The sequence below is a fragment of the Staurois parvus genome, unplaced genomic scaffold (assembly GCF_062004578.1).
Source record: "Staurois parvus isolate SC_StPar_1 unplaced genomic scaffold, SC_StPar_1.0 ptg000578l, whole genome shotgun sequence".
NCBI lineage: Eukaryota > Metazoa > Chordata > Amphibia > Anura > Ranidae > Staurois > Staurois parvus.
In genome coordinates this window covers 2,367,385-2,511,563 of record NW_028318374.1, presented here as the reverse complement: position 1 = coordinate 2,511,563, position 144,179 = coordinate 2,367,385, and positions in this window count along the sequence as shown.

The window sequence follows — 144,179 nt, the reverse complement described above, 5'->3', positions numbered from 1 at the left end:
CATACTGCCACGGTGCGTCTGGGTCCTCTGTCTCCTCCTCTACCAGATGCTCCTGCTCCTCCACTCCTGTCCGCTGAGTGGAAAAACCACCCATTTCACTCAATAATTCCTGAGCACAAATGTCCTCCTCTACCTCCTCCTCTTCTTCCTGTCCTGCCCCCACAGGGGTCATGTGGCGTTGAGATCTGTGCGCCACGTCTACCGCACCCTGACCAGCCATTGTTAACAGCATTTGTTCCAGGACGTGCAACAGAGGAATGACGTCGTTCATCCCATAGTCCTGCCGACTCACGAATAGCGTGGCCTCCTCAAAGGGCCTGAGCAAGCGGCAGGTGTCACGCATGAGCTGCCAATGGCTGACATCGAAGTTACACAGGGGAGTACCTTTATCCGCTTGTAACATCAGGAAATCGGTGATGGCCTTTCGCTGTTCGTAAAGGCGGTCTAACATGTGTAGGGTTGAATTCCACCTTGTTGCAACGTCGCAGATCAGGCGATGCTGTGGAATTCCGTTCTGCCGCTGCAGCTCAAGGAGGGTGTGCTTTGCGGTGTAGGAATGGCTGAAATGCATGCAAAGTTTACGTGACATTTTAAGGATGTCTTGCAGTGGGATGGTGGATTTTAGGAACCGCTTGACAACCAGATTGAACACGTGAGCCATGCATGGCGCATAGCACAACCTTCCTTGACGCAGAGCAGACACCATGTTCTTTCCGTTGTCGGTCAACATGGTTCCGATTTTGAGTTTGCGCGGAGACAGCCATCTGTCGATTTCTCTGTTCATTACACTGAGAAGTTCCTCCCCTGTGTGACTACGTTCGCCAAGGCATACCAGGTGCAGCACAGCGTGACACCGTTGCGCCCTGCACATGTGATATGCCGGTCGGGTAATGGGACTTGGCACGGGGGTGGCGGCTGAGGACACGGCGGAAAAAGAGGTGGTAGAGGCGGACATCTTTTGTGGACCAAGGACGTGCAAACGTGGAGGCAAAAGCGGCGTGACCTGTCCAAGTTGCTGGTGCGGCTGTGACGGCACCACGTTCACCCAGTGGGCCGTAAATGACATGTACTGTCCCTGACCGTAGTTACAGCTCCACACGTCGGCGCTGCCGTGCACTTTGGCAGAGACCGACATGCTCAAAGACTGGCCCACCATGTCTTCTACATGTGAATGCAGGGCTGGCAGTGCCTTTTTGGCGAAGAAATGACGGCTTGGCACTCTCCACCGCGGCGCGGCACAAGCCATCATTTCTCGGAAAGGTGCTGAGTCCACCACTTGGAAAGGGAGGGACTGCAGCACCAGCAACTTGGACAAGAGGACGTTCAGCTTCTGCACCGTCGGGTGCGTGCTCGCAAACTGTTGTCTCTTGGAAACGGATTCCAAGAAAGACTGCTGACGGAATCCGTGAAGAGGAGTAGCAGGAGAAGGAGCATCTGAACGAGCGGAAGATGCCAACGAGCGACAACTCCCCTCAGCAGAGGTGTTGGAGCCTTGACTGGCTGATGAAGGGCGATTGACGTCGGGTGACGGAGCAAGTAACGAAGCGGGTGATGGAGCGGGGGCTGGGGCGGGCAGAACCGCCGTATCTTTATCACGGTTTTCCCAGGCCACCAAATGGCGACGCTGCATATGCTGCCGCAACGCTGTAGTCCCAACATGGGCCCCCTGGCCACGCTTGACTTTCTGGCCACATAGTCGACATACGGCTACGTTTACTTCCTCGGGCGGCTTGACGAAAAATTGCCACACCGCCGAGTAGGAAACTTTGCCCCCGATACTCCTCACTGGCTGACTGCTGCTTCCTCCGTGCACACCGGCACCACTACTGGCCGTGGTGGTAGGCTGCAGTGGAGCTGGTGCTCTACTCCGTGGCCGTTTGGCTCCACTGACACTGCTGCGACCCTGCTGCCTCCTGGGCAACCCACCGACTGTTTCGCTCGCTGCCAAGCTGCCACCCTCTTCTCCTGATGATGCGGAAGAAATTGCCTGATGACGACGAGGCTGCCAAGTGCGATCAACCTCCTCATCATCAAGAAGGGTCTCCGCCTCACTACTAGCCCCCTCGGCTGCGTCTGGGTCAGGAGACAGACCTGTCTCTAGACCGGCTACCGAGCCACTCTCCTCGCCAGTACTTCTTCGCCTGGCTGCTGAAAAGGCGGATGTCTCCCCCCGTTCCTGACCGCCCTCTGTTAGCTCTTCCTCACTGTACAGTGGGGCTGAGCCCACAGCATGCGATACTTCGCTTGGTGAGGGAACACCAAAGGACAGGGGCAGGTAGAGGACACGTGATTTCAGTGGGCTTGGTCCCGGGCCATGCCAACTAACGGTTGTGTCTGACGTACCCACCGACCGTTGGCTGTAGGTGTCAGAGGTGACCTGGGAAGAGGAAGACGACCGAGCCAACCAATCAATGACGGCAGGGTTGTCGGTGGAGACACGACCGCTGGATGACACCGGGAGCACTGGCCTCAGGCTGCGAATAGTGCTGCCTCGACCCCTTCCTCTGCTGCCACGTCTGCTCGCTCCTAAAACATTGCCTCCTCTGCCACTCCTCTGCATGTTGTCTGACATACTCTTTAATTCAACTATTCTGTGTCCCTGAGTAACAATTCTGTGTCCCTGAGTAACAATTCTGTGTCTGTCCCTGAGTAACAATTCTGTGGCCCTGAGTAACAATTCTGTGTCCCTCAGTAACAATTCTGTGTCCCTCAGTAACAATTCTGTGTCCCTGAGTAACAATTCTGTGTCTGTCCCTGAGTAACAATTCTGTGGCCCTGAGTAACAATTCTGTGTCCCTGAGTAACAATTCTGTGTCTGTCCCTGAGTAACAATTCTGTGGCCCTGAGTAACAATTCTGTGTCCCTCAGTAACAATTCTGTGTCTGTCCCTGAGTAACAATTTTGTGGCCCTAAGTAACGGTTCTGTGGCCCTCAGTAACAATTCTGTGTCCCTGAGTAACAATTCTGTGGCCCTAAGTAACGGTTCTGTGGCCCTCAGTAACAATTCTGTGTCCCTCAGTAACAATTCTGTGTCTGTCCCTGAGTAACAATTCTGTGGCCCTAACTAACGTTTCTGTGGCCCTAAGTAACAGTTCTGTGGCCCTCAGTAACAATTCTGTGTCCCTGAGTAACGTTTCTGTGGCCCTAAGTAACGGTTCTGTGGCCCTCAGTAACAATTCTGTGTCTGTCCCTGAGTAACAATTCTGTGGCCCTAAGTAACGGTTCTGTGGCCCTCAGTAACAATTCTGTGTCTGTCCCTGAGTAACAATTCTGTGGCCCTAAGTAACGGTTCTGTGGCCCTCAGTAACAATTCTGTGTCCCTGAGTAACAATTCTGTGGCCCTAAGTAACGGTTCTGTGGCCCTCAGTAACAATTCTGTGTCCCTCAGTAACAATTCTGTGTCTGTCCCTGAGTAACAATTCTGTGGCCCTAAGTAACAGTTCTGTGGCCCTCAGTAACAATTCTGTGTCCCTGAGTAACGTTTCTGTGGCCCTAAGTAACGGTTCTGTGGCCCTCAGTAACAATTCTGTGGCCCTCAGTAACAATTCTGTGTCTGTCCCTGAGTAACAATTCTGTGGCCCTAAGTAACAGTTCTGTGACCCTCAGTAACAATTCTGTGTCCCTGAGTAAAGTTTCTGTGGCCCTAAGTAACGGTTCTGTGGCCCTCAGTAACAATTCTGTGGCCCTCAGTAACAATTCTGTGTCTGTCCCTGAGTAACAATTCTGTGGCCCTAACTAACGTTTCTGTGGCCCTAAGTAACAGTTCTGTGGCCCTCAGTAACAATTCTGTGTCCCTGAGTAACGTTTCTGTGGCCCTAAGTAACGGTTCTGTGGCCCTCAGTAACAATTCTGTGGCCCTCAGTAACAATTCTGTGTCTGTCCCTGAGTAACAATTCTGTGGCCCTAAGTAACGGTTCTGTGTCTGTCCCTGAGTAACAATTCTGTGGCCCTAAGTAACGGTTCTGTGGCCCTCAGTAACAATTCTGTGTCCCTGAGTAACGTTTCTGTGGCCCTAAGTAACGGTTCTATGGCCCTCAGTAACAATTCTGTGGCCCTCAGTAACAATTCTGTGTCTGTCCCTGAGTAACAATTCTGTGGCCCTAACTAACGTTTCTGTGGCCCTAAGTAACAGTTCTGTGGCCCTGAGTAACAATTCTGTGTCCCTCAGTAACAATTCTGTGTCCCTCAGTAACAATTCTGTGTCCCTGAGTAACAATTCTGTGTCTGTCCCTGAGTAACAATTCTGTGGCCCTGAGTAACAATTCTGTGTCCCTGAGTAACAATTCTGTGTCTGTCCCTGAGTAACAATTCTGTGGCCCTGAGTAACAATTCTGTGTCCCTCAGTAACAATTCTGTGTCTGTCCCTGAGTAACAATTTTGTGGCCCTAAGTAACGGTTCTGTGGCCCTCAGTAACAATTCTGTGTCCCTGAGTAACAATTCTGTGGCCCTAAGTAACGGTTCTGTGGCCCTCAGTAACAATTCTGTGTCCCTCAGTAACAATTCTGTGTCTGTCCCTGAGTAACAATTCTGTGGCCCTAACTAACGTTTCTGTGGCCCTAAGTAACAGTTCTGTGGCCCTCAGTAACAATTCTGTGTCCCTGAGTAACGTTTCTGTGGCCCTAAGTAACGGTTCTGTGGCCCTCAGTAACAATTCTGTGTCTGTCCCTGAGTAACAATTCTGTGGCCCTAAGTAACGGTTCTGTGGCCCTCAGTAACAATTCTGTGTCTGTCCCTGAGTAACAATTCTGTGGCCCTAAGTAACGGTTCTGTGGCCCTCAGTAACAATTCTGTGTCCCTGAGTAACAATTCTGTGGCCCTAAGTAACGGTTCTGTGGCCCTCAGTAACAATTCTGTGTCCCTCAGTAACAATTCTGTGTCTGTCCCTGAGTAACAATTCTGTGGCCCTAAGTAACAGTTCTGTGGCCCTCAGTAACAATTCTGTGTCCCTGAGTAACGTTTCTGTGGCCCTAAGTAACGGTTCTGTGGCCCTCAGTAACAATTCTGTGGCCCTCAGTAACAATTCTGTGTCTGTCCCTGAGTAACAATTCTGTGGCCCTAAGTAACAGTTCTGTGACCCTCAGTAACAATTCTGTGTCCCTGAGTAAAGTTTCTGTGGCCCTAAGTAACGGTTCTGTGGCCCTCAGTAACAATTCTGTGGCCCTCAGTAACAATTCTGTGTCTGTCCCTGAGTAACAATTCTGTGGCCCTAACTAACGTTTCTGTGGCCCTAAGTAACAGTTCTGTGGCCCTCAGTAACAATTCTGTGTCCCTGAGTAACGTTTCTGTGGCCCTAAGTAACGGTTCTGTGGCCCTCAGTAACAATTCTGTGGCCCTCAGTAACAATTCTGTGTCTGTCCCTGAGTAACAATTCTGTGGCCCTAAGTAACGGTTCTGTGTCTGTCCCTGAGTAACAATTCTGTGGCCCTAAGTAACGGTTCTGTGGCCCTCAGTAACAATTCTGTGTCCCTGAGTAACGTTTCTGTGGCCCTAAGTAACGGTTCTATGGCCCTCAGTAACAATTCTGTGGCCCTCAGTAACAATTCTGTGTCTGTCCCTGAGTAACAATTCTGTGGCCCTAAGTAACGGTTCTGTGGCCCTCAGTAACAATTCTGTGTCCCTGAGTAACAATTCTGTGGCCCTAAGTAACGGTTCTGTGGCCCTCAGTAACAATTCTGTGGCCCTCAGTAACAATTCTGTGTCTGTCCCTGAGTAACAATTCTGTGGCCCTAACTAACATTTCTGTGGCCCTAAGTAACAGTTCTGTGGCCCTCAGTAACAATTCTGTGTCCCTAAGTAACGTTTCTGTGGCCCTAAGTAACCGTTCTGTGGCCCTCAGTAACAATTCTGTGGCCCTCAGTAACAATTCTGTGTCTGTCCCTGAGTAACAATTCTGTGGCCCTAAGTAACGGTTCTGTGGCCCTAAGTAACAGTTCTGTGGCCCTCAGTAACAATTCTGTGTCCCTAAGTAACGTTTCTGTGGCCCTAAGTAACGGTTCTGTGGCCCTCAGTAACAATTCTGTGGCCCTCAGTAACAGTTCTGTGTCTGTCCCTGAGTAACAATTCTGTGGCCCTAAGTAACGGTTCTGTGGCCCTCAGTAACAATTCTGTGTCCCTGAGTAACGTTTCTGTGGCCCTAAGTAACGGTTCTATGGCCCTCAGTAACAATTCTGTGGCCCTCAGTAACAATTCTGTGTCTGTCCCTGAGTAACAATTCTGTGGCCCTAAGTAACGGTTCTGTGGCCCTCAGTAACAATTCTGTGTCCCTGAGTAACAATTCTGTGGCCCTAAGTAACGGTTCTGTGGCCCTCAGTAACAATTCTGTGGCCCTCAGTAACAATTCTGTGTCTGTCCCTGAGTAACAATTCTGTGGCCCTAACTAACGTTTCTGTGGCCCTAAGTAACAGTTCTGTGGCCCTCAGTAACAATTCTGTGTCCCTGAGTAACGTTTCTGTGGCCCTAAGTACCGTTTCTGTGGCCCTCAGTAACAATTCTGTGTCTGTCCCTGAGTAACAATTCTGTGGCCCTAACTAACGTTTCTGTGTCCCTAAGTAACGATTCTGTGGCCCTCAGTAACAATTCTGTGTCCCTGAGTAATGTTTCTCTGTCCCTAAGTAACGTTTCTCTGTCCCTAAGTAAAGTTTCTGTGGCCCTAACTCTGTCCCTAATACAGAGCGGTCTGCCTCTCTTGAATGACTGGAGGCAAATGGAGAATTCTAAAATGGCCGCCATTTATAGCTCGACCATTACACAGTGCTGGCTGGCTGGCTGCTGATTGGCTAATGCGATCACATGTCATTAACCTCCTTGGCGGTATTCCCGAGTGTAGCTCGGGGTAACATTTCAGTACCAAAAGCGGTAACCCCGAGCTACACTCGGGCTTACCCTGCGGCACTGCTCCGGCAAGTGTTCTTCACTTACCTTACCCTGCGCTCCCACGATGTGTCCCCTGCAGCGTCCCCGGCCATCTCCTTCGGCCGATGCCAGCATCCGGCTTCTGTGTCCTGTCCCTGTGACGTCGGGACGTACGGGCGCCGCCGCCACCGCCGGCGGCGGGAAATTTAAAAATTTTAAAAAATGTCATTTTTTTTTTTTTACATTTTACATAGTAAAACATTGCTGTCTCAACCAATTTCACATACATATTGTCCCTAGTGCTTTGTCCGGCGCCCTGCCTGCATCTTGTCTGTTCTTTCTGCCTGGAAACTGAGAAATGTCCACGGCGTCCAAAAAGTGTCCCTTTAGGTCAAAAGCGGTTTAGATCAGCTAGAGAACAGCGATAGTAAATCAGAACCACTTGCAGAATTGAGTGATAATGATTCGTGGGGGAAATTTGTCATCAGACACTGAAAACGATTTTGCGACTGAGCTCAGCAATGTGCGAACTTGGCGCTCTATTTCACATTTCAGTGTTTTTGGTTTGATTATATTATTGAATTAAATTTTTTATTATTTTTATATTATTTTTATGATTATTTATTAAATTATAATTTATGATTTTGTGTTTCAAATTTTATCATACCCGGGATGCTTACTAGACTCTTGTTCGGACAGATTTCAGTGAGTTTTTCCTAAAAATTACAGCCTACAATAAAAAAAATACATATTTCCATGCAAAAAAATGGTACCGCTTTCAGCACCAAAAATCTGAAATAATCATACCGCCAGGGAGGTTAATGAATGCATTATGGGTCAGCGCGCCTTGTCTGCGCGCCTTCCCAGACATCCCCGCTCCGTCGCCGCACATGTCGCCGCCATTTTAGGAAAAATTTTGATTTGCGCATCCGAAGTATGATATTTTTCGGATTCGGCGCGAATCGAAAATTTTCCAATATTCGAAACGAATTCCACTTCGCCTACTTCGATTCGCTCATCTCTATTCAACACATCTCAAAATATAAAAAAAAGGTTAATTCAACTGAACCCAAAGTCCTTCCACACATCTCAGAATGAGATTCAACTCAACCCATAGTGTGTCTACACATCTCAAAATTTTAAAAAGATTCATCCAACTCAATCCAAAGTCCTTCCACGCATCTTAAAATTAATAAAAAGTTCATTCAACGCAAGCTAAAGTCTGTGCACACATGTCAGAATTTTAAAAGTTCATCCAACTCAACCCAAACTTCTTCCACACATCTCAAAATAAAAATAAAAAAAGTTTATCTAACTCAATCCAAAGTCTTTCCATAGATCTCACAATTAAAAAAATATTCAACTCAACCCAAAGTCCTTCTATACATCCTAAAATAAAAAAAAGTTCATCCAACTCAATCCAAAATTCTTCAACACATCTCAAAATATAAAAAAAAGTTAATTCAACTCAAAGTTCTTCCACACATCTCAGAATGAAAAAAGTTCATCCAACTCAACCCATAGTGTGTCTACACATCTCAAAATTTAAAAAAGTTCATCCAACTCAATCCAAAGTCCTTCCACACATCTCAAAATTAATAAAAACTTCATTCAACGCAAGCTAAAGTCTGTGCACACATGTCAGAATTTTAAAAGTTCATCCAACTCAACCCAAACTCCTTCCACACATCTCAAAATAAAAATAAAAAAAAGTTTATCTAACTCAATCCAAAGTCTTTCCATAGATCTCACAATTAAAAAAAATATTTAACTCAACCCAAAGTCCTTCCACACATCCTAAAATAAAAAAAAGTTCATCCAACTCAACCCATAGCTCTTTCACACATCTCAAAATAAAAAAAAAACCTTATACAACCTAATCCTAAACTAAAGAACTTCTACATATTTCAAAATTAAAAAGAAAAAAGTTTATCCAACTCAACACAAATTCATTCCACTCATCTCAACATTATAAAGATGTATCAAACTCCATCCAAAAGTGATCTTTTTAAGCTCCATAAGCTATGAGAGCATGCCTAGTATTTCTCCTGCTCACTTATCTAACTATTTAAAAGTCAAATATTGTTTATGAAGTGCCGTGAGTCTGGCATTTGACTAGTTTCCTGTTTTTAAAACAGAGACTTCAGAGTTGGGAAAAGGATTTCACAAACTGTCAGTTCTTTGACAACATCGGGACTGTGTGGACTCCCCTCAACGGCACGTCTTCATAGCAGTCCAAAGTGAAACTGTCACATATAATCAATGCTGTGACTAACCGGAGAGACAAAGCTGTTTTTTATTTTTTTTTTACATCATCAAGAACACAATCATTATTCACTTCCCACTCTGCACTAAGACACAGAAAAGGCAGCTCTGGGATAAAAAAAGGATTAATTAGATCCCACTCACTTTAAATGAAGAACAAGTGCAAGTCACGGAGCTGTCAACATACAAATGCTGGCCAGTGTTAATCTTCAGCAACCTTCAACAAATAGTGAGACACAATTAGGCCCAAGCTGAAAATATCTGATGTGTAATGAGAATAGACGATAATTAGGCATCCTAGGTAAATTGGTGTCGGATTAGATCTGTAGATATCATAATTTCTTTGATTTAAAGGATGTAGAGTGTTAGCTCCCCTTTTCATTTTTTTGAAAAGGTGAACTAACATGCTACACCCTCCCCACAGCCCTGGTCCCTGCTGCACTTACCTCATTCCTTAGAATATCTTCTGCTGCCCACATGTAGCCATCTGTAATCTGAAAGCTGGTGTGGTCAGCTAGCGTAGATAATCATAATCATCCAAGAGCAGCGAGGGCCGAGGGTGTGGGGGGGTGCTGTGATTCAGCTCTTCTTGTCATGTTTTGAGAAAGGTGAACGATTAAGATTAATTAAGATAATTAAGATAACTGGGTAAGTTTGAAGGATATGTGTCCTACGTCTTTCCACCTTGAGGAAAAACATACCACCGTATTTACCCATTTACTCTCTTTAAAGCCCAACTCCAGAAACTAGATAAAACTTACTTATGCAGTGGGACTGCCTGCAAGGGGCAACTGCTTGTTCCATCTAGGGGTCCCAGAATATGAAGTAATAATTACTTTACTCCTGCTCCAGCATTGTCCCTTTAGCAGTGTGGCTGGTCCTGTGATGACTCCTCTCTTAAGTGCTCTCATTCCTGCCTCCTGTATGTACAATGCAGGGTTACTAGCCCTTCATTGTATGTGATACCTCTGAGGCATCTCCCTGTAGACATGGGCATTTTGTTTCATTAACCTCCCTGGCGGTAATACCGAGTGTAGCTTGGGGTTAACTTTCAGTACCAGAAGCGGTAACCCTGAGCTACACTCGGGAATACACTGCAGCATTGCTCAAGGATCCCTCCAGCACATACCTTATCCTGCGCTCCCCCCGCAGCATCCCTGGCCATGTCCTCCGGCCGATGCCAGCATCCGTCTTCTGGGTTCCGTTCCCTGCGAGCGTCAGGAAGTACGGAGCGTACGGGGGACGGAACTGGCAGGAAATTCAGAAATGTAAAAATGTGACATTCCCTCAATACACTAAAATCTGATAGTATTACATTACTGTATCAAACCATTTCACATACATTTTGTCCCGAGTGCTTTGTCCTGTGCCCTGCCTGCATTTGACTGTTCTTTCTGCCTGGAGACAGAGAAACGTCCATGGCGTCCAAAAAGCGTCCCTTTAGGTCAAAAGCGGTTTAGACCGGCTAGAGAACAGCGATAGTAAATCAGAACCACTTGCAGAATTGAGTGATAATGATTCGTGGGGGAAATTCATCATCAGACACTGAAAACGATTCTGCGACTGAGCTCAGCAATGTGCAAACTTGGCGCTCTATTTCAAATTTCAGTGTTTTCGGTTTGATTACATTATTGAATTAAATTTATTATTATTATATTATTATTTTTATGATTATGTATTATATTATAATTCATGACTTCGTGTTTCAAATTTTAACCTACCCGGGATGTTTACTAGACTCTTGTTCGGACAGATTTCAGTGAGTTATTCCTAAAAATTACAGGTCTACAATAAAAAAAACAAAATTTTTCCATGCAAAAAATGTACCGCTTTCAGCACAAAAATACTGACATAATCAGACCGCTAGGGAGCTTAAGATATGTTTTTCAGATGAAAATTCAATTTTTGGAGATTCAGATGTATTTTAATCTGCAAACGGACATAAGTACAAATATCAATGAATCCGCAAAGAAATGTCTTTGTTTCATTTGTTTCAGTTGGATGATGCCACATGATGTGATAGTAGTTTTGGGCCATGGGGAAATGAAATACATTTTCAAATTTGTTGGATAATTCAAATTTCAGATAACAAATGGATACGAATTTCGTTCCATTCATTAATTCAGATGCACCAGTCGATATTATCCAGTTAGCTCATGTCATTTCTCTTGGTGGGTTGTGTCTGAAAATATCAAATCCCTCCAATTTAAACCTTTTTTGATTCAATAGTGTATCGAATATAAAGCATTCTTCTGGAAAAACTGCAAAATGTTTTGAAACCATCCAGGCCAACAAATATACAAAACGAATGCTGGAGATACAAAATGAATTCCGATAACGAATCGGTTCAACATAACAAATGTGAGGAAATGAAAAGCTACAATTAATGAATGCATCTGCAACTAAACAAAATGAAAATTTCCAGCAAGTACATGTCTACCTCCCATAGACTGTAGTGCCAGAGAAGAGGAGAGCGTTGTAGATAGCTGGAGTGAGGGAAAGGGAAGAAATGCAGCCTTTTTAGCTCCCCCTTGATCTAACAAGCATTTATTATTATTATTATTATTATTATTATACAGTATTTATAAAGCGCCAATAGTTCGCTCAGCGCTGTACATTACAAAGGGGGACAGAACATGTGACAGAACAATTCCAATACAATGCAAAACATGAGGGGATTGAGGGCCCTGCTCTTTCGAGCTTACAATCTAGGAGGGAGCATTTCACCATTTATGCTTGGCAATGGGCCACTGCAAGGGTACATTTGGTCTAATTTCTAGAGTTGGGCTTTAAAGTAGAACTAAAGAAAAAAACTTTTTTTTTCATTTTGGATAGAGTAGGGCAAGGTTAACCCTAAGCCATGTCAGGATTTTTTGCCACCTGTGTCCCATTGGGTAGATTTCCCTTCATCTCCTCTCTCATAGCTACAACTGGAAGTGGGAGGAAATCTCTCCAAAGTGAGGGAATCCCTGGTAGTCACTAGGATATCCAGAAGTAGTGTCCCCATTGGAATACTTCACCTCTATTCCTGTTCTGGTGATCATTCAAAATTTGGGATTTTCTTTCACTTTTCTTTCACTCTTGGGGGCTAACGGTCACTGGGGCTAATAGAGAGGGTGATTCTCCCTATTGGGCACAGAGAGTAGCAAAAACCTAGCAGCTTTTCTAATCTATCTCCATTCAATTTAAAACAAAAAAAAGTTGCATTCAGTTATTATCTAAGTAAACCAATCATTAATCCAGTGATCTTCCACAGCACCAGTTCTGGTGAAGGCAACTGGGCAGCTGAAGCCGCTGTGTATGCAGCTGACCCCTATCATCGTGAGGGACCTTTGTAATTAAAATTCACTCATAGCTGAAAGGGGCGGACTGACAACTCATGGGGCCCCTGGGCAATAGGGGATCATGGGGCCCCTGTGTCCTTGCCCAAACTCAAAAAAGCCTATGAAAAAGGTACCTGGGGCATCTCATGGGGCCCCCTACTGACCCCGGGCCCTCGGGCAGTGCCCGAGCTTCCAAATGGTCAGTCCGCCCCTGGTCAGAAGAGAAATAAAGAAAGTATTTAAACACAGAAGTATAAAAAAAAAAAAATTCCATTGCGAAAAGGGGTTAGTTGAAAGAAACAAAAAATACAGAAATCCCCCTGCGCTCCACAGAACCTAGTGAGTTAGCTGCTATCACCTATTCTATATACCACAAAATAAGTGAAACAAAATAATATACACCCTGAGTATCTGTGGTCCTAACTCTACAAGTCTAAAGACACAGTTTAAGAGATATTAGTTATCACTATATCACCAGGGATATATATTATATATGAGGATATTGCACTAGTTTTCTATTCATTATTATTTATTAGTATTATTTGTATATCTGCATAGCCTAAGAGGTATCATTTGTGTATTATTATATCACTAGGGATTTAATATTTATATATGGGGATATTGCACTAGTTTTTGAGTATTTAAGTTGAGCGCTTCACCACTTATATTATATAGTTGAAAGAAACAAACTGCGTATTCGAGTTAAGTTCTGCTTTAAGGAATTCCCATAGATGTATTGAAAACATGAGAGTGCCATCTTGGTAACTTCAGTCCACCATGAGTTTACTTATTAAATCTAATGCAAAGATAAAAAGCAAACACATTTTGGGGGCTCCCAGTCTTTCTTCATCAGGGATATATAACGAAATATCACAAGGAAGTATGTGTAAGTCTAAATTGCTTTCTAGAAAATGGATGTCTTTGGATCTGAATCAGAATTGCAGAATATTAAAATTTTAAAAAGATGTGCATTCATGCAAAGAAACAGGATGGTAAAAGCAATGGTATTCAGTATAAAGCATATTACTGAATTATCAAACATTATTAAAAAAAAAAAGCGTGACTAGTTTTTCTAGATATTTGATTCTTGCATATAATTTCTTGGGTTGTTTTGTTTTACAGCTCTGATGAAGGGGGATTGAGAGCCCCAAAACACTTTGGTTTTTGCAGAGTTGGCTCCATGCATACTAGGAGCTTAAAAGAACATCAGAAAAACATTGGATAAAAAATGGTCATATTTAGCGTTTTGTGCCGGTGTTTAGTAGCGTAGATTTTAAGGAGAACTCCACACCAATTAAAAAAAAGAAAAAAAAGAGAGTTGTGTTCCCTCCAAAATCCCTACCAGACCCTTATACAGACATGCAGTCTGGCAGGCCAGGAAATGGGGAAGGGGAAGTGAGTGGGCTTTGTCATCTGATGGCTGCTGATAACGAGGACATTGAGCACCAAGGAAGGAGGGAGGGAGGGTGAAGCGATCATTGCAGCACCTACTGATCTACCTGGATGGGGTCAGGGGGTTCTAAAAGAGGGGGGACATTGCTTCATCTAATCCACACCGATGCTCACCCAGACCCTTAGAATTAAATGTTTGTGGTATACCATGATGAAAGGTGACCCTGCTTCTCAAGATGCATTTAATTCACAATCAAGCACCACAGACCCTATAGAATAAAATGGTGCAGGGTTTGCAGTATACGTGTGATTAAACAGGGAGGGGGGCTGGGGCACCAATTTTATAGTGCGCAAAATATCCTAGCTACGCCACTGGGGGGCAGAGCCAAGGACAGGGCTGAGCTGCACTCTGTGTGTCAATGGATACACACCGCACACCTCGGGATCAAACCTGCACGAGTGCGACTTGCTATGAGGGTATTCAACAGGGAGGAAGAGCCAGGAGCTCCAGCGGGTAATTCAAGAAGAGAAGGATCTGCGCTGCTCTGTGCAAAACCAGAGCAGGTAAGCATAACACAGGGGCGGACTGACCATTTGGAAACTCGGGCACTGCCCGAGGGCCCGGGGTCAGTAAGGGGCCCCATGAGATGCCCCTGGTACCTTTTTCATAGGCTTTTTTGAGTTTGGGCAAGGACACAGGGGCCCCATGATCCCCTATTGCCCGGGGGCCCCATGAGTTGTCAGTCCGCCCCTGGTATAACATGTTTATTATTTAAAAGAAAATAGGTTTACAATCGCTGCACCTGCTTATAAGCATTTTTTCCTTTCAATATATAAAGTTCATTTGGAAGGATTTTTTTTTTTTTACCAACAATACTAAAGTTTCTTTATAAATGACTGATAATGTTTTTTTATTATTGGATAGTTTGCAGAAGTTCAGTAGTCACCCCAGGGGACAACACCGTTGATCTGGGCAAATTCTTAGATTTTTTTCTTTCTCATCTGAGACACTCTTGAACTCCAAATAGGAAGCTGCAGCAGTGACTTGACATAAATATGGGAAGATTAAGTTACACAACTCGGAGGTCTCGCAGACATGCTGATTTCAATTGAGTTCAGAAGGTAACACTTCCTCCTTTGCATACTTATGCTTTATATCCTTACAATAATGCGCTTTGAGGAAAAACAAAGGAGGTTATGACCGTTATTTGTGTTTAGCATTCAAAATTCCCTGCTTGTCAACACTATTTAATCTCTCCTGCAGTCTGTTCCGGCATTAATGCAATTTAAACTTTTAACTGTATTTGCTGACTGTAAAAATAAATGGTAGATTAATAGCGCCGTCCGTTAATTGACGTCGCTAAAATGCAATATGGTCTCCCAAGAAAAATAAAACGTTGCTGACACATCTGGGCCGCGGAGTTGGGAAATTGATTCCGATGGCTGTTAAAATGGTTTTTAGGAATCGAGAGAACTCCAAAAGCCTACAAAAACTCTGATGTTTAAAGACCTCTTGGTTGCTTATTGCAGTGTTTCTTAACTAGGGTGCCGCGGCACCCTGGGGTGCTGTCTGGGGTTGTCAGGGGTGTCATAGTGAGTCTGTAATTTTATCACAGCTTCATGCGTTTCCACGATGTAGTGTGCAATTGTATGGCCCAGGGGCGGACTGACAACTCATGGGGCCCCGGGCAATAGGGGATCATGGGGCCCCTGTGTCCTTGCCCAAACTCAAAAAAGCCTATGAAAAAGGTACCAGTGGCATCTCAATGGGCCCCCTACTGACCCCAGGCCCTCGGGCAGTGCCCGAGTTTCCAAATGGTCAGTCCACCCCTGGTATGGCCCTAACCCAGGGATGGCAGCATTCAGGGCAGCCCCAGCATTCAGAAGGGGATGAAAGTCTGCCTCCATTTAGACAGGTTCCCCTCTCACCCACTGTCATGCTGATCTGTAGGGAAAATCAGAACGAAGGACTCCCATGTGAAAGGAGGGGGGGGGGAGAATGAGGACTTTAATGTGAAAGGGAGTTGTAGTTAAGGACTCTGACTTGGAAGAAAGATGGGTTCAAGGACTCTGATGTGAAAAATGGGGATGGGGGGGGGGTTGCTGAGGACTCTGATGTGAAGGGAAGGAGCTAAGGACTCTGGCTGGAAAGGGTAGATTACTGAGGACACTGATGTGGGAAAGAGTGGGGTGTTTGAGAATTCCGATGTAAAATATGGGGGGCGGAGGTCTGATGTGAAGAGGGGGCTGAGGACTCTGATGGCTTCTCATGTTACATAGAACTATAGGAATGTTTTCCCATTTTGGTTAGAGCAAGGGAGGGTTATTACCCCTGTCAGATTTTTTTCTCACCATCTGCGTCCTATTGCGGAGATTTCCCTTCACTTCCTGTCCCGTAGCCAAACAGGAAGTGAGAGGAAATCCCTGCAAATTAAGGGAATTCCTTGGGTACCCCCAGGTCACCAGAACTAGTGTCCCCATTGGAAGATTTCCCCTCTATCACTTTCCTGGGGACAAACCAAAAATTGGGATTTTTTTTACTTTCACAAATAGAAAGGGTACACACGAGGACACAGACAGCAATACAAACGACAGGTGTTCTAATCCCTCGCCACTCTATCCAAATCTAAAAAAAAGTTTTGCCCTGAGCTACACTTTAAAGGGGGCATTCTGATGTGACAGGTACCCCATTTTAAAAAGATTTGCAGTCTTTCCAAGGGTGCCATGACTGAAAAAAGGTTGAGAAACACCTTCTTAACTCCTTCTCATCATACTTCATGGTGGTCCTTTTAGTGGCTGTCATGTCCAGGAGGCCTATGTTTGCTGTGATTGGTTCACATAGCAGTCACGTGATCAACAGCTCGTACTGGTAGTTCCAGATCAGAAGCCGAGACCAGGAGCTACCAGTGACAGCACGGTCCGTGTACTGGGAGTGCTCACTGAACACACTGCCAGTACACAACCTCAGACTCCATTGGCTGTGCACTCATTTGCTGGTGGCTGGGTGATAAAGTCCACCCACTTTGCTGCTACATACTGTATAGGCATAAAACAGTCAGCAAGAGGTTAACAAAGACAAAGTTTAATTGCTGACTTGGTTTCAGAAAGCCTTTTTCATTCCAATTGAAGCATTGTACACCATTTCATCAAGACAGGTGCTCACCTGAAGAACATATAATTCAAAGAGAAGCTGTCACTTTACTCACATAGGACATGTTATGGCATCTGTGCGAAGGTCCACCAACTGCCTCATCTCCCCAGCGCTCCTTCGCACATCTTTCTTCTATCACAGTCAGTTCCAAAATACCTATTGTTGGGGCCAAGAGGGAACAGCGACCTCATGTGTTGTGCAATTGACTACTAAGCCCCATCTCTGCATCATGGGAGTAGGTCACAGGGATAGGGATGAGCGAATCTGACTGGGTTCAATTCATGAACAATTTTATATACTTTGTGGCCAACTCCACTGAAGTCTATGGATGGTGAATTTTGATATTCACTTCTGGCCATTTGCAAGCCATTGTATCCTCTGGATCAACTGTGGGTATAGGATTATAACTTTTTTTTTTTTCTATGGTTGAACTGGATGGACACTTGTCTTTTTTCAGCCAGACTAACTATGTAACTGTGCATTGTCTATTAACCTCCCTGGCGGTATTCCCGAGTGTAGCTCGGGGTAAAGATTCAGTACCACAAGCGGTAACCCCGAGCTACACTCTGGCTTACCATGCGGCGCTGTTCCGGGATCTGTTCTTCACTTACCTTGTCCTGCGCTCCCGCGTCGTCCCCCCTGCAGTGTCCCCGGTAATGTCCTCCGGCGGATGCCGGCATCTGACATCTGGGTTCCGTTCCCTGCGAGCGTCAGGACGTACGGGGACGGAACGGAGGGAAATTTGAAAATGACAAAAACTGACATTCTCTAAATTCACTAAAATCACATAGTAAAACATTACTGTATCAAACCATTTCACATATATTTTGTCCCGAGTGCTTTGTCCTGTCCCCTGCCTGCATTTTTACTGTTCTTTCTGCCTGGAAACTGAGAAACGTTCATGGCGTCCAAAAAGCGTCCCTTTAGGTCAAAAGAAGTTTTAGACCGGCTAGAGAACAGCGATAGTAAATCAGAACCACTTGCAGAATTGAGTGATAATGATTCGTGGGGAAATTCGTCATCAGACACTGAAAACGATTTTGCGACTTTGCTCAGTAATGTGCGAACTTGGCGCTATATTTCACATTTCAGTGTTTTTGGTTTGATTATATTCTTGAAATAAATTTATTATTATTATAAAAAAATTTTAATGATTATTTATTAAATTATAAGTTATGATTTCATGTTTCAAATTGTAACATACCCGGGATGTTTATTAGATTCTTGTTCGGACAGATTTCAGTGAGTTATTCCTAAAAATTACAGGCCTACAATAAAAAAAATACATATGTCCATGCAAAAAAATGTACCGCTTTGAGCACAGAAATATGGACATAATCAGACCGCTCAGGAGGTTAAAAGGCATTGGAAGTAAGGCACTGGTAGAAAGGTTTATGTGACAAGTACAAACTTAAAAAAATTTAAATTGTATCTCTTTGCATTAGTCAACTCTACCTAATAGCTCCAACACACGCTAACAATATGGCTGTTGAAAGCCCAATTTTCCTTCAAATCATTTACTTTTGCGATCTAAAGGCTATGCATTGCATTATAGGTTGTTCCCTTATTTCTGGTGCAAATATTTTGTCCAAAAGTTTGTGATTTGCAAATTTTGCAATTCCATGAGGTTCGCCACAAACCCATGGTGGCAGGAAACCCAAAACTCATCCCTAATCAGCTGCTCTCCTTACCGCAACCATAGCACTCTAAAAAAATAAAATAAAAGAGCAACAAAGAGGTCTCAAAGAAAATAATGTGCAAATAAAATGAAGATTAAAAAAAATGATGAGCCTGTAAGCTTGCGATTGGCTAGATTCTGGCTCTAAGAGTACCTGCCCCGCTCCTTTCCTGTCAGAGCAGTGACTCTCCTGCTGAGGCTTTAACCCTTCACTATTTTGTACCCTAGACATGTGCAATTCGTTTAATTTCTAATCAAAATTTGGACAAAATTTTCCTTATTCAGAGTTTCAGATGTATCCACATCTCCAAAACACGATTAAAAAAAAGTGAAAAAAGAAAATGATTCCTACTTATAGTGTTTGGGTTGGATGGAGGTGGATCCATGAGAATTTCAGAATCATAACATAACAAATGAATCCAAAATTAATTTTGTTCCATTCGTTCTTTCGGATGCACATGATTGCAGTTGCTGGAATCAATTCATTCCACTTCTCTTTGTGGGGATGACTCAGAGTGCATAAGTAGAAATAAATAATGAATTAACAGGTTATAGAATATAGACAATCTTCCAAATTAACTTCCTAAAATACAAATCAATTTGAAACAATGAATATATTAAACAAATCTAAATACACAAAACGAAACCTGAAAACGAATCATTCATCATGAAAAAAAAATATGACTATGACTATCGAATAAATCTAAAACTAAACCAAACAAGTTTTTTCATTGTGCACATCTCTATTGTGCCCCACTCCATGCTAAAGGATTCCTCCTAACATTCCTGGCCGTTGACCTTTATATCCCCAAAGGAAGGAATGTCCACACATACTGTAAATAGGGTTGCTGCACTTTACTGATGGCACTTGGAAAATGGCATAACAGTCACATAACACCAACATATTATCCGGGATCACTTAACAGTACATAGTAAATCACATTTAGTGGATGGTCTGCAGTAGTCACATGTGAAAGCATTGTACAGCCATTAAAGTAAGCCATCTTTCCTTAACAGTCAGTCTCCACCCTGGGTCATTAATACTTACTGGGATAGGATCTCTGCTGTCACCTTCTCCATAGGCACACCTCTCCTGGGACCCTCCAGGGGAATAGCCTCACTCAGGGACCTCTTGGCCTGGCCTAAAAGAACTTTGCAACCTGCCCTAGCCCTCATCTCCATAAGGTTCAGAAAGTCTACAGCTGGCTCTTCTGAGTTCAGAAATCTCCCAGTCTTCAGCCCTGTCCAGGGCCTCCACTTAGCAGATTATATCTGCATGCTGGTGTAGGCTCTCATGCCCCAACTGCACTAGGGCTCCTTATAACTGGGCCCTGGCTCACCTATGACATCACTACAGGAGGGCTCTAAGTAGGGGCGGACTGATCATTTGGAAACTCGGGCACTGCCCGAGGGCCCGGGGTCAGTAGGGGGCCCCATGAGATGCCCTTGGTACCTTTTTCATAGGTTTTTATGAGTTTGGGCAAGGACACAGGGGGCCCATGATCCCCTATTGCCCGGGGACCCCATGAGTTGTCAGTCCACCCCTGGCTCTAAGTAAAAGGGGCCTAGCACCTGATGACACTGCTCTCTGTAACCAGGCACTATTCTGGAACAGAGTTGCCTGGTGGCATCCTAGCTAACTGCACCAGTCTACAAGCCTCTCCTCCATTCACAAAGTTCTTTCTGGAGGCTGCACACAGTACATCCTGTATTTTATGAATGGGCTAAAAAATACAGACCATGGCACTGAGTACTATACAGGGGAGCAGATGGCACTATCCTCTCTCCACTATAAATACTCATTCCTTGTTAACAGAAAAACAAGCGAATTAGAGCGACTATTTTCCCAGAGGATCAAATCCTAGCCTATGCTTTACCAAGCTGGTGCCAGAGTGGATTTTCTGAGATTCTCTTTTTTCTACTGATCAGCACCAAATAGATCATTATAAACAGGAACACCATTCAGTTTTCTGGATGTTAATGCAACAAGCCCATTGCATCAAATGCCATTATTTTTTTGTTCCCAGCAGGCATTCCATGTTTGATACATAATAATCTCCCATTCAGACAAGATAATCTTGGAGCCCTCTCTGTATCATAGATCAGGGTGCTTGGCCCCAGCCGTATAAAGCGTGTATCCATTTGGTAGCAGATAATCATCACTGTACGATGAGAGCAAAGAGAATTAATCATTTCGCAAAATGTCATTGTGACTTTTTTTCACTTTCATGTGCTGTTTATTACATGTAAAAATAACAACCAACACTGGGGAGATTTATGTGAAGTGACCGCCGTACAGATGGTTTATTTATATCAACGTGTTACTTTTTTAATAGTGTGAAGAAGAGCTAATTATAATGTAGTGAGCTTTGTTTTCACGGAATGCAAATGATACTGAGAAAGCTAAAGGCTTAGTTATGTCTTATTGCTGTTTTTTTTGTTCGGGTAAAATCTGTAAACTTGTACAATCATTATGATCGGCAATGGGTGTTTTACTCATTATTGCTAGTTTTCCACTTCTCTCACTATCTACATTGTATCTAAAGCCAATCCGTTTTATTATTATTATTATTATTATTATTATTATTATTATTATTTTTAAAGCGCCAGTGGTTCGCTCAGCGCTGTACATTACAAAGGGGGACAGAACATGTGACAGAACAATACCAATACAATGCAAAACATGAGGGGATCGAGGGCCCTGCTCCTTGGAGCTTACAATCTAGGAGGGAGGGGATAGTGGTACAGGAGGAGATAGCTGTGGGGGATGGAGTGGTAGGAAGAGTGGAGGAGTGGAGGAGGTCGGCAGGTTAGCAGGGGGTGGGGTAGGCTTCCCTGAAGAGATGGGTTTTCAGGGTGCGCCTAAAGGAGAGGAGAGTAGGTGATAATCTGATGGGTTGGGGCAGGGAGTTCCAGAGGATGGGTGACACCCTGGAGAAGTCCTGTAGGCGGGCATGGGAGGAGGAGACCAGGGAACTAGAGAGTAGGAGGTCTTGTGAGGAGCGGAGTGTGTGTGCTGGGTGGTACTTGGATATTAGGTCGGTGATGTAGTACGGGGCAGTATGGTGGACAGCTTTGTACGTCAGTGTTAGGATTTTGAATTTGATCCGTTGCGCAATCGGAAGCCAGTGGAGGGATTGGCAGAGGGGGGTGGCGGAGATGGAGCGGTTGGAAAGGTGAATGAGTCTGGCAGCCGTATTCAGAATGGACTGAAGCGGGGATAGCCAGCGGCGAGGCAGGCCAGTGAGGGGGGAGTTGCAGTAGTCGAGTCGTGATATGATGAGGGAGTGGATGAGCTGTTTAGTGGTTTCTGGAGTTAGGAACGTGTGTATTTTGGCGATGTTACGGAGGTGGAGTCTGCACGAGTTTGTTAAAGATTGGACTTGGGGCTGGAAGGATAGGTTGGAGTCCAGAATGACACCAAGTACTCTGACCTGCAGGGCGGGTTTGATGGTGGCGTTGTTAGATGTGACGGAGAAGTCAATGGGGGTGGTGTCCGGGCTGGGGGGAAGACAAGAAACTCGGTTTTGGAGAGGTTCAGTTTAAGGAAGTGGAGTGACATCCAGTCTGATATGTCGCTCAGTAGGTGTGTGATTCGGGCGGAGACCGAGGGGGTGAGGTGGGGGGTTGAGAGATAGGTTTGTGTGTCGTTGGCATAGAGGTGGTAGTTGAAGCCGTGAGAGTGTATGAGTTGGCCAAGGGAGGAGGAGTAGATGGAGAAGAGAAGGGGCCCGAGGACAGAGCCTTGAGGGACCCGAACAGAGAGGGGGAGTGAGGGGGAGGTGGAGGTGGTAGCATTATAGGTAACGCTGAAAGAGCATTGTGACAGGTAGGATGAGAGCCAAGAGAGAGCAGAATCTCTGAGGCCGAGGGAGTGTAGTTTTTTGAGGAGGAGGGGGTGGTCGACTGTGTTGAAGGCCGCAGAGAGGTCAAGGAGTAGGAGCACTGAATAATGGCCATTAGCTTTGGCGGTTAGCAGGTCGTTGGAGAGTTTGAGTAAGGCAGTTTCGGTGGAGTGTTTTATATCAGTTTTGTTATTTTTAGTTTATGTATCAACCCTCTTTTTTTAGTTTGTCCTGCAGATTATTTCTGGTGCGGGAAAAGCCAAAATTTTGAGTTGTTATTGGAACAGGGATTGATGGGAAATCTTCCAATGGGGATGGCAATTGTCTAAGACAGCCTTCCCCAACCTTTTTTCCTTAGAGGAACCCTTGAAATAATTTTTAGGTCTCTGGGAACCCCTACTAAAACCAGTTCATTTGGGGCAAGTGAGGAAAATGCCCTATACATTGGTGGGCAGTAGTAAGAATGCTATCCTTACAGTGGTGGCCAGAAAGAGACACCTACAAAAAACTAAAAAAAAATAATTGGTGTCCTGCAGCAGGCTCTTACGCTTGGTGTTAGCTCTGGAACTATCCAGGTTCCATCATACTGGAGGTCAATTAGCCAGAGCTCAAGGAACCCCTAACAACCTCTGGAGGAACCGCAGGGATCCATGGCACCCTCTTTGGAAATGGTTGGTCTATGGCCTTGTTCACATGAGCAACGGTCTTTGAAGAGGTATCCACTTTCAGTTCACTTTTCCATAAGCATTTGACAGGGGGTCTATCACCTTTTTCACCACCCTCTTTAGCCCCTTGGATCCTGTACTTGTGCACCACAACCACGTGTTTTGCGCACAGTTACAGTGCTCTTGCAGAGCAGCTCCATTCCCTTGAATGAGTCTCGATTGGGAGTAGTATTGCCCTTTGAAAGCAACAGGGCATATAACTACTGCCACAGCCAGGAAGCAAAGCATTGTGGCTGCAGTTCATGTACACACCTGGTTGCTGTCTCTGCAGCTAAAGGGGATAGCGGTTGGGGTCGGTAAAACCAAAGCTCAATTGCAGGGCTTTACCGCCTAGATGATGGATCTCTCTTTTTAGGACTTGTGCACTTGGGTGCTTACAAGCAAGCCTGACTACCAAAGCACAGAATATGTAAACTGTCATTTAAAAAAAAAAAAGTTTTGGATAGAGTAGATAAACGTTAAAAGCACTGTTTAATTTTTTTTTTGTGTGTCCCATTGGGGAAATTCACTTTCCGTTCCATCCTGTAGACACACCATTCTCTCTAAGGGCTTGTGCACATGGGTGCTTTTTGGCATACAGTGTAATTTTGGGGGTGGTATTTCTATGCCTGGGATAGACAGCTGCTAAGTATAGTCAACCATAGGAAAAAATGACTGCATGCTGCTATATGTTATGCCACCGCTTGTGCAATCCCGTGCATGTATAAAGTCGCATGCCCCTGGATGCAGACTATCCATGTTCAGGGTTGTATGCCCATGTGCGTGTGTAGGTTTAAACAAGTGTAGCTTCCTCCTAGGATGCTGGAAAGTTTCATGTAAATTTAGTCTTTTTGGTTCCTTTGTAAACATTGGAGAAATGTGTGATTATTATTGGCTGTTCTGGGTCTTGCAGGCTGCAGGCGGCTCAACTACTTCTCCCTGTTTTCTAGTAGGTTCTAGAATGTAGTGGGCCTTGGGCCTCAATATTTATATGGTTTCAGCCAATCCCTGGAGGAGGGTGCCCAGAGGGTGGCTTGGAGGGAGGGGCATAAATAGTCAGAGGCCTGGAGCAGAAGGATTGCTGTCCAGTAAAAGAAGATCCACGCCTTAAGGGCTGCTGCCCTTTGAGCAGGTTAGCTGAAGCCTATTGCAGAGGATTGATCGAGGCCTCAATGGGATCTGGGGGGACTATTGCAGAAAGTTCATTGAGGTCCCAGGTTGATGGGAGCTGGGGGGACTATTGCAGAAAGTTCATTGAGGTCCCAGCTCAGTGGGAGCTGGGGGGACTATTGCAGAATGTTCATAGAAGTCCCAGCTCAGTGGGAGCTGGGGGCACTATTGCAGAAAGTTCATTGAGGTCCCAGGTTGATGGGAGCTGGGGGGACTATTGCAGAATGTTCATAGAAGTCCCAGCTCAGTGGGAGCTGGGGACACTATTGCAGAAAGTTCATTGAGGTGCCAGCTTGACGGGAGCTGGGGGGACTATTGCAAAAAGTTCATTGAGGTCCCAGCTCAGTGGGAGCTGGGGGGGACTATTGCAGAAAGCCCAGCTGGGAATCCCAGGAGTGCTTGTGTCTTTATTCTCTGCCAAGAGAGGGGATATCTCTATAGAGAGTAGACAGAGTAGAGTGTCTTCCAAAGACTTTGTGGACTAAATTTTGGAGTGTCCCAAAAGCTTTCCTCACCCCATCCACGTTCAACCAGCAGTAAAGCATACAAATATATCCATTGCCTGATTATTGTAAAGTTGTGTGCCTGGCTGCATGCGAACCCAACTGGGAAGAGAACCTGGGACAAATCAGTGGGACCTCTCCGGGATCTGCGTTACACAAGTACCCCATGTACAGCTGCATGCAGCCACTCATTACTATTGTTGTCCTATAGGCAGTAATTTATGTTATATGCCAAAAAGCACCCATGTGCACCCAAGTGCTGAACCCTTAGAGACTAATAAGTTTACAGGACAGGAAGTGATGGAAAATCTCCCCAATGGGACACACAAACAAACTGACAGTAGTTTTAACCCTTTCCTACTCTATCCAAAACTTTTAAAAGGTTTACTTTGGATATTCTGTAGTTTGGTCACTGGGCTTACATCCTGTTTGCCAATGATATTTTGTACCACAGTCACAAAGAGAGAAGGGGGAGACAATCCAGGATACAAAAGGAAATGAGTCATAAGCAGTGAAGGGAAGGTTTAATGTACTGGAATGCTCTAGGACCACATTTTATGCAGGCTGTTCATTCTGTGTTTGTAACACTTTGAGAGCACTTGTTTTGTTACATTCTTTATTTATTAAAGGTTTACATAACATACCTGTACATGAAATAGTATGTAAGTTCTTGTCGTCCATGGATCAACAATATTGACACTGCTAATACTACAAACAACATAGAAGTATAACAGAAGAGTTGTTGATATATCAGGTCAATCAATACATATTACCTTAGATTGTACACCCCTTGAGGGTTAGGGACTGATGTGAATGTACAATATATATGTAAAGCGCTGCGTAAATTGACGGCGCTATATAAGTACCTGTAATAAATAAATAAATAAATAAATTAGTGTAAACATGGTCCTCAAAGAAAAAGAAGATCATGGTCCAAGTACTGTAATGACACCCAAGTTTTATTTTATATATATATATATATATATATATATATATGGGAATCATACAGCATCTAGGGAAATTACCCAAGAGATGAAGCTAAGGGAGGCTAAATAGGGGGGGGGAATGGGGGGGAGGAAACAGAACAAAACCCGGTCTGCAGTTTAAGGGGTTCAGTTCATCAAGTGGACAGTAGGAGAAGGAGATGGAGAAAAAAGAAAAAGGGAGTAAGAAGAAATCACAGTCCAGTGCTAACTACACATATCCGGGCTGTCAGTATTAGCTGTAGTCTCCCCTAGGCATCCAGCCTTCCAATTTGGAGTAAGGAACGGACTTTGGAGCTTTGGTGATAGGTTAGCTGCTCATAGCCATTGGTTGTATCTGGAAGAGTATTTAAATTAATTCCAGTAAAACCACTTCTTATTATTGGTACTTATATAGCACTGTCAATTTATGCATCGCTTTACATATATATTTTGTACATTTACATCAGTCCTTTCTCTCAAGAAGCATACAATTTAAGGTCCCTAACTCACATTCATACATACACATACTAGGTCCAATTGAGACAGGAGCCAATTAACGTACCAGCAGTCTTTGGAGTGTAGGAGGAAACCCACACAATCACAGGGAGAACATGCAAACTCCAGGCAGGTAGTGCCATGGTTGGGATTTGAACCAACAAACCTAGTGCTGCCAGGTGGAAGTGCTAACCACTTAGGGACATGAGCTCAGTTGGGAAACACAGTAGCTAAGAGAACTACCACCTCTAGCATGGCACAGGAGCTTCACCTGCTGTGTTTTGTATCTATAATCATTTTTTTTATTGTTGTTTTTAATAGAGTAGGGAAATGTTGGAACCTCTGTTGGGTTTTAATTGCTCAGTCATCCTCCCTATTTGTCTTGGTGAGCATTGTCTTCAGAATGAAAGAGAGATGAAATCCAAAATTTTAAGCTGTCACTGGAACAGGAATGGGGTGGCACCTATTCTGGCAACAACTGTCAAAATAAGAATTTTCCCTGACTTTGATAGATATCTCTCACATCCTGTTTTGTCCCTGGTACAGAAAATTAAAGGAATATTAAACCAAAAACATCTGTAATATTTTGCGGCTTACCAATCCTTAGATGTGGTGCCTGCGTTTGTTTTCTTTTTTATGGGCTTTTTTTTTTCTTGTCCAGTAGCTCATTTTCAGTCTTAGGGTGGCTCCTCTCTAGATGGAGAAGCAATGGAAACACCTTTGGGCAGCAGCACTGTCAATCTGGGGAGAGGGCAGTGTTAAATGGATTAGTTGATTTAGATGGACTTTACATAAGTGGCTAACAAATTGAGGCTGAACTCAAACTCACACATTACAAGCAGTTATAGCAAACAGTTTAGGTTTTACAGAAATAAATAGAAGCTGATCATTTTAAGCCTGGTATTCCCCCCATCCTCGCCGCCATGTTAGAATACCAGGCCGGCCGCTTGGCTCTACTGTGCAGAAGAACCTGTTCCTCAGTCCTACCTTGTGCTCTGTCCAGCGGTGTTCTGCTTTCACCGGCCGTCTTCTCTCCCTGGCGCCAGCATCTTCAATGTGGGCACCTGGCTGTGACAGCTTTATAGCCGGGTGCCCGCTGCGCATGTGCGAGAAGCGCTGTGCTTTGTGAATGGCCCCGTAGTCTTCTGGGACGTGTCACATGTCCCACAAGACTTCAGGGAAGGAGGGGGTGAGGACAACTCTGCGGAAGTGGGAGCAGGTACTTGTCAAATTCGGATACCCACCCCCCGCTCCCCAAAGGTCCACAGTCTCTGGTCATCCCCTGTACAATGTCCGCAGTCTCTGGTCATCTCCTGTACTATGTCCGCAGTCTCTGGTCATCTCCGTTACTATGTCCGCAGTCTCTAGTCATCTCCTGTACTATGTCCGCAGTCTCTGGTCATCTCCGGTACTATGTCCGCAGTCTCTGGTCATCTTCTGTACTGTGTCCGCAGTCTCTGGTCATCTCCTGTAGTATGTCCACAGTCTCTGGTCACCTCCTGTACTGTGTCCACAGTCTCTGGTCATCTCCTGTACTATGTCCGCAGTCTCTGGTCATCTCCTGTACTATGTCCGCAGTCTCTGGTCATCTCCTGTACTGTGTCCGCAGTCTCTGGTCATCTCATGTACTATGTCTGCAGTCGCTGGTCATCTCCTGTACTGTGTACGCAGTCTCTGGTCATCTCCTGTACTATGTCCGCAGTTTCTGGTCATCTCCTGTACTGTGTCCGCAGTCTCTGGTCATCTCCTGTACTATGTCTGGAGTCTCTGGTCATCTCCTGTACTGTGTCCGCAGTCTCTGGTCATCTCCTGTACTGTGTCCGCAGTCTCTGGTCATCTCCTGTACTGTGTCTGCAGTCTCTGGTCATCTCCTGTACTGTGTCTGCAGTCTCTGGTCATCTCCTGTACTGTGTCCGCAGTCTCTGGTCATCTCCTGTACTATGTCCGCAGTCTCTGGTCATCTCCTGTACTATGTCCGCAGTCTCTGGTCATCTCCTGTACTATGTCCGCAGTCTCTGGTCATCTCCTGTACTATGTCCGCAGTCTCTGGTCATCTCCTGTACTATGTCCGCAGTCTCTGGTCATCTCCTGTACTATGTCCGCAGTCTCTGGTCATTTCCTGTACTATGTCCGCAGTCTCTGGTCATCTCCTGTACTGTGTCTGCAGTCTCTGGTCATCTCCTGTACTATGTCTGCAGTCTCTAGTCATTTCCTGTACTATGTCCTCAGTCCATTGGTTCAGAATATTTTTTTCTTGTTCTCCTCCTCTAAAATCTAGGTGCATCTTAAGGTCAGGTGCGTCTTATGGAGCAAAAAAATACAGTATTTCATTTTTGTTTTTGTGCTTAATACCGCTTTAAGTATACTTTACATATAATAGCTAATCGCACCGAGTAATTACAGTGTTACTAAACAATAATAATTGGTCTGCATCAGTTGCATGCTTCTTGAAAATTACAACACACATCAAAATGAATATTGTATTCAAACTAAAATAGAACGCCTAACAGAACCTGTCTATTATGTACTAACACCTACCGACTCTTTACAACCAACACGGAAAATAACAGGGGGAAGTATCTTGGTGGAAAAAAAAAAATTGATAAAATTTCTCTGTGTGCCATTTATAGCAAAGGAATTTCATCTCATCAGGAGCTAATAACATTCCATTTTTCTATTTTATTTTGCTTCATGGTCAACACATAGCACAGCTGAAGTATATTATAATCAACATCTTTGTCATGGCTCAATACACTTAATACTTTGCTTCATCACCAGATTGGATTAAAAGTCCCCTGACACATTTACTTTGATTGTTCAAGAAGACATTATATCAAAGCGCCAACCGTCAGAATTTCAGACACAACAGAATGTGGGGGGTCTCTCTGTTCTTATTTAGCGGTAACATGACATTACAATTGAACGGAATACGTTTCTTTGTGAAAAGTGACAATCAAATGAAGCCTTAATGCGGCATCATAAGCCAACAAACAAGGTCTAAAAAGCCGAGAGCTTTCTGGAGTGCCATTGTTAGTTTTCTGTTATATCTTTGTAAGTGCTTCCTACAATTCAGATTGATTTTAATTTACGGAATGTAGACACTGCGATATTTACATTTTGTCGATGAGAGTCAATTTGGTACAAAAAAATTATCTGATACAGTTCAAAGATGTTCCAGGTCTCATCTGTATATATAATGTGTATATATGTACTGTATAAATAAATAAATATATAAATATATATATATATATATAAAAATATATATATATATATATAAATAAACAAATACATTTAAATATACACTATATTGTCAAAACTATAGGGCCAACCCTCCAAATCATTGCATTCGGGTGTTCCAATCCCCTCCATGGCCACACATGTATAACATCAAGCCCCTAGGCATGCAGACTGCTTCTACAAACATTTGTGAAAGAATGGGTCGCTCTCAGGAGCTCAGTGACTCCAAGCGTGGTCCCGTGATAGGTTGCCACCTGTGCAATAAGTCCATCCGTGAAATTTCCTGGCTACTAAATATTCCACGCTCAACTGTTAGTGGGATTATAACAAAGTGGAAGCAACTGGGAACAACAGCCACTCAGCCACCAAGTGGTAGGCCATGTAAAATGACAGAGCTGGGTCAGAGCATGCTGAAGCGCACAGTGTGCAGAAGTCGCCAATTGTCTGCAGAGTCAATAGCTGAAGACCTCCCAACTTTTTGTGGCCTTCAGATTAGCACAACAAGAGTGCGTAGAGAACTTCATGGAATGGGTTTCCATGGCCGAGCAGCTGCATCCAAGCCTTACATCACTAAGTGCAATGCAAAGCATTGGATGCTGTGGCGTAAAGCACGCCACCACTGGACTCTAGAGCAGTGGAGATGTATTCTCTGGAGTGACGACTCACGCTACTCTGTCCGGCAATCTGATGGACATGTCTGGGTTTGGCAGTTGCCAGGAGAACAGTACTTGCCTGACTGTATTGTGCCAAGTGTAAAGTTTGGTGGAGGGACGATTATGGTGTGGGGTTGTTTTTCAGGGGCTGGGCTTGGCTTCCTTCAAGTGAAGGAAACTCTTAAGGCGTTAGCATACCAAGACATTTTGGACAATTTCATGCTCTCAACTTTGTGGGAACAATTTGGGGATGATCCCTTCCTGTTCCAACATGACTGCACACCAGTGCACAAAGCAAGGTCCATAAAGACATGGATGAGCAAGTTTGGAGCGAGTTTGAACTTGACTGGCCTGCACAGAGTCCTGACCTCAACCTGATAGAACACCTTTGGGATGAATTAAAGCGGAGACTGCGAGCCAGGCCTTCTCATCTGACATTAGTGTCTGACCTCACAAATGTTCTTCTGGAAGAATGGTCAAACCTTCCCATAGACACAATCCTAAACCTTGTGGACAACCTTCCCAGAAGAGTTGAAACTGTTATAGCTGCAAAGGGTGGGCCAACTCAATAATGAACCCTACAGACTAAGACCGGGATGCCATTAAAGTTCATGTGCACGTAAAGGCAGACATCTCAATACATTTGGCAATATAGTGTTTATGTATATGTGTGTAAGTGTGTGTGTATATATATATATATTTTATATATATATATATATATATATATATATATATATATATACACACACAGATGCATATACATACATGTACATGCATACAGTTGTGCATATCCTGGCAGAAATGGTGACATTCTGAAAATATGACTGATCATGCCAAAAAAACAGTCTTATATTTAAGGATAGTGATCATATGAAGCCATTTATTTTTGTTTGTCTCCCTTTTAAATCCTAATGACAACAGAAATCACCCAAATTGCCCTTATCAAAAGTTTCCATCCCCTGGAATGTTAGACCTTGGTACAGACACACAAGGTGACACACACACAGGTTAAAATGGCATTTAAAGTTTATTTGTCCACATCTGTGATGTTTAAATTGCAGTTAGTGTCTATGTATAATTAGCCAATGAGTTTGTTAGCACTCACATGGATGCACTGAGCAGGCTAGATACTGAGCTATGGGGAGCAGAAAAGAACTGTCAAAAGACCTGTGTAACAAGGTAATGGAACTTTATAAAGATGGAAAAGGATAGAAAAATGATCAGACAGGACATACACATAAAATGAGAATATTGATGAAAAAATAAAGTGAACCATATAACAGTGACCCCTAAATAGGGGATAAAGTGTATGAATAATTAGGTAAGTGACACAAAAGATACGAACCAAAATAAGTCCAAAAAAACATATATGAATGACCCAACATACAATGAATCACATAAACTCCTTGCAATCCAACCAAAACCATATATAAGGTATAAGGTAGAGTAGGATAGGATGAAGAAGGAGAGGAGGAGAAATCTACGATTTATTATGTATACAAAAAAAGGCAGAAATAGTTTAAAAATAGGTTTTTTGGTGTGACAATGAGCACTTTTCTAATTACCAGGTATCTACCCAGTGATTCAGGAAAGCATTTGCAGCCCAGGCTTTTAGTCACGGAGTTCTGATTAAGCGGAGTGTCATTCTTCTTGGTGATAAATGGACATTATCGAAGAAGAATTTACAGATGAAGTAGCTAAATTAATTTCCATCATGCCTTTTATTTCAGCAAGCTTCATGACTTCTTCCTCAAGAGTTCCTTCAACATTGGCAGCTAAAAGCATCCAAAATTCACTTTGCTTGTAAATTCTACCAGTCAGTCTGCAGCCAGATACTATTGTAATGAGCTTTCAAATAATCTTGGCTTTCAGAGTACATAAATCAACAATAAAGGAGTAAAAGCTATGTCATACCGCGTGAGCAAGTGACAAATCTTCTAACGCTCAATGCTTAGCTCCAATTTATAGGGTAAAGGGGGTGTTCTGTTTCAAATGCCGCATTATGCATTGACATACCTCCTTAGGCCCATTCTGCCTGGACAGTATGGTCACCTGCTTAACTGCACCTGCACCATCCACAAGCAGCTTAAGTCTTCAAAAAAAACCACATAGGTTGAGTTCAATACAATTTTATTTCAGCTAATTGCTGTACAGAGGAAGTTCATCTGGTATTTTGAGCTGTAAGAAGACGATTTTCCTAAGTCCTTTTTCTACAAAGTACTAATATTGACTGAGGGAACATGAAATAAATGGAGACTATCTAGCTAGGAAAGAACTAGCACTAAGCAGTATGGGGGGATGGGGAAGTAACCGTAATAACATAGTAAACAAGTTGTAGTTGCCAAAACCCTCCACTTGATGTTGTAGAAATATACGTTGGATGCGGTAAAACTTTATGTACACAAGGCCTACATCAAATTTATATGTCTACTTGATCTAAAGCCCATGACTATACAGTAGAACTAAACTCAAAAAATGAGGATTGCTTTCTTAAAGGTGTAGCACCCTCCTAGGTAGCTAGGGGCAGCTAGCTCAGGTGTAATGTGAAGTGAGAGGCTGGAGAGCACGAGCCTGGGAGGGGGCCCAGATGAGAAGAGGTTCACCTACAGGCAAAAGAGCTTGAAAGGAGAAAATCTCAGGACCTCATCAGCCCCCAGAGATAGGACCACCTGTGCAGCAGGGAAGGAGCGGCCCAGCGGAAGACCTGAGAGCAGCCATCGACCCATCAGCTTACAGACAAAGGACTGAGTGAGTAGACCTACACCCTCTGGGCCAGAAAGGGAAAGGAGCACTCTAGTCGGAAACTTGATTAGCTTGCTACCCAGGACTGTCTTACATTTAAAGTGACAGCCACTGGATCCCCTGTACAGGGATTCCTTCAGACAGCTGGATAGAAGAGTGTCTGGGGTGGTATACCAGGAGATACTGGCTAGCTCTCCAAGAATATAATTTTTACTGTTAAAGAGACTTGTACATAGTTCCAGGAAGATAGTCCCCTTCGGCATCCCATACACCCCTTACCCCATTCAAGTTGAAATTCCCCTAACAAAATCCAAAAAAACAAGCTCAAGGACTGGTTACTGTCTCCTGGATCCAAGTTGGTGTGAAAAATGCATGTTGCCTGGCTGTGCAGGACAATAAGGGACCTAAAACTCAGTAACTCCTAAGGGGGCAGTGCTACAAAAGGAATATCTAGATATGTTATTTGTGATTGGGAAGTTCCCTGAAAAAAATCTACTTTTTGTCTTGAATTCACCCTGAAAAATAGCAGTGTATCTGCAATGTGAAATTATCTAAGGTACTACTGTCTCATTAGATACAGAGTGAGATTTGGTGATGTCACTACAGTGCTGCTCACTGTCCTCTTTGCTGGAGAGGAAACTGTACTTGAGGTCTTGCCTTGCAAGGATCTCCCTGCTACTGCTTCATTCATTATGTGGGCCTGGGATATCTGCGCTTCTCTTGCTGCTGCTTTCTGAATGTTTCGCCTCCAGTCATCAGATTACCTGTCATCAGGGGACAGATCTGACCTGAGGAAGGAAAGTCTTGCTCCTCCATCAAGATGGCCACCTCCATTGTGTAGCACACACCCCTAAAAGGGCCTGCTGTTTTTGTCCCAGGCTCTCTTCCCAAATTAGTGTAATGGAAGCCGAGCGCACAATGACAGCCAAACTTTCTGGTGCTATGACCGTCTAGTCTTTTTGAGATTTATTGATGCATAAATTTGGATGGGAATCAAGGAGCTGTGGGATACTCCAGCAACACTTAATAACAATAGGAGGGCACTCTTCACTTAGGTTTCTTAGTACAGTCCCTTTAGTAACAGCCAAAGGGATGAGCAATGCTGAGACACCATAGGAAATGTCCCAGCTTGAGCAGGCTCTGGCACAGATGCACAAGAGATAGTAGCACCATGCAGTCACTAGGATCCTACACTCAGGTCTGTATTCACAATGTCCCTGGATACTTGATTGCCTCCTTCCAATATCAGCCAGACATTAATCCTGTGAACTCTCCAGACCAAATCCTCAGTGAAATCCCTTAATCAGCTCAGGCAAAATTCAGTAGAACAGGCCCTCCAGCTTTAGAATAGCTGGGACTTCGACCACATATAGAAATGCAACTGGGCCACTCAGAAAGGCACCAGAGTACTTGGTGTCATTCTGGACTCCAACCTATCCTTCCAGCCCCAAGTCCAATCTTTAACAAACTCGTGCAGACTCCACCTCCGCAACATCGCCAAAATCCGCCCGTTCCTAACCCCAGAAAACACTAAACAGCTCATCCACTCCCTCATCATATCACGACTCGACTACTACAACTCCCTCCTCACTGGCCTGCCTCGCCGCTGGCTATCCCCGCTTCAGTCGATCCTGAATACAGCTGCCAGACTCATTCACCTTTCCAACCGCTCCATCTCCGCCACCCCCCTCTGCTAATCCCTCCACTGGCTTCCGATTGCGCAACGGATCAAATTCAAAATCCTAACACTGACGTACAAAGCTGTCCACCATACTGCCCTGAACTACATCACTGACCTAATATCCAAGTACCGCCCAGCACGCACACTCCGCTGCTCACAAGACCTCCTTCTCTCTAGTTCCCTGGTCTCCTCCTCCCATGCCTGCCTCCAGGACTTCTCCAGGGTATCACCCATCCTCTGGAACTCCCTGCCCCAACCCATCAGATTATCACCTACTCTCTTCTCCTTTAGGCGCACCCTGAAAACCCATCTCTTCAGGGAAGCCTACCCCACCCCCTGCTAACTTGCCGACCTCCTCCACTCTTCCTACCACTCCATCCCCCACAGCTATCTCCTCCTGTACCACTATCCCTAGATTGTAAGCTCGAAAGAGCAGGGCCCTCAATCCCCTCATGTTTTGCATTGTATTGTTATTGTTCTGTCACATGTTCTGTCCCCCTTTGTAATGTACAGCGCTGAGCGAACTATTGGCGCTTTATAAATACTGTATAATAATAATAATAATAATCTTTTCAGGCTGGAAACGTCTGCTCCTGGACAAGAACAAGACTATTTATGCAAGCCCCAGCGACCTACTGGGCATCCTCCCCCAGGAATTGGACCACATACGTATTCAGGCTATGGGTATGTCTCTTCTAACCCACTACATTCTGGAATCCTCCAGATGGCACAGGAAAGTAGTTGAGCCTGCAGCCAGTGAAGCCTAAAACAACCAAAAGTAATCACATCCTGCACCACTGTTCACAGAATAGCCAAAAAGAACTAATATTACCTAGCCTATCTAGTAGCTTAACAAAGAGGGTGCTACAATTGTATAACAAGGCAAGGTAAACCAGTAATAGTGAAAAGATTAGCTTCAGCAGGACCAGAGGCAATACTAGGGATTAGTCCCTTGCTTTCTTGCCTTTTTGGGCTCAACTTCCAGAGTTAATTTTTTCTCATGATGCAACCTACAAATGTCTGTAAAAAACTGTATTGTCCACTGGTTCTGAACTATGCCATTATACATCTCGTTGTGTACAGGATGCATGCAGCTCCACCCAGAAGCACTGTGAAAAACTTGCTGAAAGGGACTATATAAACTTCCAATTAAAGGCAAATGATCTATCTGAATTCAGCACAGGACCAAGGATTCCTGGGTGGCATTAGCAACACAATTGTTGTTTTTGGTTGTTCTCTAGAGTTGTCCTTTAATATGCCCTTTAACTTGTAATTACTTAATACTGGTCCTTTAAAAGTATCTTCCTAACCTACAAATAAGTGAAAAAGAAAACAGATATATATTTGCCCCCTTGACAGGGATCAGATTTCTGTGACATGGAGGACAGCTTCCCTCTGGCTTCTGTCTAACTACTTCTCTAATGATTACCAAGCCGATGGATTGACAGGGGCTGGTCAACCGGAAGTCTCAGACCCCTGAGCCCGGAGCAGGTAATCTCCAGGCTCCGGACAAATTAGGACACTTTCATGGCTCAACGTTCTATGGGTTACCACGGCAACCGGCACCCCTTCTTATGGCGAACTCCGGAGCACATAGGACACTACATGTTTGCATGAGCGTGTTACCATGTGCATTAGAGATGGAAATACACACACGCCGCATTAAGTCAATGGCTGCATTATCTAAAACAGTTCGTGTTCAGAATACCAAGAGCTCCTAATTGAGTGATGTGCCGGTTATGCCTGGTGAATTATGAAAGGCTCATAAGTTTTCTTTGGAATAATGAGAGATTAGAACAGTTAATTCACTTTAACATATTTGTTTAACAGAATCATCCTCCGATCCGGAGAATGTAAATAAAACAGCTAATAAGACAGCTTGCGTGCACCGGGGGTAACCATGGCGGAAGGCTGGAAGCAACTAACAGAACAAGATGCTTGCCCTTGGAAAATATGTAGAGTAGTGACATAACTATAGCCATAGCAGCACACGTAGCTTCTATAGGGCTCGAGGGTGGGAAGGTTTGTGTAGATCGGTGTAACAGTGGTTGAAGGCAGAAAGCAACTAATAGAACAAGAAGCTTGTCCTCAAAAAATATTTAGAGCAGTGACATAACTATAGCCATAGCAGCCCTCATTGGGTGGGAAAGCTTTCATGCACTGGGGTAACCATGGTGGAAGGCTGGAAGTGACTAATAGGGCACAAAGCTTACACTCGGAAAATATGTAGAGTAGTAATGTAACTATATTCATAGCGGCCCCCAAAGCTGCTATGGGGTTTAAGGGTGGGAAGGCTTGTGTGCACCGGTGTAACAGTGGTGAAAGGCTGAAGCAACTAATAGATCAAGAAGCTTGCACTCGGAAAATATGTAGGACAATGGCATACCTATAACCATAGCAGACCACGAAATTACTATTTGGCCTGAGGGTAGAGAGGCTTGTGTGCACTGGGGCAACCATGGTGGAAGGCTGGAAGCAACTAAAAGAGCATGAAGCATGTCCTCTAAAAATATGTAGAGCAGTGACGTAACTGTAACCATAGCAACCCATATAGCTGCTATGGGGCCCGAGCATGGGAAAGCTTGTATGCACTGGTATAACCATGGTGGAAGGCTGGAAGCAACTAACAGAACATGAAGCATGCACTCACAAGTATGTAGAGCAGTGGCATAACTACAGCCATAGCAGCCCACCTAGCTTGTAGGCAGGTGCAGTCTACAATCCCCACTGCAGATGGCACTCGCCCGTAGTGGCAATGCAATTGAAGGAGAAAGTTGGGAGAAACTGGGTTTCTCTATGGTTTCCTTGGTTCCCTGGAGCAGTGGCCTAGTGGGATGCACTGGATCCAGGTGACCCTGACAGCCATCTTGGGTCATGTAGAGTCTTTTTAAGGTTTTGATGTGGTTTATACGAGTGGCTAGTGTAGGGACAGGATACTCATATGTCAGGACAGCATTAGCGGTAGTGAAATGTTCCGGTGGAAAAGGGAAAGAGTAGGTCCTACGTCTGCCTTTTCAAGAAGCTCCCCTTTGGGTTGGACCAGCCAGGCTACACTCTGCTCCTCCTGACAGATGCTGTTGGCAGCTCAGACCCACATACAACTGACTCTGCTCTGAACAGCTGTAAGTACCCTGGTCGGGCGAGCTTTCCCACCAGCCATGTTTGTACTGTTTGTACTGTTTACAAGTTATACATTGTTTTTGGCAGTCTGGGACTCTGTGTGCTTTCTGCTGCCACACTATATCCAACAAGTTCCATGGGGCCCGAGGGTGGGAATGCTTGCATGCACTGGTGTAGCAGTGGTGGAAGGCTGGAATCGACTTATAGAATAAGAAGCTTGCACTCAAAAAACATGTATAGCAGTGGGTTATCAATAGCCATAGCAACCCACATAGCTGCTATGGGGCTCGAGGGTGGAAAGGCTTGCATGCACTGGTGTAACAGTGGTGGAAGGCTGGAAGCGACTAATAGAGCAAGTACTCTGCTCTTGGAAAACATGTAGAGCAGTGGCGTAATAATAGCCATAGCAGCCCACAAAACTGCTATGGAGCCTGAGGGTGGGAAGGATTGCATGCACTGGTGTAACCATGGTGGCATCCATGTAACTAACAGAACAAGAAGCTTGCCCTTGGAAAACACGTAAAGCAGTCGCGTAATAGTAGCCATAGCACACCACTCAGCTGCTCTAGGGTCCGAGGTTGGGAAAGGGGCCTCGCTATGGAGGTTGCTTGATGTCTCCATTCAAGAAGAACTGATATCAGATGCACAGGATCATGCTGTTGTTAGTCACAGGTTTCCTTTGCACCTCCCCACCCCCCTTTTGTGAATAGATGTTCTTGCCTTTTTAGGCCAGCACTTTGATATTAAAGTAGAACTGGAGGCAAAACATAATATTTAATTTTGGAAAGGAGAGCCTGAGGAGAGGAGGAGAGTGCTGGCATCAGCCCAAGTGGGGATATGGTAGGGACATAAGCATTTAACCCTTCAATGTGGGGAACCCCAGTGCAAGGGTGGATCTTGCCTAATTTCTGGCGTTGGGCTTTACCCCAGAAAAGACCGTTTATAAAATTTTAGACTTTGGTAAGAAACCAGACCAAACTCAGAAACAGGCTGGATACCAGCAAACTCCATGTAAACTGTGATGTGTCCGACTTGGACTGGTGACCAATACTGCTATAGAGTCATTTCATAGCCATCTTGAAATATCCCTTTTGTACAGAAGAGACACTAGATTCTGCCAGATACTTGGGACCAGGGAAAGCCAAGTGGTGCACATGTGCACACACAAGGGCTTTTTTACGCATGCATGCAAACGGAAACCCAAGTTGCTAGCTGCGTTTGGCAGCATGTGCAGAAAACTGGGCCTTGTAGTACAAAAAACATCTAAAAGGTACAAATTAGTATATAGAGGGATGGGGAAGGACCAAAATGAAAAAATGTTGCTACAGGAAGTTACGTTCCACTTAAAGGGCTAATTCATGCGTGAGATGCTCTCTGAAGAGCAATCTGCGTTCGGATTGCCTCCTCACTGCTCTCTTTAATCCATTGATTTCCACACTAGGGCACACCATCTGTGCGCATTGCATGTGGTTGCAGGGTGCTTGCAGAGTGGCCCCATTCACTCGAACGGCTCATGGCCAGCTGATGTTACGCCCACCAAAAGCAACAGGAGATTTAATTTCTGCCACAGCATGTGTAAACCCTGGCTGCTACCTCTGCAGCTCAAGGGGATAGCAGCTGAGGGGCATTAAAACTGTGGGGTTCAGGGGCGAACTGACCATTTGGAAACTCAGGCACTGCCCAAGGGCCCGGGGTCAGTAGGGGCCCCCATGAGATGCCCCTGGTACCTTTTTCATAGGCTTTTTTGAGTTTGGGCAAGGACACGGGCCCCATGATCCCCTATTGCCCCGGGGCCCCATGAGTTGTCACTCCGCCCCTGGTGGGGTTTACCGCCTCTAATCACTAATGCGAACAAGGCCTAAACGTTTTAAAAGTTTAGTTCTAAATCTGTCTTATCTATATGAAACATACATCCTCTATATACTACATCAAATCCCTTCTACTATAGAAAACGATATTTTACATCTGAATTCAACTTTATCATTTTATTGTGTGCTGGTTTAACTGTGATCCAGTATTATTTTCAATTATTCGGCATTCTTAACAAGCAATTTTGTTTACTGAGATAAATAATGGTACAAGGCGATCAATTTTTTTTCCTCCTTATTCTGCATTTTATCAATTTTTACTGGCAACAGGAACATTGTGCTGTAACAGTGATATGAATATTAAACATTGTGCATTGTGATATAATAATGATATGAATTATATATCTTATGCATCATAACAATGATATCAATCATATATATGAAATATATCCTATTTCCATGTTAACACAGCAGGGTTGATTTACTAAGAAGATCATCTTAACTTTGTGAACTGAATTTTTATGTAGCTTAGTGAATGAGGGAAAGCTAAACTCACTTTACAAAAAATACCAAATCAGGTGCAAGGAAAATAAAAAAAAAACAGGATTTTTGCTTACAACAGTAACAATTGAGTACTGTCCGTGATACTTTATTTGCACTAACATACAATTTTGAGGACAAGCTTTCGGGGTATGTCCCCTTCTTCAAAGTCCAAGCAGTACTATTACAAATCACAAAGTTTAAGCAGAATGTTAGAAGGGATGAAAAAGAAAAAAAAAACAAAAAAAACGCTACAGATAAGATACAGCAAAAGCGAGGAAGGGAGGGGGGGCTACTACACTCACACAGAGGGAGTCAAGCTTCAGCTAATAGTCATAAAACTGTTGGATAATGATTGAGGAATCCCATGTCCAAATTAAGGCCGTTTTCTCTTGTGTCAAATAGAATTATCATTCTTAGTTCAAAAGTTTTTCTTTCCTGAATGGATTTGAATTTTCCTTTCAGAACTAAAACAGTTCTCCCATTGTGTGGCCTGGTTGTGCGAAATGGTGTCCTACAGGTGTGCAGAGGTCATCTTCATGTTCCTTGATGGTATGTCTGTGCAAATTCATTCCTGTTTGCTTACAACATAGTACTTTACCTAGTCTTGTTACAGGGTAACCCCACTTTAGCAGAAACAAATATAGCAAATAAAAAACTGAACACATAATTTGCTATTGCTACACAAGCCATATTGTAATTTAACCCCTTCACGCCTAAGGGTAAAACAAATCTTAATGCCTAAGCACAATTTAGCAACTTTAACATGTGCTAGCAAAACTGTGCATATCATCACAACTACTTTGCACATCCAGGTGGATTATACCTTGGTTTTTTTTAGGACAAATTGGGCTTTCATTTGGTAAAATGGTAATGGATATCGCCTGATTTCTTTTTATTATCAAAGGAAATCTGGCTCAAAATAGTAAAAAAAAAATATTTTTTTTAAATGTAGCTGTGTGTTACCAGAACCTATCACCAAAGAACAACCAAAAAAAAACTTTCCAACTCTTGACGATAGCAGCTATATCATATATGTGTATGTTATTTGTTGTTTTGTACCTGTACTTCAGCCCAGAAACAATAGTGCACATTTTTTTTTCCTACCTAAAACACACTGACACTGATACCAATTAAAAAAATAAATTCTGACCTTTGACCATGACCTTTGTCCTTTGACCCTGACTTTGACCCAAACACTAACCCTGGCACTGAACTAGATCAAACCTTGATCTAGGTATTTTTTTTTTATTTTTTTATATTTGTTTATTTATCTTTTTTTCTAAGAAACAGTTGTGTTTTTTTCTCTATGCAAGTAGAGAGAGATACAATGTATCTCTCTCCTCCATTCAGAGATAAAAAAAAAACAAGGGGGGCGGGCTGTACAGTGACTGAACACTGTGATAGCCAATCAGAGGCTATCACAGCAATCACGTGACCCAGAATCGGGAATCCCAGATTCTAATCATTAGAACTGGACCCAGAGCTCTCAGTTACACCCCATTCTTTGTGCTGGGAGCATGCTATGTGGCGTGGTTCCAGCACAAAGACAGGTACGCAAATATGCGGCCCCATAGAAAAAAACCCAGTTCTCAGAGGCCGCATATTTGTGTTATGTTGGTGTCAAGGGGTTAATATTATTAAAAATATCCTTTCCTTTTTAAATTGCAGCCGTGTTCATTTTCTATGGCATTCAGTGCAATATGACATCCTCTTGGTGTACAGAATGCCTCCAAATACAGTGCTCAAACATTTGCATCCCCTGGCAGAAATTGTGAAATTTTAGCATTGATATTGAAAATATGACTGATCATGCCAAAAAACTGAAGCCATTTATTATTACATAGTTGTTTGACTCCTTTTTAAATCATAATGATAATAGAAAATATCCAAATTGTCCTGATCAAAAATTTCCATCCCCTGGAATATTTGGTCTTGGTACAAACACACAAGGTGACACACACAGGTTAAAATGGCAATTATGGGTATTAAAATTCCTACTAATCTTTCTCACATATTCTCTGAAAATTATACTCCTCTACTTCAATGCACGTTACAGGATCTCTGGAATTATGACCATTACTTATATTCCTGGTTCAGCCGGATTAATATATTGAAAATAGACGTTGCACCCTGCTTTCTTTATTTGTTCCAGACTCTGCCTATTGCCATCTTTCGGCCCTTTTTCAGAAGGTTGCAAACTGCTTTTCCGAAGTTCATTTGTGGTTCTCGGAAGCCGAGATTACACAGAACGATATTGACACTTCCCAAACAGAGGGGCGGTGGCTCCTGACATGCATCTTTATCATGCGGTGGAGGTTCTTACTCATCTGTTAAACTGGTTCCCCCATGCTTCTACGAAACAGTGGGTTTCCTTGGAACAGGTCATGGTACCGTGTGATCTTCTGGCTCTTCCCTGGACAGTCGCTGCATTTCGGAGTCTGTCTTCCTCTTTACCGTTTCTGACTACTCATCTTTTGGGAACGTGGGATAATGTGGTCCTGTGGCTTGGGGTTTCTTCCCTGGTTGGTCCAATGACCCCCTCTGTTTAGAAACCCCCGGTTTCCTCCGGCTCAATCTCGTGACCATTTCCTTTGTTGGAGCAAGGCCACTCATAGGTGTTTGGTACAAATACTTCATTGAGGGCGTCTTCCATCCTTCCAACATTCCTGCACCCTGGATCGGGCCTCCTTTGCCCCACGGATGGAGTATAGGCAAATCTGCTCCTTTATGCGCACTTTTGCTGATTTTGATTTGCTGACCAGGGACTCCACGCCGCTTTAATCTTAGTGCCTTTGGAATCTCCCTCCCCTGCACCCTCTTTCTGTGATTTATCAGATCCTTCTCTCTAAGGTGCATCCGGATCTTCCACCATATGCCTCTAAGTGGGCTAGGGCCCTTGCTTCCCGGATATCGGATGAGGACTGGCTGAAGTCCCTTACTCTTACCCACCATTTGACCAGCAAAGTGCAGGAAACCAATTTCAAGTTGCTCACTTGGTGTTATAGATGTCCTACCCTACTCCACAGGATTTTCCCTTCCACCTCTGATCTCTGTTGGCACTGATGGGCTTCCCTCGGCTCTCTTCTCCCTATTCATGAGTTTTGGGATCTTGTTGTGCGAGTCTATTCTGCGGTTACAGACCAGATGGTCTCCAATACGCCTCAAGTTGTTCTGATGTCTGTCCTGCCTGGCTCTTTCAAACGTATCAAACGCGGAATTCTGCGCCATTGTTTGAAGGCCGCCAGGCTGGTTATACCTTGCCATTGGAGAACTAGCTGTGTCCCAACCCTTCTAGAGTGGTTTGAGGAGATGGGTCATATTGAATGTATGGAGTCACACTTGGCTCAGGAATTGGGCACTTCTGAATGCTGTCGTCAGATCTGGCTCTCCTGGAATATGTATAGAGAGTCCTCTACACTCCGTGCTCTCTTGGCTGCTTTAATGGGAGTTATCTTTTTGCTCCCCTTCTGATCCTTACCGGTTTGTTGTCCCTCTGGGCGCCTTTCCTCAGGCAGGTCTATTCTCTTCTCTTTCTTTTTCTTCCTCTACGCTTCCTCCCTCCCCCCTTTTTTTTCCTCTCTTTCTTCTTTTCTCCTTTCCTGGGCACTGGTTTGCTGGGGGGGGGGGGGTGGACAGCTGACTGGGGGTTCCATCTCTCCATTCCCTGGGCTGACATCTATTTCTCTTTCTGGTGCCTCCTCTCACAGGTTTTGGTTTTTTATTGCTCATTGTGTCTTTATTGTTTATACCCTTTGTGGGCCTGACCCTATTGTACAACCAGGCTACCTGCAATGTGACCATAGATTTTGTCATTGACGATACTTAACACCAGCATATTTCAGTTTTTGATTGCCCATCTTATTTTCTTCCCCTTCCCTTGCCCTTATTCTCTATTGGTTTTTCTTAGTTTTTTTGTTTGTGTGTTTCTGTTTGTTTAGTTTTATGTTCCTCCAATGTTATTGTTTGTGTGAATGCCCCCTTTTTTCTGTATTGTTTACAAAACTTTAATAAACTCAGATTGATCATAAAATGGCAATTAAATGGTTAATTTCCCATATTTGTGGGTTTTTTATATTGCAATTAGTGTCTGTGTATACATAGTCAGTGGGTTTGTTAGTGGTCACATGGATACTGAGCCATGGGGAGCAGAAAAGAACTGTTAAAAGACCTGCTTAACAAGGTAATGGAACTTTATAAAAATTGAAAAAGATATCAAAAGATATCCAAAGCCTTTAATATGCTAGTCAGTACTTTTCAATCACTTATGAAGAAGTGGAAAATTTGGGGATCTTTTGATACCAAGCCAAGGTCAGGTAGACCAAGAAAGATTGCAGCCACAACTGCCAGAAGAATTGTTCGGGAAACAAAGAAAAACCCAGAGGTTGATTCAAGAGAAATATAGTCTGCTCTGGAAAAAGGCGGTGTGGTTGTTTCAAGGAGCACAATATGACAATACTTGAACAAAAATGAGCTGCATGGTCAAGTTGCCAGAAGGGAGCCTTTACCACACCAATACCACAAAGAACCCCAGTCACAATAAGTCCGGCAACACCTTCACAGGCCTCACTGCTTCTGGCACACTGCAATCTGTAGTGACAAGACCAAATTAGAGCTTCATGGTCACAACCATAAGAGCAACGGGTCAATGGTGACAAGAATACCATCCCCACTGTGAAGCATGGTGGTGGCTCAATGAGGTTTTGGAGGTGTGTGAGCTCTAAAGGCACAGGGAATCTTGTGAAAATTGATGGCAAGATGAATGCAGCATGTTATGAGGAAATACTGGAAGACAATTTGCATTCTTCTTCACGAAAGCTGCGCATGGGATGCTCTTGGTCTTTCCAGCATGACAATGACCCTCAGCACAAGGCCAAGTTGACCCTCCAGTGGTTACAGAAGAAAAAGGTGAAGGTTCTGGAGTGGCCATCACCATCTTCTGACCTTAATATCATTGAACCACTATAGGGAGATCTCAAATGTGTGGTTCATGCAAGATGACTAAAGACTTTGCAAGAATTCAGGGCCTCATAGACAACTATTACAGAAGACTGCACACTGTCATTGATGCTAAAGGGGGGCAATACACAATATTACCAACTAAGGAGATGCAGACTTTCGAACAGGGGTCATTTCATTTGTTTACTTGTTGCAATATTTTGTTTTATGATTGTGCCATTTTGTTATGACCTACAGTTGAATATGAATCCCATAAGAAATAAAAGAATTGGGTTTTGCCTGCTCACTCATGTTTTTTTTTAATGGTGCATACTGTATATTACTAATTCTCCAAGGGGATGCAACATTTTAACACAACTGCATGTAATTTCCTGCTTGGGTGAAGAGCTCTACACTACAATACAAGGCAGGCTTTAGGCACTTGTTTTGGGTCATTCGTTAATGGGATGTTATGATATTGATAAAAATATACAGCTAAATTTAAATTATTATTTACATTTTTTTTTTTGGGGGGGGGGGCAGTTTTCCTTTGATAAAAAATAGCCATTAACATTTACCACCAAACAAAGGCCCAGTTTGTCTTGAAAAACACAATGAATCCAAGTCACCCTGATAAAGTAAAGTTTTACAAAGGCTAGGTTCACATTATACAGATGTGACAATACATGCACATGTTCCCGCGTGTTGTGTATAGGGCAACACCTTCATTTCAATGGGTTGTCCCATGCACAAGAAATGCAGAAAAGAAGTCCCTGACTCTGAATACTAACACACACAAGATGTGAACCTTACCTAGCACATGCCAAAGTTGAAAAACTGGTTTTAGACATTAAAATTTGTTTTATTCTTCATCATGATGGGGTTAAATGCACCCAAAAAAAAATCTCTATTTCTGTCTCTTTTATATATATACATACACTATATTGCCAAAAGTATTGGGACGTCTGCCTTTACACGCTCATGAACTTTAATGGCATCCCAGTCTTAGTCCATAGGGTTCAATATTGAGTTGGCCCGCCCTTTGCAGCTATAACAGCTTCAACTCTTCTGGGAAGGCCGTCCACAAGGTTTAGGAGGGTGTCTATGGGAAGGTTTGACCATTCTTCCAGAAGCACATTTGTGAGGTCAGGCACTGATGTCGGATGAGAAGGCCTGGCTCGCAGTCTCCGCTCTAATTCATCCCAAAAGTGTTCTATCTAGTTGAAGTCAGGACTCTGTGCAGGCCAGTCATGTTCCTCCACCCCAAACTCGCTCATCCATGTCTTTATGGACCTTGCTTTGTGCACTGGTGTGCAGTCATGTTGGAACAGGAAGGGGCCACCCCCAAACTCTTCCCACAAAGTTAAGAGCATGAAATTGTCCAATATGTCTTGGTTTGCTGATGCCTTAAGACTTCCCTTCACTGAAACTAGGGGGCCAATGTTTGGTTGAGGTTATTGCTGCCAAAGGAGGGTCAACCAGTTATTAAGTCCAAAGGTTCACATACTTTTTCCTCCCTGCACTGTGAATGTTTACATGTTATGTGCAATTAAACCATGGCAACATCTAATATTTGTGTAGTATTATGTTCAGCAGACTGTGTTCATCTATTGTTGTGACATAGATGATGTTCAGAGCACACTTTATGCCCAATTCATGCAAAACTCTACGTAATCCCAAGGGGTTCACATACTTTTTCTTGCAACTGTACATACACATATTAGGGCCAATTTAGACAGGATCCAATTAACCTACCAGCATGTCTTTGGAGTGTGGGAGTGTGATGGATTTGGTAAAATGCCTATTCTGTTTTCTGTTTAAAATATACATTTTATACATATTTACTTTTATACTTTTTTATATTTCTAAATATATGTGTTGTGAGTATATATATATATATATTTTGTCTGCTGGGCTTTGCAGTCCTCCTTAACTTGTTTTGCTCAGAGCGATGCTCTCAACCCCTCCCTTCGCACTGAGATGATTTCACTTAGACTTTGGGAATGTGAAGGGGAGTGAACAGAGATAACGGGATGAGAAGCAAGCATCAAGTTTCTACATTTCTCCTATATTTCAACCAAGCAAAATGTGCCTTTCAGAATGTGACTGTATATACGTAATAGTGACGTATACTCTATTGTTCTCTATGTATAAAAGGTTAAGCACCGCCCTGCAATAAACAGAGATGAGATGATGTGAAAGTGGTTGTACTGGACAGTTGTCCGTGTAATTATTTTCCGACGTGCACGCAATCCATATCTCAAAATTAGGAACAGCAGCAGAAATCCTACCCTGAGCCCGATTGTGGTTCTCCCAACCTTTTTAGCTGGCGCCCACGCGGGGCCCCAGGTTGTGACCGATGGAAGTCCGCACGTGAGACTGAGCGGCTGGCCAGGACAGACCAAAAGGGATTTGCGCACCCCTGAGAGTACGGTAGGTACTTTTTATACTTACCACTGTACGATTTGTTTCTGTCCAGCCTTGGCGCCAGTTTTGTCGGCTTCCAGAGGTCATCAAGAGCGGCAGGTAATTTTTATTTCTCGCCTGGGGCTGTTTAACGAACCTGCCATTGGATCTCTGCTGACTGTGTATTTGTTCAATGTCTGTCGTCCTGTGCGACTGTGATAACTCAGTAGACTGAAAGATAAGTTGCAATGAGTGTCCTGACCAGGTGAGCTGTTGGCCCCTGGAAGACGGAACCTTGCAATATGTTGCAATGAGATTTCTGACCAGGTGAGCTGTTGGCCCCTGGAAGACGGAACCTTGCAACAAGCGTCTACGGACGGTGACTCGGGGTTGACGGTGTGAGACCCCTGAGGGTTTAGCTCAGCTGCTGAGGCTTCACGGAGCGAGGGGCGGCAGGTGTAATGTCCTGTTCTGAGTGTATTTGTGAATCACTGTTTGTTCTGAGATAAGACAGAAAGCAGCGGAATAGGGATATTAATCTAATAGTTGCCCGCGCTGCCTCTGAAGCAGCGGAATAGGGATATTAATTTAATAGTTGCCCTCACTGCCTCTGAAACCGTTAGCTGAGACTAAGGTGAAAGAACAGAACAGAGTGAGAAGTTGGGTGACCCAGAGAGAGGGGGGAAGATGGGTCAGAAGACAGTCAAGCCACAGAAAGGATTATTAGTATGTGATAGTGTAAAGAGGAGAGAAGGAAGTGAAGCAGTTAAAAAGTTATCTAAAGTAGCGAAAGTTTGTAAGCTGAAGGTCAGAGGACTGGCATAAATCATTGTAGGAACAGAGAGGAATGTTATGTGATGAAGGTTTGCTGAACGTGACAGAAGTTTGGAACAGAACTGGAAAAGTGTTGCATAAAGAAGGATAGTTGGAAGAAATTCAAGAAAATGGCAATTGTATAATGTATTTGTATCACAAAATTGTAAATGGAAGTGTGTGCTAAAACCACCGCCCTATGTTGGAATGTGGGGTGGAAGAGGGGAGGGACAGCCCTGCCCTTCATCTAACGCCCACTTTATGCCCACCACCCCAGCCCTGCCCAGTGCACTTCCTGCTAGCAGCCATCTTGCTATACCTGTGTTGTCACTTCCTGCCCTGCCCAGTACACTTCCTGCTAGCAGCCATCTTGCTACATCTGTATGGTCATTTCCTGTCCAGCCCAGTGCACTTCTGCCTGGCAGCCATCTTGGTACACCCGGAAGGCCTAAATAAGGCATATACCAAGTTCTCCCTGTTCTAAACCAGGATGCTTCCTACCACACTCCCGTTTTCCCCAATATGGAAGCATCACCTTCACAAGCCGGATACATGAATGACAATGTATTCGAGCTGAATGATCAACAACCGCAAGCAGGAAGGATGCCAATAGGTATGACTCCCAAACCTATGTCAGATGTCCAATTGAATGACGATGCATCTGAATGGAGTGATCAACAGCTGCAAGCGACAAGGGCGCCAATAGATTTGACTCCCAAACCCACGCACAGTGGAGTACAACCTAAACAGGAACAGTACACAAGACAACACCGACATTCAAGATTACCGGAAGGGGCACCAGTAGTGTATGTCGCTTTTACCCCATCACAAGCAGCGGCCTTAGTGACGAGTCTGCCTGACCCAGAGAAACAGCCAATACCCTTTTATCGCAGGGTAGTGCAGATACAAGAAACTTACTCAGCTGCTTGGAAAGACCTGCTCAGTCTACGCCAAATTAAAGCAGGACATGTTTTCTGGCCAGTTATGCAGACGGCCTTCAATGATGCCTGCCTGACAAGTGTTATTTCCTATTCTTCAGGCGTGGAGTTTTGTGCCCAGCTCCATGACTGGGCAAAGGAAAATTGGCGGATCAGACTACCACGATTCAAGACATCACCCAAGATAAAGGGGAGTCTGTGGAGAAGTATTATGCCAGACTCATACAGGCCTTTGATGATCTGGGCTTCTCTCAATATGAAAAGGCACGCACACACATGCTCTCAACTGCTTTTGTCTCATGGCTCAAAGAGGATATTAGGAAAGGTCTGATGGTGGCCTGCCCTGAATACTGCTCTATGAAGATGTCTGACTTACTGTTGGCGGCTAGAGGCATAGAAAAAAAAAAAAAAACCAGTGCCCCTCATGGTGGTCAATGATGAAGATCCCACCTACACTCGTCCACCACCATTGCCAAATATCAGGGAAAGGATCACCTGTTATAACTGTGGGAAACGGGGACACTTTAGAAGAGAATGCAGAGCCCCAAGATATCCCAGACAAGACAGGGACCCCCGAGAAGGGCAGCGTGAATATCAACCACCACGCCCCAACTCTCGTTAGGAAATGGGCAAACCCGTGTCACTCCTTATGGCAGTATTTTCAAACAAGACTGGGGGACCGTGTAGCTGTAATCCAGGATATTCCTCAACTTAAAGCAGCTAAACAACTGCATGCCTTTCTTGGACTCATATCCTACTGCAGGACATGAATCCCTGATGCTCTCAAGTCTGTGCCATTTACTTTGTCAAGCGAGGCCCTGGACAATTTTATTCTGCTGAAGCAAGCAATATCCACCGCTCCTGCCTTGGGACTTCCAGATTATGAGAAACCTTTCAAACTGTGTCAGAAAAGCAAGGCCACGCCACGGAGGTCCTAGCTCAAGAACATGGAGGGCAAACCAGACCCATTGGGTACTATTCTTGCCATTTGGACCCCGTAGCTAGGGGTGGTCCTTCATGTCTAAAGAGCCATCTTCGCTGCTCAAGCACTGTTGGACAAAACTTCAGATCTCGTTTTAGCACACCTCCTGCTTCTTCTGGCACCGTATGACATTGCTGCCATCCTGAATCAAGTACAACCCCGACACCAGTTCACGGCCAGACATCTACGGTTGCAAATCTTCCTCCTCATTCCTGACAATGTGACCCTCCAAAGGTGTCTCACCCTCAACCCAGCCACCCTTCTTCCATTTTTCTAGGGGGGAGAAGAAGGCGAAGAAGGAGACCCCTGCACTACTCTACATGACTGCCTTGAAATGATGCGCATGGAAACCACACATCTCCCTACAGTGAGTGAAATTCCTCTGGAAAACCCTGATTACACACTTTTTGTGGATGGCTCCATATATGCAGATGAAAGAGGAAGGTACCACACAGGTTATGCTGTGACCTCGGAATTTGAAATTCTACAAGCAGGAGCATTATCACCAACTTTCTCTGCCCAGAAAGCAGAGCTTCAAGCCCTCATTACAGCGTGTAAGATGGCAGAAGGTAAAAGAGCTAATATTTACACAGACTCAAGGTACGCCTTTGGAGTAGCTTATGAATTTGGTATCATCTGGAAAGCCAGAGGCTGGAACACTGGTAAAACACGGCCCAGCCATCAAGGATTTAATGGATGCACTGCTCCTGCCTGACCAAGTGGCTGTCTTGAAGGTTAAAGCACATGGTAAACTGAATTCTCAAGAGGCCAGAGGGAACCACTTGGCGGATATAGCTGCCAAAGAAGCAGCGAAAAACCAATGAAAAACGTCTGAGGTGGCTGAAGAGGAGAGTGAGACCTCAGTACAGATACTTTTGGCAGTGCATGTGCCATCTGACAAGCAATACCTGATTTTTATGTAAATGGCCGCTTATACAGAAGAAAGGCTGGAATGGATTGATAAAGGAGCAGACTACGATGGAGAATTGTATTCGATGAAAGGAAAAAACTTGTTTACCAAAACATATGTATCCAGCAATTGTCCAATGGGCGCATGGACATGCACATCTCTCTAAGAACTTAATGAACTCACTGATCAGCAAGTATTACTGGGCTCCACGGATAACCATTTTAACCAGAAATTACTGCGCCTCGTGTGTAGTATGTGCAAAATGCAACCCGGGGAGGACAGAAAAGACACCGCAGAAACATCTGGCAAAACGTCTCTATCCATTCCAGAGGATACAGATTGATCATATACAGATGCCAAAAAGTGGCCGATATGAATATGCTCTAGTGGTGGTGGACATGTTCTCTGGTTGGCCGGAAGCCTATGCTGTTACAAACATGACAGCCAAGACCACGGCTAAGAAACTACTGAGTGAGGTAGTCTGTAGATTTAGGATCCCAGAGGTGATAGAGAGTGATCAGGGTCCAGCCTTCACAGCAACCCTTATAAAAGAGATTTGGACAGCACTGGGGGTCGAGTTGGCCTTACACACCCCATATCACCCTCAAAGCAGTGGGAAGGTAGAAAGGATGAATGGGACTCTAAAAAACAGGATGCTAAAAATGGCCCAAGAGACTGGCATGAGTTGGCCAGATAGTTTGCCCATTGCTCTGTTTAGTGTCAGACACACCCCCCGGGGGAAACATGCCCTGTCCCCTTAAGAAATTTTGTTTAGCTCAGCCCCCCAGACTTGGCTGTTACTTTCCGCAACAGTTGCAATTACAATCTGATGTGTTAACTGATTATGTGACTGTATTATCACGTGAATTAACCCATATCTATGTCCAAGTGTTTTCTCCATTCCAGATTCTGAGTCAGATACAGGAACTCACAGCCTATTACCCGGAGATTGGGTATTAGTAAAGACATTTATGAGGAAACATTCCCTTGAGCCAAGACATGATGGTCCATTCCAAGTTCTGCTGACCACAGCCACTTCTGTCAAGGTGGCCGGGAAGAACACTTGGATACACGCCTCCCACTGCAAGAATGTCCAACCCCTGAGGAAAAGGAGTCATCTACACCATGACAACTATGTTGTATATCCTTTTTCTTATAAGTCTGACAGAGGCTCAACAGGTGGCTATCACCGAAATAGGCGACACCACTATATTTTGGTACAACTCATCCAACACTCGTAGTTATTTTTACCTTTGATTTCTGTAGTATAGATCCCATGTGGTGCTATGACCATAATCTTAATACAACGAGCATGTTCCGATAGTAGTGACCAGGTATACATATGTGTCATGGATGATTACTGGGGACCAAAAGATTAGAATAAGATTGGAAGGGATCTGGACTGGTGAGTATGCCCTTGCAAAGGTCATTATGCCTCTCCACATCCTAGCAGAAAATACCCCTGACCCAACGCCTGGCCGTAGGAGGAAGCGAAAAGCTCCTTCTGGCAGTTTTGACCCACAAGTGTATATAGATGCCATTGGAGTCCCAAGGGGGGTGCCTAATAAATTCAAAGCAAGAGACCAAGTAAAAGCAGGCTTCGAATTTTTGATCCCCATAATAACTGTTAATAAAAATGTAGATTGGATAGATTACATATACTACAACCAACAGAGGTTTGTGAATTACACCAGAGATGCCCTCCAAGGAATCGTTGACCAGTTAGCCCCTACATCCTACATGACATTCCAGAATAGGATGCCTCTGGACATGATTTTAGCGGAAAAAGGAGGTGTCTGTAAAATGATAGAAGGAACTGGAACATGTTGTACATATATTCCTGACAATACTGGCCCGAATGGTAAGGTTACTCTGGCTATAAAAAAATTAGAAGATCTGTCAGTGGAGCTGAAGAAGAACTCAGGTATCTCAGACCTGTGGGATCAATATTTTAGCTGGATGAGTGGGTGGCAAAAAGTGCTCGCCCAAATAGGGGTAACGGTACTAATAATTCTAGTTCTTTTAGCTCTGATTGTATGTTGTATTCTATTATTTGTAAAGAAGTTAATAAGCAAGGTTGTAGACAACAGCACACCTACATTTCTCCATCAAGAAGAGGAAGACCCTTTTGTGATGGAAGAGGATAAACCTTTCACTCCTCTACAGTCCCTCCCCACCAACAGCAATCTCACAATTTTGTAGGGATAGCATCTGACTTCCTTATGTACAAAGTCTGTGGCAAGGGGGGTGATGAAATAGTCATCACCCGTCTAACGTACAGCATAAAAGAGTTCCAAGGTACATAAGGACAGATGAGCTAGGCTTTATAGGGGCAGAGTAAAATAGTCATTTTAAGGGGGGACTGTGATGGATTTGGTAAAATGCCTATTCTGTTTTCTGTTTAAAATATACATTTTATACATATTTACTTTTATACTTTTTTATATTTCTAAATATATGTGTTGTGAGTATATATATATATATATTTTGTCTGCTGGGCTTTGCAGTCCTCCTTAACTTGTTTTGCTCAGAGCGATGCTCTCAACCCCTCCCTTCGCACTGAGATGATTTCACTTAGACTTTGGGAATGTGAAGGGGAGTGAACAGAGATAACGGGATGAGAAGCAAGTTTCTACATTTCTCCTATATTTCAACCAAGCAAAATGTGCCTTTCAGAATGTGACTGTATATACGTAATAGTGACGTATACTCTATTGTTCTCTATGTATAAAAGGTTAAGCACCGCCCTGCAATAAACAGAGATGAGATGATGTGAAAGTGGTTGTACTGGACAGTTGTCCGTGTAATTATTTTCCGACGTGCACGCAATCCATATCTCAAAATTAGGAACAGCAGCAGAAATCCTACCCTGAGCTCCTTTTTAGGAGGAAACCAGATTACCCAGAGGAAACCCACGCAGGCACAGGGAGAACATGCAAACTCCAGGCAGGTGGTGCCGTGGCTGGGATTCGAACCAACGCCCCTAGTACTGCCAGGCGGAAGTGCTAACCATTTAGCCACTGTGCTGCCCTGCTGTTGTTCCCAGTTACCTCCACTTAATACCACTAACAGTTGACCATGGAATATTTAGTAGCAAAGCAACTTCATGGATGGATTTATTGCACAGGTGACAAACTATCACGGTACCACGTTTGGAGTCACTGAGCTCCTGAGAGCGACCCATTCTGTCACAGATGTTTGTAGAAGCAGTCTGCATGTCTAGGTGATGATTTTATACACCTGTGGCCATGGAGGTGATTGGAACACCTGAATCCAATGATTTAAAGGGCTGGCCCAATACTTTTGACAATATAATATATATATATATCTATATATATATATATATTGTATAAACATGTAGTGAGGGAGATTTACTAAAGCAGGTTCACTTAGAATCTAGTGCAGCTGTGAATGTTAACCAATCAACCTCTAGCTTCAGCTTGTTCAATTAAGCTTTGATAATAAAACCTGGAAGCTGATTGGTTTCTCTGCAGAGCTGAACCTGATTTTGCACTCCAGTTTTAGTAAATCTCACCCAGTGTCTGTTTAATAGATTTGACCTAAAAAAAATGGAAAACACTTTAAATCTGAAAACACTTTTTTTCTTTAGCATTATTATTTGTTTTTGCAAGTTTTTGCACCAGAGAATAAAATTCAATTTTAGCTTTATTTATGAAATGATATCTCAGCAGGCTCTGGTTTCACCTGATACTAATTATTTTACAGCCAGCTGAACTTTTACTCAAATTTGAAAATGACAAGCAAACTGTAATGTGTTATTAGCTGGTCTGTATGAGATTCATAATTAGCATTGATCAGCAGCAGAAATAACATTGTCTGGTATGGAGATAATGACCCTTTTACTGATCAGAGAGAGGGAATCAGTAGCGTACATGGATTGAATTCTCAAAACTGTATCCAATCAACCATGGGGTATATTCATACGTATGAATAGTCTCAGAGTTAAAAATTTAAAGGATAACTATCAGGATAGAAATACGAAAGATGACCTTGCTTTTAAAGAACTGTCACCTTCATTCCTGCTTCACTACCCACTAAATCTCTGACTTGGGACAAAATTGATGGTTAGGAGTTCCTACTTTACTTGTTTCAGGTTAGTGGCTTAATAAATTGTGCCACCAGGATTAGAGTGATTGAGCCAACAATGTAAGCCTAAATGTAATTAATGTTATATATATATAATTTTTTTAATCAGCACAAGGGACTGTGCTTTCATTTAATGAAATGTGTTCCTTGTGCTGGTGCCAGCTGTCCTAGTCAGAATCTTCTGTCCTCTGCTCCCTCCATGCCTATACTGGGAGAGTTAATACAGCCACCAGACCTGTCACTGGTGCTTGCCTATGCATCCCCTCGCTGCCCCCCTCCTCCAATCATAGAAGCTTTACCACAGCATTGCCAGCACACAGATCTGCTACCCTCAGACACAACCAATGACAGATCTGTGTACCAGCCCGTTGCCAGTACCATGTGACCAATCTTGGGTCTTGCTAAATGCTTTTACGTTTTTAAATCACATTTTCTGTTACTTTTTAAATAGCATTTTTTTTTCTTTCTTTCCTTGTCTTCCTTCAGTCTGCTAATTAAGGGGAGGGGTTAATCAGTCACAGGTGATACAGGTCCTATATAACTTGCTGTAGAGCTCACTCTGAGCTTGCCCATTTTTCAGCTTGCCTGTATTTTGCTTTGACTAATGGGACATTTGATAAGTGGAATTAAAAAACCGGAATTGGAAACAGGAGATTATAACAGAAGTCTACTAACCTGTAAGTGACAACTGGTAATTCCTATTAATATTGTAACTGGGATAATGAGTGCAAGCAGGGTGGAAGGTTTTGTTCATTGCACAGTGTGCCGCATGTATGCAGCAATGGAGCAGCAGCTCCGGGATGGATACCCCAGTGTGGCAGGCGCAGCACCCTTTGGTGCCTTGTGCGCTGTGGCATTAGAAAAATTATGCAATTGCTGTTTCTTTGTTTGATTAGACTGACTTTACTCTGTAATTCCTCCAATGCCGCTCTATGGATGCAGTAGGTTTAAAGAGCACACCGAATACTTTAGTTAACTTCTTTAATAACTTCAATCTTCTTCATATAACTGCTTACAATGGCTTGTTTCTTTCATATTACAATAGTTTAATTCATATTACATTGGGTTGATTCGATAGCTTGATAAATTCACTTGGATTTATAAATTCGTTAGATTACTCTACAGTGACTTGATTCGTAAGTTCGATAAGTTCGGTGGAACTACAAGTAAACACATACAACAGTTTTTACATACAGATCTACCTGCATTACTAAACAACAGAGGAACACACAAGTGCATTAAATACCTATTTGGCCTTCTCTGCTTCCATAAAGCTTTTCTGATTGGAACCTTGTCTGTTTCCTCCTCTGTCTGGTGAGCATGTGTCTCTAGAAAATCCTAGCAGGGAGTTTTACACAGGCATAAATGTGAAACTGGCTGGGATTGGTTAAGGCTCTGTACAGTGTGAGGCTGTCTGTGATTGGCTCACCTTATACTAACTCTTAAAGGCATATTTTCCTTTTCTGCTTCTGCTGACACAATTAATATAAAAATGTCATATAACAATCAAAGACATAAATCACAGCAATGATTCTGCTTTTGGCTTTAACATATGCACATATATATTGTACTGAGGTTATTGGCAGGTTTGGTATACACATATATGTGAATCATATTAGCAACCTAGGACTGGTCTTAGCTGGCCAGCTACACCCAGCAACAGATGTGAGCGGGTTTCCCTTCTGGCAACTCGCATTAGAGATCTGGAGGAGCAAACTGCAACACTGGGCAGAACCGACAAGGTTGAAAGGTGAGCAGGTAGCTGATGGGATTGGAGGGGCTTATCAGGATTGTCAGGTAGGAAGACAGGTTACTGTAACGAGAGGGAGTGGTAGGGGCTCACAGAAAAGGAAGGCTGGCCTTGGGTTTGTGTACCCAAACAGATTTGCCAAGTTGGGTGAAGATGTGGGGGTGGCAAGCTCAGGGGTGGCAGCCCTGGATGTCACTACTATCCCTAACAGCCAGGAGGGCAGAACATCTGGGAGGGGTGGTGAGGGTTGTGCAGGAAGGCCTAGACAGCTGGTGGTAGTAGGGGATTATATAATCAGAAGGACTGAGAATAATTTCTCACCAGGATCGCCTCAACTGAATGGTTTGCGGTCTCCCTGGTGCCAGGGTTCGGCATGTGGTGGACCAGGTTGATAAATTACTGAGAGGGGCTCGGCATGACCCAGCTGTCTTGGTCCATGTTGGAACCAATGACAGAATACATGGAAGATGGAGTCTCCTTAAGAATCAATTTAAAGAGCTAGGCTGTAAGTTGAAGGGAAGAACCTCCAAGGTGATATCCTCTTAAATATTACCTGTGTCATGCACAACTCAGGAAAGACAGAGGGAGATTAGAGAACTCAATGCATGTCTGAAGACCTGGTGTTAGAGGGAAGGATTTGGGTTTCTAGAGCACTGGGCTGACTTTTCATTGGGGTGCAACTTATATGCTAGAGATGGTTTGCACCTAAATGGAAGGGGGTCTGCTGTGCTAGGGGAGAGGTTTATGAGAAGGCTGGAGGAGTATTTAAACTAGGATTGAGGGAGGAGGGAGAATTAGATTATAATGTGGTAGACAGATCAGACAGAGGTCAGTACTTGGTGGGTGGAATGGGGAAAGATGGGGGGAGAGCTATGTCAAATGATAAGCTTCCCATGTTACAAACAACCAGTGGAATTGGTACCATTCGTATGAAAATAAAAAATATGCAAAATACATGTGCACAAGGCCGCAATGGATTAAAGTGTTCACCAATGCCAGAAGTCTTCCAAGTAAAATAGGTGAGTTGGAAGCTCTGGTGTATGAACAGAACTATAATTGAATTGGTATTGCTGAATCTTGGCTTCATTCTTCACATGACTGGTCCATTAACATTCCTGGCTATGTTCTCTTTCGGAGAGACAGCGTAAATAGGAAAGGTGGTGGTGTCTGTCTCTGTGAGAAGTGATCTCAGAGTGTGAAAGAGGACCTAGTTGATGGAGAGTGTGATGAGGCTGAAGTATTATGGGTTGAACTGCACATGGGGGTGCGTACTACAAAGGTAATCATTGGAGTTTGTTATAGGCCTCCCAGTGTTAATGAGAAGGTGTAGACTCGACTCCTTGCACAGATCGAAAGGACTGCAAGGGCTGGGACAGTGATAATAATGGGGGATTTTAACTACCTGGAAATTGATTGGAGTAATGGTAGTGCAGGAACAGTTAAAGGGAAACATTTTTAAACCTACTACAGGACAATTTTATGGTACAGTTCATAGAGGCCCCAACTAGGAATGATGTTGTGCTGGACCTAGTAACCTCAAACCAAGCAGAGCTTATTACGAATGTCCATATAAAAGAACATCTGGGTAGCAGTGGCCATAACATGATTTCATATATAGTTAGCTGTAACAGCAAGCACATACGGGAAAAATAAAAACGCTAAATTTTAAGAGAGCTAATTTTCCAAAATAATCTAGAGTAGGTGACTGGGGGTAAAGAGAAGGCGAATTTATTTAATACCTTCTTCAGTTCTGTGTATACAAAGGAGCATGGGGGAGCTCTTGTCCATAATGGGCATGGTATTGACACAGCCCCAGATGATCCACATTGGCTCAACTGATAATATCCAAAAATATTTAGACAGAATAAAGGTGAATAAAGCACCTGGACCAGATGGCATACACCCACAGGTCCTTAAATAATTGAGCTCTGTCATTTCAAAGCATATGATCTCCATGTATAATACATAAGAGGGGATATGATCACCATGTATAGTACATAAGGGGGGATATTGTCTCCATGTATAACACATAAGGGGGATATGATCTCCATGTATAACACATGAGGGGGGATATGATCTCCATGTATAACACATGAGGGGGGATATGATCTCCATGTATAACACATGAGGGGGGATATGATCTCCATGTATAACACATGAGGGGGGATATGATCTCCATGTATAACACATGAGGGGGGATATGATCACCATGTATAATACATGAGGGGGGATATGATCACCATGTATAATACATGAGGGGGGATATGATCACCATGTATAATACATGAGGGGGGATATGATCACCATGTATAATACATAAGGGGGGATATGATCACCATGTATAATACATAAGGGGGGATATGATCTCCATGTATAACACATAAGGGGGATATGATCTCCATGTATAACACATAAGGGGGATATGATCTCCATGTATAACACATAAGGGGGATATGATCGCCATGTATAATAATGTATAATACATGAGGGGGGGTGTGATTTCCATGTATAATATATAAGGGGGGATATGATCTCCATGTATAACACATGAGGGGGGATATGATCTCCATGTATAACACATGAGGGGGGATATGATCTCCATGTATAACACATAAGGGGGGATATGATCTCCATGTATAACACATAAGGGGGATATGATCGCCATGTATAATAATGTATAATACATGAGGGGGGGGGGTGTGATTTCCATGTATAATATATAAGGGGGGATATGATCTCCATGTATAATACATAAGGGGGGAAGGAATTGTTTTCCCTGCGGGAACAAATTGCATCATGCTTTGCTGGGTTTTTTTGCCTTCCTCTGGATCAACTGTGGGTGTAGGATTATAACTGTTTTTTTTTTTAATGGTTGAACTGGATGGACTTTTGTCTTTTTTTTTCAGCCAGACTAACTATGTAACTATGTAACAGAAGTTCACATAACAATTGTAAACAATGGATGGCTTTCTTTCATGCCATCCATTGTATACAATTATGTCACTAGCTATAATTGGACACAGTAATTACATGGTACATACTGGGCCAATCACAGCCCATCTGTGTCATGTGATTAGCTGTGGCCAGTCAAAAAAAAAAACCTGAATGAATTAATTTCATTAAGTTAAATGCTTCCTTTAGCAATGAAATTCTTTGCTATAAGCAATCATAATGTGTAGCTTCCCCAGAGTAGTACAATGTTACTATAGTAATATTAGACTACTCTGGTCATAGTGTGTTATGAAAAACAAATTGTAAAAAAAGAAAACAATATAATAAAAAATAATTTAAAAAATGTAAACAAATATTTTTTTTCTACTTTCACCAGTCACTGTCCTTGATTACCACCACACCAGTTATATGATAGTGCTGTACTGCACTAGTCACAGTATGTAAAAAAAAAAACATTAGAATTTTTTTTTAATTTTCCAAAACATTATGGCACAAAATGACTGTCTACTTTCCAAAAAGAGATCATGTGAGCCCTTAGGGATCACATGATCTCTGGACTGCTCAAAGCGCCCGGGTACCAGGAGCCGCAATCCGCTGTGTCTGGCCTGCCCATGATCCAGCCTGCCTGTTCCACCCGCAGTAAATGTACTGTGGGTGGGTGGCAACTGGTCAAATAATCTATTAAGTGTATAATGAGCATTTCTGATGCTTGTATATACTTTTCATTGCTCTCAGGGGTCTCCGGACCCTAGCAGGTTATCTTGAGCACCCTTCAGTCACATTATTTGGGAAACTGTCTAGGTGCGTGGGCATCATACTTTATCTAAATAAATGTAAAATATAGGCTTCCAAATCCCCTTAGGCTACTTGAATAGGCACAAATATGTGTGCAGCCAAAACATCTTGCTTTCTGTGATCCTCTTTCCGGAACCCATTCATGTGTTGTAGAAGCCATAGCTGTGTGACTGTCTGGCGTGCCGAGCCTTATTTACAATTTACCTTGTAAAGACTCCCTCGCGTTCTATAAAATTAATGGGAAACCTTTTAACTGTGGCTGTCCAATTTGTTCTTAAATTACAAAGAGAAAGAGCAAGTCAGTCAGTCTTCACTGTATAATGTCAATGTGACAAAGAGAAGAAACGCAATATTTGTTCACCAGACAGTTACGGAAACCAATCAGATGTCAAGTATTTGCAAGTGACCCGTATTTGCAAGTGACCCTATTTCTTAAACCAAAATTCTTCAAAAAAGCTCCACCTGTAAAAGAAGAATGTAAATAGTTACTTTTCTTGCCACTGATGCCACTGAACAGTCCTAGATAACCAAATAGGCAGAGTAGGCACCAGCCTATGGGCCCCACGCCGTTTAGGGATCTATGACAACAGATCAAAATAATATTGATTTGATCTTGAAAGAAAATTACAATGAAGCTTTCTTAAATTTTTTTTTTTTTAATCCGAACAACTTTTATTGTCAAGATAATAAAGAAAATGGAACAGTACTTACAGAATCCACAATGACATTACTGCATCAAAATGATTACACATAAATAGAACAACGTGGATACGCAGATCCCGTAAAGGACAGAATAACAGAAATAGTAATCAAATAAAACCGAGACCACAAGGATCCAAAGCCTTCTTGACAATACCTTACTTTTTACTTTTTTACCTTTTATTCCATCCGGTCCAGATGTAAACAAATGGGGGAAAGGAACAAAGCCCAAAACATGCCTTCAAACAATAAAAATAACCACATTAACAACAACATCTGGTTCACCCGAGACATCTCATCAGAAAAAATGGGGGATGCACATGAACTCCCCTAAGGGGAGGAGTGGAGCCACACACCTGATATAAAGAGTCACACCTGCAAAAGTCGGTCCGCTATCAACTGATGGGCGAGCCCAGGTGTATCCAGAAGATAGTTCAAGCCGTGATTTGTCATAATTGTGATGATTATGGCTTACAGCTCATGAAAACCCCAAATCCACAATCTCAGAAAATGAGAATATTACATGCAATCAATAAAACAAGGATTGTACATAGAACAATATTGGACCTCTGAAAAGTATAAGCATGCATATGTACTCAGTACTTGGTTTGGGCCCCTTTTGCAGCAATTACTGCCTCAATGCGGCGTGGCATGGAAGCTATCAGCCTGTGGCACTGCTGAGGTGTTATGGAAGACCAGGATGCTTCAATAGCGGCCTTCAGCTCTTCTGCATTGTTCGGTCTCATGTCATCTTTATCTTGGCAATGCCCCATAGATTCTCTATGGGGTTCAGGTCAGGCAAGTTTGCTGGCCAATCAAGCACAGTAATCCCACAGTCATTGAACCAGGTTTTGGTGCTTTTGGCAGTGTGGGCAGGTGCCAAGTCCTGCTGGAAAATGAAGTCAGCATCCCCATAAAGCTCGTCTGCGGAAGGAAGCATGAAGTGCTCCAAAATCTCCTACTAGACGGCTGCGTTGACCCTGGACTTAATGAAGCACAGTGGACCAACACCAGCAGATGACATGGCTCCCCAAATCAACACAGACTGTGGAAACTTCACACTGGACTTCAAGCATCTTGCAGTGTGTGCCTCTCCATTCTTCCTCCATACTCGGGGTCCTTGGTTTCCAAATGAGATGCAAAAGTTTGCTCTCATCAGAAAAGAGGACTTTGAACCACTGAGCAACAGACCAGGTCTGTTTTTCTTTAGCCCAGGTAAGACGCTTCTGAAGTTGTTTGTTGTTCAGGAGCGGCTTGACAACAGGAATACGACATTTGAAGCCCATGTCCAGGATCCGTCTGTGTGAGGTGGCTCTTGATGCACTGACTCCAGTCTCAGTCCACTCCTTGTGAAAGTCCCCAACACTTTTGAATGGCCTTTTCCTGACAATCCTCTCCAGGCTGCGGTCATCCCTGCTGCTTGTGCACCTTTTTCTTCCACACTTTTCCCTTCCACATAACTTTCTATTAATGTGCTTTGATACAGCACTTTGGGAACATCCAACTTCTCTTGCAATTACCTTTTGAGGCTTTCCCTCCTTATGGAGGGTGTCAATGATGGTTTTCTGCACAACTGTCAGGTCAGCAGTCTTTCCCATGATTGTGATTCCTACTGAACCAGACTGAGAGACCATTTCAAGGATCAGAAACCCTTTGCAGGTGTTATGGCTTAATTAGCTGACTGATTAGAGTTGGACACTTTGAGCCGAGAATATTGCACCTTTTCACATTATTCTAATTTTCTGAGTTTGTGGATTTGGGGTTTTCATGAGCTGTAAGCCATAATCATCACAATTATGACAAATCATGGCTTGAACTATCTTGCTTTGCATGTAATGAGTCTATCTCCTAAGGTTTCACCTTTTACTGAAATAAATTAACTTTTGCACGATATTCTAATTTTTGGAGTTTCACCTGTGTGTGTACGTGTATGTATGTGTGTATATATATATATGTTACCCAGAGTGCATCAGGGCCATGCTCCCTGGCATTGGCCAGAGCTATATAAATATTCATACTACCATTTACATAACTCCACACCTATGTTCCAGAAAGTTCTCACAGTTCCTCAAATGCTATGAAACTGGCAACCACCGAAAACATTGAACAGACCTAACTAGTCGATTTCAGCCACATTGATTACAGCAAGGCAAGCTAAATTTACCTAACAAAAATACACACAGCTCCACTGAACACAGTGAGCCAGAACTAAATCTAACTAATCCTAGCACCTATCTAGGAGGGTGCTACACACACAAATACCCCCATTTCTTTCAAGAGGCTGCCTTTCAAGAAGAATCTAGCTGGGGGACTGCAGGGGCATGTGCCATAATGAATACTTGTACATTATGGCAAACATACCTCTGAGTTTTGCTTCCTCTAGCTATGATATCTAGGTGCTTTCCCTCACCCATCCACAGCTACCAATGCCATTCTTGCCAAGGCCTCTCCTATTGCATTCATATTCCTTCTTTGGCCATTGGGAAGCCGGTAATGATGAACATCCTGCACATGAATCATCAAGGCACTCAGCTAAACTCTTCAACATTTTAGCGACCGTGCACGTTATACTGTCCCACAGGTAAAGGAGATTTTTGGTGGAAGAGATATACTTTTGTTAAAAAAACTCTACTTGTTGGTGAAATGTTATTTAACCTGAAGAAATAGCAAATGACCTACACATGGCATAGTGGATTATGTTGAGATCCACATACTTGGTTGTATTTTGCAGGCACATCCACCACAGGGGAAGAATCTTTCTCTATGGTTTTATTTTGTACAACACTCTTGAAAAGGATTTTATGACAGTCAATGGGAAGGAGGCTGAGAAGCAATAAATTTGCCCCAAACACACAGTCTCAAAACTCAGTTCAACTTCTAATTCTTTTCAGAATACTCTCTGTGTTCCTGCATGTTGTTTTGGTTCATAGAAAACTCATGGACCATTGTTCTTCCAGGCTATGCTGGTCATTAACAAAGTCATGGGTCTTATGATACCCCCCAGAAGAAGAGACTCTGTCAACATGTAGTCAGGTGCAGTATGCTCTCCCCCATGTAGGTGGCACTGGGTTGAGCTGCAATACAGAAGGAGAAGAAAGTAGTGAGGAACCAACTTCCTCTATGACCTCCTGCAGTCACCAGAAAAGCAGCTGTTTGATTGGATGCTGGTGGCCTGCATGACCTCCGCGCCATCTTGAGTGAGGGTAAAGCTTAGTTAAGACTCTGGCTGTCTGTTTTGGTGTGCATTCTCTGTGTGGATAGAATAGGGACAGGTTCTCTGTCTGTCAGGGAGAGTATATAGAGTCAGGGAGTGGTTCCAGAGGAATAGGGTAAGAGCAGAGACTACACTATCCTCCACTTGAGGAAGCCTCCCAGTTGCATTGGACTAACCAAGCAACAGTCCTGCTCTTTGTTGCAGAAGCTGTCGGCATCATTTCAAGCTAAAAACTTCTGCTACAATTTCTGAAAGTGGCTCTGGATGGTTGTGCACACACATCAGGCCTAGTTTTACCTTGTTGGAGCTTTCTACATTATACAGTTCACATTAATTGGCCTTTGTATGATCTCTGCCACTGACACACCACGCTGCACCATGCTCACAAACACACAGCCCCTTTGGGCCAAAGCTCAGGGGACACAGAAGTCAGTACATCATCCTCATGAGCAGGAGCCCAGGGGAACCAGCTCACAGCACTATAACTCCTCAGTGATTGGCTGACATGATAAATATTCATATCCTAGAAGTTAACCCTTCTAACACAGATCACTGGAGCATGCTCAACAGCAGTCAGCAGAAGCAGAAGCCCTTCAAAATTGAAGGAGCACTTAGGCTAGCTGCAGTGTTACTGCTCTTTTGCAGATCACATAGAAAATAAAAATACCTATCAGTAAAATGATCAAATCCTTATTGTAGCAATTGTTTAATTTTTGCATATTCAGTTCCACTGGAAGACTTCACTAAACAGGACGACAAACCGATGTTGTTGGCTTTGGCCTGGATATTAAAAGCAACATACGTGTTTTTACAAACGAAGGATGGAGGGATATGTCAGGCACACAATCACTGGAGAAACTAGGTCAGCTTGCCAAAAAATCCTTAAATGTGACTTGATGCTAAGAACCTCTGTTGAGACATGCTTCACACAATTTCATTGTACAATTTCTAAACTTGAAAACCGTTCACAGCAGTTTGCTTTTTAGAGTAAACCTCGGGGACTAGTAAAGATCTGGGATAAGTGAGAAGCACATTTAGGAAATAGAAAGTGCCTCTGAACGACACCACAAATTAGGTGTAAGATGTTCTTAACTGACTTTGTGTGTACACGTTTCTGCAAATGTAACCACGCATTGTACAGTAGCTTATTAACTCCGCGGAGACTCAGATGCGGTGAATAAAATGCTGGCATACTATCCTGGGGATTTAAAGTATTTGCTAAAACGAGCACAGCAAATATTACATGATCCAAGTGCAAGTACAGCAGTAAACCAACCAATTATACACACACGTTTTGGAGGCTTGATATTTGTGCAAAGTATTTTTAGAAACACATTTTGATTTATTCCTTTTTTTGAGGAAGTATAGTTTACATGGGTGACCGGGGTGCTTCAATCTTTTTAAAGTTGGTGATTCTGCCATAAGGATCTTTTATTGGGGACTTTCTGTAATGGGGTGACAACTGTCCCCTAGCTGTGCTCCCCAAGCACATGCACCCTTCTTGAGGATCGAGAATTAACTTTTGGATTGATCCAAACACAGGTTCAGACCATACCTTGCCTGTTTGTGCATTCTTCCAAACACCAGATTTGGAAACCAGTGATATTGCCTTGGCTCTATTTGTTTTCTGGCTGCGGATCCCCAAGGGCAGGGGTAGTGCTTACATTACTGACTAAATATGGCCACATGTCCATATTTGAGCAATGACTTTGACCAAATATGACCATGTGGACTGAGCTCTGACTTTGACCAAATATGACCATGTGGACGGAGCTCTGACTTTGGCCAAATATGACCATGTGGACGGAGCTCTGACTTTGGCCAAATATGACCATGTGGACGGAGCTCTGACTTTGGCCAAATATGACCATGTGGACTGAGCTCTGACTTTGGCCAAATATGACCATGTGGACTGAGCTCTGACTTTGGCCAAATATGACCATGTGGACTGAGCTCTGACTTTGGCCAAATATGACCATGTGGACTGAGCTCTGACTTTGGCCAAATATGACCATGTGGACTGAGCTCTGACTTTGGCCAAATATGACCATGTGGACTGAGCTCTGACTTTGGCCAAATATGACCATGTGGACTGAGCTCTGACTTTGGCCAAATATGACCATGTGGACTGAGCTCTGACTTTGGCCAAATATGACCTTGTCCATGTTTGGTCAATGATGTCTTGTGGGAGACCTCACCCCTTAATTTACTTTTAGCAGTAGAGACCAGGGGATGTCATTTGGTGAAGCATGAGAGATGAGGTTGGATCATGTCAACAGTCAGAGGAATTTTTTTCTTTCGGCAGATTGACTTCAATCAAGTTTCAGATTCCTCACTCAAATTTTAGTAATGCTGAACCTGTGTATGTGGGGTGTTCAGCACCTCTTCATGTGCCTGACACATGCAGCCAGGACTCACCTACATACAGGATCTTAAGGGCAATGTGCTTTACTCTCCGCCCAAGCCCACGCTTTGCTCACATGCATAGATGCAGGTCCTAGACCTCCTTGCTACATTCTAATGGTCACATTTCACATTAACCCTTTAAACCCGGAGTACTTCTCAGATAGGCCTGTGTTTTCCATGGTCCAGATAGAGGCTACAGAAGATCAACCAACCAGCCACCCATTGCGGGCTTGAGTCACCTGATGTGATACATGAAGGGGTTCTCTCTCACCACCAGGAGGGGAAATCCTTTTCCTCCATCACCCACTCCTGGACCAAACAAGCTTGCACTAATCACTACACAACTTTTCTCCCCAGGCATTGGCTGAGCATTGTACATTACTCTACATTGCTGCTAGCAGAATACCACACAGAGGTTTCTGGTCACAAAAGTTTACTTACAAAAGTAGTAACGAATGTTCCAATCCAATGGCACTAAAAGCAAGTTCAGAACAGTTACTATACAGTTACTAACAGTTACCATATAACTTACTGTAGAGCATACATTTGTGTCTGGCATTTCTTGCTGGCTGATAGCTAAAAAGAGTGGGAAATGTGAGTGGAGAGTGAAAAAGTTTTACTTTTAACTGCTGGTGCTTGTAGTTGTTTTATTTTCTTTGTGTCTTGCTAAAAGCTTTTACTTTTTTTAAATCAATTTTTCAGTCACTTTTTAAATAGCATTTTTTTCTTCCTTTCCTTGCTTTTCTTCAGTCTGCTAATTAAGGGGAGGGGTTAATCGGTCACAGGTGATACAGGTACTATATAACTTGCTGTAGAGCTCACTCTGAGCTTGCCTGTATTTTGCTTGCTGGACCTTTGACCAAGTGGACCTTTGATAAGTGGAGTTAAAAAAACGGAGATTATAGAAAACAGGAGATTATAACAGGAGTCTACAAACCTATAAGTGACAACTGATATTTCCTATTAATATTGTAACTGGGATAATGAGTGCAAGCAGGGTGGAAGGTTAAATGCAGCGCACAGTGTGCAGAATGTATACAACAATGGAGCAACAGCTCCAGGATGGATACCGCTGCGACAGATGCGAGCGGGTTGCCCTTTTGGAAGCTCACGTTAGAGATCTGAAAGAGCAAGTTGTAACACTGGGCAGAACCGACAACCTTGAAAGCGGTCTTCTGCTCTCTGAGCAGGTAGCTAATGGGATTGATGTGGAGGGGCTAATCAAAATTATCAGGTAGGAAGATAGGTTACTGTAACGAGAGGGAGTGGTAGGGGCTCACAGAAAAGGAAGGCCGGCCCTGGGTTTGTGCTACCAAACAGATTTGCCAAGTTGGGTGAAGATGTGGGGGTGGCAAGCTCAGGTGTGGCAGCCTTGGATGTCACTGCTATCCCCAACAGCCGGGAGGGCAGAACATCTGGGAGGGGTGGTGAGGGTAGTGCAGGAAGGCCTAGACAGTTGATGGTGGTAGAAGATTCTATAATCAGAAGGACTGATAAAATAATTTGTTGCCAGGATCGCCTCAACCGAATGGTTTGCTGTCTCCCTGGTGCCAGGGTTTGGCATGTGGTGGACTGGGTTGATAAATTACTGGGAGGGGAAGGCCATGACCCAGCTGTCTTGGTCCATGTTGGAACCAATGATAGAATACATGGAAGGTGGAGGCTCCTTAAGAATCAATTTAAAGAACTAGGTTGCAAGTTGAAGGGAAGGACCTCCAAGGTGATATTCTCTGAAATATTACCTGTGCCATGCGCAACTCAGGAAAGAAAGGGGGAGATTAAAGAACTCAATGCATGGCTGAAGACCTGGTGTAAAAGGGAGGGATTTTGGTTTCTAGAGCACTGGGCTGACTTTTCATTGGGGTGCAACCTATATGCTAGAGATGGTTTGCACCTAAATGGTAGGTGGTCTGCTGTGCTGGGGGAGAGGTTTATGGAAAGGCTGGAGGAGTATTTAAACTTTGAGGGGGGAGGGAAAATTAGATTATAATGGGCTAGACAGATCAGACAGGGGTCAGTACTTATTGGTGGGTGGAATGGTTAAAGGTGGGGGGAGGGCTATGGCAGATAAGAAGGTTCCCATGTTACAAACATTACTGTACTCAATTTTGAATTTCAAAGTAATTTTTCCTGATTTACATACTCAGGCCTAGATTCTGTAATCCTTTTGCAGAATCAGGAAGAGAGCATATGGCACTTGTTTTCTCAAACTGTCTTCTGTGATCCATCTCCAACCTCTCGCCCTAAATTGGCCCCGCCCAAGTCGTGATTCCTTAAAATGACCTTGCAGCTCCTCCCAGTTCTTCCCAATCAAACCCAGATACCTTCAGCTAATCCCTAGTGGAGACTACACACATTGCACACCATGGTCTACTATTGATACACTCAGGAAACCGATCCAGAGCAATGACGTGCAGCCAACACTAGACCATGCATATAGACAGGAATATGAATCTGGAGCACCTCAGAAGCATATAGAAGCAAAAAAGTATGAAAAAATGGCAGTTGTTTATTCTTTAAACCAAATGTCACCCAGTTAGCATTTCTATCTACTGTAAAGATATTTTTTTTAAATGAATTAATCTCTGAAATAAAGTTTAGTCTTTTATATCTGCCTATAGTTCAGTAAACGTTTAAACTGCTTAGTTGAACAGTTGGCCATTTCTTAATATTCCTATTATTTTGCTGAATATTAATATACACCCCAACACATACTATAAATGCTCAGGTATTATCATGAGTTAAGGTGTTTCCATGACATTTCAGCCACTTTTGGAATATTTTCAACCATGTAGTGTCTAGAGAATGACAGAGGAAGATAACACTTTCTGGCAGGTGGGACAAGAGGAAAGTTAACTGTGAAAAAACTCTGAAATGACTGAGAGGTGATTAAAGAGAGAATACAATAAAAAAAGGAGATGTGTGTAAAGTTGACTTTTGATATAGCCAACATCTGGAGTCTAAAAGCTGAATACTGGGATAAGCAACAATTGTCTAAATACAAGAATCTTACAAATTGTTGGTGTGCTTTGTGTATTTCTTTTTTTCTTTCCAGATCTGTGCAATAATCCACTGTGAGACTTTCCCTCTGTGCAGGAGCTTCTTATAAATGTACGCTCTTTGCTGCTCTCTTTCCTTTCTGGTCTTGTCTCCACCTCTGCTGCAGTTTTCTGCAGGCAGTCTTTAATGGTTGGATGTGAAGAAATGGGTAAACTTGACACTTGGCACATAGAAATGGACGCTGCCACTCTAGGTGTGATCCCATGGACCTTTCACAGCCAGAACTGGAAAGAAATGGCAGTGCAGCCCTCCTCGGACCAGGGACATCCAACACTGCACAAAACATGAAAACAAAGAGGGTGCAAACGCCTGACACATTACCTTAAAACAATTTATTGAGATATAAGAGACAAAGGTCATACTCAGAAACCAAGTGAGCTATTGGCGGCATGTAATTGCATAAGCACACAATGTGGACCACTCTGCACCTCCAACTGGAGACAAGATGGCGTAAGGTGGTGAAGTTCCCCAGAAATCAAAATCCTTAAATAACACGTGTGGAACCCACAGTCCACCTACCATCAGGGGGCAGAAAGAAGGGATAGGTAGTTCTTTTAAAGGAAACACAGCCTTATATTAATACTCAATGCATATAGATAATAAGAACATGCAAACATGTTATCGGTACATGATTAGCCAACTTAACCACCACAAGTAAAATGTAAATATGTATCACAGATAAAATAAAATAAATAAATAAGTAGGTGTATACATGAATATAAAAAAATATATATATATATATATATATATATATATATATATATATATATATATATATATATACATATATGTAAAAAGTACATATCATTAGTAAAAAACCCAAGTGTGTCTACATGTGTGTAAACATGAACTACTTAATAGTACATTAACAGCCTTTTTGACATCATAGAAGTGACTAATATGTTAAACTACTTACCTACCCATCCATTTCTGGCCAATATTTGCTTATAATTGTTTCTTAAATCACAAAATTTACTGGAGAGTGAGATGACCCAATGGTGGGACATTGTTTCCCTAGAAAAATATTTAGAGGTAAAGAGGGCACCTAGAGGTCTGAGACTCACTTTACCTTGGTGGATGCAGACCTGACTAGGCAGTGGTTCCAGTGTAGCAAAAAATGGATTGAACTGATTATTCAACAGAGGGAGAGGATCCTTACCACTATACAAAGTAGAATTTCCACTATACAAGATGAAATTAAGTGTTTTTCCCATTTGCTATCATTCCCTGATTGGGACACTAAAATCAATGATATCATTTCGTTTAAAAAGTCCAATAAATTTGAAAGAGATTATTATTATTATTATTATTATTATTATTATTATTATTATACAGTATTTATAAAGCGCCAATAGTTCGCTCAGCGCTGTACATTACAATGGGGGACAGAACAATAACAATACAATACAATGCAAAACATGAGGGGATCGAGGGCCCTGCTCTTGCGAGCTTACAATCTAGGAGATAAGGCAGACTATGCATTAGGTCATGAACACAATTGGAAGAAGAAGAATAAAAGGAACGCCACACATGAGTCTATAAAGCCCCCAATATATTTACTTGACTGTACATCCCATACATCCCATACAGCAAGCAGATATTCCGACAGGTCTGCAGGAGACCTGCATGGCATCAGCGATCTGCTGATCACTGGTGCAATGCTTTCCAGGCTCCTGTAGACAAAAATAATAAATGCACATTTTTTACCTGCAAAAAAATTAGCATTTATTATTTTTTGTCAAAAAGGTGAACTTATCTTGTGAACTTATCTTTTAAACCTAAGTCCTCCTTTTACCCTCATGGAGCTAAGGGCAGCTTTATTTCCACATTTTACAAAGTGGCGTATGCAGATTTGATTAAAATCTGTGAGGATGCTAAAAAGGTCCAGAAAAGACACAGGTCACCACAGGAGAGGGAAACTTTACAATATTTACTGTATTCAAATACTGGCCAGAAATGGAGGGGTAGATAAGTAGTTTAACATATTAGTCTATTAGTCACTTTGATGTCAGTAAGGCTGCTAATGTACTATTTACACACATATAGACACACATGCATTTTTTACTAATGATATGCACTATTTACATATACATATATATATATATATATATATATATATATATATATATATATATATATATATATATTCATGTATACACCTATTTATTTTATTTTTATCTGTGATACATATTTCCATTTTACTTGTGGTGGTTAAGTTGGTTAATCATGTACCGATAATATGTTAGCCTCATATTAATACTCTATGCATATAGATAGTAAGAACATGCAGTGTCCCTTTTAAAATAACTCCCTCCGCCTTCTCCCTGCCCCCTGAAGGTAAGGGGACTGTGGGCTCCACACATGTTATTTAAGGAGTTTGAGTTCTGGGGGACTTTAGCCTTTGCTCTGAGGAAGGGGACGGGGTCCCTGAAATGTGTCAGTAGCTTACACCATCTTTTCTCCAGTTGGAGGTGGAGAATGGTCCACATTGTGTGCTTATGCAATTTCATGCTGTAACAAACTAGCTCATCCGAGTTGGAGCAGAGTTCTCCTTCAACCTTTCTGTATTTGAGGTATTCCTCGAATCATTCCTCACATCCCCCCTTCATTCCTGTGAGGCAAAGGTTATCTCCTGACAGATGGTGTGGGACAACCAGGCTAAGACATCTGAGATTGGAGCCAGGCCGTCTGCTGAAGTGTAACTTTTGTCACCCAAAACTATGTAAGCCCACTCATTCTCAAACTGACCAGAGTAATTGCACATTCCTCAGGTCAACTGTATGGTTCATATCATGGGATATGAAGCTGGTAGTTAGTTTAGAGTTCCCCAATGACCACTCCCAAAACGTGTAGTCAGAGCCCCCCTCCCCTTTGAGAGGGACTTTTAAGAAGAGACAAGTGAGTTAGAGTTTGACACACACAGAGATCTCCCAGCAACATCGTAACAAAAGAAGATCAAGAAGTCCCCCTGCTCTACAACTTGGATCTGCAAACCGAGGCATATGGGCAAGTAACTTAACTCTGTAATCTTCTTCCTAATTATCTCTTTGATGTGTCTTTGTATACATATATATATATATATTTTTGTGACATCTCTTTGTAAACATTGTATTGCACCTGTTTGACCCTTTTTAGTAATAAATCTTTCTTTCTGAAAGTGTTAAACTGTTTCTAAGCGCTTACTTGCAATTCACAAATCCCTGCCTTTGAAGAGACGCTACTGTTTGTTATATCTCTGTATAACAGGTCCGTGGGCCGTGCTATATAGATCAATATTTCAATCACTATAGTGTATTTTGATAAGAGTTTCCGTCTTCTCGGTATTACAAAAGTGGTGGTGGCAGTAGAGGATTAGTTGCGTAATTAACCCGACCCAGTAACAAGCGCATTTAGGCTGCAGGCACCGATTGTAGTCCATTAGCTGGGCAATCGCTGTGCTGGGTGCAGCTGAGTGTGGCCTTGTTAAGCGTGTTACACCGCGGTTTTAGATCGGCCGGTCCTTCGGTCACGAGTTTGGTGAGAAGGTCTGGGGTCTGATGCCGTGGGCGTGACGTATTACTGTTAGTCGCAGTCGTGCCATTGTCGCCTGTTGGTGGCGGCGATCGTGGATCCGTGACACATGCCAATAGCTCACTTGGTTTGTGAGTGTAACCTTTGTCTCTTATTTCTCAATAAATTGTTTTAAGGTAATGTGCCAGGCTTTTCTCCCTCTTTGTTTTCATGTTTCTATAGTGGATGAAGCCTGCTGGGTTCCTCCCCCAGCTCCACTCTCTGCACAGGCTGTGTACAGCACAGTGATGATGTCACTGCTACTATTACAAGGTAATATTTAGAGTTACAAACAGGGGCAGACTGTCCATTTGGAAACTCGGGCGCTGCCTGAGGGCCCAGGGTCAGTAAGGGGCCCCATGAGATTCCCCTGGTACCTTTTTCATAGGCTTTTTTGAGTTTGGGCAAGGACACGGGCCCCATGATCCCCTATTGCCCGGGGGCCCATGAATTGTCAGTCCGCCCCTGATTGCAAAGGTGTTTGATACACACAAAGTGAATTTGAGGAATATATTACAATTAAAGTTCATCTTTAACATTAAACTTATGTTTTGCCAAAGCAGGAAAAAGCAAAAAGTATTACCTGTCCCAACCCTCCCCTTTCTTTTTCTACTTTCCTACAGTTTGCTCCTCCACCATTCTATATGCCCGCCATACCAAATGAAGAAGCCTTTGTCTGGTCATAACGCTGGCATTTATAATTTACCTTTCGCTGGTTCCTCCTCTCTGACCCCCTCTCAGCATAATAAAAGAATGAATAAAACCTTTCTATTTTCATTACATGCCTTGTTTTATAATCAGTGATGCCATCACTGGGCCTCTGTGCTTCTCTGTGCAGTGCAGGTGGATCATTGCTGGTGGAATTGGCCAGCAGAGTGCTGACCATAACTTCTTGAAAATATCACAGCACCCTATATATCAAAATATCTTGATGGATATATGTCATTCCGGAAGAATTGGAGTTCCTAGACAGATTTCTATGCAGAACATCATAGGTAACTCTCCAACGACCTGCTAACTGCCAAAGCTAATGGCCACTATTCAGTGCTCTTACTCCTCGACCTCTCCGCGGCTTTCGACACAGTTGACCACCCCCTCCTCCTCAAAAAACTACACTCCCTTGACCTCAGATTCCGCTCTCTTCTGGCTCTCGTCCTACCTGTCACAACGCTCTTTCAGCGATACCTATAACTCTACCACCTCCCCCTCACTCCCCCTCTCTGTTGAGGTTCCTCAAGGCTCTGTCCTTGGGCCCCTTCTCTTCTCCATCTACACCTCCTACCTTGGCCAACTCATACACTCTCACGGCTTCAACTACCACCTCTATGCCGACGCGCAAATCTATTTCTCGACCCCTCGCCTCACCCCCTCAGTCTCTGCCCAAATCACAAGCCTACTGAATGACATATCAGATTGGATGTCGCTCTACTTCCTTAAACTGAACCTCTCCAAAACCGAGCTCCTAGTCTTCCCCCCAGCCCACACACCACCCCCCCATTGACTTCTCCATCACATCCAACAATGCCACCATCAGGCCCGCCCCGCAGGCCAGAGTACTTGGTGTCATTCTTGACTCCAATCTATCCTTCCAGCCCCAAGTCCAATCACTAACAAACTCATGCAGACTCCACCTTCGCAACATCACCAAAATATGACTATTCCTAACCCCAGAAACTGCTAAGCAGCTCATCCACTCCCTCATCATATCACGACTCGATTATTGCAACTCCCTCCTCACTGGACTGCCTCGCCACAGGCTATCCCCACTTCAGTCGATCCTGAATACGGCAGCCAGACTCATCCACCTTACCAACCGCTCCATTTCCGCCACCCCCCTCTGCCAATCCCTCCACTGGCTTCCGATTGCCCAACGGATTAAATTAAAAATCCTAACACTGACGTACAAAGCTGTCCATCATACTGCCCCAAACTACATCACCGACCTAATATCCAAATACCACCCTACACGAACTCTCCGCTCCTCACAAGACCTCCTTCTCTCTAGTTCCCTAGTCTCCTCCTCCCATGCCCGCCTCCAGGACTTCTCCAGGGTGTCACCCATACTCTGGAACTCCTTACCCCAATCCATCAGACTATCACCTACTCTCCTCTCCTTTAGGCGCATCCTGAAAACCCACCTCTTCTGGGAAGCCTACCCCACCCCCTGCAAATTCCCGACCTCCTCCACTCTTCCTACCACTCCATCCCCCACAGCTATTTCCTCCTGTACCACTATCCCCTCCCTCCTAGATTGTAAGCAGGGCCCTCAAACCCCTCGTGTATCACATTGTATTGTTGTTGTTCTGTCACATATTCTGTCTCCCATTGTAATGTACAACGCTGAGCCAACTGTTGGCGCTTTATAAATACTGTATAATAATAAAAATAATCCACAAGTGATGCTGAGCCTCCATGATTGAAAGAGATGAAATGAAGGGAGGTGTCATTTTGACTACTTTCACACTGATTCTAAGCAAAAATCTGATAAAAATTGATATGCATTTTTACTGAGTTTGCGGTGGGTTTTTTACCCAGGGCATGTGACTCAAAAACTGCATCAAAAGCGCAATTATCAATCATATGTAGTCTTTTTTTGTCTTTTTTGTTTTTGATTGTTTTTATAGTGTCAAAATATAAAATGTCTTTATTTCATTAGAAAATTCATTGGCCCTGCTTTGCACCAGAAGTGTAATTTCGGTGTCATTATGAACAGGACAAATGATTCCATCTAAGTAAGAATACTGCAAGTCATTATTGAATCTAAAATTAACCTACTAATCACAGGAGAAGCAAGTGCCAGGGAAACCGCCTCGCACCTGCATGCCAGCACTCACGTACCTAATTTTATAATTACCAGGTCTAGTCCTTAATTGGACTTTTACTCTTCAGTATGTTTTCAGGAATAACAGCCGTTAAAACACAATATAAGGCTCTTTTTGAAGTTTTTCATCTCTTGGATGGGCTTAATTTGGACTCTATTTTGTCCAGTAATGTCTGTAAGAAAATACTAAGCATTACCTGGGCTCCTGTCTTTTTTAAATGGTGCACCGCTTAGGGTTCCCATCTCTCATTTCGGTGACCCACACAAAAGAGTGTGCTAGCATGGAAAAAACCCATCTGGGCTCAATGTATACCAGTCAGAGAAAGTAAAACCCCTCCAGTCGTCGCACACCACCAAACCCCATGTACAGAAAGCGCCTTCAGACCAGCTCTATCCACCTCCCGGGGCAAAACACATCAGCGGCATGGTCTGGATGGAGTCGGGCTGAAGTTGCTTTCATTCATTTAAACTCTATTGAAATGGTTAGAACTTTCTGTTGGGGAGATTTCCTCTGACTTGCCCAATAGTAAATTTTACAATTAAAGTGATATTAAGCCCTCAGTTTTTAAGCACTTTCAGAATCTGATTTAATCACTTACTGAATATGTAGCTTCTTCTTCGTTTAATCTTTGCCTATGTTCCAGTTTAATCTGGTGTCATAACCGCTAAACCCTGTTTAAGGGTGCTTTGTTTTTCTCGCAGTGTCCAATGGAGCTACCCTTGCATTTGTGTACTAAAATTGTGTCTCCCTACATTGTGTGCATTAATAGAAACACGCAGTCTCATAGCCTAAGCTGGCAAGGCACTCCCCAGCCCACCTGTGATATAAAAAAGAGGAAGGCTGAGGTCACGATTTTCCTGATTTTGGCCCGACTTGTGCATGGGACTGCGGAAGATGACCATGCAATGGACTTTACCTTCATGGATTACTACTTCAAAGAGATATGCCTGGGCAGCCACACTACTATAGTTGGGACTAGGGATTAGACTGTTGATATTGGACTGTAATATTGATGTTTCCTCAGTAAAACTGTTCTGAGACTGGTTTGAATTTATTCAAAAGGGGTGCATGTTGGTTGTTGCGTATCTAAAGAACTGTAAAGCACAAAGGGGTATGAATTTACACTATGCAAACAGGGTTAACTTAGCAAGCCAATGAAAAGTAAGTATGGTAATGAGGGATTCAGTGAGCGCTAACCAACACAGCAGCTGATACACTAAAAAGGAAAACCATCAACCTTCAAACAAACAATATAAGATAAATAGTGCAGCGCTGCACTATCAATGAAAAGTAAGGCTTATGCTAAGAGTAACCAAGCACAGGTTCAAGACACAAAGCAACTGGCCATTAGGTGTGGTACCTGGTAAGGTGGCTGGTCCTCCAGTTCCCAGGGGGTCGTTGCTTTGGCCAGCGTTAGAGTTCCATGACCTAGCCCCAAGAGACATGAAGTGAAGCAGTTAATATTGAGCACTCATGAGGTCCGCTCTATGTGCTCAACAGGACCCCATTCTGTTACTAAATGTTTAATGGAAGTACGCTAGACTGATAGAGTGGGCGCCCGCTCAGCCTGCCCCTCCTAATTCAACAACTATGGAAGGCACAGTGTGTAGTGTCATGGGTCACCAGAGGAACTCTGTAATTTTATTGCACACAGTGAATGCTCATCTAAGTTGGGGAACTGTCTTAATGCTAGACTTCTCACATGACCGCAGTCTCCGCCTGGTCCCGGCATTGGCGAGCATGCCCACCAGCAAAGAGACCCCATGTGAAGGGGTGAAGGTAGGCCCCAGCCACAACTGTAGCAGTGCTTTCTAAATATCAGGATTGGTTTAACAGAACTACAACTCCTTTGACAGGTACTCTAAAACATGGATTCCATGGATTCCGTGTGCCTGGAGTTCAGTTTTAATTTACAGTCTGCTGTTGAACATTGTGATTTTGCTTCACGTGAGACAGATGTGCTTTCAGTATTTCAATGAAGCCGTGGAATACTTTAAAAATTAAAAGCACTTTACTTATTGTCAGCCTTCTTGCAGAAAATGATTTTGTCTAATCTTTTACATAAAGACAGTAGCAGTGTTTCTTGGGTTTTGCAAGAGGTAATGAAGAGTAAAGCCTCCTATTACTCACACACATGCCTAAATGTCATTTTCTTTTCTTTTTTTTGATGGCACCACATAGTCTATGAAGAAGAAAGATCGTCTAATAAAAAAAGGGCATTTGGGCCAATTTCATACATCAGGTGTTCCATTCTTCCCTACCATGCCTGAATAATTTTACACAGTGCTTGGATCTAGACAGGAATTCTTGATATCTGTTTAACTGTACACTTAATTGAGCTGTTCCACGTAGGTTTATGTGCTAATTCAACCAGCAAACACCTCCAACCTATATAGAGCTGAAGGAATTATGTCAAGTCCCATATTATTTCTCTTGTTGAAATGTCGGTGGCGGAGTCATCCGCTCCGCTCATGTGTCATTCCTCTTTCAGACGAGAAAGTTGGCTAATTGATAATTATGTCCGTGCGGTTTCTGGATAAAAGCTACTTTCCGAATCCGTTGTCACAAAGGGAGTTTCTGACAGTGCTGAGGAATTTAATGCCGAGGACTTGAAAAGAGACCAAAGTGTAAAAAAAATTACTTTTTTTTATGTGTTGTGCTTTTCTTGTGGTTAGATGACTTATGCTTAATCACGGAATTAATCTTTTAGGTTTTAGTGCTGCGGGGTGTCATAGATTACAGACAGATGAAGAAAATGTTGGGGCTGTCCGGCATTTGGCCCTTGGGCTTCATGAAAAGCTCATATTTCTGCTGGCTATGCTAGAGGATAGTACTGAGTTAATGTTGTTTTATCTAAAAAGCAGTATTAGCTATGAGGGTCCTCGGAGGAAGCTGTCATCTTTTACAAAAAAAATACTCTTCAGGTACAGTATGCATCAGTATGTAGCACCCTCCTAAATAGGTTGCTAGAAAGGTTAGACACATTTTGGCTTTTTGGCTCCCCTGTAGTCAGTGGAGCAGTTTGTGGTTGCTTTGGACTGTTCTAGGCAACGTTCTGCAGGTTCGACTGCTTCCCCCTGCCTTTTGAAGGATTCTAGATTGTAGCGGGCTGGAAGAGGCAGATCCACATATGTGAATGTGTGGTCTCAGCTAATCCCTGGGGGAATATGCCCAGTATGTTGCATAGGTGCTGCATGGGGGGCAACAATAAACACACAGAATGCAGTAACCAATGTTTTGAAGAACTTACAAACAGTACAACAGCCTGGTGGGGAACTAACCCTACTGGAGACTTACAGTCAGTGTAGAGGAGAGTCAACGGTAGTAGAACTGTAGAGAGCCCTTGCAAGGGATTTGGAATGTGGCCTGATCGGTCTAACCCAAAAGGGTGCTTCCAGAAGTGCAGACATAAGCCATGGGCTTTTCCTACACTAGTTCCTCTTGAACCTCTGCCTACCACTGGTGCTGTCGTTGACAGGTGGATACACTTTCTCTACACTGGCCACTTTGCAAATGGGGGCAAGGACTTAAAAAGACTCTGTTTGATCCAAGATGGCTACCAGGGTCACCTGGATGGAGCGTAGCCAGCAAGAATTCTGCTCCAGAGGACCAAGGGAACCATATAGAAACCAATTTTCTCTTGAATTGCCCTCCAATTGCAGTACCACTACAGACAAGCGCCATCTGCATTGGAGAAAACAGACTGCACCTGCCTACAAGTAGGTGGCTGGGGAGCTCATATACAGTCTTGGGCCTGTTTTTGTCCAGGAGGAGATGTCCCCAGCCAGTCCAGCTGTACCTCTACATGTGCTCATTGAGGTCCCAGCTATGCTAGAGCTGGGGGGAGGGGGGGCAGTTCTGCTGAATCATGTTGTTACTGGTTAAAAGATTTCACAGAGGATCTGGTCTGGAGAGTTTACTGGAGATATGTCTGGCTGATACTGGAAGGAGGCATCCAAGAATCGAGGAACATTGTGAGTACGGGCCTGAGTGTAGGATCCTATTGACAGTATGCTGCTACTATCCCCGGTGCATCAGTGCCAGAGCTTGCTTGAATTGAGACAGTTCTTGTGCTGTCTCAGTGTTGCTCATTCCCTTAGTTGCTACTGGAGGGATTGTACTAAGAAGCTTTGAAAAAGTGAAGAGTGTCCTGCATTATTACTGGAGTATCCAACAGCTCCCTGCAACCTATCCAAATTCAACTTACAATAAAGCATAAAAAGATACCCCTAGACTGATCATTGAGCCAGAAGAGTGACTGTTACTGTGTGCCTGCTGCTGCAGTAGCTTGGGAAAGCAACCCAGGGAAACAGCTAGCCGTTTCGGGAGTGAGTGCTACAGGTCCTATAATGATGAATCCCTAGGAAACTGCTGGATTGTTGTGTCCCCCCTAGACCTACTACTAGCGCACCAACTTACTGCTGCTCCAAAACACTCAACGATCCATCAGCGACAACCAATTTAATGGCATCACTCTGTTTATCTTTGCTTGAAACCTGTCATGTACCTGGTAAAGGCTGAGCTGACAAGAGTGCTTCCCCTTATACCTCCTGTCCTGTTTTCTCCACAAGGTAACAGGGTATGGCAGGACATGTAGTGGCACGGGTGCTTATGATGCGTTCTGGCCAGAAGAAGGTCCTGGGTCATGCAGAGTGCAGATCAGAAATGTGGAAGCAGGAGACAAAACCGTGGTCAGGTGAGCAGAAGTTGACAGAGATGTATATTCAGAAGACAGAGGCAGAAATGGTAGCCAAAATTTGGTCAGTATCAAATGGGCAGGACAGTACCAAATCGATAAGCAAGAGACAAGGTCAGGTTGCAAGCCAAAGTTTGGGTAACAGAAGGATCAAGATCAGGTGAAGTCGGAGGACAAATCAGGTCAAGTACAGAAAAATCAACAGGCAGGGTCTGGTCTCAGGTTACCAGAGATGACGACCACTTAGCAATTATCTTGAACTCTACAATGCTTTAAATAGGCCACTGGGCATGCATGTTAATGCACACATGTACATGCATCAGCACACACATGTGGATGATACACACAACCCTTATCCTTTGAGCAGGTCTGCAGAACGTTTTGTCACATACGCAGATCTTCAGACACGATCACTTACCTGGCTTTCCTGATGAATCCTCTCCAAGACTCTTTTTCTGAAAAGTTCTGGCAAAGGAGTTATTGTGGGGGGTTTTGCGTTGTCTTGGCATTTTTTTTTTCCAGAGAGTTGGGTTTTTTTTCAACATTTGTAGTCTTTATTTCTTTTTATAGTAAAAAAAATAAAACCCCAATTCAAGGAGTTGCAGTACACCCCCGAAAGAGCTGTTGGTGAACTTAGTCCTATTTCCCCAGATAAAGCACTCACAGCCAGGCATACATAATTTTCTTCACTGTTCCACTGGCTCAAAGCAACAGTCTAGGGTGTCTTTTTTTAAGTTTTATTGGAACATAGAGCTTGAATGGGGATGAGGGGAGCACAGGATACCCCTAAACTAAAGAACTGGAAAACTTGAGGACTCTAACTGTCTTCCTGAACATTAATACAGGATGTTCCACAGAATCTGTATGCCGACAGTGACTAGTACTCCTTTCAGAGATAAAAGTTACAAACAGTCACTGACGTTCAAGCACTGAGGTCATTTACTCACACATCTACAGGATCTTTTCTTGCCTTCTGCTGATATCCACCAGGATCTTCTCAGTGTATTAGATGCAGATTCGCCACCATGGGACAACTGGACTCTTTCCCTTCAACTTCCTCTTGGGTCTCTCCAGTGAGTTCCTGCACACCCAACTTCAAGCTTATGCACAGCCCCTCCCCAGCTAAGCCTAGCTGGGACCTTGATGTACAATTACTTCTTCTAGTGTTATTCCCCAGGGGCAGAGCCCCCCCGTACAGAGGTATCTTCCAGCAGGACTGGACCCAGGAACTCTTTTGCTGCCCCAGACCTCGGACTATTTAAAGGCTCTACCAACTTGGTACACCTCCCTATGGATTGGCTGGTTTTCCTTATGGATTGGCTGGTTTTCCATCCCACTATACATCTAGAATTCTCTAGAATACAGGGGGTAGTAATCAGAGCAGCAGCTTGTAAGACACTGAACAGCTCTAAATATTCAACCTGATTACAGAGGTGCCAACTAAATTTACCTAGCAGCCTACACTACACTAGAAGGGTTCTACATTGCTAAGGAATGTATTGTTCTAGCTATTTAAAGTCGCTATTATTTGATCTACACAGTCTTAATGGTATAAGAACATTTACTTAGTTACTTAGTATCCTATGTTACAATCCTTTTTTTTTTTTTCTTTTGTATTTAATTAAAGATGTAGTAATTCTGCATCCTAGCACCAGGTGCTGTTTAATAGTTATTAAAAATCTCATTAGCTGCAGAGATGTAAGAAAATTTCACGATGTAAAAGGCAGCCCAAGCCAAAATTATTATCAATAAGAATTTCATTGACGATAACAAGATCTCTTAAATACCATCTGGAAATTCTCCCATCAAATACTTGTTTTGTATGTGAATCGTGATCGAAAATATAATATAAATCCACAGGTTAAAAAAAAAAAAAAGAAATAACACATAGCCATAGTTTGTTTATTGTTCCAAAATATAAATATATGAAAAATAACAAAAAAAGTGGAATTGGCAATTGATTTTGTTTTTCTTTTTTTTTTCCATCCCTTATTTCAGGACATAAAGGAAGGTAGCGGGAGGTATTTTCAAGGCAAGTTTTCATTAAAATGATCACAATTAAACAGATGCAGACAGAAAAAAAAGCCATTAGTTCATGAAGGTGCTACGTTAAGAGACAACACACGATCAATATACTTACAGCGGCAGCGGGAGGCTTGTTTGTGTATGTGCATAAAACAATAGTAAATGGATAAAATACAGCAAATTACAAAGTTTTATTCAAAGGAATATAACTGTTATTATTTTTTTTGTGTTTTTTTTCATGTAAGAACAGAGTGTGCTGTTTCATTCTCATCAATTCTTTTTAAAAACCCACACAGACAAGAATCTTTAGCTGAATTGTTAACCAATTAAACATTATTTAATTTTTTTTTATAAATCAATGAGAGATATTGAAGTGGACCTTACCTTACTTCACAGAAAATGGCACTCATATTGTAGATTAATCAGAAGAATGTGGCCTTTTTATTGACAGGGCTACTAAATGTATAGCAGGAAAGCGAGCCATAAAGGAATTGTATAGTTTTCCAAACTTGTTTTTTAAAGATACTATACGGCCCAATGTATCTTAGCTCTGCTCCCGTTGAAGCCGCCATGAATTCTCTGGTTCTTTCCTTGAAAGTAGTGCACACAACAAAAGTCCACTCACTGTGGCTCATTGATCAGTCTAGGGGTTGTCTTTTTAAAGTTTATTTGCTAATAAAAACTTGCGAGGAGATTTGGGGTGATGTGGGATACTTGTTTTGTTAGCAGAGAACACTTCTCTTTCTTTCAGTAACAGAAGCACAAGTACAGGTAGACTGGAATAGTCCATGGGTTCACATCTGGGGACTATGAAGTAGCAGTAGCACAGGTATAGCCTGGTATATAGACTGGAACAATCTATAGGTTTATGGCTGGAAACCATGAAGTAGCATTGAGAACAGGCAAAGGAGACTGGAACAGTCCACAGGTGGGGACCATGAAGTTGAAGTAGCAGTAGCCAGGGCCGATGCTTCCACCCGGCAAACTAGGCAGTCGCCTAGGGTGCACTGACTTTCTGCAGTGTCCCCCTCTCCACATATGCAGGGAATGATGGTATCTATACTCTGCACAATTGTCTCACAGCCTGTCCATGCGCATTACCATTTCATTAATATATATATTTTTATTATACAGTATTTATAAAGCGCCAACAGTTCGCTCAGCGCTGTACATTACAATGGGAGACAGAACATGCGACAGTACAGTAACAATACAACACACGAGGGGTTCGAGGGCCCTGCTCCTTGGAGCTTACAATCTAGGAGGGAGGGGATAGTGGTACAGAAGGAAATAGCTGTGGGGGATGGAGTGGTAGGAAGAGTGGAGGAGGTCGGGAATTAGGAGGGGGTGGGGTAGGCTTCTCTGAAGAGATGGGTTTTCAGGGTGCGCCTAAAGGAGAGGAGAGTAGGTAATAGTCTTATGGATTGGGGTAGGGAGTTCCAGAGTATGGGTGATGCTCTGGAGAAGTCCTGGAGGCGGGCATGGGAGGAGGAGACTAGGGAACTAGAGAGAAGGAGGTCTTGTGAGGAGCGGAGGGTGCGTGTTGGGTGGTATTTGGATATTAGGTCGGTGATGTAGTTTGGGGCAGTATGATGGACAGCTTTGTACGTCAGTGTTAGGATTTTGAATTTGATCCGTTGGGCAATCGGAAGCCAGTGGAGGGATTGGCAGAGGGGTTGGCGGAAATGGAGCGGTTGGTAAGGTGGATGAAAGAGCGTAAGATGTGAAAGAGCGGGGTTACATATTTCGTTTGTGTCCATATTAAAACGAACATTGTGATATGGACAAGTATGGGCTGTTTTCCATTCTCCAAGATGGCGGTTTAAACCCTCATGAGTATAGGGAGGGCGGTATTTAAGGAGTCGATGTGGAGATGTCTTTACGCTTCAGAAAAGTAAAAGGAAGTGACGAAACGCGCAAGGGACACGTGACGTCTGACGCATCGCCGTCAAACCGGAAGTGCGATCGTGGCCATTTTGGAAGAGGGAACATGCGGTTACTGTTCCCTAAGCTTTGTCCATATACTCTGTCTCTTATGTGAGGAGCTGCTTTTCTTAATCTTTGATGTAAGTTGCTGAATAAATATGTACTATATTGAATTTACCTTATCTAACTACTGATTTGTCCATGAGGAAATTGGAGGAAAAGATGGGTAGATCCTGAAGAAAGAGATTATCCCAGTCTTGTGATATGCCTTTCTGATATACCCAGAGGGTAATTATTCATTGCTGCATGAGTTGGAGTGGTTTTTGAGCACAGTTGAATATAGTGTGGTGATATACACAGGAATGCTTCACTGATTTGTTGGAGTGTACACATTTTGGAGTGTTTCACATTGAAAAGTTTGATTATATATCTAAGGTTATGGAATATATGTGCGTGTGCAGTTGAACGCATCTATATCTATACTCTTGTAAAAAAATAAAAATAAAAATAATTTTTTTTTTTTTTTGCACAGTGTGGGGTATATATTTTAATTGTATAAAGGACTTGACACTATTTTGAGTTTTTGTTTTTTTTGAGGTATGTGATTACTGGAGACTTCCTGAATTGAGAAGAAGAAAAAGATGTGTCACGGATGGTGTTTATAACATTGGGGACATTAAATTTTTATATTGGATACTTTTGTATGTGGATTGTATTTGTAAAAAGAAAAGTCTCTTTTTTATATTTAGATTAACTTTCAAGAGTGGAAGTGATTTACTTTTCTATATAATTGGGGTTGATTGAGGGAGTGTGGTGCTGTTTAATTAATATATGGTAAGGTGGATGAGTCTGGCTGCCGTATTCAGGATCGATTGAAGCGGGGATAGTCTGTGGCGAGGCAAGCCAGTGAGGAGGGAGTTGCAGTACATTATTCCATGTAGCAGTGAAGTGTCACGTTCCCCTAGGATGAGAAGTGATGACATTAGCTCAGGACCCTGGGCGGTCAGCAGTCTCTGATCAGATGATTGGTCCGTTCATTTTCAGTACTCACACTGGCACACATGCTCCTCCAGCTGTAACAGAGAGTTGACTAGTGACTGAATGGGGCATATCTAGCTCTAGCTCCACCTTTTTCTACACAGCTTGAGCCAGTCAATGGAGGTGTGTGCTCTGGTTGCAGGGTTAACCCTATGTGAGTAGGATGATCAGGGCCTAATGTGTATGAGACGGATGCAGTGTAGTGCTGGAAGGCTGCCCACAGTCACAGCCCGGACACCCCAGCAGGAGCCGTCAGAGGTGAGCAGGGGGATGACAGGTCATGGAGATGACAGGAGGAGGGGGGGGGGGGGCGGACAGTGGTCAGGGTGAGGGGAGCGGATGCTGATTGATCGTGTGGGACACTGCCATGTCATGAATGATCCTTCAGCTGAGAGGAGGAGTGGCAGAGGAGGAGGAAGAAAGGACAGAGGAAGATGCCAGGTGTTTGGAGTCAGTGTAGCAGCTCAGCTGCCGCTCCTTCCTCTGAGTGTTCCTCTCAGACTTAGTCCCTTACTGCCTCTGATCACTGTGGAGTTGCAAAATAAAAGAAATTTAGAAGTTTCATGTTTTTGTGATTTAATATTTTCTAGGTTTTTTTTTTAATTTTTGTTTATTTAATGATTTTGGGAGGTGGGGCGCAAGTAGCTGTTTTTTGCCGTGGTATAGCTAGACTGGAACAATCTATAGGTTTATGGCTGGGAACCATAAAGTAGCACTGAGAACAGGTAAAGGCAGAATGGAACAGTGCACAGGTTAACATTTTGGGGACCATGAAGTAGCTTTAGCACAGGTATAGCAAGACTGGAACAGACCTATAGATTTACAGCTGGGAACCATGAAGTAACATTGAGGACAGGTAGAGGCAGACTGGGGCAGTCCACAGGTTCATGGCTGGGGACCATGAAATAGTTTTAGCCAGGTATCGATAGACCAGAGCCGTCTATAGGTATACAGCTAAGGACCATGAAGTAGCTTTAGCACAGGTATAGCTAGACTGGAACAGTCTATAGGTTCACGGCTGGGGACCATGTAGTAGATTTGAGAACAGGTAAAGGCACATGGGAACAGTCCACAGGTTCACGGCTGGGGGCCATGAAGTAGCTTTGGCACAGGTAGAGTTAGACTTTGTGGCAGGGAACCATGAAGTAGTGATGAGAACAGGTAATAGCAGACTGCAACAGTCAAGAGGTTCATGGCCAGGGACCATGAAGTAGCTTTAGCACAGGTCTATATAGACCAGAACAGTCTATAGGTTCATGGCTGGGGCCCATATATAATTTGAGAACATGTAAAGGCACACTGGAACAGTCCACATGTTCATGGCTGGGGACCATGAAGTAGCTTTGGCACAGGTATAGTTAGACTGAAAGAGATTATAGGTTCATTTCTGGGGACCATGAAGTAGTTTTGAGTAGTGCAGCATAGAAAGGAGGATATACTCAAAGAATCCTAGAACAAGATTGGTCCATTGGTGCAGCCTCGTGTAAAGTAATCCTGCATCCAGTCCAAAGGGAGACAGGGGAAAGCAGCAATCTCCCTCTCAGCTCATAGATCCATCCGCTCGAGGGGAAAAAAGACAATCTCCCAAGGACTCATTTTAACTCTCCCTCCCTAAGTTCCAAAAGCTTCTTCTACAGCTGGCGGAAGCAATCAAACTCTCATCCTATGAAGTCTTGAACAAAACAGATGAAACAATCACTAGTTACAGCAGAAGCCAAAAACTAAATCTACTTAGCAGCCTAACTAAGAGGGTGCTACATCTATTTCCAATGAAGGGCACTGTTAAAGATACAGTATGCAAAGACATGCTAGGCAATTTTCAACCTTTTGGGAACAGTTTGAAGAACACCCATTTCTGTTTTAGGATGACAAAACCTGCTCCATAAATACATGGTACAGTGACTTTGGTGTGGAGGTACTTGAGTGGCCTCAACCCTACTGAACACCTCTGGTATGAATTGGAAAGCCTGCTATGAGCCAGGTCTTCCCATCCAGTTCTTGTTCTATCAAATGTTCTTTTGGCCAAATGAACACAGGTTTCCACAAATACACTCCATAATCTTGTGGAAAGCCTTCCCAGAAGAGTTAAGGTTATTACAGCCAAAAACTGTGGGGTGGGGGGTTGGGAGTTGGGGGACTCTAATTTTTATGCCTATAGTTTCAGAAGGAGATGTCCAACAAGTTTATATAGCTGTGATGGTTAGGTGTCCAAAAGCTGCTGGCCATATAGCGTAGTCTAACTAAGAGAATTACCACAACAACTGTCTATCTATAAGAAGCAAGGTACAATAAATATCTAATTTACCATAAAAACTTGGAAAAACTTGCACTGAATCAAAGACTCAAAGATCAACCTGGTCAAAAATCTCTTACAAAACCATGCATAGGAACAGAAGCATTTTGTACTGAATAGGAAATGCCTCCCTAAGAGATGCTTCTTTTTCCAAAAAAAGAATTAAAAAAAGAACAGAAAGCAGCATTATAGAAAAATGTATATAGCAATCTTCATTAATAAATAATTACAAGAAAAAACATTTAGGCCTTCCTTACACTTGTGACCATGGGTGTAGTAAAAATAGACAATTGAGCCACAGTTTTACTGTTCTCCAACTGTCCACCTTAGCCTTATATACCAGATGGACGAGATGGTAAACTTGCCACAGCGTTGATGCTTTCCTTCGTGGCCGCAGTAAAAATTATACCCCATCTCATATTTGGCAGGCAGTACCACCAACATCTATATTGAAATCCGGTCAGAAAAGCAAAAGAGGAAAGATGCTTGCACTGATTCTGATACTAAATACCTCAAAGCTGTAAATATATCAAATGTGCAGCGTTAACCACATATGAGAAATGAAATTATATCAACGCTGGGGAAGCAATACAGGTAAACGATATGATTGTGCAAAATATTAATCTAAACTATTAATCACTGTGCAAACAATAAACATGAACACTGTGAATGACTGAACATCCAAGGTTAAATATTTACATGTGTATACAAAATGTGCAAAAACTCAGTAAAAGACAAAACAATGTAACCACACTCCTAATTATCAAATGATAACATAGAAATAATCAGAAAAGCAGGTATACATATGATGAAACTCAGAGGGCAGAGCTAGGATGCACAGATGCCCTCTGTGATGCTGGCTGGTACAAGCAACTACATGGAATGGGATTCCAGTTTTGTATATTGGATAGTTCTATCTTTGTGCAATGCGAGTTTTATAATAGGTTTTAATCAATTTAATTTTTTATATATGGTTAGCGCTGCACATTTTATATATACACTCACCAGCCACTTTATTAGTTACATCATATAACTATTAAAAGAGGTATAGACTCCAGAGAGAGAGATATCATTTCCCCCGGTACAAATCATTAGTAACACCTCATCTGGAATATGCAGTTCAGTTTTGGGCACCAATTCACAAAAAGAACATTGGGGAACTGGAGAAAGTACAGAGAAGGGCAACTAAACTGATAAGAGGCATGGAGGAGATCAGCTATCAGGAAAGATTAGAGGAACTGAATTTATTCTCTCTTGAGAAGAGGAGATTAAGGGGGGATATGATCTCCATGTATAATACATAAGGGGGGATATGATCTCCATGTATAATAAGGGGGGATATGATCTCCATGTATAATACATAAGGGGGGATATGATCACCATGTATAATACATAAGGGGGGGATATGATCTCCATGTATAATACATAAGGGGGGGATATGATCTCCATGTATAATACATAAGGGGGGGATATGATCTCCATGTATAATACATAAGGGGGGGATATGAGCTCCATGTATAATACATAAGGGGGGATATGATCTCCATGTATAATACATAAGGGGGGATATGATCTCCATGTATAATACATAAGGGGGGATATGATCTCCATGTATAATAAGGGGGGATATGATCTCCATGTATAATACATAAGGGGGGATATGATCACCATGTATAATACATAAGGGGGGGATATGATCTCCATGTATAATACATAAGGGGGGGATATGATCTCCATGTATAATACATAAGGGGGGGATATGATCTCCATGTATAATACATAAGGGGGGGATATGATCTCCATGTATAATACATAAGGGGGGATATGATCTCCATGTATAATACATAAGGGGGGATATGATCTCCATGTATAATACGTAAGGGGGATATGATCACCATGTATAATACGTAAGGGGGGATATGATCTCCATACATAATACGTAAGGGGGGATATGATCACCATGTATAATACGTAAGGGGGGATATGATCTCCATGTATAATGCGTAAGGGGGGATATGATCTCCATGTATAATGCATAAGGGGGGATATGATCTCTATGTATAATGCATAAGGGGGGATATGATCTCTATGTATAATGCATAAGGGGGGATATGATCACCATGTATAATGCATAAGGGGGGATATGATCTCCATGTATAATGCATAAGGGGGGATATGATCACCATGTATAATGCATAAGGGGGGATATGATCTCCATGTATAATGCATAAGGGGGGATATGATCTCCATGTATAATGCATAAGGGGGGATATGATCTCCATGTATAATTCATAAGGGGGATATGATCTCCATGTATAAATACATCAATGGTTCATATAGTGAACTCAGTGTAGAGCTATTCACCCTGAGGTCATCACAGAGGACAAGGGGGCACTCTTTACGTCTGGAGGAAAAGAAATTTAATCTCCAAACATGGAAAGGTTTCTTCACAGTAAGAGCTGTGGAAATGTGGAATAGACTCCCTCAAGAGTTGGTTCTGGCCAGTTCAGTGGATTGCTTTAAAAAAAAGGCCTGGATTATTTCTTGAATACACAGAATATAACTGGATATAACATTTATAGGTAAAGTTGATCCAGGGAATATCCGATTGCCTCTCGGCGGATCAGGAAGGAATTTTTTTCCCCGCAGGAGCAAATTGGATCATGCTTTGCTGGGTATTTTTGCATTCCTCTGGATCAACTGTGGGTGTAGGATTATAACTTTTTTTTTTTAATGGTTGAACTGGATAGACTTTTGTCTTTTTTCAGTCAGACTAACTATGTAACTATCTGTTTAATTGCTTGGTAACACAAATTGCTAATAAGCCAATCACATGGCAGCAACTCAATGCATTTAGTCTAGACGTGGTGAAGATGACTTTCACGTTTTGACTTGACATTTGAAGCTGAAGTTCAAACTGAGCATCAGAATGGGGATGAATGGGGATTTAGGTGACTTTGAACATGGCATGGTTGTTGGTACCAGATGGGCTGGTCTGAGTATTTAAAAAACTGCTGATCTACTTGGATTTTCACACACAACCATTTCTAGAATTTACAAAGAATGGTCCGAAAAAGAGAAAATATCCAGTCAGCGGCAGATGTGTGGATGAAAATGCCTTGTTGATGTCAGAGGTCAGAGGAGAATGGGCAGACTGGTTCGAGATGATAGAAAGACGACAGTAACTCAAATAACCACTCGTTACATCCAAGGTATGCAAGACACACAACACGTCGAATCTTGAAGTAGATAGGCTACAGCAGCAGAAGACCACACCAGGTGTCACTCTTATCAGCTAAGAACAGGAAAGGGAGGCTACAATTCACACAGGCTCACATATTGGACAATAGAAGATTGGGAAAATGTTGCCTGGTCTGATGAGTCTTGATTTTCCTAGAGATGGTTGTGCGTGAAAATCGCAGTAGATGATCAGTTTTTTAAATAATCAGACCAGCCTGTCTGGCACCAACAACCATGCCACATTCAAAGTCACTTAAATCCCCTTTCTGATGCTCAGTTTGAACTTCAGCAAGTCGTCTTCACCACGTCTAGATGCCTGAATGCATTGAGTAGCTACCACATGATTGGCTGATTAGTAATTTGTGTTATTGAACAGGTGTACCTAATAAAGTGGTCAGTGAATGTATAGCTTTAATGTATTTAATACCACCACCAAACACAACCCATTTAACCCTCTGAGGACCAAGGGACGTATTTGTCCCATGTTTTTAATTGCATGTATCATCTGATTAAGAACTTAAAACTCTTTTTTTTTTTTTTTGGTTTAAGTCAAAATATTAGTTCTTATCAACAAACAACAAATGGATCTAGCTTTTTGCCAATTATTTCATGAAATGGCTTAGTTACAGCAACTGAAGTATACGAACTTTAAAAACAAAAAAATTGATTCTTTTGGCGTTCCAAAATCTTACGGTCCTCAAAGGGTTAAGGGAATAGAGCTGCACCACAATGACCCTGCAACCTCATGACACAACATTACAAATGCTTATTTTTACAGTTAAAGACAAAAAAAGAAACATTTGAACAAAAAACTCCTACAAAAACTGCTTAATATGGCTGAGCTCAAGTGAAAATATCCAAATAAACCAGCCTAAACCTCACAAAAGCATTGGTGATTGGCCATTAAATCTAACAAGCTGATACAACATAAAAGCAGATATTTTATTATACAAATTTAAAAACCATATAAAAAATAATGATCCTTTCCAGGGAGCCTGCTATATAATTAGTTAATAAACGATAAATGCACACGTGATTGTTCACCACCATGCAATGCCACTAATATGTACTAGAAATCTAAATAATCCAAGTCAGAGTATAACTGCTATTGCACATACAAAGTCATGCACAACCACTTGCATGCATATGACCAAAAAAACCTTTGTCATCAAAGCCAGATTAAATGGACTAGATTTCAAATGTAACTAGAAAAGCTACAATTTCTGGGGAAATTGTGTGAAGTGTTCTTGCCTCCACCAGTAGTCTACAACTGGAGTGGGCGGAGTAGCTGGGTGGAGTGGCTTGTCACTCTGCTGCCTGATCACACACCTGGGTTCCTATGTCAACTCACTCTACAGCAAGGGCAGAGAAGAGCTGTTAAAAACAAACTGCTCCAACTTGCTCACTTCACTGGCGGTTGCCATCTTCAAACGGTTTTAGTCAGGGGCGGACTGACAACTCATGAGGCCCCCGGGCAATAGGGGATCATGGGGCCCCTGTGTCCTCACCCACATCCAAAAAAGCCTATGAAAGGTACCAGGGGCATCTCATGGGGCCCCCTACTGACCCTTGGCCCTCGGGCAGTTCCCGAGTGCCTGAATGGTCAGTCCGCCCCTAGTTGTAGTTTAAAAATTATAAATCCTACACTGAAGAGCTTTATATTGTGAGATGCACAAGACCCAGACCTACATTTCAATGCATAGTATGTCTCTGAAATATTAAAAATGAAGGCATAGTCGCAGTTTAGAAATTGCCCTTCAAATTTGAGGTGGCTAGAGTGGAGTTTCAATGAATGTCAATGGGCGGCGTGAGTTGCAAACAAATGGTCATATTTAGAGATGAGCGAATTATTCAAAAATTCGGTTCGGCTGATTCGCCGAATTCGCGGAATAAATTCGCTTCGAGCCGAATATATTCGCTGCGAATTTAACTTATAAAAAGGGTGTTTCTAGGCTTCAGAGAGCCTTTATATTAGTGCAGAACACTGTACCTTTAATTTAAATGCCCTTGGAGTCTGCTGGGGAAGAGAAATAATACTGTCAGTCAGTATGACATGCAGATGAGTGCCGTCGATCTTAGAATCACCGCACACTTCACTCATTTGGGCAGTCACGGGGCCAAAACCAGAGTGTGGAGCCGCAGTGGAGGCAGCAGCAATGGGAGGCCATACAGCACCCTATGACAAAATGGAACCCACCAGCAGTGTGAGGAGACCTGAAAGTGGCACATGGCAGAGTGTGGCGATGGAGACAGCAGCAATGGGAGGCCGTACAGGGACCCATGACACACTCTGGACCTGGCAGCAGCATGAGGAGGCGGTACAGGGGCCCATGACAGATTACGGGCCTGGCAGCAGCATGAGGAGTCGGTACGGGGGCCCATGGCAGATTACGGGCCTGGCAGCAGCATGAGGAGGCGGTACAGGGGCCCATGGCAGAGTGGCGGAGCGTAAGCAGCTAAAATTGAAGGCCATACAGAGGCCTATGTTAAAAAGTCCCCCCAGCAGCAGCGTGGGGAGACGACTATCAAGAGTCCAATGGCAGAGTGGCGGAGCAGAAGCAGCTTCAATTGAAGGCCATACACAGGCCTAGGTTTAAAAGTCCCTCACAGTTAATTCCAATAACGAACTCTACTCCTCCGTGCAATCTACTTACGAGACCCTGGGCAGGTCTGGGTCCAATTTGTGGTAGAGACTGGTTTTGTTCAGCCATGCTTGAGCGAGTAATAACAGGTCTGTGCTGCCCTTTGGTGTCTGGCTTAATGCGCACAACACTGAACGTCCCAGCGTTTGTCAACGATTTGCCGTTAAGTGATGCAAACCCGCTGAACCACGTTCATGAGGAGCCGGTACAAGGGGCCATGAATCAGTATGGACCTGGCAGCAGCGTGAGCAGACGACAGAGGCACATGGCGCAGGGTGGCGGTGTAGGCAGCATTATTCTGAAGCCATACACAGGCCTAGGTTAAAAAGCGGAAGCTGTCAGCAGCGTGAGCAGACGACAGAGACACATGGCGCAGGGTGGCGGTGGATGCAGCAGTATTCGGAAGCCAAACACAGGCCTCGGTTAAAAAGCGGAAGCCGTCAGCAGCGTGAGCAGACGACAGAGGCACATGGCGCAGGGTGGCGGTGGAGGCAGCAGTATTCGGAAGCCATACACAGGCCTAGGTTAAAAAGCGGAAGCCGTCAGCAGCGTGAGCAGACGACAGAGGCACATGGCGCAGGGTGGCGGTGGAGGCAGCAGTATTCGGAAGCCATACACAGGCCTAGGTTTAAAACTGGAACCCAGCAGCGTGAGCAGACGACAAAGACGCACATGGCAGAGGATGGATCTGGCAGCAGTATGAGAAGGCGGTACAGGGGCCCGTGGCACAGTGTGGTGATGGGGGCTACAGCAACTGGATGCCAGAAAGTGGCCGATAGGGCTATATACTGCATGGAATTATAAAGTTGTAAAGACAGCGGCCTATAAGACTATACACACTATAACAATCATGACTTGATTGACCATTGGCCTATAAGGCTATACACAGCATGAATATCATGACTTATTCTGAGAGTGGTTTGGAAGGCTATATACAAAAAGTAATTCATGAGCTGTCCGGACAGCGGACAATAAGTACATATATACAAATCAATTCATCAGCTGTCCAGCCAGCGGCCTCAAAGGCGACACATATAGAAAGCAATTCATGAGCTGTTCAGACAGCGGCCTCTAAGGCGACAGATATACAAAGCAATTCCCGAGGTGTTCAGGGAGCGGCCTGAACGGCTAGGTTATTACTAAATATATTTTTGTGGCCAAACATCGGCCTATAAATAGATGTCTACACAGTGACAAAAAATTATGTCGCCAGACAGCGGCCCCTAAGGCGACAGATATACAAAGCAATTCCCGCGAGCGCACAGGGCCCACAGTGTCTGAGGATGGACGTTGGCGCAGAAAGGCAGAGACCAACTAACTACATAGGTGGTTTTTATAGTACTTTATTTTGGCCTCCCTCTCAGCAGGTGTGAAAAAGGCCACCATTTTTGAACGGTAGCGAGGATCCAACAAGGTGGACAGCCAAAAGTCATCCCTCTGTCTGATGGTTATTATTCGGCTGTCGCTACGCAAGCAACCGAGCATGCTATGGGCCATTTGTGCCAAGGAATGCGAGGGACTCCCTGCCTCCATCTCCACAGCATACTGCCACGGTGCGTCTGGGTCCTCTGTCTCCTCCTCCTCCTCTACCAGATGCTCCTGCTCCTCCACTCCTGTCCGCTGAGTGGAAAAACCACCCATTTCACTCAATAATTCCTGAGCACCAATGTCCTCCTCTACCTCCTCCTCTTCTTCCTGTCCTGCCCCCACAGGGGTCATGTGGCGTTGAGATCTGTGCGCCACGTCTACCGCACCCTGACCAGCCATTGTTAACAGCATTTGTTCCAGGACGTGCAACAGAGGAATGACGTCGTTCATCCCATAGTCCTGCCAACTCACGAATAGCATGGCCTCCTCAAAGGGCCTGAGCAAGCGGCAGGTGTCACGCATGAGCTGCCAATGGCTGACATCTAAGTTACACAGGGGAGTACCTTTATCCGCTTGTAACATCAGGAAATCGGTGATGGCCTTTCGCTGTTCGTAAAGGCGGTCTAACATATGTAGGGTTGAATTCCACCTTGTTGCAACGTCGCAGATCAGGCGATGCTGTGGAATTCCGTTCTGCCGCTGCAGCTCAAGGAGGGTGTGCTTTGCGGTGTAGGAATGGCTGAAATGCATGCAAAGTTTACGTGACATTTTAAGGATGTCTTGCAGTGGGATGGTGGATTTTAGGAACCGCTTGACAACCAGATTGAACACGTGAGCCATTAATGGCGCATGGCACAACCTTCCTTGACGCAGAGCAGACACCATGTTCTTTCCGTTGTCGGTCAACATGGTTCCGATTTTCAGTTTGCGCGGAGACAGCCATCTGTCGATTTCTCTGTTCATTACACTCAGAAGTTCCTCCCCTGTGTGACTACGTTCGCCAAGGCATACCAGGTGCAGCACAGCGTGACACCGTTGCGCCCTGCACATGTGATATGCCGGTCGGGTAATGGGACTTGGCACGGGGGTGGCGGCTGAGGACACGGCGGAAGAAGAGGTGGTAGAGGCGGACATCTTTGCTGGACCAAGGACGTGCAAACGTGGAGGCAAAAGCGGCGTGACCTGTCCAAGTTGCTGGTGCGGCTGTGCCGGCACCACGTTCACCCAGTGGGCCGTAAATGACATGTGCTGTCCCTGACCGTAGTTACAGCTCCACACGTCGGCGCTGCCGTGCACTTTGGCAGAGACCGACATGCTCAAAGACTGGCCCACCATCTCTTCTACATGTGAATGCAGGGCTGGCACTGCCTTTTTGGCGAAGAAATGCCGGCTTGGCACTCTCCACCGCGGCTCGGCACAAGCCATCATTTCTCGGAAAGGTGCTGAGTCCACCACTTGGAAAGGGAGGGACTGCAGCACCAGCAACTTGGACAGGAGGACGTTCAGCTTCTGCACCGTCGGGTGCGTGCTCGCAAACTGTTGTCTCTTGGAAACGGATTCCAAGAAAGACTGCTGACGGAATCCATGAAGAGGAGTAGCAGGAGAAGGGGCATCTGAACGAGCGGAAGATGCCAACGAGCGACAACTCCCCTCAGCAGAGGTGTTGGAGCCTTGACTGGCTGATAGAGGGCGATTGACGTCGGGTGACGGAGCAAGTAACGGAGCAGGTGATGGAGCGGGGGCTGGGGCAGGCAGAACCGCCGTATCTTTATCACGGTTTTCCCAGGCCACCGAATGGCGATGCTGCATATGCTGACGCAACGCTGTAGTCTCAACATTGGCCCCCTAGCCACGCTTGACTTTCTGGCCACATAGTCGACATACGGCTACGTTTACTTCCTCGGGCGGCTTGACGAAAAATTGCCACACCGCCGAGTAGGAAACTTTGCCCCCGATACTCCTCACTGGCTGACTACTACTTCCTCCGTGCACACCGGCACCACTACTGGCCGTGGTGGTAGGCTGCAGTGGAGCTGGTGCTCTACTCCGTGGCCGTTTGCCTCCACTGACACTGCTGCGACCCTGCTGCCTCCTGGGCAACCCACCGACTGTTTTGCTCGCTGGCAAGCTGGCACCCTCTTCTCCTGATGATGCGGAAGCAATAGCCTGATGACGACGAGGCTGCCAAGTGCGATCAGCCTCATCATCATCAATTAGGGTCTCCGCGTCACTACTAGCCCCCTCGGCTGCGTGTGGGTCAGGAGACAGACCTGTCTCTAGACCGGCTACCGAGCCACTCTCCTCGCCAGTACTTCTTCGCCTGGCTGCTGAAGAGGCGGATGTCTCCCCCCGTTCCTGACCGCCCTCTGTTAGCTCTTCCTCACTGTACAGTGGGGCTGAGCCCACAGCATGCGATACTTCGCTTGGTGAGGGAACACCAAAGGACAGGGGCAGGTCGAGGACACGTGATTTCAGTGGGCTTGCTCCCGGGCCATGCCAACTAACGGTTGTGTCTGACGTACCCACCGACCGTTGGCTGTAGGTGTCAGAGGTGACCTGGGAAGAGGAAGACGACCGAGTCAACCAATCGATGACGGCAGGGTTGTCGGTGGAGACACGACCGCTGGATGACACCGGGAGCACTGGCCTCTGGCTGCGACTAGTGCTGCCTCGACCCCTTCCTCTGCTGCCACGTCTGCTCGCTCCTGAAACATTGCCTCCTCTGCCACTCCTCTGCGTGTTGTCTGACATACTCTTTAATTCAATAAGCACCCCAAAAATAAAAACGGATTTAACTCTTTGAACGTACACTAGTGGTTGTGAAGCAGAAAGTCAGTTTATTTAGCACAATCGGTCAATTGCAGCTTGCCGTTGGCTGGAAACTGTACGTTTATGTCACTGGAATGCACTAATCACCCAAAAAATATTACCGCCACCCGGCGTGTAAATGGATCTAACTCTTTGAACGTACAATAGTGGTTGTGAAGCAGAAAGTCAGTTTATTTAGCACAATCGGTCAAATGCAGCTTGCCGTTGGCTGGAAACTGTACGTTTATGTCACTGAAATGCACTAATCACCCAAAAATATTACCGCCACCCGGCGTGTAAATGGATCTAACTCTTTGAACGTACAATAGTGGTTGTGAAGCAGAAAGTCAGTTTATTTAGCACAATCGGTCAATTGCAGCTTGCCGTTGGCTGGAAACTGTACGTTTATGTCACTGGAATGCACTAATCACCCAAAAAATATTACCGCCACCCGGCGTGTATATGGATTTAACTTTTTGAACGTACAATAGTGGTTGTGAAGCAGAAAGTCAGTTTATTTAGCACAATCGGTCAATTGCAGCTTGCCGTTGGCTGGAAACTGTACGTTTATGTCACTGGAATGCACTAATCACCCAAAAAATATTACCGCCACCCGGCGTGTAAATGGATTTAACTCTTTGAACGTACAATAGTGGTTGTGAAGCAGAAAGTCAGTTTATTTAGCACAATCGGTCAATTGCAGCTTGCCGTTGGCTGGAAACTGTACGTTTATGTCACTGGAATGCACTAATCACCCAAAAAATATTACCGCCACCCGGCGTGTAAAAGGATCTAACTCTTTGAACGTACAATAGTGGTTGTGAAGCAGAAAGTCAGTTTATTTAGCACAATCGGTCAATTGCAGCTTGCCGTTGGCTGGAAACTGTACGTTTATGTCACTGGAATGCACTAATCACCCAAAAAATATTACCGCCAGCCGGCGTGTAAATGGATCTAACTCTTTGAACGTACAATAGTGGTTGTGAAGCAGAAAGTCAGTTTATTGTACACAATCCGTCAATTGCAGCTTGCCGTTGGCTGTAAACTGTACGTTTATGTCACTGGAATGCACTAATCACCCAAAAAATATTACCGCCAGCCGGCGTGTAAATGGATTTAACTCTTTGAACGTACAATAGTGGTTGTGAAGCAGAAAGTCAGTTTATTTAGCACATTCGGTCAATTGCAGCTTGCCGTTGACTGGAAACTGTACGTTTATGTCACTGGAATGCACTAATCACCCAAAAAATATTACCGCCACCCGGCGTGTAAATGGATCTAACTCTTTGAACGTACAATAGTGGTTGTGAAGCAGAAAGTCAGTTTATTTAGCACAGTCGGTCAATTGCAGCTTGCCGTTGGCTGGAAACTGTACGTTTATGTCACTGGAATGCACTAATCACCCAAAAAATATTACCGCCACCCGGCGTGTATATTGATTTAACTCTTTGAACGTACAATAGTGGTTGTGAAGCAGAAAGTCAGTTTATTTAGCACAATCGGTCAATTGCAGCTTGCCGTTGGCTGGAAACTGTACGTTTCTGTCACTGGAATGCACTAATCACCCAAAAAATATTACCGCCAGCCGGCGTGTAAATGGATCTAACTCTTTGAACGTACAATAGTGGTTGTGAAGCAGAAAGTCAGTTTATTGTACACAATCGGTCAATTGCAGCTTGCCGTTGGCTGTAAACTGTACGTTTATGTCACTGGAATGCACTAATCACCCAAAAAATATTACCGCCAGCCGGCGTGTAAATGGATCTAACTCTTTGAACGTACAATAGTGGTTGTGAAGCAGAAAGTCAGTTTATTTAGCACAATTGGTCAATTGCAGCTTGCCGTTGGCTGGAAACTGTACGTTTATGTCACTGGAATGCACTAATCACCCAAAAAATATTACCGCCACCCGGCGTGTATATGGATTTAACTCTTTGAACGTACAATAGTGGTTGTGAAGCAGAAAGTCAGTTTATTTAGCACAATCGGTCAATTGCAGCTTGCCGTTGGCTGGAAACTGTACGTTTATGTCACTGGAATGCACTAATCACCCAAAAAATATTACCGCCAGCCGGCGTGTAAATGGATTTAACTCTTTGAATGTACAATAGTGGTTGTGAAGCAGAAAGTCAGTTTATTTAGCACATTCGGTCAATTGCAGCTTGCCGTTGGCTGGAAACTGTACGTTTCTATCACTGGAATGCACTAATCACCCAAAAAATATTACCGCCAGCTGGCGTGTAAATGGATCTAACTCTTTGAACGTACAATAGTGGTTGTGAAGCAGAAAGTCAGTTTATTTAGCACAATCGGTCAATTGCAGCTTGCCGTTGGCTGGAAACTGTACGTTTATGTCACTGGAATGCACTAATCACCCAAAAAATATTACCGCCACCCGGCGTGTAAATGGATCTAACTCTTTGAACGTACAATAGTGGTTGTGAAGCAGAAAGTCAGTTTATTTAGCACAATCGGTCAATTGCAGCTTGCCGTTGGCTGGAAACTGTACGTTTATGTCACTGGAATGCACTAATCACCCAAAAAATATTACCGCCACCCGGTGTGTAAATGGATCTAGCTCTTTGAACGTACAATAGTGGTTGTGAAGCAGAAAGTCAGTTTATTGTACACAATCGGTCAATTGCAGCTTGCCGTTGGCTGGAAACTGTACGTTTGTGTCACTGGAATGCACTAATCACCCAAAAAATATTACCGCCAGCCGGCGTGTAAATGGATTTAACTCTTTGAACGTACAATAGTGGTTGTGAAGCAGAAAGTCAGTTTATTTTGCACAATCGGCAAACTGCAGCACCAACTGTGCATGACAGCCACCAAAAAAAAAAAGGGTGTATGTCACTTTAAATTTTCGATTCTTTGATAGCTGTGGCCCTAAGTAACGATTCTGTGTCCCTGAGTAACGATTCTGTGGCCCTAAAGTCTCTGTGGCCCTAACTCTGTCCCTTAATACAGACAGGTCTGTCTCTCTTGAATGACCGGAGGCTAATGGAGAATTCTAAGATGGCCGCGATTTATAGTGCTGGCTGGCTGCTGATTGGCTAATGCGATCACATGTCATGAATGCATTATGGGTCAGCGCGCCTTGTCTGCGCGCCTTCCCAGAGATCCCCGCCCCATCTTCTCTGTCCATTTTCTTCGTGGCCACACATGTCGCCGCCATTTTTGGGAAAATTCGATTCATGCATCCGAAGTTTGCTAATCTTCGGATTCGTCGCGAATAGAATTTTTCCAAATCTTCGGAACGAATTCCACTTCGTCATGTTCGATTCGCTCATCTCTAGTCATATTGTGAAGACTATCAGGACTATGGCTTAGCCGTGGACGCTTTTAGTGGCAGCAGGGATAGCTGAACATTTTGATATAAGATTTGTGTAGGTGGGCTTGAAAATGAGGTAGTGATGGCAGTTTAGAAATGATGTCCTGATTTTTCAGCTCACACTCTAGCTTTTGTCAGCTCCCACTCTAGTTTTGAACATTCCGCCATTCATTCCTATGGGACCAATTTCACCACAAAAACGTCGATATTTCGTGAACCATTCGGCAAAACATTCCACAAAGTAATAGCACACCAATCGTGAACAATCCGCACGTTTCGGTATATTACTGTCTATGTAGTGTAAAAACTGTGGGAGGAGTTAGGGTGGTAAATTTGGCTATAATAATAAGAATACATATGTGAGATAACAGTAAGTGGTCTTGCCACGCAACAACACTTAATAAGTTAAAATAAAAAAAGAGGTAGACTCAATAGACATTTTGGTATTTTTTTCTGCCATCACTCTTCAATGTTTCTAATATGTACCATGTGCAGGGTTCTGTTGGTCTTAAATTGTATCCAGTGCTATATAACTGTATATTCTGTATGTTATGTAACAGATGGTAAAGTTACTGGTTGCAGAACTCTTTTTCCGCTACAAGATTGCAGTAACAGGTGTGCTTTGTTTAGCCAATGACTGACCTTAGGCAGTGACACCATGGGAGATGTAGTACCTGAAAACATGTACAAAAAAGCCCAAGAAGGAGCAGGGCAGTTGGGGGAGCACACCAGTTGGAGTAAGAAGGGAGAAGTGCTGTGATGTGTTGTGCCGTTCCTACACTATGCTTCACTGGACACTACCGCATCCTAGACAAGGAGGCTGGATTGCACAAAGTTTGCTTCCCAGTCACATACGCTCCCTGGTGAATCAGTCTACCACTGTCCAGAACTGCTGAGCAATTGCCAAGGTGTTTGCTAGCTCACCTGCTGCAGTAGTGGTCAACTACAGGAAAGGGGGCCCCCGATGTGCATCCGACCAACTGCCACCAGTGAACTGAAGAGGAAAGAAGTGGTGAGAGGATCATAGACCCACTGTTGAGCTGTACCCATTTGCAAATAACCTGCAGACATAGACCTTGTAGCTGCTGGTGTGTGAACTGCTTATTCTGTTCTAGTCCAGACCCAAAGCAGCCTAGTCATTTGATCTGCTTTCCAGAGTACCGAAACTGTGCATACCCTTACATCTAACTACTGAAATTGGGCACACGCTTACATCTAACCAGGGGCGGACTGACAACTCATGGGGCCCCCGGGCAATAGGGGATCATGGGGCCCCTGTGTCCTTGCCCAAACTCAAAAAAGCCTATGAAAAAGGTACCAGGGGCATCCCATGGGGCCCCCTACTGACCCCGGGCCCTCGGGCAGTGCCCGAGTTTCCGAATGGTCAGTCCGCCCCTGCATCTAACTACTACAACTGTGCATGTCTTAGGGCCTGGCCACTGCAACTCGATCTGTTTCTTTCCAGGTAATCATTTGTACCCAAAAAACCCTCCTCTGCTAAAATCAATCTCTTAGACACATTGCTGCAACAACCAGTTTATTGACATACCTTCATTTCCCTGCGCGCCAATGTTCTTATAGGGCCCCAACGTAGCTGGTAGATCTACAACAAAGAGTTATTCAAGCCACTCTATGCTGTGGGCAGATCTGCAGCTTTAAGTCTTTATTTTGCAGGCCTAAACTTAGCCCCTTTGTTTGAGAGCTCTCAAGTGGCATAGTTGAACTACTTTGTTACGCTTGTATAGTTATTTGGAGCATTTTATCTCATATGTGGAGCTACTTTTTATGCCCTTGGGGTCACAGTATGTGCTAGAGTTTGAAGCTTCTGTAAGGGGACCTGTGAGTTAATCATACAGTCATTGGTATTCTCATGTTGACTGACTTAACATACCAATATACTCTGTTCTACTTTTATGATGTTAACCTGCCAATACAGCCTGTTTGCCTTTTATAGAGTTGTGAGTCTAGTTCTTGTGTGCCTGCTAAGATCTACAGAAAGTTATACTGATGGTGTCAGTGAGGATGAGGCCTCACAAAGGGCTGGACCAGAGCAGAGGACCTAAAATTACCAGAGGCTCCTACAGGGGTAGCGATACAGATATATCATCAAAAATAATCTCCATGGATTCGTCTATACCATCCATTGTTCACACTATGCCAGAAAGTTATGAGTTCACATATATATATAATAATGTATATATAAACATATATTATTTGGCAGACACCCACCCACAGCATTCACTGGTGAAGTTCATGCATTAGAGATTCCATTAATGTATTAGGCAGCTGTAAGGATAAGATTCGGGAGGAGACTACATGCTGTCTCCACAGCCAGAATAATGCTAAATATGTAGCACAGACAGCATTACTCAACCTTTCCCAGGTCCAAAATTACCTCCACTGGTAATCCAAGCATGCTCAAATGATAACCTTTTGGATGGTGGAAAATTCTCCCCCTTCTTCAGGGACCATCAGTCATCTGTTCTTAGTGCTAATTAGAGATGCTAGTTTTTGTCAAACCTTACCATACATTTGCTAGTGCATTCCATCATTAACATTTAATTCTATTAACATCCACTTCTCAAGCCCTAAGGAAAAGGGAAGTCTAAGAATAACCTCCTGGATGTGTACTGTACAGTGTCTGTTACAAATATTTGTATCACGTAAAGGTCTTTTTGAAATGTTTGTTGGTCAAGGATATCAAATACAGCCAACGTGTTTCATTTGGGAAAAGTCTTCCCATTCTTCAGGGGCCATACGTTGCCTGTTTGTAGTGCCAATGAGAGCTGCTAGTCTTTATCATGCCTAAACATAAGTCCTCTAGTGCATCCCATCATGATTCTAATAACATCAACTTGTCAAGCCCCGAAAAAAGGGGGAAATCTAAGGACAACCTCTTGGATGTGTTTACCGAGAAGCACCTAGTACAAATGTTTGTATCACCTAAAGGTCTTTTTTTAAGCATTTCTTGGGTAAGAGCATTAAATGCAGCCAATGATTTTCAGGGGAGCCGGGGATTATCAAGGGCCAGGTAGTCATTTTTTAGTGCCTTTCAGAGACACTAGTTTTTGTCAAGCCTAGGTCCTCTAGTGTATTCAATAAGATTCTATTCGCATCCACTGCTCAAGCCCCAAAGAAGGGGTAGTTTTTCCCCCCAAAATGCGTGGCTGTATTTTATGATCTTAAAAAATAAATGTTTAAAAAGATCTTTAAGTAATATGTACTTTTGTACTAGGTTCTCCTCAGTAGACATCCAAGACTACACTACTGAGTAATCCCTTTGTCATGATCAGTCTAGAACCAGAAAAAGGTAAACATACAGTAAACCATTACTTTAAGACAAAAAAGGTGAGGCTGTCCATACAGCAGTGAGATACAAAATATATAATTATAACAGGGTCACCACCCCAAACATCAAAATAAAAAAAAGAAAAGGTATATATTCTAAGGTGACCTGCTGGTATTTATTTATATATTGTGAGAACTCGCTTCAGATGGTACAGCTTTTTTTTTAAAGCACACAGCAACTCGCTTCTTATTAAGGGCCTTTTTGCCCAATTTTATTTGAAAGAAAAAGTTCCTTAAGTCTTCCCACGCAGGGGTATCCACATCAAACAAATGCAAATGATATTCAGCCTTCTGGCTGGTACACCGATTTCCGTCTGTCTCCTGCAGACTCTATCCAAAAATGGCTAGCCAATCACACACAGCTTGTCTGGCTTCCACCTCTACTAGGTGAAGCCCACCTGACTCCAAGGCAGATCTCCTGTCTGCTGGGGTGGAGGCCAGAATCATGGCCTGGCCTCCACAAAAAGGCCTGCACACACCTGTGCAATCAGCACGCTGGCTGCTCTCAAAACATGGACCCAGGATTGGAGATTTCATCCCTCCCAAATCTCTTAGAAATCTCCAGGCCACAGGTCCCAAAACAGGCTTTACAAACCAAAGAGGAAACTTATAAACCAGTTTCCTCTGCATTATGAGAACTGCCTGGAGCCCCTCAACCTGTATGGTTGAAAATCCTGGGTCTCCATCATGATTTCCACCGTGGCAGGATACCGCACTGGCACAATATATATATATATATATTTAAATGACCAACTCTAAATGACAGACATAATTGCATAAAAGATATTCCTAACAATTTTTATATGACATACGTTTACAATTAATATAATTAAAAAGAATACACTGTTCACAATATGGAGTCATACTTGTTATTTGTATTCATTGATGTGTTTCATGGTAACAACCGCTTCTTCAAATTATTAAACTCAAGTGTGACAGATATTCATAACATGTCTGGAAATAGAGAACATACATATAAGATATATAAACATGCATAGGTAATTCAATGCAGAAAACAGAAGATGGTCAACGTATTAATCGGCACATGAGGAGAAAGGAAGAAAGAACAGTACAAGTGAAACAAATGTAACTTCATATTGTGAAGTGCACAGCAGGACAAATTGCAGAATTCTGGAAAAAATTTCCAGAGATTTAAAATCTTTCTTGCTATTCAAAACATGAAATAATGGCTGCAGTTAGGCTTTGAGCAGACTTGTGTTTGCATGCTCCTGTAAGAGATGCATTTGGAAAACCTGCTTGCTATAAAAGGGTAAATTATTGGTGTTGGCAGGAGATGCAGATAGGAAGGTTTACTTCTACACTTTATGGTCAAACAATTTGTGGACATCTAAACTTGAAATATTTTCGATCTGGACATTCCATTCCCAAACCATGGACATTATCTGGAGTTGCCCCTGGAGCTATAATAGCCTGCATTTTCTGGGGCAACTTTTCACAAGATTTTTGGAGAGCGACTATAAAAATGTGTGCCCATTTAGCCAAGAGGGACTTTGTAAGGTAAGCCAATTATGTCCAACAAGAAGATCAGGCTCATAATTTGCATTGTAGTTCATCTAAAGTACCGATGGGCTGGATGTTCGAACGTAAGCATCTGCCGTTTGTGTGTTCGCTGAACACATAAATGGTAAGGGCATTCAGTGGGCTGTTTGTTTAAAGGGATACCCTAGTGCTAATGAGTTCCTCTGCCCACAGACCCCCACAACCACCCTGCTAAAGCTGTGGGAAAGAGGCCCATGTCCCCAACGGCATAAGTACACCATCCCATTGACGAGGCACGTGATCTGGCAAGTCGCAGGGAGGGGCAAGTTAGAGTCCCATAGACTTGCATTAAAGAGGAGCTCCACCCAAAAGGGGAAGTTCCGCTTTAAGCACTGCTCCCCCGCTCCCCATTAAGGATTGGCACCTTTGGGGGACGAGGGGGAGTGGGTACCCGAATTTGACAGGTACCCGCTCCCACTTCCGGTCTGATTGCCTAGGCGATCGAAAGCGGAAGGTGTCCTCCCTCCCTGTAGTCTTTTGGGACAAGTGTCAGGTCCCAGAAGACTACAGGACCATTCATGAAGTGCAGCGCTACTCGCGCATGCGCAGTGGGTACCCGGCTGTAAAGCCACAAGCTATCACAGCCAGGTGCCCACACTGAAGATGCCGGCCTCCTGGAATACATGACGGCCGGTGAAAGGGGCTGCAGGGGACACATCGTGGGACCAAGGGACAGGTAAGTGGCAGTTTTTTAAAAGTCAGCAGCTACAGTTTTTGTTATTTTATTATCTGACAGCGTGAGTGGAACTCTGCTTTAAGTTCGAAGTCCATGGTCGAACATTCATTAGGTTAGAAAGTTCGACCGCGAACCGAACACGGGGGTGTTCGGCCCATCACTAATCTAAGCATGTACAGTAGGGCTCAGGCCTGAGTTATGTACAGGCCCCTCTAAATCCTTGAAACTATCATCAAACCATGTCTTTATGGAGATAGCTTTGTGCACAGGACACAGTCCTGCTGCAACAGAAAAGGGCCTTCCCCAAACTGTTCCCACTAGGTTGTCGAAAAATGTCTGCATGCTGTAGCATTAACAGTACCCTTCTCCAGAAACATCTGACCTCAGTGATTTGGAGGGGTAGCTATATAATTGGGGCCATATCATATATTCAGCCTTCAGAAGCCAAGATCCCCAGAGGGGATTTGGCATGCTCAAATTGTTGCAAATTGTGTTCAGATACATATCTCACATGTAAGTAGGCATATATGGTTTTCTTTTGACATGGACTGTGTTTATAATAAAATGTCACTTTTAATGATACAAAAGTCAAATGCATCAGTGGGAATTCTACTTCATTAGTGTTTATCTAGACTGTAAGTCATGACCCCTTATACACAGAATGAAACATAACAATACGATGTGCCCATGGGCCATTTATGATTCATAGAGCTGCATAAATGGCTGGCCATTGGGTAATGCTTTATGTATGGGGCACACAGTAACATCTCCTTATGGCTCATGTTTGGAATAAATGAGCAGAAAAATATGAGTACACTGCCTATTAATTACCTCCTCAACCGAAATTCTCGTTAGATAGTCACTTAACTTTGCAGCAATCAGTCCTAATAGCTGTTTACCCATTTTATCGGAGGAGAAGGAACACGGTGAAGACACACAGCTGCAAGGTTTGATGCTGTAAGTTCAAAACAACGTCTTATCTATGATAATATTGCTTAAGATTTGTTGTGGAGTAGTTTATTGCAACTAATTCCCGCCATCTGTTTTCTATTTTCCATCCCTTCCTTTTTACATTCTCCTCTTCTTTCTTTCTTTTTCTTGCTTTCTTTCTTTCTTTAGAACTGACCTGTCTTTCTTTTTTCACTCCACAAGCTTTCTTTCTTTCTTTCTTTCTTTCTTTTTCTTTCTTTCTTTCTTTCTTTCTTTCTTTCTTTCTTTCTTTCTTTCTTTCTTTCTTTCTTTCTTTCTTTCCTTCCTTCCTTCCTTCCTTCCTTCCTTCCTTCCTTCCTTCCTTCCTTCCTTCCTTCCTTCCTTCCTTCCTTCATTTTTCACTCTATAAGCTTTCTTTCTTTCTTTCTTTCTTTCTTTCTTTCTTTCTTTCTTTCTTTCTTTCTTTCCGTCCTTCCGTCCTTCCTTCCTTTTTCACTCTATAAGCTTTCTTTCTTGCTCTTTCTTTCTTTCTTTCTTTCTTTCTTGCTCTTTCTTTCTTTCACTCTTTTTCTCTTTCTTTCTCTCTTTCTCTCTTTTTCTCTTTCTTTCTCTCTTTTTCTCTTTCTTTCTTTCTCTCTTTCTCTCTTTTTCTCTTTCTTTCTTTCTCTCTTTCTCTCTTTCTCTCTTTCTTTCTTTCTTTCTTTCTTTCTCTCTTTTTCTCTTTCTTTCTCTCTTTCTCTCTTTTTCTCTTTCTTTCTTTCTCTCTTTCTCTCTTTTTCTTTCTTTTTCTCTTTCTTGCTCTCTTTCTTTTTTTCTCTTCCTCTTTTTTGTCCTTCCTTCCTTCCTTTTGTTCATAGCTGTGTCAAATTACACAGACCTATAACTTTATAAATATCTTAAGTGTAGTGCTTTGTTCCATACTGTTATGCACTATTAGGAGCTGGAAAACAATGTACAAAGACTGCTTGACATCAGCTGACCTCTGAACCCTGAAACTCAAGCTGAAATAAAAGAAGAAACAAAAAGGGCACTACTAAGGTTTACAGTACATGTTCATGCTCGATGGTAAGACTAGAAAGGAAGCAGCATGTCCATATATTGGTACCCTTAGAAGCGTTCCTTTCTTCTTTTACAGGTTTTTCACTCCGCAAGGTCACAGGATTGCAGCAATCTTTGGGAATTCGGTTTATTAGAGCTCCTCTCATCTAAACTCCAACTTCTGCCCTAGATACCTGATTTTTTTACACTCTTCATTACTTTAGCTGAAGTGTATCTTAGGACATAGAAAGATGGATCCTAAAAGAAAGCAATGTGGCACTACTCAATTCCCTCAATAATCTATATAGTATTTTTCAATTGTTACAAAAAAAAAACAAAGCACAGTATGAGTCACAAAAATTATCCATGACCCCTAAATTATTTTAAGAACTTCTTCCAGAGTGAAACTCCCCCCCAATGCAATGTCAGTATAAATGACAGATTTAGATGTGGTCCACCTTTTCTTTGATATACTGGATGCCTTCTTTGTGTTGGCTTACTGGGGAGTCATTTGTGTATTAGAATTTTACACCACTTGTATACTGTATTGTAGATTGTTTTTCTTAGTATTATAATACACTGAAACACGTATTGTAGATGTTGTTAATTTGCCTTTAAAGGATCTGGGTACCCCGATTAGGGCGATATTATTGGCCCCCAATAAGGAGTATTTTGCATATATGGTACTTATATACAGTGAGGCTGATTTACTAAAAGCAAATAGTTTGTGCACTTTGCAAAGTGAAATTGTACTCTGCAAGTGCAGTTGCTCCAGAGCTTAGTAAATGGGCAGAAGCTCTGCTGACATCCATCATCCAATCACGTGCAAGAAAAAAATGCAGTTTTTTAAAAATTTTCTTTGCATGTGATTGGGTATTCTTGGCAAAGAGAAGCTTTACCTCGTTCACTAAGCTCTGTAGCAACTGCACTTGCAGAGTGCAGTTGCACTTTGCAAACTGCACAGTCTATTTGTCTTTAGTAAATCACCCCCAGTATGTCATTTTAAATGGCATTGTATAAGTAAAGTCACATTCTGGGGATGTTTTAAATGTCTTTTCAAGCTAGGGATAATTTGTATAAAGTTTTGTAAGATCAATAAAAATATTTATATGGGGGGTTTTTATTTGAGGAAAGTGGCAATACTTTCTATTAAGATCCCTCTTTCTCTGTGCTTGGTTGGTTAAGGTGTTTTAACTCTAGATGTCTAATGGATTGACAGATAAGTACAAAAATCTATCATAGTTCCCTGCTCTATCCAAAACAAAAAAAAGTTTTGAATGGACATAAACTTAAAGCATGTGGGATTCAGTCTGCACATTTGGTGGTGTGAAACAAAAGCATGCACAATTAGGACAATGTATTGAAGTGATTGTCAGTAGACAAGCTGTAATTAATTCTTTTAACAATGAAACCATAATGGGTTGAGGTCAATTTTATTATTTTTTGTAAGTTTATACATTGATGTTTCCTAATTGTATAGAAAAAGATAGAAAAGGGTATATGGGGCTTTTAAGGTGCTCTAGTACCCTCAGGAAAAAAATACTCAAACATGCATGTATGTAAAAACATATCACATTTTATTACAAAATGTAAAACACATTGTACGTTACCCATCCCATAAAAACAATTAGCAGTAACATGAACCCTTCAGTACAGCGAACCTCAATCCACCTTCCTTAGTTAAAGATGTTACATATAACATGTTATTAATAGCTTATTGGCTAAATTATGATTATTTTACAGTATTTATATAGCGCCAAAAGTTTGCTCAGCGCTGTACATTATAATGGGAGACAGTACACGAGACAGTACAGTAACAATACAATGCGATACATGAGGGGTTCGAGGGCCCTGCTCCTTGGAGCTTACAATCTAGGAGGGAGGGGATAGTGGTACAGGAGGAAGTGGCTGTGGTGGATGGAGTGGTAGGAAGAGTGGAGGAGATCAGCAATTAGGTGAGGGCGAGGTAGGCTTCTCTGAAGAGATGGGTTTTCAGGGTGCGCCTAAAGGTGAGGAGCGAAGGTGACAGTCTGACGGATTGGGGTAGTGAGTTCCAGAGGATGTGGGAAGCCCTGGAGAAGTCCTGGAGATGGGCATAGGAGGAGGAGACCAGGGAACTGGAGAGTAGGAGGTCTTGTGAGGAGCGGAGAGTGCATTTTGGGTGGTAGATGGATATCAGGTCGGTGATTTGGGGCAGTGTTACGGATAGCTTTGTACGTCAATGTTAATATTTTGAATTTTATGCATTGGGCAATCGGAAGCCAGTGGAGGGATTGGCAGAGGGGGGAGGCGAATACGGAGCGGCTGGTGAGGTGGATGAGTCTGGCCGCAGAATTCAGGATAGACTGAAGCGGGGATAGCCTGTGTTGGGGTAGGCCGGCGAGGAGGGAGTTGCAGTAGTCAAGTCGTGATATGATAAGGGAATGGATGAGTTGCTTTGTGGTTTCAGGAGTTAGGAACGTGCGTATTTTGGAAATGTTGCGGAGGTGGAGTCTGCATGAACTTGTCAGCGATTGGATCTGGGGCTGGAAAGACAGATTGGAGTTTAGAATGACACCTAGTACTTTGGCTTGCGGGGTGGGGCTGATGGTGGCTTTGTTGGTCGTGATGGAGAGGTAAGGGGAGGGTGCGGGGAAAACTAGGAGCTCGGTTTTAGCAAGGTTTAGTTTGAGGAAGTGGAGTCACATCCAGTCTGATATGTCATTCAGAAGGCTAGGCTTCGGGAGACCGAAGGGGTGAGGCGAGGGGTGGAGAGATAGATTTGAGTGTCATCGGCATAGAGGTGGTAGTTGAAGCCGTGGGAGTGTTGACCAAGGGAGGAGGGGTAGTTGGAGAAGAGAAGGGGCCTGAGGACAGAACCTTGGGGGACCCCAACAGAGAGGGGGAGTGAGGGGTAGGTGGCAGCTTTATAGGTGACGCTGAAGGAGCGTTGTGATAGATAGGAAGAGAGCCAGGAGAGAGCGGATTCTCTGAGACCATGTCGAAAGCCGCAGAGAGGTCGAGGAGTAATAGCACTGAGTAGTGGCCTTTGGCTTTGGCGGTTAGTAGGTCGTTGTTGAGTTTGAGTAGGGCGGTTTCGATGGAGTGTAGGGGATGGAAGCCAGATTGTAGCGGATCAAGGAGGTTGTTGTCAGTGAGGTGGGAGCTTAGGCGATTATAGGCTAAGCATTCAAGAAGTTTGGATGAGAATGGCAGCAGGGAGATGGGTCTACGGTTGTTTAGGTTGGTGGGATCCAGGGAGGGTTTTTTAAGTATGGGACTGATGTGCGCATGCTTCAGAGGGGAGGAGAATGTGCCAGTAGAGAGGGAGAGATTGAAGATGTGAGTGAGGGAGCATAGGATGGAGGAGGGTGATCGTAGGACTTGTGTGGGGACAGGGTCAAGGGGGCAGGTGGTAAGGTGAGCTTCAGAGAAGACCTTAGTGACCTCTTCAGTGGTAGCAGGGTCGAAGGAGTGGAGTTTTGAGGGGGTTTGAGTGTGGGGAATGTTGGGCGAGGTAGAGGTCTGGACAGTGGCGAGGTCGAAGGAGAGGAGTGATGGGGAGATTTTTGTGTGAGGGATGCTAGGTGGGGCGGAAGTCTGAGCAGTGGTGATGACCCTGCGAATTGCGTCGATCTTGCTTTGGAAGTGGTTAGCAATCTTGTGGGCGGTGAGTGAGGTACTGGGTGGAGGTGGGGGCAGAGAGAGCAGAGAGTTGAAGGTGGAGAAGACCCGGCGAGGGCTGGAGGAGAGGGTATTGATGAGGGTTACAAAATAGGCTTTCTTGGCAGCATGGAGGGAGGAGGTGTAGATGAGGAAGGCGAATTTATATCGGGAGAACGCTTGTTGGGATCTGGTTCTGCGCCATAGTCGCTCTAGCGCACGACAGCGTCGCTTGAGGTTTTTGGTATGGTCATTCTGCCAGGGTTGAAGCGGTCGGAGAATTAAGGTTTCGAATAGAAAATGAAAATTGGTAAGGTGGTACAATGATAAATTCCGACTCGTTTCACCAGATGGGCTACTTCAGAGGTTTGAAAGAGAGGGAAAAACTGTAAATACAGAGGGAATAATGAGATACAAACAGATAGACCAATACCCATATATACATATAGTAGTTAGTTACTGTAGAACAGGAGTCTCCAAAACTTTCTAAACAAAGGGCTAATTTACTGTCCTTCAAACTTTTGGGGGGCCAGAGTGTGGCTGGTGTGAGAAGAAAATGTCCTGGTGTCAGTGGGAGTAAACAGTGCCCCATCCTTGGTATTAGGGAAAGTAATAGTGCTCCATCAGTGGTATCAATGGGAGGAATAGCATCCCATTGTTGGTGTTAGTGGGAGGAATAATCGAGGCATATTTACCACAAGGCAAACAAGGTACTTGCCTAGGGTGGCATTTTTCAGGGGGGCAGCACCTCCCCCCTGAAGAAGGAATGAAAGAAGAGAAATGCGCACCATGGGAACCAGGTGGGATCCAAGAGTAGTGGAAGGCTCTCCTGGGTGGGGGGCAGGGATGTTGTTGGTCAATTTCAGACTCTCTCTGTGGGAGGGGGAAGGGGGGGTTGTGTTGGTGTCCATGGGGGCAGACAATTTTTATGTTGCCTAGGGCAGCACTAAATGTAAATACACCACTGGGAATAATGCCCCATCATTGGTGTCATAGGAGGAATAGTTCCCCATCATTGGTATTAGTGGGAGGAATAGTGCTCCATCATGGGTGTCAATGGGAGGAATAGTGCCCCATCACTGATATCAATAGGAGGAAAAGTGCCCCATAATTGACATAAATAGGAGGAATAAATAGGAGGAATAGTGCTCCATCATTAGTGTCCTTTTGTCGCTGTCAGTTGCGGGAACTATGCCCTACTGTTGCTGACAGGGGGGGAAATAATGCCCCAAGAGCAACATAAGAGCAAGCAAAGGGCCACATCCGGCCCCCGGGCCACAGTTTGGAGACCACTGCTGCATAAGATATCTTAACCTTATATTGTAGCCACATAATATAACAAAAATCTATGTCATCGTGTCATGTTATTACCCATGCTGACGATTGTCCGTCCCACATGGCCAAACCAAAGGAGGAAAAGTTGGATGTTAACAGGTGAGATACGATTAGGAAGCTCTTGGGAGGGGCCACACACAGGAGCATAGGGTCAACACCACATGGAGGGAAGGAAATCCCCAAGCCCAAGAATAACAAACTATAATTCAATAAAGAATATATACTGTATGTATCCACCTAATCTGGTTTCATAATATAATCCTATGATATCATATAAACTCTATGCATCAACTTGTGTTGTCACAGAGCACTGTGGTTGTCTTTGGATACTCTCTTTAATAGAATCTTTGTACAACTCTTTGTGAACAGAAAGGGAAGCACTCTCTGCTCTGACTCATTCACTTTGTGTATAAAAATCAGCTTGAGCTACTGAGTTCTATAAACCCTAGGCATGGTCACTGAGCACCCCTGCTCTCCTTTTCTTCACGGGGTTGATTTACTAAAACTGGAGAGTGCAAAATCTGGTGCAGATTTGCATAGAAACCAATTAGCTTTCAGGTTTTATTGTCAAAGCTTATTTGAACAAGCTAGATACTGATTGGCTACCATGCACATCTGCACCAGATTCTGAGAGCTCCAGTTTTAGTAAATCTCACCCAAAGGTCTTTGCTGAATTGCTGCTTAAATTTTTTTAATGTTCTACATCTATTCTGTCTTTTGTATTGAATTGTTGGGTTTCTAGCTATATATGAACACACAATACATTTTCAATTACAGATTATCATCTTTAAATTAAAATTAAATTATTTGTTCAGCGTTCAATGTGCTTCAGAACATTGGGGTTTATTTACTAAAGCTGCAGAGTGCAAAATCTGGCTCATTTCTGCATAGAAACCAATCAGCTTCTAATCTCAGCTTGTTCAATTGAACTTTGGCTATAAAACCTGGAAGCTGATTGGTTTCTATGCAGAAATGAACCTGATTTTGCACTCTCCAGTGGGGTTTAGTAAATAAACCCCATTGTGTTTTGTGTCAAATTTTTATTTTATGTATTATTGACCAATTTAAGCAATTAGCATTCGTTTAATTTACAGTGCCGCCATATTTAATAAATTGCGAGTAACAGCCAGAGAATATATTTTAATAACAGGCATGAAAACATACATTTGATTTTAAATGTATTTTCCTACCACTATATTTTTGAAATCACATTGCAAGTTGGATCCAAAGAGAATGTTTTAGTAACAGGTATTCCCAAGTACCTTATTTCTATAACTATGGCTCAAAGTGTATGTATGTATGTAAATATATATATATTGTAGACACATATACTGCGCACATACATATATATATATATATATATTTCATATGCAATATGTTTTTATGCAGTATGCAATATATTTTTAAATATCATTTTTATTTACAGCCACAATCAATAAATTATTTATATATATATATATATATATATATATATATATATATATATATATATATATTTTTTTTTTTTTTTTTTTTAACATTTATATTTAGCCATCCTGCATGGAAAGTGGAGACAATTGTCTGTGTTTTACATCTAGCAGCCAATGAAATCTCAGCTGTCATTGCTAGAAATGACAGCAACTAGGCAATTTGTGGGGGAAATTACATCTTTAGGGGGTTCACTAATTGCCCAAAGTCTGATTCCAGACAGTAAACATATACATATCCATATCAACTATTTTAATATCCCGAGACTGTTTTGTGAAACACTTATGTCAATATCCAAAGCCACCATGTCCTATTTAAAAAGCTTCTGGAGATGAATGTTCTTGCGTAATTAGATCAGGACTCAAACAATTTGCTGTGGGCTCTGAATTTAGCTCATTCCTCATGTGTCAATGCTGCATCTCTTCCTTTAAATTAGAATATAATGAGCTCTGTAGCATTATTAATAATACACCAAAGCTTAGCCGGATAGAGCATGCTTTTATTTCATTTGCTGGATATATGAAATCAAACTTGAGTCTTTTGCTCAGTGTACGACTTTTTAAAGCCGCGTACCTTTTAATCATAAAAGCCATTTATTACAGACCATTTCATCGAAAGTAAAATATGTCTATAAGCTTTCAAGCAAAGCGTGATTAATATTTTTAAACATCAACGCTTCCATTAAATTATAAAAAAAAAAAGACTTTTTGCACATCAAGCCAAGATGACCTTATTCAAAGTTCCTGCAGCTTTTTTTTATAGAACATTTGTTTTTTTCTGTATTGTCTTGTAATTTTTCTTAATGAGAAATATCTAGCTTATTATGTGTATGATGCAGAATAACGAGGATATTTGTTTCAGTTAAATATGATTGGCCTGGGGAGATGGAATTGGTTTTGAGATTATGACTAACATCTAAATTTAAAAAAGTTTTTCTTTGGGTAAAATGATTGTAAATGTTATTATTTTTTTTTTGAATTACACATAGGTTTATACTTACCTGCTCTGTGCAATGAACTCATTTCAGGTCCCTTCCTGGCTCCTCCCATCTGTCGAGTGCCCCTATAGAAAGCTGCTTTCTATGGGGCACTCATGCGGACTTGCTCCCAAGCCTTGCTGTCTGCATCTATTGTCACAGACAACGGGACTCAGCACTCCCTTCCACTCCTTCATCACAACAGTGGGAGCCTATGCCCAGCAAAACCTGAAAGACCAGGGAGTGAGTGGAGAGAAGAGCTTGCAGATGGGCACAGTGCTGAATCTAAAGGTAAATATAATGGGGGGTGAAGGAAGATGCTGATGCCTATTGTTTACCCTAATGCAAGGAATGCCTTAAGGTAAAAAAAAATGTTCAAGCCCTTTCACTACCAGGTCCGTATGTCTTACGGACCTGACATCGGGGGGTTTATACCAGGGGCGGACTGACCATTTGGGAACTCGCGCAGTGCCCGAGGGCCCGGGGTCAGTAGGGGGCCCCATGAGATGCCCCTGGTACCTTTCATAGGCTTTTTTGGGTGTGGTTTGAGTGTGGGTGAGGACACAGGGGCCCCATGATCCCCTATTGCCCGGGGGCCCCATGAGTTGTCAGTCTGCCCCTGGTTTATACACAATCCAGTGGCTGCAGCTACGGAGATTGTGTATAAAACTGACAGACTCCTGTCCGTCAGGTAGAAGCAGCCAGGTGGCTCCGTTACCGCCGATTCCTTCCACAGCCCCCGGTGAGAGTGGTGATCCCCCCCCCGCGGGCACGCTCCTGCTATGTATCCGGGCGTGGCTTGCCCATCTGCGGGCCTGGGGAGTGCCATGGTGGGTGCAGGCAGGTGGAAGGGAGAACCCTTGACCTTGAAGGCAACATCCATGACGTCACTTCCGGAACACGGCTGTCACTTTCTCGGCTAGAATAGCCATGGAAAGATGTAATGGGATGCGCTTTGCATTGCAATACATCTAATGGATCATGAAGGAGACCCTGCATGTCTCAATAAAGAGAACCTGTCACCAGAAAATCATCACATAGAGGATTTTGTGTCCCCTATGTGATGAAAAAAAAGTTAAGTACACTTTTTTTTTTTGTAAAAAAAATAAAGTTACACCTAAGCACATAACATCCCTCACAGAAAAAAAAGTTGAGCCCCCACCCCCACATATACGCACGTACGAACATAAACGCACACATCAGGGTGCCTAGGTATGAAAGCATTGTCTGTGATACACATGTTACATATCGCTGCGCATGCTGGAGAGAGAGCAATCATTCTAGCACCAGACCTCCTGCTAAACTGATGACCTATAGGGGCTTTTGCAGCATCGTCTACAGAAAATATAGGGTACTGAAGTTTGATGTAATTTCATAGGTGCATACAAATATAAGGTTTGGCATGTTGGGTATCAATTTACTTGGCACAACCTCATATTTTATGTTTTACCAAAAGTGTGAGTAATTTATTGCGTTTGTTTGCCCTAAAATTCACTTTAGTGTGATTTTTCCTGAAATTTTGTGTTTCCTAGACCTTTGCAATAATATTGTGTGAAATAAAAAAAAATTGGAGCTACTACTATTTTATTCTCTGGGGTGTCTGCTTTCAGAAAATATATAATGTTTGTTGGTTTTGTGTAATCTTCAGGCCTAAAATGATTTTTTAAACATGTGTACAAAAAATGCAAAAATGGCTCTAAGAAAGGGTTAAAACTACTTTAGTGAGAGAGAGGGGAAGGGTTAGCACATCTGTTGGATTTGTATTGCTGTTTATGTTCTTTTTTAGGGAAATTTCTTATCTTTTCTGGTCTCATTGACACAACAGGAAGTAATGAAAACTAAAATCAACAAAAACATTTGCCACAATACAAGGATGTATGCCACAAAATATGAGGCCTGTACCAAAACTAATTCAAAAGTGGGCATAACATTTTTATTAACTCCTTCCCACCAGCCGTACGCATATATGTGACCTCTCTGTGGGTGGGCCTTAATGCTGAGAGGCCACATATATGCGAACCTAAAGATAATCAGAACTGTGCCGAGAGCTCACACATGTGCTCCCGGCACAGTTATCTGCGGCTAACAGAAAGCTCCCCATCTCTACTTGTGATCGGGAGCTTTCTGATCATGTGGCTGCTCGGACACATGATCAGAAACTTCGCCCCGCCTCCTGACATCTGAATCGCCACAAAAGGCTGGGAGGCACCGGCGCCAATGTGCCAACCTGAATAGGTCATTCAAATTTCACGTTGGCAGAGTAACCCTTCCTCTATAGTAACTCTTCTTCTTTTACATTGCAGGTGAATAATGGAGTCCAAGCAGAAGCAATGTGCCATCATTGAGTTCTTGATGAAGGAGCATTGCAGACTGTCCTACATCCACAGAAGGCAACAGAATGTTTCCTAGGATGAACTTATTCAGCCCTCTGTGAACATTGCCCTTGTCAATGGTGTCATCTCTGGAAACATTTTGTAGCCTTCTGTGGAAGTCGGATAGACAACATCCCCTCCTTCATCAAGCACTCAATGACGGCTGGTTGCTTTCATTATGCAAATATCAACTTTGAAGAATCGATACTTGCATTGGCTCTTTATAGAAGTATTAGAGTGGAATGTAAATAAGTTATGTAATCACTCTAGATCACAAACTGCTATAAACAGGCATCTACTGCATTTTTTATTTGCTGTGTATTGAGTGTATGTTTGCAAACCTCATCTGGTGATTTTAAGGGTACTGTACTGTGTGTCCAATCTAAGCAATGATAGTGTGATCTCTGTAACTTACAGTTGTGATGAGATAGCGATAACTTCAACCTCAATTGGGGTCCACAGTCAGTGACTCAATGAGAATGATATCTTGTAGATCTTGTGAAGTTTATTCCATAAACTGAAAGAATCTTACAACAATGAAATTCCATAGGTCAAAAGAACATGCTGTTTCCTGCTCCATGCCATGAGGCTAACTGCAATGCATCTCTGGGAAGGGGGGAGGGCTATCTATGCAACATTAGCTAAACTAAAGGAAAGGGAGGAGCAGAGACAAAACACTGAAAACATTTAAAGGCATAAGTCAGTCAATATGACAGTCATGTGAAACATGACAGGTACTGTCACATACCTGATAGGAGAATGAAATGACGAGGTCAACCTGATTCGTGTCACTAGCCCTGATCCCGCTGGAAGAGTGCCAGCAGATGTTGACTGAAGAGCTTGCAGTTGGCGTCCTGAAGAGACTGGGGAACCACCGGTTCAGGAATGGTAGCAATGTTTTGGAATCCCACCTGGGTTAAAAGGGCACTCCACTTGCACAACAGGATCAGGATAAGTGACGTGTCAGATCTCCCAGCTGACTTGAAGAAGGAACAGTTTATGGTGAGCAGAGCTGGTACAGCAGACAGCCAGGCAGGCACTCAAGCAGGACAGGAAGCTGGGATCGGAGACAGGAGCAACGTCACAGGAATAGCCTAGGTCAACAATGGGAGAGCAGCAAGGTACCAGATCATAAGCAAGCTGAAGTCACGAACAGAGCTGGGATCAGAATGAGCAAGAAGGCAGGAGTAGAATCCAAAGTCAGGTCAGGAGCAAGCCGAGTCAGCAACAAGCGGATCATACAAGAATACAGCAGGACACAGCTGAAGACCAGTCAGCACTAAGCACAGGCAGAAGCATCCCTTAAATAGTCCGTCTGGCGCCATTATTCACTGTGCGTGTGCGAGTGCTTGTGCACGATCGTGCATTTCTGTGCACGATCGTGCATTTCTGTGCACATCTGGTCACTATTCTGCAGAGATTGCTGTGCGCATGCGCATTTCTATTAGCCAGCCGTCTCACAGGAATTCCCTTACAGGTACAGTGAGCTTTAAATGGCTCCTGGGGGTTATGGAAGCTCCCTTTAACTATTCTAAACATGGTCTTATGCCAAAATCCCCATAATTAGCCACTTCTGTCAATTGGAACTTTTTGCTATGTGAAGATTTTTTGCAGCACATGATTGGGATATTGTGAGTCCTCTCTGAATGCACATGAGTGTTACCCAAATGGTCAAAGAGGAGTGGCATTAGACCCAATAGAAGCAGTGGAGAATATGCAGTGGGGGATGGGGTGGGTACAGCAAGCATGGACTTGCCAGCACTAGAGGAGGGCATATTGGGAGGACAGCACAGTGCTTTACTGATTAGCACTTCTGCCTTACAGCACTGGGTTCACCTGTTTCAAACGCTACCATGATACTACCTGCATGCAATTTGCATGTTCTCTCTGGGCTCACATGGGTTTCCTCTGGATACTCCGCTTTCCTCCTACACTCCAAAGACATACTGGTAGGTTCACTGGCTTCTGTCTAAATTAACCCCATTGTGTGTATATGCACATGAGATAGGAACCTTAGATTGTAAGGTTCTTGAAAGCAGGAGGTGGTATGAATGAACAATATGTAAAGCACTGTATAAATACTTGTGGTAAATACAATAAGTATATATTTGTACATTATGGCACACCCAGCAGACCTGTATAAGCAAAGAAAAGTTGGCACTCCGGTGTATGCTCCGCTATCTTGTGTTTATTGACGGGTAACAGATAACAGCCACAAATGTCAACGCGTTTCATCCAAACTGGCCTTATTCATGACTGTGCCAGCTTTTCTTTGCTTATACAGATTGTGTGGATGAAGAGTCAGCTACATCTGGCAGAGCAGCAGTAATAAAACAGGTAGAAGCATCTACTTTCATGTATTTACACCCAGCAAACTACACCCAGGCATGTTATATTTTTACATAGTTACATTGATCCAGCTTGGACCAATGCAATACACTGCTGAAAACAATTAAAGGAACACTAGGAAGAGTAAAGCAGTAAGTCAATTAAACTCCTGGGATATTGATCTTGTCAGTTAAGTAGCAGAGGGGGCTGCTAATCAGATTCAGCTGCTTTGGTGTTAAAGTGTTACTAAACCCACAACAGTAAAATGAGTCTGTATACGCAGTAAAGCATGCTTGTTATATTCACTGTGGAAACTAAGGGGTTAATCCTCTGCATTGTGTAAAAAGGCTGTTTGATCCTGTCTTCTCTGCCCCTCCTTTTATTGAAATGACTACCTAATACAGACTGAACTTGTGGTCACATGCACATGCCCAGTTTGGTGTGTATTGCTAGAGAGGGTTTTTTTCTCTTTGGAGAGTGCATATGATCATCACTGGGCCAATCTGTCCAGACAGAGGGTCAGGACTTTCACATCCTCCTAGAGCAGAAAGAAAACTCCTCCTACAAGCTTTAACCAGTGCTCTGCTGAAGTCAAAAGATTGCTCTAACTGCTGTTTAGAAAAGGTATTTAGCAGTTTATATTTACTAAAATAGTAGCATTTCCATGTTGTGTGTACTGTGGGAGACCAGATATAGACCAGGTCATGGGTTTAGTAACACTTAAATTAACAACAGGTGCACTAGATGGGCACCAATGAGACGCCACCTCAAAACAGGAATGGTTTTACAGGTGGAGGCCACTGACATTTTTTCCCTACTCATCTTTTCTGACTGTTTTTCACTAGTTTTGCATTTGACTAGGGTCAGTGTCATTACTGGTAGCATGAGGTGATACCTGGACCCTACAGAGGTTGCACAGGAAGTCTATCTCCTCCAGGATGGCACATCAATAAGTGTCATTGCCAGAAGGTTTGCTGTGTCTCCCAGGACAGCCTCAAGAGCATGAAATAGATTCCAGGAGACAGGCAGTTACTCTAGCAGAGCTGGACAGGCCCATCGAATGTCCTTAACCCATCAGCATGACTGGTATCTGCTCCTGCTCCATGATGAGCACTGCCAAAGCCCTACAAAATGACCTTCGGAAGGCCACTGGTGTGAATGTCTCTGACCAAACAGTCAGAAACAGACTTCATGATTGTGGCCTGAGCACCCGACATCCTCTAGTGGGCCCTGTGCTCACTACCTGGCACCATAGAGCTTGATTGGCATTTGCCATTGAACACCAGAATTGGCAGGTCCACCACTGGTGCCCTGTGTTTTTCAGAGATGAGAGCAGATTCACCCTGAGCACATGTGACAGACATGAAAGGGTCTGGAGAAGCCGTGGAGAATGTCATGCTGCCTGTAACATCATAGGTATATCCACGGAGGAACTCACAGACCTCTACAGGCTAGAAAATGGCACCCTGACTGCCATTAGGTATCGGGATGAAATCCTTGGACCCATAGTCAGATCCTACACTGGTGCAGTGGATCCTGGGTTCCTCCTGGTGCACGACAATGCCCGGCCTCATATGGTGAGATTATGCACACAGTTCCTGGAGGATGAAGGAATTGATACTATTGAAAGGCCCCCTCGCTCGCCTGACCTAAATCCAATAGAACACCTCTGGGATATCATGCTTCGGTCCATTCGACGCCGCCAGGTTGAACCTCAGACTGTTCAGGAACTCAGTGATGCCCTGGTCCAGATCTGGGAGTAAATACCCCAAAGACACCATCGGTCGTCTAATTAGTAGCATTCCCCGACATTGTCAGGCATGCATACAGGCACGTGGGGTCATACAATTACTGAGTACCATTTTGAGTTGCTGCAATGAAATTTCAGCAAAATGGACTAGCCAGCTGCTTCATTTTTTCAATTTGAGGCTGTCCTTGAATTCAAATCTGTGTAGGGTGATAATTTTCATTTCCTTCAAATGATGGGACATCCTTACGGTCCTAACACATTACTCAGTGCATATCAGTATAGATATCCAGCATGATATTTTTTCCCATTGAGATCTGATGTGTTTTCAAAGTGTTCCTTTAATTTTTTGAGCAGTGTATGTACAGTGTATACCATATTTTGCTGATGCCCCTGGAAGCTGGAAATCGCTGAATTAGACATTGATACTGATCTCCGCTTGCTTCTGGCTCTCATGCTGTGGGACAAACCTAGTGCATTCTGAACACAGAAGGTTGACCACTCAGCACAGACACCATTCAGAGAATATTTTGTATTTTCTGAATTAATGTAAAGCATTCTCTGATTGGACAAGATTGAGAGGCAGGGCAGTGGCATTCTACACCTTGTCCAATCAGTGAATGCTTTACATTAATTCAGAAAATGCAGCGCATTCACGGAATGACACCCATGCTGAACGTGTGTTCATAATGCAGGAGGCCAAACACTCAACATGGGACGCAGAAGCAAGTGGGGATAACTGGACCATTTGAGTGTCTACTGGAGTCTACGTCAGTGATATCCAGCTTCTAGGCTCGTCAGCCATGTATGGTTTATACATGGTTACATTGGTCCAAGTTGGAGCAAAGTAACTATGTATAAAACATCCACACCTGGAATTCTTTTTTACTTATTTATTACAGGTATTTATATAGCACCATCAATTTACGTAGCTCTTTACATATGTAGAACTAACCCTTAGGAGTTGCTGAAGTTGTGGGGCCTCCTATAGTCCTGCAAACCCAGGCAACAAGCATTGTTCACATAGACTTGCATCCATTAGACAGAAACAAGTCTTTAAGCTTGGGTTTTTTTGGATTTTATTAGGGAATGAATAACTTGGATGGGGTAAGGTGTGTATGGGATGCCCAAGGGAATGGCAACTGAGGACAATCTTCCTGGAACTACATAATGTACAAGTCTCTTTAAAATATCCAGCTGTCTGAAGGAATCCCTGGGCAGGGTATCCAGTGGCTGTCACTTTAAAGACAGTCCCGGGTAGAAAGCTAATCCAGTTTCCCACTAGAGTGCTCCTTCCTCAGGTCTACTCAGTCCTCTGCCTATGAGCTGGTGGGTCAGTGGCTGCTCTTAGGCCTTCTGATGGGCCACTCCTTCCCTGCTGCATAGGTAGTACTTGCTCTGGGGGCCAATGAAGTCTTGAGTTTTCCTCCTTTTAAGCCCCACTCCCTGAAGGTGAGCCCCTTTCTATCTGGGCCCCCTCCCAGGCTCCTGTTCTTCAGCTTCTCACTTCATCTTCAACCCAAATTCTCCTGCTACTGAGCAGGCTCTCTAACATTTAAGGGCTGTCCTGACCCCATGCCAAGCCTTCTGCTTGGGGATTGGTCAGGGACCCTAAGTGTGCACTCCAGCCACTCCTCACCCCCTCCTCTTGCTTCTAGAATCTTCTACAATATTTTAGACCAGGGGGAGGTATCAGGAAAGCAACCTGCTGAGCCTCTCAGCTCTGACCGAAATTTGTCCCTACTATTACACCCAGGCTGCTACTCATCCCTCCTGACTAAAAATTGAACTATATCTCCCCCTGGTTATCTAGATGGGAGCTACACATATACTGTATATTAACATCAGTCTCTAAACCTCAAGGAGCTTACAATTTAAGGTATCTTTATATGATTTATGATTCTTGTATGATACCTTCTATGTAACATGGAGTACCAAACATTTTAGGTAAAACAGTCAAACATGCCTCCCCCCTCATAATTGTTTAGCATTTTTACCACCACCTCCAGTGGTACAGAGTCAAAGGTTAAAGTACAATTTAATATTTTTAAAATAATCAGGGTGGCACAACAAAATGTACTGAGGGGGGATGGGGGGGGGCTATGGAAGTAGGGTTGAAAAAGGGAACTTGTACTTAAAAAAACATCTATTAGGATAGAATTTTGGGGGCTGACATTGCTTGAGTAAACATGAAGACTGGAAGTTCCAACTTTACTAGCTGCATTCCTATTGACTTAGTAGAGCTATAGTAACCCATCCCCCATATTTCAGTCCAGAAAAGTTCCCTTTATTGTGCAGGCTTCCTTAGTGAATGACTACATATGTTTTGTTAGCTGGAGAGAGGAGGAGAGGACAGTAGAGGAGAGGTAATAGTAGAAGGTGACAAGGCACCCCCCTGCCCTTCCTCTAGGGAAGCTGAATCATCTGCATTGTAACCTGGAGTGTGTGTGTGTGTTTGGGGTGTATCGTAATAGCTAGCCTTCATTGCTTTTTAGTATTTATCAAGAAAGTAAGCTACAAAGCAACAAATGTGCTTGTCATGCGCTTGTGTGACCATTATGGAATTGTAGAATTCCTTGTTTGTTATATAATGAAAGGATGTCTGTTGTGGTGGACATTTTCCCTTAAATAACCTCAGCTTATTACATGCAAACAGAACAGCATCTCAATACTCAGCTATGACTTTTTGATTATATGAAGCCATATTAATAAGTTCCTTGCTCCGGTCCAGTAATAAACCCACACTACTAAAAATGCCATACTCATTTGCAATAAACTGTAATGTAGTCAAAATTGTTTCATGGCTCCTAATAACCCTATTGCTTATGAAGCAGTTTGCACTCCCAAATAAAAAGCACCTACAGCTGAAGCGTCTTTATTTTGGTTTTTATTTCTATTTGTAGTGTAACTGTGGACAGTAATTTCTTTCTTTTCTCTTCTTTCCTTCCTTCTTTCTTTTCTCTTCTTTCCTTCCTTCTTTCTTTCTTTTCTCTTCTTTCCTTCCTTCTTTCTTTTCTCTTCTTTCCTTCTTTCTTTCTTTTTCTCTTTCTTTCTCTTTCTTTCTTTCTCTTTCTTTCTTTCTTTCTTTCTTTCTTTCTTTCTTTCTTTCTTTCTCTCTCTCTCTCTCTCTCTCTCTCTCCTTCTCTCCCCCCCTCTCTCTCTCTCTCTCTCTCTCTTTCTCTCTCTCTTTCTTTCTTTCTTTCTTTCTTTCTTTCTTTCTTTCTTCCTTCCTTCCTTCCTTCCTTCCTTCCTTCCTTCCTTCCTTCCTTCCTTTCCTTTCCTTTCCTTTCCTTTCCTTTCCTTTCCTTTCTTTCTCTCGAACTGACCTGTTCTTTCTTCTTTCACAGGTTTTTCACTCCACAAACATACAGGATTGCAGCAAAATTCGAGAGTTCAGTGTGTCCCAGCTCCCCACACCTAATCTCTGTCTACTACTTCCCTAGATACCTGAGTTTTTGCAGTCTTCAATACTGTAGATGAAGTGTACCTAAATACAGAGAAAGATGGATCCTAACAGAAATCAATGGTACACTACTTAATTTACTCCCCACCCCCAAGAAATCAATATAAATATTCTTTATTGATATAAACTCACATTGTACGAGTCACACAAATTATCCTTTAACTGTAAAGTATTTAAACATGCCCCACAGTTTCTTTAATTTAAATAAATACGATTGAAAGTAAAAAGTTTCTTTAACTGAGTTTCTATTTTTATTTCTATTATTTCTATCCATGCTATAACTGTTATCAGTATTCTTTCTTTCTCCCCCACCACTCCTTTCTTTTTCTCTCCTCTTCCTCTATCTAAAGGTAACAGTGTATTGATATGGCTGATGCATTTACTTTGCCGTCTTCTGTCTTTTTTTAACCCCCCCTGGCGGTATTCCCAAGTGTAGCTCGGGGGTTAACTTTCAGTACCAGAAGCGGTAACCCTGAGCTACACTCGAGATTACCCTGCAGCGTTGCTCTTGGATTCCCTCCAGCACTAACCTTGTCCTGCGCTCCCGCGATGCCCCCCCTGCAGCGTTCCCAGCCATCTCCTCCAGCCAATGCCAGCATCCGTCTTCCAGGTTCCGTTCCCTGCGAGCGTCGGGACGTACGAGACATACGAGCGATGGAAGCGGCGGGAAATTCAAAAATGTAAAAATTTTACATTTACTCAATACACTAAAATCTGATAGTATAACATTCCTGTATCAACCCATTTCACATACATTTTGTCCCAAGTGCTTTGTCCTGTGCCCTGCCTGCATTTTTACTGTTCTTTCTGCCTGGAAACTGAGAAATGTCCATGGCGTCCAAAAAGCGTTCCTTTATGTCAAAAGCAGTTTTAGATCAGCTAGAGAACAGCGATAGTAAATCAGAACCACTTGCAGAATTGAGTGATAATGATTTGTGGGGGAAATTCATCATCAGACACTGAAAACAATTTTGCGACTTTGCTCAGTGATGTGCGAACTTGGCGCTATATTTAAAATTTCAGTGTTTTTGGTTTGATTACATTATTGAATGAAATGTATTATTATTATATTATTATTATTTTTTATTATTATTTTTTATATTATAATTTAAGATTTCGTGTTTCAAATTTTATCATACCCGGGATGTTTACTAGACTCTTGTTTGGACAGATTTCAGTGAGTTATTCCTAAAATTTACAGGCCTACAATAAAAAAACGACATATTCCCATTGAAAACAATGTACCGCTGTGAGCACAGAAATACTGACATAATCAGACCACTAGGGAGGTTAAGGATTAATCACTCTGTGAGGTCACATAATTGCAGCAATCGTCTGCAGAAACTCTGTTTATCCCCAACCCCCCCCCCCCCCAACGTCTATGTCTCAGAGTTTTTACAGTCTTCAATACCTCTGTCTTCCTCTCCTCCTCTTTTCTTTTCCCTCCTCCCTTGTCTTTCCCTTTTATATTACTCCTGTATAACAATCCCTCCCCTTAACTCTATTCTTCCCACTCCTTCTCCTCTCCAATCATCTGATCTCCCCTCCTCTCCTTTTTTTCTCCATCCTTTTTCCTTCCCTTCTCCTTTCCCCTCTGCTTTCCTCCCCTCTCCCATTTCTTTTACTTTCCCCTACTCTCTTCCTTCGTCACCTTCTCCTCTTCCCCTCTACCCTCCCCTCTCTTCTCTTCTCTGATCTTCTCTTCTCTGATCTTCTCTTCTCCTCTCTTCCCTTCCCTTCCCTTCTCTTCTCTTCCCTTCCCTTCCCTTCTCTTCTCTTCTCTTCTCTTCTCTTCTCTTCCCTTCCCTTCCGTTCTCTTCTCTTCCCTTCCCTTCTCTTCTCTTCCCTTCCCTTCTCTTCTCTTCTCTTCCCTTCCCTCCTCTCCTCACCTCTTCTCTTTCCAGTAAATCCATATCTTTTTGGTAGGTTTCTTTTGGATATACTAGGATTACCACTCTAGCTTTTTACAACAGCTATAATTTATTGGAATCAGAATTCTATTATATTTATAGTTTTTATGTGGTTGTCTGATCTGCTAGTGTGTCTCCCATACCCTCCAGGGGTAGGATTTGGCTCCCTGGACTCTAGCCCGGGGTGTATCGGTCAATCTCTAACACTGGGTACGTCTTTTAGATCCCTGCCCAGTGGTGGAGTTCTCTTGATATATACTGTATGTATAATATACTGTATGTATTATATTGTCTTGTTTTTTCTGTAGATGTTGCAATTCCCATCGTTCTTGAAAAGCATGTAGAAATACATCAACTGTGAAAAGGCTTCCCATGAGTCTTTGCTGCATTTACTATATGACATCTGTTGATATGTCAAGTAAAATGTTTATGATAAACCAATTATGAATATCTAACACATGGGTATTGGCTTTACAGTTCATATGGGAATCTATGAAAATATATGTTGTCTTTAATAGAAAATGTTTTTTATAATAAAAAAAAGTTTTGCTTTGATACACATTTTTTTTTTGTTCCGTTTTTCACCAGCACTGAGAGTCCTACTCCCTCAAACATTACATTTTTTTGACCTGTAACCCAAAATGCTATGGATAGAAAATCACTTCAGCTAGAGCCATGACAGCAAGGATGCTTGATGAAGGGGCACAGCCAGGAAATGTTGCACTTTTAAAGCTGTGATGTGATCATTATAAAAATTGTTTGGACACTATTTCGAAGATCCATGATGTGCTGATGATATAAGTGTTGACTGGAATGAGATACTGGTAGCAGCCGTTGTGAAGGAAGAAGGGTAAAAATGTTGGGTTTGGACTATCTTGGTACTACACGAAGTAAGATTGAGATAAGAGCATCTCTGATAAATTTCAGATTTATGGAAAATTCATTTAGAAGTGGTGAGATATGGAAAGTGTCAGGGAATTCCTGTAAGCCAGCTGGCTCTGAAACATGCGCATGCACATGGCTGTGCACAAAGACTCATGGTGGCTAGGTGAATGCCTGTGCTTAAAAATGGGAGTGTCCACATGCATAGACGCAGGTGCAGGTCCACAGCAATTATGGCACTAAACATTTTGAAAAAAGCAAAAAAACTAATTTTCTTTGTTTCTGTTATAAAATTTTGCAAATAAATAATCTTTCTTCTTCATAAAACGTATTCTGCTACATTTCTTTGGTAAAAAAATAACTAAAACCAATATAATATTTAGTCTGTGTGAAAGTTATAGAGTGTACCAACTATGGGATACATATTTGAAAATTGTTCACACCTGATGTTCTGACTGCCTATTTCAGTTCTTGAGGCCTTAAAATGCCAGGACAGTAAAAATACCCCCCTAAATGACCCCTTTTTGGGAAAGTAGATAGTTTTGGGTATTTAGTAAGAGGTGAGTTTTTTTTGAAGTTGTAGTTTCACAATTTTTTGGAAAATGAAGAAATTATAAAAAATTTTTTTTGCAATTTTCTTTTTCACATACCGTCACCAGAACAGTACAACAGCATCATATGACTGGTGTGGTGGTGTCTTTGAATCATTTTCTTTTAAGTGCTGTAACATTTTTTTCAAATTTTTGTACATACTATGACCAGAGCAGTACCAAAGTGAAACTGTACTAGACTGGGTAAGTGATTAGAATTTTTTTCACTATGAATGCTTATAATACTGATGATCACTGTTTATTTTATGAAAGGCATCCATTCATTTCCACTGTGTACTACTGTGATAGCTGTGATTAGCCACACATGCACTGTGATTGGCCCTGTCTGTATCATGTGATAACTGTGACTAATCACAGAGATCATCACAACAGTACACAATGAATAGCTATGAATGAAAGTAATTGATTCAGTTGGGCATTGGGCAGTGATTGAGTCATGGGGCAGCACAGTGGCTAAATGGTTAGCACTTCTGCCTGGCAGTACTAGGGTGGCCGGTTCAAATCCCAACCACGGCGCCACCTGCCTGGAGTTTGCATGTTCTCCCTGTGCCTGCGTGGGTTTACTCTGGTTTCCTCCCACACCCCAAAGACATGCTGGTAGGTTAACCGGTTCCTGTCTAAATTGTCTCTAGTATGTGTATGTATGAATGTGAGTTAAGGACCTTAGATTGTACACCCCTTGAGGGTTAGGGACTGATGTGAATGTACAATATATATGTAAAAGCGCTGCGTAAATTGATGGCGCTATATAAGTACCTGAAATAAATAAATTGATTGAGTACAACTGACATGTGATTTTTGTGATTGGTCATAGCAATCACATGGTACTGGGGCTGGCCTGGTATAATGATCTGTTATCTGCTGTGCTTGGTGGACACAGCTGGGGATAGATGGAGTTGCAGCGTGGTTAATAGACTGCGAATGGAAGCACGTGACTGGGAGGATGTCATATAACGTCCACCCAGGATGGGAAAGCTCCTGGTCGGCCATCAATTTGCTATAGGCAAGGCAGGAAGCAGTTAAAGAAGGCTGTAACTCAGTGTCAGTGGTGAATAGTATTCTGACTTGTGTGCTTCATCTGATTCCTGTTACTGACCTGGCTGTCCCCTGACCTGATCTCAGATTCTGCTCTGTACCACTGCTTAGCAGTTCCTGACCTTGGCTTTTTCCACGACACGGTTAAATTACAGGTGACACGTTTCAAGGGCAACCCTCTGTCTCTGAGGAAGAGGGTTGCCCTTGAAATGCGTTAGTGTAATTTGGCCCTGGAATGGCTCTCACCTAGACGTCAGGGTATATTGGCCCCTATCGGTCATTGCACCAAGTGGCTCTCATCAGTTATGCAAATTGTCATCACATGTTTGTGAGTATATTTTTATCTATGCTACAATATGCTCTTTTTGGGATGGTGCACTCTTGCTTTGTCTTTTTGCAGTTTTGTCTGGACTACCAAAATCTTGTGCAAGAGCAGCAAGGCTTGGTTTATCTGTTGTAAATCAAAGACGAATTCTCCTGCGCTCTAGGACTCAGACAGGTGGCGAATAGATGGAACCAGGCCTGGAGAAATCGTCCACCAATGCATAAAGGGCTGTGCGGCTCCAAAACAAGGCTGGGGAAGCCTGATCAATACTGCAGAATGAAATGAAAACGAGAAGCGCACCAACCTTGCGCATTACCTCAGTAACCAAAATGTATTAATTGTAAAAAATATACTCACAAACAGCGAATGAAATCAGGCATGTAAGTCCTCACAGGGACTTGAAGATAGCGTGAGTCCCATCAAGGGAATGGGTGTTCAGTATAGCTGACGCGTTTCGAAGGGGGTCCCTTCTTCATCAGAGGTAATGCGCAAGGTTGGTGCGCTTCTTGTTTTCATTTGGTTTATCTGTTGGTCATCCTGATACACAAACTCATTGGAGCTCCATCAGGATCACTGCCTTCAGTCCTCCACACTTATGCGCAGGAGACATTCTTCTTCTTATAGTTTACTCTCTGTTCCACTCCTGAGGTCCTTGGGCCAAAGATACAGGAGAAGCCACACTCCTCATTTCAGTCTCCTATCAGGTACGTGACAGAATGTCTTGATAAGACTGTTCCACGGTGATTGGCAACTACATTGGGGCTTACACAGTGTTGAGATTTGGCAATGCAGGTTTTGATGAGTTCTGTAAGTGGATTACTACATTATTTTTCTATACGTTAGAAGGCAAGCGATACCCAGCATAAGTGGTGCGCTACACAGATTTTTCGTTTACATGTAAATGCACGAACATTTTTGCTAGAAAAAAATCATTTCAAAGACTGAAGTATCACCCTCTTATTGACTGACAACACAGAATCATCAGATTACAAGTTTGCGACCAATCCTCTAGACACACCTGCCCTAGTCTCAGGTGATTCAAGCATCTTCTGCTGAGCTATTACCACAAATGATGCTGAACCCTGGTAGTTAAACAGCAGAAGTTATGTTACACTATAGATAGAGTTATGAGAAAAATGACATTTTATTGCCCTAGTAGGTGCTGGTACTTGGGTTGAAAAATGGCAACGGCTGACTGTTTGACTACACATTCCATCTTGCATCTTATATAACCTGGTGCAAATTTACAAATGGCTCAGAGACAGAATATTCACAGATAACTGGGAATGTTATCCATGCATGGGGTGAATCGACAAACTAGGGGCAGGCGTATAATTAGTAAATGACCCGTCACACTCTGAGCCTCTTTATTGTATGGTATTGTTCTGCTTTGAAGGATGAAGACAGGAACATCCAAGAAGGATAAAAGGAGCTTTTAATTATTTGCAGAGAACAGTCATTTTAACTGGGTGAATTTTAAGTGAGTGCCATTTCCAGCTCCTTGCCAAGCTGTAATTGGATATGGGACATGATGTAGTCATGTAATATTCCGCTCGTTCAATTGATGCACTTTAATAAAGAAAGGCAGACTAGCGCTATACACATCTAAACTGGCCACATAACATCCACCCAACAGAAACAGCACTTAACATAAGATAGGTTTCTATCACTATCACCTAAGCTAAATGCAAGAGCACTCATCAAGATGAAAATGCCATAATAAATACATATGGAGTATAAAATGAGCTTAAATTAGATACTTTCTTCAAATCCTCTGTGCTGCAAAATCTCTGGTCACAGATTATTCACAGATGATAATAAAAGTTTGAGTAAATACAGTAGTTGGGATAACTTGCAGCATCCTTTGCTGATTGTCATGGACTAGATGTCCTGCAGCATGGAAAATTTAAAGGAAAGCTGACTGTAGACATTCTAATAAATATTTAGTTATTGGCAGAAACTGGTGGGCTGAGACAGGCTCCGGCTTTATATGTCCAAAAGATTTGTGGACACCTGACGACACCTGACACTTGTGAAAACTGTTTTGCATGCGAAAACTATGGAGTTGGCCACACTTTGTAACTATGGTGGCCTTAGCTCTTCTGGGAAGACTTTTTACAGTATTTTGGTGGGTCTCTGGAAATTTGTGAACATTCAACCAAAAGAGCATTGAGGTCAGGAACTGATGCTGAATTTAAAGTGCATGGAGTGTAGTGGCCAACAAAAATGAGAGCTGAAGTGAAAAATGCTGGCTGGTTCACCATCCAAGATCCACAGCAACAAAGCATCAGCATATTGCAAGCTCAATCAACAGCAGGCACAGATTTGAGTAACAATAACTACATTTCAAAGTTGTAAACAAGCCCCTTCATCAAAGAAGCGATAGCAGAAAAAATGGCAATATATGTAAAAAAGAGAAAAATAACACCAGTGGGAAGGAAACCTTTATCAAAGGGTTGCTTTCCCATATGGGTTGTCCTATCAAAGCCTAGATAATAGGGGGGTTATTGGGTAGAAGAAGAGAGGAATGGAGAAAGGGTAGAAGATGTAGAGACAGAAGAACAGCAGATTGTCTCCCCAGAGGATTCCTTGCAGCATGTCTTAGGCCTACAAATACCAATAAAGCTATGTATGAGCTATGATTATGCAGCACCCCTCTTAAAACACTCTTCCTTGGGAACCTAATGCAAATGAACTATGATGTGTTCTTAGAGAATGTACATGACCAATAATAAAGATTCTGTACCATATTTTGGATTGTATTTTGAAGCTAAGCTCCTTTCTTTGCAACCCTGCTGAATAGGCTGTAGAGTAAATTGGTGGAAGAAAAATAATTCTCTCTTTTGGGTATGTTCTGTGTGGTAACTTGGAAGTTTGATTGCATTAACATTATGGGCAGTTGTATACAGCAGTGAAGCCTTACAGTGAGCTGGATATTAACAACGGTGCACAACCTTATCTCAACCAATACCTGGGGAAAACAATTGTGTGGAACTTGATTCAAGATAGGATGGTTGGAGGTCAGTTACAGTGAGCCATTTGTCAGAGGAGACCAGAAAGGTTCCTCCAGTGCACTGACTGGGTATCTGGGTACCTGAGTAGCCCTGGCCTCAGATATGGCTTCCTGATAACAGCAACTGGATCCATGGTTTTATAAGAACTTTGTATTACCAAAAACTGAAAATGCCTAACTGAGTCTACAGCCTGAGAAGTAGAACCACTAAAGTGCTTCTGCTTTGGAACAGTTGGCACTAGTTTGTAGTCTTGACCCACTGTCCCTGAAAAGCTGTGTTACACGTTGGGCCCTCTATAACTCCAGAAGCTGGCTTAACAACCCAGACTCTAGGGGCCCTGCTAAAAACTTGGTTTAATCAGTTGGATTGGCTGAAAAAGGAAGGAAGGCATGTCCAAACAAACAATCATTCAATGATTGGTTGAAGAGGTCACCCAAAACAAAGATCAAACATTTTTTAAAGATATTCTTTACCCATAGATGTTGAAGAGCTTTGCAATATGATACATCAAAGTAAAGATTAATGAAACCCACAAAATTATGGACCCAAAGATGTTTAAGGTACCCATAAACACGTATAAAAACAATTATGTTTAGTGACATGTTCATTAAAATCTTTGGTATTCAAGATTAAAAAAAACCATACAAATTACATCAAAGGTACACAGATCACATCCGGAAAGGTTAATACACACTCCCAGCTGGTGTACAAAAAAATTTGGATATTATTATTATTATACAGTATTTATAAAGCGCCAATAGTTCACTCAGCGCTGTACATTACAAAGGGGGACAGAACATGTGACAGAACAATACCAATACAATGCAAAACATGAGGGGATTGAGGGCCCTGCTCTTTCGAGCTTACAATCTAGGAAACCAACTAACGTGAATAGCCAACCAGTACAACAATCCAGACAGGACTTGATATTAACATATTCTTGGAATTGGATTCCGCTTCTTCAGGAAACTGGATGGAAAAGTCTATTGTATGTAAAATAATCATCTAACGGGCAGGTGCCAGGGTGACTTCAATTAATAATGGGCAAAGGGAATCCAGAAGGCAAGCCACCATAAAAATATCATCCATGACATCATCTAGCGGAGTAGGTCTTTAATATCAACTATAAGAGCAATCATGCATTACAATCAACTATCTCCAATATAATCCAAAAATTGTAAGGGTGGTATAGTGGTTGCGTCAGATCAGCCTTTCTCAACCTTTTTACTCAAGAGGAACCTTTAAAATATACAGTATATTATGTCTCAGGGAACCCTGCTAAGATTAGTCCATTGGGGATCATTAGAAACATGCCTCTTACATTGGTGATCAGTAGAAAGAATGTACCACTTACAGTGGTTGTTAGAATGCCTTTGGAGACAGCTTTAAACATCACTGGTGCCATTCTACCTGGCTCTGTCAAGTGGTGATGGACCTGGATCTATGAAGGCAATATCAGATGAAAGGCCAATTAGCCAAAGCTCAAGGAACCCTCAAAAACCACTGGAGGAACACTGGTTGAAAATGGCTGCATCAGATAGTAGCTCACACTTTGGAACGCCACGGCTGCTGGCTTCCCTACTCTCCGCCATGGCTGAATCTAGGGGTGTGCTGGGGTGGGCTATGCCCCTTCCAGATTTCAGTTGTGCCCCCCCAGGCCAGTCTTTCCATGGTGAATGCTTTCCCCCAATGCCGCACTCACGGCTGGGACAAGTGGAGAGCAGCCTGGAGCACTGAAGCCCTTTAAAGGAGAAATGACAGGAGAGAGCCGGAAGGTGCAGGCTGTGCTCTTCTCTCCTGTCAGTGGAGCAATCCCCTATACAGCAGATGACACAAGATAGCTCTTACATTGGCATGTTCAATGTCTGAATAATTTCCTGGCTCCCTGCTGCAGAGAGATGACTGGTCATTGGAGGAGATGGGGGCAGGGTAATAAAACAGTGCACAGCTTGATCAAAGAGCGATCCTGTGTCATCTGTTGTATGGAAAATTATTCCACTGACAGAAGTGAGAGCACAGCACAACCCATACATCTACCTGGTGTCCTGTCTGTAAAGTTTGGGGGGCGGGGGGCTTAGAGGCCAGGGGAACTGTACACAATGAAGTGGGGTAACAATCATTTGTGCTGAGTTGAGAGGTTTGTGCAGGAGGGGGGATAAGAGTATTTGTGCTGGGAAGGGTGATGGGGATGATAGGGGGGATTTGTGCTAGGAGACAGAATGGGGGGATATGTGCTAGGAGTGGGAGGGAGGTTTGAGGGGAGGGGAGGTTGGTTGGGATTTGTGCTAAAAGGGGGAGGGACTTGGGTTAAGGTGGGAGAATGTTATGCTTGGAGGGGTTTTAGCTAAAGGGATTTGGGGGAATTTCTCATAGGTGGGGGGATTGAAGGAAGACTATTGGTGCTGGGATGGGGATTTGTGCTAGGTGGGGAAATTGAGGGGGGGTTGTGCTAGGAGGGGGTATGGTGGGGAGTTTTTGCTAGAAGAGGGGACTGGGGAGATTTGTGTTAGGAGAGGAAATTGGGGGGGATTTGTGTTACGAAGGGGGTTTGTGTTAGGAAGGGGGGTTTGTACTGGGAGGGGGGATTGGGGGGAATGTGTGCTAGGAGAGGGGATTTGGGGGAAGTTGTTCTAGGAGGGAGGATTGGGAGGGTGGGGGAATTGTGCTAGGAGGGGTGGTTGTGGAGGTTGTGCTGGGAGGGCGGATTTGGGATTTGGGGGGGATTTGTGCTAGCAGAGGGGATTAGGGGTAATTTGTGCTAGTAGAGTGGACTGGGGCAATTGTGCTGGGGAGGGATTTGTGCCAAGAGGGGGAATTGGGAGGGGTTGTGCTAAGAGGCTTTGAAAATAGTCTGATTCCCCAAATCATTCTGAATCCTTAAGGCATTGCCAGTAGCTAGTAGCTAATTGACACCATAAGAGTCCATCGTTGGTGGTTATAGTGGCTTGGTCTCCCCAACAGGGATGTAAAAAAAAGTAGATAAAGTATATAAAAAGTATTTTTTTAAAAATATTTCTAATAAGGTATACTTAGCGATCAACAGAAATGAGCAAAATAATTTTCGCTAAATTGATTTTGCTGCGAAATTACAAATTTCGCCAAAGTAGCTACTCTGACCTACACAGGCAAACAACCAATGAAGAAATTCACTGGTTAATATACACAAAATCACTGACAAATGAAATCCAAGAAAATATACTTTTTACTCCATTACTAAATATTAAAAAAAAAATGTCTATAGCAATGGTCAGCATTTTCAGGAGATGTGTAAAATAAACTAAGATCATTACTGATAAATCTCACAGGATTATATTTATTCATATATTTAGTAAAGGAAATTGAAATGAAATATAAAAACTGCTGAAATAAAATAGAGTGTCCAGGACATTTGCAAATAGTATTCATAGTGAGAAAGAATAAATGGCACATTAAATAACAGCATGCCAATTGGCTTTAAATGAAATCTGGGGCCAGAAGCGAACAGTTCAGGCAAGTGTTGCTCGGAAAAGCAAAGAGAGGCTTCTTTGACTTGGAGGTGGCAGATGGATGTATTTTTAGAATGTTCTCTGTTTTTGAACAGTGTTATTAATGCGATTTCCGCGGTTTGCAAACTTTTACCCAGCAGCAAAATGCACAAGTCACTTGCGAATTGTGTCAAAGCCAAAGTTAATGAACCTATTTTTTTCCCTCAAAAAATCTACATAATAGCCATTGGAATTTCCAAAGCAATAGCAGAATGTTGCATGATGCGAAAACAAGAAAAGCTACAACCACCAGCTGTCAAATGGCATCTCTTGTGTCACTTTTTTTCTGGGTCAGATGTGAAAAACAAAAAGTCAGATCTCAGCTATTAAGCTGTTGTTGTCTCTGACTAGATCTTCCCTATCACCCAAAGGCCGGTCACCCAGGAATACATTTTAGGATTGATTTATGAAGAATGCACATAGCCATTTGTCCAGTGAGAGTGCATGCACATTTGTTCTATGTTAATACGGCAGAAAAGAAAAATAATTGAAAATAGGCTATATCCTTTGCTGTTCGAATGTAAATCATTGATTTAAAACAGAAAATACCACATTTGGCCACAAGATAGAGCTAAGTTTTACAGAAATGTCCTATAATACTTAGCTCCACCTAGAGGCTATATGAGGTATTTTTCATTTAAAATCAATTACTTAGAATCGTACATAGCTCTCTATAGCATACACTGCTTTTTGTTTTATTGTATTTTATTTCGGATAGAGTGGAAGCCTATAGAACATATATTAGAATTAAAATAATATTTGCGGCTACCCTGATTACATTTTCCTGTTATTAATACTGACATAGAGAGAAACCAATTAACCTACCAGCATGTGTATTTGGAGTGTCGGAGGAAACCAAAGTACCTGGAGCAAACCCACATAGTCACAGGGAGAACATGCAAACTCCAGGAAGGTAGTGACATGGTTGGGATTTGACAACCCTAATACTGTTAGGTGGAAATGCTAACCACTCAGCCACTGAGCCATTTTAACATTGTCTCTGTCCCAATTTAAAGTGGAACTAAACACTCTCAGTCAACATTAGCTATTTTTAATTCTTATGCTGACAGGCTTAGCAAATAGATAGGAAGGTATATTATTGTTTGTTTTAACCTTTTTTTTACATTTCTTCAGTTGCTTCCTGGTTTCTGGCCTAGGCCAATGTATGTTGTACATCCCAGAAGTTTATCTGCTTTTTCTTTCTATGAAAAATATGTAAAATAATTGGTCTAACAATTGATTTTTGGCAAAAATGCATACCATTAATAACCCTATAGGAGTCAATAAAGCCCATTACATCTTCAAAAACAGCCAAATGCACCTCAAAGCGTTATTATACCCACATCATTAAAAACGGTCAGTATATGCTGTATTACATGATGTTCATTCAATGTTTATTGTCTGTATTCTGCAAACAAACCTGGTTGATCTTGCAGTTCACTGCCCCTCTCACCTTGTCTGTATCCCCCAGGGGCGGACTGACCATTTGGAAACTCGGGCACTGCCGAGGTCCCGGGGTCAGTAGGGGGCCCCATGAGATGCCTCTGGTACCTTTTTCATAGGCTTTTTAGAGTTTTGGCAAGGACACAGGGGCCCATGATCCCCTATTGCCCGGGGGCCTCATGAGTTGTCAGTCCGCCCCTGGTGTCCCCGCTGCAGTCTAAAATTGTGTAGACCAGCTGTTGCCACATGTACTGAGCATGCTCCATTTTCAGTTTCCTTGTAAACAGTTAATTTCCTCCCTTCCTCCCAAAAATAGGCTGGGACTGGCAGATTCCCCCCCCCCCCCCCCCCCCCCAGATAAGCCACACCATATTTTTGCACAAAATTAATAAAGTTTTGAGTTCAAATACATATTATTATGATGATTATTAATTATTTGATATTAATTATGTATTTTTCTATTGTGTTTGACAAACACAAAGTAACTGGATTAATACATTGTATCTATGTTTATTGATAAGCAAATGTTCCACACTTCCATGAAGGCTTGGGGGTCACAGCTCAGGGGTAGGAAGGTGATTGCAAGCACAGTAGGAAGCATGGACAGCTATTCAGCAAGCCAAGCAATCAGAAGGCAGGAAGCATGAAGCTAGGACCCGTCAAATGGAGGAAAAACACCAGTGACGCCTGTCAGCCTCTCTGCAACATTCTAGAGCAAGGGTGTCAAACTGGCGACACCCCAACTGTTGCAAAACTACAAGTCCCATCATGCCTCTACCTTTGGGAATCATGCTTGTAACTGTCAATCTTGCAATGCCTCATGGGAGACAACAGCTGGAGGGCCACCAGTTTGACACCCGTGTTATAGAGCAATCACTGGGGCTGGGATGTGGGTGGAGATTACGTGTTTTAGAGGCTCCGCCTCCTTTTTAAAATCTATTTTGAAGACTTTTTTTTAAAACATGTAACAGGCAGCAAAGGACTAGATCTCCTCCCATAATGTTTCCCTGCAGACGAGCTGGGGAAGGGTTCGGTCACATGATAGCTGTGTATTGATTATGAAAAAAGGTACTTTGATCTTTATTTTATTAAAAGAAATACAGTGCCAAGATTCATATACATAAAGAGAAGGTATGAAGTAAATTAAACAGTATGTGTTCAGTATCACTTTAATTTCACCTTCCCTATTGACCCCAAAGCATTCTAATGAAATTTCATCCAAATTCTCTTGATTCAGTTTTACTCAACCCTATTACAGACGTCACCACCAGAGTCCATACCATTGAGTTACATCCTTCAGGTACATAGGAGTTGTTGAAATTGTTTTCCCTGAATTCCTTAGTTTGGAGCCTGTTCTAGAAAAGTTTGATACCAAGGACTGATAATTACTGCAGCAATGTGAAAAAATTACAACAGGAAGGAAAACAGTTGCTAATGAGTTCATTAGAAAAAAATTACAGTTTGTTAAATTGTAAATCCTATGGCAATTTTTTTTAAAACCAGAGAGTTGCATAAATAATTGTTCTTGTTTTGTTGCTGCCGAACAAATTAGTAAAATTGCTAAATCTATTCGACTTCAATTTCAGATAGAGCGTGTCCGTGAATTATCTTCAGCTAAATACATTCAGAAGATTATTCTAGCACTTAACTCCCGTATCTTCAGGTTCACATTACTAGAATACAGTTTTTTTTTTTCCTGAGCCTGTATGAGAGCCAGAAGTTCATAATAATATTTATTCTGGGTTCATAGGGCACCTTCATTTTTCAAGTTTTACAGCAATGCTGGGAATCCGAGCGAGGTAATAAAATCTGATCACCATGTGCATAAAAATCTCAGCACAGCTTCGTCTATGGGTGGTGTGATTAGGCAGCGTAATCATGTGCATTGTTCTTTACAAGACGCTGATAAAAGCATTATGTGAGGCAGCACATTACAGTCTGTGCACTGGTACATGAATTCCTGTAAAAAAAAAATGTGAAAGCTTCCATTAGAAATGCAGCCGGCACAGTCTCCACAGGGCCATGATGACGTCACCAAAGCTGCAGTGAGTCTTGTCCCTGTTTTGGGGAAGCTTCTGGCTATCTGCACTCATGAGAGGGTCATAAAAACAACTGCAGGTAAATATATTTGTTTTTTTTTTACTCAACTAAAGTTATCTAAAAGCTACTTGACTGTCATAAATTTCGGTGGACCTACTGTTTCACCAGGGGTGACAGCCGACTAACAGATGCTAGAGTGGTGTATGTCCTCTGAGCAAACAGTATACAGCAGGCACTAGTAGAGTCAGCAGGATGATGGTGCTGACAAACCAATACCAATCAAAGGCCTTGTTCCAGACAAGTAGATAGATCACAAGTAGATACAATAACGAAGTCAAGTGAAGTGAAGACAACAAGCCAATGATCAAGATAAACACACACAGGTTAAATAATGTGCAAATACAGTCCAAACAATTGCAAAAGTAATCCAGGGCATGAACTGACAGATGTCAATGTGAGACAACCCTCAATTTAGGCCTTGAGCAGACAACCAATCTGGTGATCAGGCATAAAGTGAATGTCCAGCAGTCTACTTAAGCATTACTGCTTAGAGCAGGGGTGTGACAGAGACTTGAGCTGCAGTACTGAGTAATGACCAGCAGATGGTGCAGGCTTGTTGTCATGTTGACACTTGATTGCCATCATTAGCCTTGCAGTGGCTGCTTTGTTGAATGGACTTATATGGCAGAACGCAGAAAGCTCAGGTTGGGCACCAGCAGTGCTGTAGTGGGAAAGGAATAGTCAGGTTTTTATATCTTCTCTGGGGATATTTTCACACACTTTCTGTCCCTATGATCTGACTGTGAAGGAACAACGGTCCATCTACTAGAATTCCTCCACATTGCACAGCATCATATCATGTAAAATAGAAAAGTGCTCCATATACTGCAATTAAAGGAGTTTGGGCTACAAAAAAAAAAAAACCCTGCATGGTACAGCTTTCCCACACTAGCTCTAAGCCTGAGAATTAAGCAATCACATGACCACTGAGCGCTCAGTTCAGTCAGCTCTGACAGTCATCACTCTTTGCTCTTCCACTCCACCGCTCACTAGAGCTTCAGGTTGGTAAAAGGATTTGGTGAAAGGATAGGAGCAGCTGGCTCCAGGTCTCAACCATGTGCTGAGAGGCTGAGCCAGTTGCAGATCAGGCACCTGGGTAGATCCTGACAATATGGTTGGGATCCTTCCAGAGCCTGGAGTGGCTCTGTGACATCAGTCGACAGCAGGCTTTAGTGATTCTTTAGTGATTATGGGTCACTGGAGAGCACAAATAAGTGCACTCCCGTGACCCACAAAGACGTGTGACCAAAAAAACGTTGGCCATACTTTTCTTTTAAAACTGCCTGATTTATTATAAAGCAGGAGTAACACTAACAAAAATAAATGCATAAATACGCCAAACACAGTAAAATTATCCTCTCATCACCCCATCTGATGTAGGATGACATCAGCACACTATGCTCTCTCCTACGCGTTTCATCAGAAGTGACGTCAACAGGAGCCATAGGCAGTGAAGCATCCCAGGATATTTTATAGATGGCACACTAGAAATGAAAGCAGGCAAGATCACACCCCCTTGAATTTTGTCATCACATTACACTAAGAAGACCCAAGGTCCTGCCAACTCCCCCCTAGTGGCTTAATAACAAATATAAAAGCTACCAACCTAGTTAGTTTAACAGCCAGATTGGTGCATTTAAATGACATCCTAATCATACATTCCACCACTATCTCATCAAGCAGAGAGGGAACTTGCCCACCCTTTACAAAGATCACAATATATAACACAATTGCATAACTAAACATTAAAAATATAAAATTAAGAACATACAATATATTAAAAATAAAATTAAAATATACATAAAAAGTATGTTTAATTTTAAAGACACTATTATTTACAGTTTCCGAATAACATATCCCCAAATTGTGTCATAAACTATTAATAATAAAATAATGAAACAACTACTATCTTATTTCATATTAAAACCTTAAGGAGAATAGATATGTAACTCATAATTCCACTTGGTATATGTTTTTCACTATCTGATTTGATGTATTTGGTAGCACAGCATATAGATAAAGCATACATGTATATCAAGATATTGTGAATGCAGCTTCCAGGTGAATTTTAATTTAAAGCACTGAGCACAGAAATTGTGGAAGTTTTATCAGTTGTATCATAGGACAGGGAGCGAGGAGGGATCTCCTCGAGGTGAACACAAACAACAATAACAACTGACAGAGGTTTTAAACTTTAAATAATTATCCGCGCTCTAACATTACCTTACCAATGCTATATATTGTATATTACCATAGCAATACCATGAATTCATATATGCTGTGTGATGCTATCATTTTATCCGCTTTTTGCCTGGGTTACCTAAATTAATCTTATTATATTATCCTAGTGCTTAATAAAGCTTAAAAATAAAATTAAAAAATATGTAATTAAATCAAATTATGATATTTATGATATTTATACAATGTGATTATTTCATTAAAAATAAATAAATTAATAAAATTCACTGTGTCAGTGTAAAAATAAACTAAATATAAATAAATAAAAATAATGAAAAAAATTTGTGTAAATTCATATAATCCAATGTGCAAATGATGCAAAGCAAACAATAAATTGTATATATATTAGTGAGATATAAATGAATAAAAATAATAAAGA